General features: G+C 50.0%; 6 protein-coding genes and 1 non-coding gene across 8 annotated transcripts; 2 read left to right on the top strand and 5 right to left on the bottom strand.

Moving 5' to 3' along the window:
* The first annotated feature begins 15,598 nt into the window (after positions 1-15,598).
* On the top strand, positions 15,599-18,928 carry RAMAC (RNA guanine-7 methyltransferase activating subunit). The gene is made up of 3 exons (XM_049783276.1): positions 15,599-15,654; positions 16,356-16,534; positions 18,242-18,928. The coding sequence occupies exons 2-3, from the start codon at positions 16,365-16,367 to the stop codon at positions 18,411-18,413; spliced, it is 342 nt and encodes a 113-aa protein (XP_049639233.1). The 5' UTR covers positions 15,599-15,654; positions 16,356-16,364; the 3' UTR covers positions 18,414-18,928.
* Positions 18,929-20,595: 1,667 nt separating this feature from the next.
* Positions 20,596-20,702, bottom strand: LOC126023460 (U6 spliceosomal RNA). The gene has a single exon (XR_007500582.1). It is a non-coding gene; the product is annotated as a U6 spliceosomal RNA (small nuclear RNA).
* Positions 20,703-21,360: 658 nt separating this feature from the next.
* On the bottom strand, positions 21,361-23,705 carry C11H15orf40 (chromosome 11 C15orf40 homolog). The gene is made up of 4 exons (XM_049783274.1): positions 23,595-23,705; positions 23,270-23,387; positions 22,601-22,728; positions 21,361-21,800 (listed from the first exon to the last, which is right to left on the bottom strand). Exons 1-4 carry the CDS (start codon positions 23,622-23,624, stop codon positions 21,705-21,707), a joined length of 372 nt encoding a protein of 123 aa, XP_049639231.1. The 5' UTR covers positions 23,625-23,705; the 3' UTR covers positions 21,361-21,704.
* Positions 23,706-25,256: 1,551 nt separating this feature from the next.
* BTBD1 (BTB domain containing 1) lies at positions 25,257-38,286 on the bottom strand. Of its 2 annotated transcripts, XM_049783259.1 has the most exons (8): positions 37,946-38,286; positions 34,443-34,599; positions 33,445-33,550; positions 33,128-33,325; positions 31,920-32,112; positions 26,903-26,990; positions 26,599-26,745; positions 25,257-25,936 (listed from the first exon to the last, which is right to left on the bottom strand). In XM_049783259.1, exons 1-8 carry the CDS (start codon positions 38,284-38,286, stop codon positions 25,778-25,780), a joined length of 1,389 nt encoding a protein of 462 aa, XP_049639216.1. In that variant the 3' UTR covers positions 25,257-25,777. The 2 variants fall into 2 exon arrangements, with proteins under 2 accessions (XP_049639216.1, XP_049639217.1); XM_049783260.1 differs by lacking the exons at positions 25,257-25,936; positions 26,903-26,990 and having other exon boundaries at positions 26,643-26,745.
* A 4,805-nt stretch (positions 38,287-43,091) lies between these two features.
* Positions 43,092-51,964, top strand: TM6SF1 (transmembrane 6 superfamily member 1). The gene is made up of 9 exons (XM_049783264.1): positions 43,092-43,281; positions 43,822-43,919; positions 45,257-45,360; positions 45,975-46,057; positions 46,846-46,967; positions 47,909-48,013; positions 49,276-49,368; positions 49,532-49,651; positions 51,773-51,964. The coding sequence occupies exons 1-9, from the start codon at positions 43,095-43,097 to the stop codon at positions 51,962-51,964; spliced, it is 1,104 nt and encodes a 367-aa protein (XP_049639221.1). The 5' UTR covers positions 43,092-43,094.
* Positions 51,965-53,491: 1,527 nt separating this feature from the next.
* On the bottom strand, positions 53,492-73,728 carry HDGFL3 (HDGF like 3). Its single transcript, XM_049783272.1, has 6 exons — positions 73,572-73,728; positions 62,784-62,860; positions 61,580-61,718; positions 60,720-60,878; positions 59,421-59,567; positions 53,492-54,716 (listed from the first exon to the last, which is right to left on the bottom strand). The coding sequence occupies exons 1-6, from the start codon at positions 73,653-73,655 to the stop codon at positions 54,711-54,713; spliced, it is 612 nt and encodes a 203-aa protein (XP_049639229.1). The 5' UTR covers positions 73,656-73,728; the 3' UTR covers positions 53,492-54,710.
* A 6,241-nt stretch (positions 73,729-79,969) lies between these two features.
* On the bottom strand, positions 79,970-90,286 carry BNC1 (basonuclin 1). The gene is made up of 6 exons (XM_049783953.1): positions 90,191-90,286; positions 88,765-88,851; positions 86,793-86,919; positions 85,975-86,210; positions 81,845-83,541; positions 79,970-80,588 (listed from the first exon to the last, which is right to left on the bottom strand). Exons 1-6 carry the CDS (start codon positions 90,284-90,286, stop codon positions 79,970-79,972), a joined length of 2,862 nt encoding a protein of 953 aa, XP_049639910.1.
* Positions 90,287-140,215: the final 49,929 nt, after the last annotated feature.

The following is a 140,215-nucleotide window of genomic DNA, read 5'->3' on the forward strand; positions in this document are numbered from 1 at the left end:
CCCACCTGTGCCCAGCAAGTCCTCCCAAAGTGCCAATGAACGTGTGAGTGACTGAGCCAGCCAGGACCATACCAGTACCCATTTCTCAAGGCCCTTTCACACAACCAACTGAAATCAGAACTATGGTTGGTTCTGGGGGTCCAGGCCAGGGCAGAAAGGGGAACAAAAGTAGGAGCCAGCTGGGCAGGCACAGAGCCCAAGATCCCGCCCCTCTGCCACATTTCTCTTTGCTCAGCAGAAGCTGGACTGGCAGCATTCAGTGATCTGACTCTGGCTGCAGTGGGCGCTGCTGTAATGGTGGCTGGTGGCCCCTGGGACAACGGATCTCACTAGGATGAGGAGAGGAAAGGGATGGGCCATTGGAAATGGTTTCCTAACAAGATCAGACTGAGTCCTGGCTCTGGGGGCCTTCCCTAGAACCAATTGGGTGCTCTAGACAAGCTTAAGCACATTCTCCACCCTAGATTCAAATTTTTCCAGAGAAAGGCCACCACACTCACATCTGCATGGACAGTCTTGAAATGGTGTGTTCTCCCCCAGTCAGTCTGTGTCAGGCCTGCAGTAAAGGGCTGTGATCTGGGCAGGCTAGACACTGAGCCAGGCCTAGTGTCTTTTCAAGGCCAAGAGACTTGAGAGTTCGTCTCTGCTGAGACAGGAGCTAATGCAGGAGGATGTGAAAGAGAAGGACAGGTCAAGGTACCCCACACTAACCTGGAGTCCAGCCTGGGGTGGAGGCGAGACAGAGGGTGAGCATTTTCCTGAACAGGAGACCCCTGGAAGAAATACAAGAGCCATGGGGATGCAATCTTGTGTGAATGGACCTGGAGTCAGGTGCGGGGCAGACAGCAGAGGCCAGGAGCTGGGATTTCTGCTTGTTCTGTGGGGCAGTCAAGGCTTTGCGTCTGGCCGCAGGTATAGACAGGCGCTGGGCAATGTGCCGTGCTCACTTGGCACGCCAGGGGAAATTAGGCGGCTCCCAGAGTGGTACAAGCCCTGAAACCAAGACAGCCGAGACAACTCTGGCCCCACTGTCCCTCTGGGCAGTCGTGCCCACTCCCAGAGGATGCCAGGTGTCCCCTATGCCCAGACAGGCAACTTTCCAAAGCTTCCAAGCCAGGTCCTGCATGTGTCTGGGCTGGGAAGATAGAAGGTGAGCCAAGAGACTCCTGTCATGCTGGGAAAGGGGCAAGTGGTCCCAGAAACTGGAAAGAAGAGGGCGACAGAGGGACCAGAAGGTGCCTGGCAGGGCTCCCAGCCACCAAGGCTAGAGCAGGGGACATGGCACAGACAATGGCATACAGGGTCGTAATATAAACTACCGATTAACAAGTACCCACACCTGACCCAAACGGAGTGGAGAACTAGGTGATGTGCACTGGCGTCTGCCCAGGACTCCTGCCACTCCAGAACAGAGCAGGGGCGAAGAAATGGCACTGCAGGTTCACCTGACCAGGTGAGTACGTGGGTACTACAGCACCTGCCCTCTCACAGGTGGTGAGGAAGACAAAACTTCATCCAAATTACCCACAATCCCAGTGTAATCAGGAGAGGTACCTCCAAGTGAGAGAGAGAGAGAAACCCCGAGCCAGCCTAGCCGGGCTTTATTTCACACCTTCACCCCAGTTGTCTCAGTGTAAAAAGGAAATGAAGGGCAACAAGGGATGTGTATATGTAAAAGAGAAAGTTGTGCAGAATTCTTCTCGCCTGCAAGCACTCAGACTTCTATTCAGTTCTATTTTTAAAAAGTAGTGCTACCCTTGGCTCACTGGGCTGGTTTCAAAGCCTGGCTTCTATTTTTTTTTCAGTGGCAAAACCAGGCTTATTATGTACCTGCCACTATCAATTTTGTTCTTATTTTCTTATATTGCTGGTCCAGAGATCAGCAGGTCTGTTTTTCTTCTGCCCGTGAAGATCAGTTCTCAAGACTGGGCTCCGAGTGGTGAAAAGTTCCTGCCTTGGAAGTGTAAGGCCACTGGGTTTTATCCATTGGGGTGAGAGTGGGTCTGGAGAAAACACCCAAATGTACTAAACCTGATCAGGGTACTCTGGACACCACCCTTGGGTACTTGGGTGCATGGGAGCACTGCTTGACCCCCACTGTGGTGGCTAGAGTGTTGACAAAGATAACACAATGGGAGAACATACCTTGACTAGACCAACAAGCCTCAGTGCTGTCCCCCGTCTTTGCCTCCCCCCCCCCCCAGGCCACCAACACCAACCAGGAGTTATTCCTGACTGCAGAGTAATCACTGATCATTGCTGCTTGCTGCGTTTGGGCCCAAAACAAACAAACAAAAAGAAAAGCTTTCCCATAGCTGGATGGAAATGGCACCAATCTTTGTAGAGGACTGGATTTTGCTAAATGGTGACAGGACTCAGTCATGCCTCACACCACCCCTCAAGGATTGCCTGTGAAGCCAACATGGAACCACCACCAGCCATGACTCCTCTAGGCCACTAGAGCCCAGGAGAGGGAAACTGGTGGCAAGATGCCCAGTGGTGAGAGTCTAGTGAGTAGGGCAGAAAGCACCACCTATGCTCTAGCACTGGGTGGGAGAAGGGGAGGAAGTGGGATGAGCAGCAGAGTCTTCAACATTTTGGATTACTGGATTAGTGGCCGTGTGTCCTGTGTGTGCTAGGCAAGGCCAGTTTAGACAGGCGAGGCCAGATTCCAGAACCCTCAGCAGTTTAGGTGGAAGAGAGACAGTGTGAGGACATACTATGAGTGAGACAGTGTGAGGTGAGGACAGTGTGGTGGGGTTCCTGGTTACACAGAGATCCCGGAGAGCGTGGGCTTCCTCACGGAAGGACTACCAGCAGACTCTAGTAGCCTTGCTGAGGTGGGAGAGGGACCAGAAGAGATAGAGGATGCCAAAGAAAGTGAGGGCGGCCAGTTCATCCTCAGAAGGGAGAGTTGAGTACTGGGCTTGGGTGAGGCTGTATACGAACCCCAGAAAAATGTTTAAAGGTGCAGAGGAGGGGCTGGAGAAGCAGTGATAGAGCCACAGGTGAAGGGAGTCACAGCCTAAGGTACAAGCCTGCCTGCATCCAGGGTCGGCCTGCTGAAGTCTGACTTAGCTCCAACAAATGTCTCTTTTGCAGGGATGAGGGGGGTGTTGGGTTTATACCTGAGTGGTGCTCACAGACTGTCACGTCTAAGCTCTGTGCTCTAGAGTCAGTTCTAGCAAATGCTCAGAGACCATAGTGCATTGCCAGGACTCAAGAGAGGGTAGATCCCATAGAAGACAAGTGCTAAACCCCTGTGCCATTATCTCTCCATAAAGCCCTCCAACATTTTTTCTGTCTTGTTTTGGGGCCACATCTTGTAGTGTTCAGAGGACCATGTGGGATGATCACCCATATGGGAACAAACCTAGATGTACAAGGCAAATATGCAAATAAACTATTTATTGCTCTGGTTCTTAAAAAACTTTTTTTTTTTATGCACCAAACTCAGGTGTTATTCCTGGCTTTGAACTAAAATATCGCTCCTGGAAGTCTTAGGGGACTATATGGGATGCCATGGATTGAACCCAGGTGGACAGTGTGCAAGTTAAATGCCCTACTGCTGTGCTATCACTCCAGCCCTATTTTTATTTGTTTGTTTATTTATTTATTATTTATTTTTTCGACCACACCTGTGACGCTCAGGGGGTTACTCCTGGCTATGTGCTCAGAAATTGCTCCTGGCTTTGGGGGACCATATAGGACGCCAGGGATAGAACCACGGTTCGTCCTAGGTTAGTTAGTGCAGTGCAAGGCAGATGCCTTAACACTTGCACTTCTGCTCCGGGCCTTCCAGTCCTATTTTTTAAAGTAATTTTGGGGGGCCAGAGAGATAAGATAGTATAAAGCAGGTAGGGGTGTTTGCCTTGTACACGACCACCTCAGGTTCAATCCCTAGAACCCTTTATGGTCCACCGAGGTCACTAGGAGTGAGCCCTTGAATATACTGGATGTGGGCCCAAAACAAAACAAAATAAACAAAACAAAAAATGTGAAATGACTTTTACTAGAAAACTAAAAGCAAAAATCTAAAAGCTAAAAACTAAAAACTAAAAGCTTTGCAGTTAGGAGGCTGTGAGTTCAATTCCCAGTGCTGTCCCAATGCCAAGTGTGATTCTCAGCAGCTCTACCATTTGGAATGCCCAGAACGAACCCAGGGGGTGTTGGATTATGGTAGTGCCTGTTGCAGCATTGTGTATGAACCGCCATGCCATGACCACCACAACAAAGGGAAGCCAACCAAAGAGAACAGGAGCACATGGGTTTCCCCTCATTTCCCTGGAGCTTGTATTGACCCTACTAGGACCCAGAGTCGACCCAGATGGAGGGGCAGGGCCCATCATCCCCACAGCCTGGAGAGGGTGCCTCCAGGCTCTGCTCCTTGCCTCTCTGCCTGCATAAAGCTCAGCTCCACCACGCAGTTGCTTTTAAGTGAGATGTCCCCCACCAATGAAACCTCGTAGGGCAAAGGGTGAGAAATGTGTTCCTCAAAGGCACCAGCCTCCCATCAGTTACCCCGATGGGGGTGGCTGGTGCCCTCATCCATGCCAGCTGCCTGTTGAAGAGCTGGCATCTGCTCTGTGGCCCAAGTCCAGCACTGCCCCAGCCCTGTTCCAGAAAATGATCTTTTCCTGGAAGACACCTCAGGGCTATGATGGGGCTTCCTTATGTTTCCTGTCCTGTGTTGTGCCACCAGATGTGGGCAGGGAGTGGGCCCAAGTACAGGCAGAGCCAAGCTCCTCACTGCCGCCACACAGGCCCGCCAGTTCTGCCTCACAGAACTTGCCTTCCTGACACGGCCACTTTGCTCATACCTTTGCTTCCTCTCCCCCACTGCCATCTGACCTGCCAATAGACATGAAGCAGCCTCAGTGCCAGCCATGCACTTTCCGTCCCATTCAGTTGCCATATGTGACTTCACCTCTGCTGGTCTCTCACCATGCCCATGTCTTCTTCAGCTGGTTTCCTAAACATAAAATTTTTTTCTAATTGTGGCACACAGAAACACACAGAACTGGACACATGCACATGTCACCCACATTACTTTCTCCTCAAGGTTCCATTCCCAGAAAGTGGGGGCACAGTCCATGCGCTTTCCATCAGCACTTCTGCTCTAGTGGGGCTCCGTGAGCTTTCTCTATCAGAGCAGAGAAGAGATTTCACACAGGGGGCCGGGGGAGAGGTCATGGACACTGCTCTGCATGAATGAGACCCCGAGTGTGATTCCCCAGCACCCAGAAACTACCACAGCAGACTGAGCATTGAAGTGCCTGCCTTAATCAACCATGTATTATGGGGAGCTCCACTGCCCTTCAAACTCCCAAACCAACTCTTATCAGACCACTGTGTTCAGATGAGTGAGGAGAGATGAAGGCTGAGGAAGAGCATGTCTGATTTGTTGTTTTTTTATTTTCCTTTTTTTAGTTTTTTAGTTGCTCATTTTGGCAGGTGCTGGGGATTGAAACTGAGGGCTGAGAAGCATAATGAGGTGACATCCTCCCTCCTGAGTCAGGGTCTAAGAACTGATGGGATATTGGAAGCTCCTGGAGTCAGGCCATGAGTCCCCCGGCACAGAGGGGGGCACCCCCTTCCCCCAAGATGCGCATCCTTGGGAGGCTCGCTCAGGGCATTGAGTTCATAGGCCAAGTTAGATCTGGGAAGGGGTCTTAAGAAAGGGCCCAGCCAGACGCTGCATGACCAGAAACCAAATCGCTGACACTAGTGCCTGTAGTCAGACTACATTCGCCTCTGCTCTTCGCAGCAGCGCCTCCTGCTTGCCCTTAATGGCTTAGACTTGGGGGTCTCCCTGAGGCCTCTCCAGTTTTTCCTGCCCAATGTACCACCCTGTCATACACCACCATCTCCTGGCTTGGCTCCCCACAGCAGGTACCATGGACAGCAAGTTGTAGCCCTATGTACCCCCAGGTCCCAGCCAAACTCTGATTTGGGGGGCAGGTGCAGAGTGGAAGACACTACGGCCTCCCCTGAGCTCCAACTGGGTCACAGCACAGAACCCAATGCGGAGGGGACACCAGACACCTGCACTGCCCACAGCAGGTGGAATTTCTCCTGGGGCCCTGCTAACGGGGCACCCTCACCTCTTTGGGGATTGGAAAGAGGTTCTGGTGAATCTAACCCCACTATTCTCCCTGGGAAATGGCTCTAATGAGCAGCATCACTCTGTACCCCCAGCTCAACTGGACCCCACAGATTATTGCACTTCCTATTCTGCCCACTCCTGGCTTCCATGGAGGGAGAGTGGCAGTCCCGTTGTTCTATTTCGGGGGCCAGCATGTGGGCAGTCTCCTGGTGCGTGTGCTATTATTACTTGTGGGCAGTCAAACCCTTTGTAGCGCTCCCCTCTAATGTGCCAGGAGAGAGAAGTAGAGCAATACTCAACGATTATCTGTATGATGAAGCTAGCAGGGGGTGTGGAGGAATCAAACAAATGTCCTCCCTGATTCTTCATTCAGGGTTTGATGTATTCGTGTGGAAGCTAAGAGGATCCGTGGGGGAAGACCAGCTCCAGGTCCTGCTTGACATTTTAGAAATGTATTTTAGAAAATGTTGGCAGCTTGGGTCAGGACAAGCCAGTCTTTGAGACTACAAAATCTGGGGTTAGAGCAATAGGACAGTATATAGGGCACTTGCCTTGCACGTGGACAACCTGGGTTCATCCCCTACAATCCAAATGATTCCCCAAATCCTATCAAGAGTGAGCACCAGCAGGTGTGGCCACCAAACTCTAATCAATCAATCTGACTTCTGGGAGCTTTGGCTGGCTCAGAGAAATGTAAGACTCGGGGAGTGGGTGAGATCCATTCAGAGCTGTGGTCCTCTTTCCCTTTGCTCTTCCTCCATGCTTTCCTTGAGAGGATGCCTCACTGTGTGGTATCTCCAGAGACACCAGCCTGTAGGTTCCTATCTGTTGTCCTGATCTCTTGTGCTTCAGGAATAAAGCAAAGTGATGGTAACTATGAATCGGTCCTAGAAGTCTCTTGAAGCCCAGCAGTGCTGATGGGAGCAATGCCTAATGGGACCTACATGTGGTCTTGTTTCAGGGAGAGCCTCAGAACATCCGCAGGATCTCTCACCTGGCTAGAGGCATAGCTGTTGCTCCACCCTGGGTACCGTCTCCACAGAAAAGAGAGCTGAGTTCCAGCCTCACACCCACTGCTTGCTGTGTAAGCTTGGGCAGGTCCACCCTTCACCTGAGATGTGCTTGTAGAGGATAGCCGTGTGTGTGTGTGTGTGTGTGTGTGTGTGTGTGTGTTGTGGCAGGTTACTGTTAGGCTAAAACATGGGTGACTTGTGCTTGGGCATTAAGAAAATTGCCCTGCAAGATAACAGTGGTGGCCAGGCACAATTTGGACCCGAATATTTCCACAGCACTATTGCAAAAATGCTTACATTGAAATACCTCCTGTCCCAACACAACCATGTCAGAAGGTGTTTCCTTTGGTTTGGAAAACATGAGGGAAGGAATGGGGGAGAAAGAGAAGGTTTGCTAACGCTGATAAACACACTCATTGGGACTGTGGAAAACCACCACCACTATATATACTCATTTCAGAGGTGAGGAAACTGTCAAAGAGACACATGGAGGCTAGAGGCAGTTGAGAGCCGATGACCTTTCCTCCTGACCCTGCTAGAAATGTTCTGTCAAGGAAAAGTTCTCTACCACTGTGAAAAAGGCAGAATCCTCTCTGACAAGAGGGAAAAGGTCAGACCTACTGGTATCTACAGGGGTCCAGAGACAGATGCACACTTCCCCCAAGGATGGGATCTCACAACTCATTTTAAAAGAGGACAGGCTTTGGGGCCAGAGCAAAAAGCACAGTGGTTAGGGGTGTTTGTCTTGCATGCGACTGACTTGGTTTGATCCTCGACATTGCCATATGATCCCCTGAGGCCTGCCAGGAAGTGATTTCTGAGCGCAGAGCCAGGGATTACCTCGAGTACTGCCGGTGTGGCCAAAAAAACAAAACAAAACAAAACAAAAAAACGGAAAGCAAAACATAAAAAAGGGACAAGGGATGAAGAGCTAGAGGAAGAGAGGAGGGGTATTTGCCTTGCAATGCAGCCAATGCCTGGTTACTTCATATGGTCCCCAAAGTCCTTTCAAGAATGATTCCGTGAGTGCAGAGGTTAGGAGTAAAGCCCTTAACACATTTCTGGTGTGACCACTTCCCCATCCCCCCCCTGAGCAACACTGGGTGTGGCCCAAAAACCAACCAATCAATCAATAAAGTTAAAAAAAAACTTATTCTACCCCAAACAAAGATCAACCCTGGTTCCTCTGTATCTGTTTGCTTACAACTTGATTTTACCCCAAAACACAGACTATCTTACATACAAACTTGGATGGGACTGGCTCAGAATAGCCTAAGCAATCTGTCCTTACTCCCCTACCTAGGGGTGGTATCTGTACTCAATAAAAATGACCATTAGGTCAGGCAACTCTTAGTATGAGATAGAACATTTCTAGAATACCTGTGTTTCATTCTCAGCCTGGTCTGGACTCGTTCACCTGGGGTTGGAGGTACAAACGTGCCGTGATTTTACAGGAGAGGACAAGGTGAGGTACACCACGGAGTTATTTACTGGAGCCCCACCTCCTGTGAAAGTCACTTTTCTGGAATCTCCTGAGGAACTGCCTTGTCATGCCCTTTTCTAGCACTATGCTGGACTCCTTTAAACAATGCAGATGTTATGTGGAAACTACCCACAATGACTTCTCAATGCTTCTGTCCTGCATCTTGAACATTCTTCTCTGGATTGTATAATTGCTGTGGAGTGTCAAGGTCATAGGGTCTCTGAGAACTTCTGCTCTGTTCTGTTCCACTCTTTTCCAGGGTCTCACACATGCAAGGAACATGCTTGACTCCTGAGTCACACTTGGACTCTGCCGGCTTCCACCCCGCCTCATGCCTTTAGATCAGGGTTAACTAGGTTCTAACTGAACAGACAGAAAGTCAGCGACTATACTTTGTATTTAGCTTTAAAAAAAAAAAGTAAATTTAGGGTAAAAATACAGGAAATACAAAAAGGAGCCAATCAAAGGTGAAATCTGAGTTCATCCCATGGGAAAGATTTTTCAGGAGGCTGTACAGTGTCTTCATGAGAAACTCCAAGGCACTTGTGCCATTTGGGGGAGCACTTGGCTCCCACTAGGGAGCAGGACTTGCTCATAGTAGCTTGGGCACCCTTCCTTGGCCAAACATGTTTCCAAGTCTTCAGGAAGAATCGAGCTCATCTACTCACTTTGTTAAATGCTTCCCTCTCTATCTGCCAATTATTTGAATAGGTGTATCAACTGTTCTGACCATATGCTGGGAGAAAACATCTATGCTGTGTCATAAGAATTTTGGAAACTTCGAGTCACACAGGTCTGGACCCAGAGGAGAATTCAAAAATTGGCAATTTTTTTTTGTTTAGTTTTGTTTTGGGTCATACCCAGCAGAACTCAGGGGTTACTCCTGGCTCTGCACTCAGAAATTATTCCTGGTAGACTTGGGGACAATATGAGATGCCAGGGACTGAACCTGGATCAGCCACGTGCAAGGTGCAAAGGCACATGGCAAATGCCCTACCCACTATGCTACCACTCCAGCCCTAGAAGTCAAACATTTTTAAACTCCTTCACTAATGTTCAGAGGGTTCATACTGATGTTTGGGGGTTGGGTGGGTGGTGATGAATCCTTGTACTGAGTTGGAGATGCAGACACAACATGCAGCAAGAATTGTGATCCTTAAACTCAAGCAGGGATGGCAGGCATGAAGGCAGGTGGATTCAAGAAAGTGGGTCAGGAGATATTTTAAAGGGGTATGCAGAGAACACAAATGCTATGTATAGGGGTTGAGCAGTTTCCATGTCGCTCATGAAGGTAGGGCAGGGGAGTAATTTTGGCAAAGAAGAGTCAAATAGGGGCCGGAGAGATAGCATGGAGGTAAGGCATTTGCCTTTCATGCAGGAGGTCATCGGTTCGAATCCCGGCGCCCCATATGGTCCCCCGTGCCTGCCAGGAGCAATTTCTGAGCCTGGAGCCAGGAATAACCCCTGAGCACTGCCGGGTGTGACCCAAAAACCAAAAAAAAAAAAAAAAAAAAAGAAGAGTCAAATATAAAAACGAAAAGGAAGGTAGGAACCACAACAAAAGACATTTACTGAGTACCAGCTTCGCAGCTGATACTTGGTCACGGAGATGAAATGACAGCCTTGCTCTCCGAGTCTATCATTGGGGTGGATGCAAACAAGTTATACAGCATGGCAATAAATGTGTGACTGACTCGCTAGAAGAAACAGTTCTACTGCAAGATGGGACCCAAATGTCGCTGTTTGATGAAGGACACCTGGGGGTGACAGACCGGTAATATTTTCTGAGTAGAAACAGAGAGGAGATTATTGCAGACAGATGAGCCTGTATTGTAAAATGGCACAAAGACTTCTGAAACTTCCAACAGACAGACACAACTGTGAACTTGGTTCCCTAAGGGAGAGTCACAGGAGACAAGACCCAACAGATAGAACTGAACGAAACCCTCACAGGCTGTAATTCCACATCAAGGAGCTTCCACTATCCACCAGACATAGCTGGGAATCCCAAAGAGGTGGCAGATCAAGGGATGATTATGATTAGGTTTGTGTTTGAGAAAGATCCTACTCTGGGCTCCCTGGCAGATTCGTGAGAACTGGTATATTATCCCCCCCCCCCCCCCGTTTTTTCTGTATGTTTCTCAGTAATAAGGGAAGAACACTCTGCTTGCAGTGGCGAGAATTGGCTACAGAGACCAGTTAGTTAGTGGCTCTCACTAAGGCCCAGGAGACTAGGTCAGAATGGAGAGTGGGCAGACAGGAGAAAGAGCTGAGTCCACAGGAAATGAAAAACAATGGGCATGTGGAGTGAGAGGGAGGAGTCCAGGACTGCAACTGGAGTTCTGGGTTAGGGAACCAGAGGAAGCAGTCTCTGGAGTGAAAGCAGAGCCAGACTGAACAAGTCCAGGAAGAAAGGCGGACTCACCTTTGGACATGTGCTAGAGAGGACTTTCTTTTCTTTTCTTTCTTTTTTTTCTTTTTTTGGTTTTTGGGCCACACCCCGGCGGTGCTCAGGGGTTACTCCTGGCTGTCTACTCAGAAAATAGCTCCTGGCAGGCACGGGGGACCATATGGGACACCGGATTTGAAACAACCACCTTAGGTCCTGGATCGGCTGCTTGCAAGGCAAACACCACTGTGCTATTTCTCCGAAGACAGGACATTTCTATAGACCAGCAGACATGCCTCTGAAAACAGGGCCAGGAGCAGAAGTTCCTATCAGAGGCACAATCCTGACTCAAACTTCAGGGTTTCAGGAATGATTCTGATACACACTTCAATGTCCACCACTCTGCAAAGATTCTGGAAACTTACCTGGTGGAGAGATTCAGATGTGAGTGAGGGAGTGGGCATGAGGAATTGTGATTTTGTTGTTGTTGTTGTTGTTGTTGATTTTGGTTCACACCCAGCGGCGCTCAGGGATTACTCTTGGCTCTGTGCTCAGAAACCACTCTTGGCAGGTTCGGCGCCATATGGGATACTGGGAATCAAACTTGGGTTGGTCCTAGTTGGCCATGTGCAAGGCAAATGCCCTATGCATTGTGGTATCACTCCAGCCCCAGGGACTGATATTTTGGACACGGTGCAGCCTCTCCGCATATTTCTTTCTTTCTTTCTTTCTTTCTTTCTTTCTTTCTTTCTTTCTTTCTTTCTTTCTTTCTTTCTTTCTTTCTTTCTTTCTTTCTTTCTTCCTTCCTTCCTTCCTTCCTTCCTTCCTTCCTTCCTTCCTTCCTTCCTTCCTTCCTTCCTTCCTTCCTTCCTTCCTTCTTTCTCTCTCTCTCTCTCCTTCCTTCCTTCCTTCCTTCCTTCCTTCCTTCCTTCCTTCCTTCCTTCCTTCCTTCCTTCCTTCCTTCCTTCCTTCCTTCCTTCCTTCCTTCCTTCCTTCCTTCCTTCCTTCCTTCCTTCCTTCCTTTCTTTCTTTCTTAAAAATTCTCCGCAAATTTCTGAGACACCTTCTAGAGACAGATGCATATCTGTTGCCAAAGTGGCTGGGGCTAGATGCTGACACAGGTGACTAGAGAGAGCCAACAGTACTCGGAGGAAGTGGTCAGGAAGGACACTGAAGCCATTGTTTGGTCTGGGATGGGGTCTGTCAAATGGAAATAAATGGACAGAGTTTATGCAACCAGAGTTCTAATCTCTTCCACTTAAAAAACATAGTTCATCATTTTTATAACAAACATTAGGAAAAAAGAGCTAAAACATCTATGGATCCCAATCATGAGTTTGAAAAAATGGAAAAGTTTTAATCCAACCCATTAGGTTCCATTCACAACTATTTAATCCTTAAGATAGCTCATCTTCCTTCCCTGATTTTTTAGATGTTATCAACTAGTTTCTATGGTAAACAGACTCAGGTAGCAAAAATCCTTGTATTAGCATGAGCTGACTTCCTCAATTCTGACAGGAACCCAATACAAAGGACACTTTATATGGAAGAGCACACTGACTGGGAGAACTGGATCTGGATTTTGTAAATGATTCCACATAATTAAAGTCATAGGATAGGGGGTCGGAGTGATAGCACAGTGGTAGGGCATTTGCTTTGCACACAGCTGACCCAGAATGGACTCTGGTTCGGTCCCCAGCACCCCATATGGACCTCAGAGTCTGCCAGGAGCGATTTCTGAGTGCAGAGTCAGGAGTAACCCCTGAGTGCTGTCAGGTGTGACCCCAAAATAGAAAAAAAAACGTTTTCTTAGAGAGTAACCATTAGAGATTTATAATCTATAACTGTTAGGTTACACATTATTTGACCCAAAATAAAGATCATCCCTGGTTTCTTTCATCTGTTTGTTTACAACTTGGTTTTGCCCAAAACAAAGATTGTTTTATATGTAAACCTGGGCAAGGGGCCGGGAAGGTGGCGCTAGAGGTAAGGTGTTTGCCTTGCAAGCGCTAACGTAGGATGGATTATGGTTTGATTCCCCGGCATCCCATATGGTCCCCCCAAGCCAGGAGTGACTTCTGAGCCCATAGCCAGGAGTAACCCCTGAGCATCAAACGGGTGTGGCCCAAAAACAAACAAACAAACAAAAAAATCTGGGCAGGACAGGCTCTGAATAGCCTGAGCTATCCACCCTTACTCTGTCCTTACTGCCCCACTTGTGGGTAGTAATTGTACTCAATAAAAACAGTTATAGGTGGGGCCGGAGAGATAGCATGGAGGTAAAGTTTGCCTTTCATGCAGGAGGTCATCGGTTCGAATCCCGGCGTCCCATATGGTCCCCCGTGCCTGCCAGGAGCAATTTCTGAGCCTGGAGCCAGGAATAACCCCTGAGCACTGCCTGGTGTGACCCAAAAACCAAACAAAAAAAAAAAAAAAAAAAAAAAAAACATTTATAGGGCCCGAGAGATAGCACAGCGGCGTTTGCCTTGCAAGCAGCCAATCCAGGACCTAAGGTGGTTGGTTCGAATCCCGGTGTCCCATGTGGTCCCCCGTGCCTGCCAGGAGCTATTTCAGAGCAGACAGCCAGGAGTAACCCCTGAGCACCGCGTGGGGTGTGGCCCAAAAACCAAAACAAACAAACAAAAAAAAAAAACAAAACAAAACAGTTCTAGGGGCCGAGAGAGGATAGCACAGCGGTAAGGCGTTTGTCTTGCATGCAGCTGACCAGGGACAGAGCCGGGTTCAATACCCAGTGTTCCATGTGGTCCCCTGAACCTGCCATGAATGAATTTCTGAGTGCAGGGTCAGGAATAATCCCTGAGTGCTGCCGGGTGGTGTGGCGCCAAAACCCAAAACAACAATAACAACAAAAACACAAAACAGTTCTAGCAGGCAACTTGCAAGGGAGATGCAAGATAGACTGCCAGACTATACATGTTTCACCCTCAGCCTGGTTTGGATAGTTTCATGCGTGACCCTGATTAAGACTCATTCAACTGGGGTTGGAGGTAAGGTGCGTGGGTATCTCTGGTTGAGCCATTTTCAGACTTCGAGTCAACAGAGATGGTAGTTGGCTCATCATCCTTGGGAAATGGGGGTCTCTCTGGCTTAGTGGCAGTAGTCAAGGATAAATTATCAGCCCTGGGAAGGCCTTTAGATCAAGAACTTGTCACCACTGAGATGTTCTTCCCCTCTTGTGGCATCATTAACATTTCTATAGCATCTTCCTTCACTCCCAAGGAGCCCAAAGCGCTTTAAATAGGCAATAATTAATTCTTACAATAACTTTATAAAACAGAGAAGGGCAAGTATTATTACTCTGTTTACAGACAAATAAAATCAGGGGAGGGAACACCATGAGATTTGTCACCATCAGAAAAGGTGAGGGGCTGGAGTGATAGCATAGTGGTAGGGTGTTTGCCTTGCACATGGCTTGACCCGGGTTCGATACTCCTGGCATCCCAAATGATTCCTGAGCCTGCCAGGAGCGATTTCTGTGAGGCCAGGAATATGCCGCTGGGGTGTGGCCTGATTACCTCATTCCTCCCCCCCCCCCCAAAAAAAGAAAAGGTGATTTGATTTTATGGTTTGTTTTTGTGCTACACCTTGCAGTGGTTAGGGATCACTCCTGGGCTGGGCTTAGGGGACCATATGGGATGTGTGTGATGGAACCCCGGTAGGGAGCGTGCAAGTCAAAAGCCCACTTTTCTTTTTTGCCACACCCAGCAATGCTCAGGGATCACTCCTGGCGGTGCTTGTGGGACCTGTGGGGTGCCAAGGGATTGAACCTGGGTTTGCCACATCAATGGCAAACAATCTGCCTTGCAGTCCTATCACTCTGGACATTAAAAAAAAAATGAGCTTTTTAAAAGGAATTTTTAAATTTCTCTTTTCCCTTCTACATCTCCGCCTTACTATTATTTTTATAAGAAATGTAGAGCGTGGTTTCCTTTCCTGGTGCACATAGTAAAACAGATCTGGACAAAGAAGTTGATGACATGGGCCGGAAAGATAGCATGGGAGGTAAGGGCATTTGCCTTGCATGCAGAAGGACGGGTGGGTTGAACCCCGGCATCCCATAGGGTCCCCCGAGCCTGCCAGGAATGATTTCTGAGTGCAGAGCCAGGGAGTAACCCCTTGAGTGCTGCGGTGTGACCCAAAAACATAATAATAATGAATAATACTATAATAATATAATAATAATAATAAAAGTTGAGTACCTCTCCCCCAAAAAAGAGCTCTTTAGGAATTGGTTGAGATCCACAGGGCTGCTGTGGAGATTATCCCCAGTGTTAACACACACACACAGACACACACACACAGACAAGACACACAGACACAGACACACAGACACAGACACACAGACACACAGACACACAGACACAGACAAGACACAAGACACAGACACACAGACACAGACACACAGACACACAGACACACAGACACAGACACACACACACACACACACAACACACACACACACACACACACACGCACGCGCGCGCGCCAGTCCCGACCGGAAGGTGCCCGGCACCTCTCTTCCCGAAAGTCACCGCCCAGATCTCGCGAGATCTCCTCCCGGAAGCGGAAGTGACGTCTGCCGCCCGCCGGTGCGGCCGAGCTGCTGGTTGGCGAGTCTGCGGCGTGGGTGGCGGCTGTCTCGGTAGGTTCCCGCGCGCGGCCTGGGGCCTCCGGCTCCGGAGCGGGGACGGGAGGGGAGGATCGCGGGGCAGGGCCCGATCCCCCACCATGGCTGCTCCCATGGAGGCCCGCCCAGGCTCGCTCGTGGGGCGACCGGGCCTGCGGGCTGCGACCCTCTGCATCGCTGCGGGTTTGGGGGCACGGGAAGACCTGGGGGAGGTTCGTGTCTGCAGGTGGGACCCCAGACCGGGGGACCCCTGGGAGATGTCAGGGTGCGGGCTTTGCAGGGTGGCACGAAGCCGAGGTTTGGGTCGTTGGGTTGCGCGGTCGCCCTCCCTCCTTTTTGGTTTTGGGGTCCCACCCAGCAGTGCTCAGGGCTCACTCCTGGCTCTGCGCTCAGAAATCGCCCCTGGCAGGCTCTGCGGGGGACCCTATGGGGTGCCGGGATTCGAACCAACATCCTTCTGCGTGCTAGGCAAACGATTTAGCTCCATGCCAGCTTTCCCCTGGCGTAGCTTTTTCCTGGGGTCACTTGGAGATCAGGCTTCGGCTGCTCCAAGGCACGAACGGCGTTGGGGAATGCTGCCTGGGATAGAGGGACTTGGGGTGTTTTTGTTTTGTTTTGTTTTGTTTTGTTTTGTCTGAAATTGTCTTGGTTTTTTATTATCTAGTAAGATTGTTAGTTTTTACATTTCAAATAAAAAAAACCATTTGAAACAACAGGATATCGACATGACGGACACTTCAGAAACTTTGCGCAATTTGGAAGAGATGTTTTCCAAGAGGTTCACAGAAGAGGACCAAGAATTCCAGGAGTACTTAAAGCGCCCTCCTGAGACCCCGCCAATTGTTGAGGAGTGGAATAGCAGAGCTGGTGGGAACCAGAGAAACAGGGGGAACTGGTACGTATCAAGTGAAGACAAGCAATGAAGCTGGCCCAGAAGGGGGCACAGATAAGACCTGCTGGTCCAGAAAGTGTTTGGGACAGAGGGAGCATTGTTTGCTTGATAAGTGTCTTGGATCCGGAAATAGTGCCTGGTACAGAGAAAGTGCTTGCTTTATTAATTTTTGGCACCATGTTATTTTCTTTGCTATTCGTGTGTGTGTGTGTGTGTGTGTGTGTGTGTGTGTGTGTGTTCGTTTTTTTTTAAAAATCTTTTCTGTGACCTCTCCATGTCTTTGCAGATACATTTTCAGAATTCTGAATCTTGGGTTGTGTCTGTATTTAGGGGTCCGGTACAGTGGTTAAGTATATAAGCATGTGGAAGGCCATGGATTCAGTTACCATCTCCACCAGCAGTTAAAAAAAACAGGTGTTCTCTAAAACGTTTGTTAAATTCCATGAAGCAGGCATTGTTTTGGTTTCACATATGGAAAATAGTTGATAAGCTGTAAGTTTCTTCTGTTTGAGATTTCAGAACACTAAAAATAAGTTACTCTGCTGTTTCTTCTAACAGTTGACTCAGAACCACCCGATTTTGGGTTTCTTGATCTTTGCCAAATACATGTAATACTGGAAGAATGATTGAAATCTTAGGAAAGTTTAGAATCACTGCCTCTATTATGGTAGGAAAAGTGTGTTCTTGTTTCCTGAGTATTTGATGACAAATCAAGAATAAAATCAGGGGTGAGGGCAGAGGGGTAGCACAGTGGTAGGGTGTTATCCTTGCAGGCAGTTGACCTGGGTTCAATCCCGGCATCCTATATGGTCCCCCGAGCCTCCCATGAGTGATTTCTGAGCGCAGAGCCAGGAGTCACCCTGAGCACTGCTGGGTGTGGCCCTAAAAAAAAAAAACAAAACGAATAAAATTAAGGACTAGAGGAGACTAGAGCTATAGCACAGCTGATAGGGTTTTTGCTTGCAAGTGGCTGACCTGGGACCGACATGGGTTCAATCTTTAGCATCCCATATGGTTCCCCTGAGCCTGCCAGGAGCTATTTCTGAGTGTAGAACCAGGAGTAACCCCTGACCACCAAATGTGGCTTCAAAACTAACTCCCCTCTAAAAAAAAGAATACTGGAAAGTGATGTCACCTTTTATTTTGGAGGGGGAAGGGAATACCAAGCAGCACTTGGGTTACTCTTGGCTCTGTGCTCAGAAATCTCTCCTGGCAGGCTCGGGGAACCAAATGGGATTCTTGGAATCAAACCCAGGTTGGCTGTGCAAGACAAATGACCTACCCTCTGTGTTATTCCAGCCCCACTTTTTTTTTTTTTTTTTTTTTTGTGGTTTTTGGGTCACACCTGGCAGTGCTCAGGGGTTATTCCTGGCCCCAGACTCAGAAATGGCTCCTGGCAGGCATGGGGGAACCATATGAGACACTGGAATTCGAACCGATGACCTCCTGCATGAAAGGCAAATGCCTTACCTCCATGCTACTCTCCGCCCCCCCCCCTCACTGTTTTTTTTTTTTTTTAAGGGAAGCATAAAGGCCAAGGAGATGGTACAGGGCTGGAGCATATGCTTGGATCCCTGGCACTGTTGTTCCCCAGACACTGCAGGGAGTAACACTGCCCTCCACCTCAGGAGTTAGCCCCTGAGCACTTGAACAGGTATTGCTGCAAAGCATTTAAATACAAGGCCTAACATTCTTGTCGTGTCCTTGCAGGTCACAAGATAACAGGCATTTCCGAGGGGATGGCCGGCGGGGATGGTCCAACGACAGACAGTGGCATGGCCGGTCCTGGGGTAACAATTACCAGCAGCAGAGACAAGCCCCTTCCTACCTCCCACAGTACGGACATTGTGGCTACCGGCAACCTCCCTATGGCTACTACTGACACCACAGTCATGGCTGTGCATGGGACTCACCTGGTAGCTTTTGGCGGCTGGTTCTGCAGAATCATGAGAGTCCATTGTTTATTCTGCTAAAATTTGATGTTAGAAAAGTTCCATCTTACTAGAAAAGCAGTGACAGCTCCTGGGACTAAATCACCTAAAAGGCCATAGATCCCATTGCTCGGCCTCCACCTTGTTTCCGTCATGACTTCATCATGCTTTGGACTTGGTTTAGTTTTTTCCTTGCTTCACCTCCTTTAGGAGTTCTTGTTCCATTCTGAAATTAAACTTGTTGACTAGGAAATGCTTTTGCTGTGTTAGGTAAGTAAGGGTGATGCACACGGTCAGATGCTGCTCATTCTCAAACCCAGTGTGACTGATTGACTGTAGACTGTGCTGACTTGTGTCACATGGCGCAGTGAGAGGGCCAGACCACCAGGTAGAGGCGCCTCTGGGGCTCACTGGAAGTTCCTGGGCTGGGTCCTCAGTGTTGCCAGAATAAAAAAGTTGAGTCTTCTCTTGGTTTTGTCACATGACTACTACTTGATTGCTCACTCTAGGTGTGAGTCACCACCACAATCATTTTGTCTCTTAGAGGAACAGAAATAAGGCCAATCTTCAGTTTAAATTATTAAAATGAGAGGCTGGGGTGATAATACAGCAGGTAAGATGCTAGTCTTGCATGCAGCTGACCCTGGCTCAATCCCGGAGCCCTAGAACCCCAACCCCAACAGGAAAGAGTGGGTACTCAAGGTGAGGTCCTTAGGTGCAGAGAAGCATCAGGTGCTGTGAGAATGGGAAAGGGGGAAGGTGAGGGTTGGCTAAGCGCCTGCAGGTTTGGGGAGGGTTGGGAGAGGGTGCATGCTCTGTTGAGCAGGCTCTGGGCCTGATGCAAGCACTGGAAAGTCCAGCCCTTGAGAATACCAGACTGACAGCAGCAAGGGAAGGGGAAGGGCAGGTGGGTGGCAAGGATCAGCCCTCTGATGGCTGCTGGGTTTGGGTGCAGATGCCAAGCCGCAGCCCTGTCACAGGCAGGGGGTGGCTCAGGCTGATGCTGTCCCGAGGCACCTACTAATTACTGTATTTTGGTGACATCTGAGAGCTGCTGGTGATCTCACCGTTTTTCCCCACTGCCAATGCCTTTAATTCCCCCAGAGTATCCAGCCTCCTCCCTCTGAATTAGCACAAAGCCAGCCTCATGGCTCCAAGCCAGCATTTTTCTCACCTCCAGTTCTACCTTAGTGTAGACACCATGTGCCTATGTACTGCTCAGACCTGTTGCAGATGCTTTCTGTGCTGCTACTGCTACTGCGGAACCATTCTAGGTGAATCTTGTGGCCATGGCAAGGATCAACCCCGACACTCATTCTCTACATTAGCCTCAGGTACCTGTCTATACCTGTATAGACGCTGACACACTTGCGTCTTTTAGCTTACACAGTAGAATGTAACCATATATACCACTCCAGGCCAGTTGCTAGAGACTGCAAACTAGTTTTGTAAGGTCTAAGAAGATAGCTCAGAGGCTTTGATGTGCCACAGACCTGGGTCTTGAGGGTTTTTGCTGTGCTAGGGATTGAGCCCAGGGTCTCATGCATGCAAGGCAGTGACTTCAGTTACATCCCTGACCCTGACTGGTTTTTGTTGTTAGTTATGGGCTCTCAGGCCCAGTGCCAGGATCAGACCCAGGCCATCACCATGCAAAGTGCTCAGCCCACTGAGCTGTCTCTCTGGCCTTGAGTAATTGTTTTGTTTTTTTGGGGTCACACCTGGCAGTGTCAAGAGTTACTTCTGTCTCTGTTCAGAAGTTGCTTCTGGCAGGCTCGGAGAACTATATGGGATGCTGGGATCATGCATCATCTACATGCAAGGCAAACACTACTACTGCGCTATAGCATTGGCCCCGAATGTGGAACTGTTAAAAGATTTTGTTCTTTCAGTACATTTCCTTCATTTATTTACACAAAGCGAACAACTGTAAATCAGGATTTTATTTTATTATTTGTTTTTGGATCACACTTGGCAGCGCTCAGGTTATTCCTGGCTCTACGCTCAGAAATTGCTCCTGGCAGGCTCAGGGGACCATATGGGATGCTGGGATTTGAACCACTGTCCTGCATGTAAGGCAAACGCCTTACCTCCATGCTATCTCTCTGGCCCCTGGGATTTTAATTTTTTTTTTTTTAAAATATGGAACGCTTCATGATTTTGCGTGTCATCTTTGCACAGGGGCCATGCTAATCTTCTCTGTATCGTTCCAATTTTAGTATATGTGCTGCCGAAGCGAGCACGATTTTAATTTTTTTAATTGCTTATTTACAGATACAAAGATGTTCATGAGTGAATTTCAGACATACACTTTTTTTGTTTGCTTTGTTTTTTGTTTTTGGGTCACACCCAGCAGTGCTCAGGGGTTACTCCTGGCTCTATGCTCAGAAATCGCTCCTGGCAGGCTTGGGGAACCATATGGGTTGCCGGGATTTGAACCACAGACCTTCTGCATGCAAGGCAAATGCCTTACTTCCATGCTATCTCTTCGGCCCCTGGGATTTTATTTTTGACGAGCAAAGTAATCAGGTCAACTTGACAATAATCTTGTCAATTTAATCTGCACTGAATATTTATAATCGAGACTATTAATTTCTGAAGCACACAGATGTGATTTCTGATGATCTTTTACACACACTGAAAATCACCTCCAGTTCTTGTTTCTGGTGCTGGTGGTGGATCCCAGGGCCTGAGTCATGCACAAGGTGGAAACCCAGAGTCTGTGGCAGGAAGGCTTTGTTCTTCCAAAGGGCACAGGAGACGCATCAGAACAATGAATCTGATGAGCGAAGCGACCATCTCGGAAGGTGACTGCCTGCTTGTAGTGACTTCAAAAATGACCAACACAAAATGGCAAGTCTGGATTATTGCCACTTTTTCACAGAAAAAGTTCAGTGGCTCTTCAAAAGCACCAGAAATATTTCTGTATTCTTCTGTCACAAAGACAGCCCCAGGATTCCAGAAGCACTGTGGAAATCCTGTTCTCATTTGCCAAAGAGATGAGCAAGACCCTTGGTCCACCAGTGAACAAAGGGGATCTGTGGATCATCTATGTCCTTCCCATTTGGCAGCTTTATAAGGCTGCAGGACCAAGCTAAGAGGTTCCAAGTTGTTTGGGATCAGAGATTCTGGGGCCGATATTCTGGAATAACACGTTTATAACTTCTGTTTAACATCTTTCTACCTAGCAGCTCTATTCTCAGCAGGGAACAGTTGTGAGGAAATGAAGTTTCCATTTCTTGATCTTATTCTTTTTCAACTTGCTTTTTTAACTTCTCCAAGACTTCTTCTGGTGTTGTGGGGGCCAAAAGCTTCACCACCTTTTCACGAGATTTACTGCCCTGGACAAAAGGAACAAATAGCATCAGCTCACAACTCAGGTGCCCCAGGCTGCCTTTGTGTCTCCATCAAAGCTGCGTCAGTACCAAAATAAGAAAAACCACCATTTAAGACAATGTTGAGATTATACAACTACTTAGCACACCTAGAAAAAGCATTTGCTTGGAAACAACCTTTACAGAAAGGAAAGAGTAGACAGGGACTTATCACAGGGATGCAAAGGCTTGCACCAATCAAATTGACACCTGAGCAAAAAATATGAAATATCCTGCCTGAGAGGAGTGGATAGAGGGTAAGCAGCCAATCAGATATTATTCTGGTACAGCCTATGAGGCAATGAGCCTACAGAGCTGACTCCAGAGCATAGCCCTAGAGGACAAAGCTTTACAAAACAAAGACTCCTGAGTCTGGGTGACATCTGGGAACCTGGGTCTAGAAATCCTTCCCCAGAGGAATTCTGAAAGTGTGATTACCATAAGGCCACTATCTCCCTCTTCCTAGGAATTTCTCCCTGATCAGGGAGGTATGATGAGGGGGAGGGTCACCAGGCTTAACACTCTCACTACTGGAGCTACCTCAAGGGAAACCACCTACCATTTCTTTGTACAGGATGAGCTGAGATGGAGCTGAAAGACTAGGTGTGGGGCCAAATTTTAAAGGAAATATGGCAATGGAGCGGCTAAGGAGTTAAGTAGAAACTCCTCTGGAATCTCCTCCAGATGGAGGAAATTGGGAAACTCAACAGGAAGAATTCACAGGCTTAGATGAGTTAACCATTATGATGTCTAGGGGACACACTAACCTTCTCTAAAACTACATCGCTCTTCCTGAGCTCCAGGACCTTGGAGAGGAAGCGGCAGAGCTCAGCATTCGCCTCTCCCTCACTTGGAGGAGCCGCGATAGCCACGCTCAAGGCCTCAGTAGTCAGATCTGAAACAACAAACCAGTCATTTATCTTACAGATTCGGGGCTCTGGTGTAGTATCTTCTTGGGCTGGTAGCAGTTTCAGGGTTCACAGAATCTAGGTGGAAAATCTTGACCCTTCTCCACTCCCCCCCCCCCAACAACTGAGTTCACGTGACAAGAAACAAAATCAGACCCCACATAACTCGATTCTCAGCTCCTGGTTGCAAAATATAAATAACCAATATGGTAATAAACGGTTGGAAGCTTCAGCATTGGAGCAGGAGAGATGGGCTCCATAGCTGGCTCACCCAAGACATGACTGGGGACCTCTGTGCTCTCTGGCCCCCGTCGGCCCATTTTTTAAGCGCGGGGTTCAGTGAACCTCCATGCTGGGTTTGCCCCTCTATGTGAGGAGAATCCAACACAGGGAGGTGCAAGGCAGGGAATATGGCTTGCACATGTGAGGTCCCTGATGGAGGCCCCTCTCCGTGCATCCTTGGTGCCCCAGGCCCACTCCCGCTCTGTGCACATAAACGAGCATCCTGTGCACCCCCTTTGCCCGTACCTGCAACGGCGTTCAGCCTGGCGCCAGGCTTGGCGTGGATGGCGATAGTGACACAGCCTTTGGGGTCGACGGACACTGGCCCTCGGGGTGGCGGCGGGGTGGGGTCCTGGCTCTTGCCCTAGAACCACTTGACAGTCCTCCATTCAGCTCATTCCCCAAGCCCCAGAGAGGCTCAGCCAGTCCCCCCAAACAGAAATCCCTGCCCATAGCTAGGCCCCCAAAGCCCAACACCCCGAAACCCCAAAGCGCTCCCCGAAGCGGGAATGGACCCCAGAAGCTACGACCGAGGAGTGGGGGGCAGCCCCCGCGACCGCCGCCCACTGACCTTGCTCGCCGCACCGGCTTTCTTCGGCATCGCGGACCCCCCGAGGAAGTACGCGAGGGCCCGGGCGCCCGTCCCCGCAGCCAGTCGCTCCCACTTCCCGCCCAGACGCCACATTTCCGCCAGGACGGCGGCCAGCGCCGGAAGCGCCTTCTGCGCCTGCGCGAAAAGAGCCGCTCGCCGAAAGTACCTTCTGCGCTTGCGCAGACAGCCTGTTCCGCGGCGTTAGTACGAGAACGCCCTCTCTCGGTCGGCAGAGGTATGTGGACGTCCTGGTCCTGGTCCCGGTCCCTGTCCCTGCAGCAATGGTAGCCCAGACCTACACCCAGTTATGTTATCATGGACGCACGCACGCGCACACACACACACACGCGCTCTCAAGAGTCACAGTCGTTATGTATGGCAGAAACCACAAATTGTTCTAGGAAATAAAACAAAAGACAAACACGAGGACCTCGTAAAAGGATACTAGAGCTTTATTTCCTTTTCCACTCTGGCTGCCGTTCCGATTCCTAGGGCCACCTCAACCTACAATCATTGCCCCCAAGTGCCTCTATTGTCAGAAACCCCGTCAAGCACACAGCGCTTTGTCTGACAGGAATCCTTCCGTACGATTAGCCACAGGTACTGCTGGTGATCCTTCTTAACCAGAACCCCACATCCATCACTGTTCAGTTAGAGGAAGTGTATCCTTAAGGCACCAGAGAGAACCCCCTCCCCCAACATTTCAGAAGCCCTCTGCCACCAACTCGCTTCACATTCCCCTCTTGAGAATAGAAAATGAAATTTAAGTTCGGTGAAACATTTTATAACCTAATTATTAGGAAAAAATTCTTTTAAAGTTGATACTGAGGAATCGTAACTTTTAAACACAATTTCCCACAGCTAGTTACCGTATCTTAAACTTCATTGAACGCTTTTTAAAAATGTAAGAAAAAGAAGTCATCTCACTTATATAAAGAATTTGTTCTGTAAGTAAGTCTATCAGTGCCACCCTGCCAGTCTGCCTTCTCCCTCTGGGTCTCCCAGCTTGTGCTTGTGACCTCAGTGAGAGAGATCATCCCATGCCTGGGAACTGTGTGCGGGACCAACTAGGCTTTGCAGCAGACTGACCCAGAAGCATCATTGCTCCTATCCTGCTTCCGGCCACTACACTAAGCCCATCATGATCTGAGTGGGGGAAGCCCTAACAGCGTCTCCCTCTCCCACAAATAGTGGCAGGCAGAGAGACCCAGTTCCAGAAGGGAGAAGCGGGTCCCAGGCTCCACCTTGAGGCCTGTGTTTAGGCAGATCACATCACTATGAACGTGTACACTAAGTCCACTCCCAGTCTAGACTTAGTCTATGTAACTGAGCACTATGCTGTTGGGAAAAATACCCTTTAAAGCAAATGCACTGACATTCGTCTTGGGCATTATTAGGTCTTTTTGTAGCAGCAACCTACCAGATGCTAACAGTCAGCTATTTTATTTTATTTTTATTTTTTTTTATTTTTTATTTTTTTGGTTTTTGGGTCACACCTGGCAGTGCTCAGGGGTTATTCCTGGCTCCAGGCTCAGAAATTGCTCCTGGCAGGCACAGGGGACCATATGGGGCGCCGGGATTCGAACCGATGACCTCCTGCATGAAAGGCAAACGCCTTACCTCCATGCTATCTCTCCGGCCCCCAACAGTCAGCTATTTTAAAACTCTTGATTACAAAGTGACTTTGCTTACTTTTCGAAATGTGTGTGATGAGGAATTCTATAGGAAAATGGCCCTGTCTCCTCTCACAGACTCTAAAAATAGTTAAGCTTCAATGTCCAGGTCATCCAACCTTCCAAACAGTTAAAAAAAACAAACCCTGACCAGGGCTAGTAAGAATCTTTTCATTACATAACTGTCGCAGGATCGAAAGGCAACTGCTTGAGAACGACTCCAGATGAAAACAGGAATTAGCGGTGCTGCCTCCGTTTGCAAACAAACAGGGCTCTTCCTCCCAAGGTCACCGGAGAATGAGGAATCTGCCTTCAAACCACAGACTTACATCACCATTTTCCATCGCTTTAAAGAAACGAGAGTGTTTCTTATGGTACAATCATAAATATTCACCACACTCAAGACTATTTTTTTTTTGTGGCCAGTTTTTTATGCCTTTGAGATCAGCCTCTGGCTGATATATAGCTAGACTGGGCTCTAATGCTAACTTAGGTATAAAAGATTATCTCTGGGATCTGTCCATCCTCTATAGAAGTGCCATTGTTGTTGCCTGGGGAGCTGAAAAAGAAAAACATAGTCTTGCCGGCTGCCGGGGTCTCGTGTGCCACTTTCTTCAGCCCTTTGGTGCCATAGTGAGAATCTGGGCCCTGTAGGAGAACAGAGTCCGTTATGTTCACGGCTGCATGAGGCACTGGATTAACCTAACGATTACATCTCACTAGTAAGTTATATGTATCCTGAATCGTTTCATGAAAAACAAAGTCTGGGGCGGGGGGGGGGCAGAGCGACAGTTCTTTGGGTATGTGTTTGCCTTTCACATGGCCGACCTGGGTTTGATCTCTGGCATCCCATATGGTCCCCAAGTCTGCCAGGAGCGATTCCTGAGCGTAGAACCAGGAAGTAACCCCTGAGAGCACCCACTGGTATGGCCCAAAAGACCAAAAAAAAAAAAAAGTCTTGAACCCAAAGCTGCTAATGATTTTAAAACACTGAACACAGAGGGCTGTGAGAACATATAAGGATGAAGGCATGGATGCCTCAGGTTCAAGGCCCCGTGCCCCAAGGAGTATCCCAACTACTATCAGGAGTGATTCCTGTACACAGGGATCAATCAACCAACCAACCAAAAAAAAATCTCATCTCCTCTTAGCTAAAGGCCACTCAGAGCCATGAACCATGTCTTTGTGGCCAAGTATTCTGGTGCCCACCTCCCTCCATGCCTCTTCTGGAAAGGTTTGCACGTCTGAAATATGATAAGGAATACGGGTTCTCGACATCACCCCCGTGGAACATTCTAGGCGTCTCTTACTTTGAGGGTGGCGCAGGCTGTGTAGCAGGCATTGGGCAGGATTTCTATGGGTTCTTTGAACATGACCCGGAAAGTGTTGGCGGTTCCATCGCAACTAAATCCTGTATCATTCTGCCCCAGGGTCTGCTTTTTCTCATACTCAATGATCTGTAAGTTTGAAGGCAGGAGTTCAGGTGAAGCCAACTAAAGCGAGTCCCACTGCTGGGCCCGAGGGACAGCAAAGCAAAGCAGGACACTCATCTCTCTTTCCCCATCTCCCCGTCGGGATGGAGGGTATCGGGGGCTAGAGATGGGGAAGACATACCTGTATGTTTACTTGGTAATCCGTGGGACCGTGGATAGACCCATATAAGCCAAAGCCGACTATAGAGATTCTCCTATTAACTGTGAACCTGGAGGGCAAGACCAAACATAAAATTAAGTAACAAATGCCGGGAATGTCCCCTTCTCCACATGTGTTTTAGGAGACCTGCTAAGCAGTGTATGGACAGGCAACACACACTTCACACAAACTGTTTTCAAGTATTCCTGGACCACAATTATGCTTAGGGAAAGGGAAAGTGCCTCCGTTAGATACCCTGTAAATGCAGTCTGCTTATAAACAAGACCTCTAAATCTAGAGGGAAAGTAAATGTTCTGTACATACATTTTTGAGAGTCAGAGAAATTTATTTCATTAAGTTCCCCCTAGTGCAGTAATGATCATTTTATTGGTGAGTCTCGTCCAAATGCCTGAGTTGTCAGTGAATAGCCAGGAGACTGGAAGTGCGGCACCTCACAGGTAGCTGTGGGCATGGGGAAGGGTGCTGGGTTTGGCTCTGTGGAGTAGCCCAAGACAGTGCTGCCAGAGAGGGGTGCAGATGAAAGGGCCAATGTCCGGGCACTGTAGAAGGGTGTGGTAGCACGGCTGGAGAGTAAGCCAGGCCCAGGGAGACACACAAAGCACACGGCAAGTTGGGGTGGGCTTGAAACAGCATTCCTACAGTGAAGAAAGCCTGGCCAGGCCAGTGAGATGGCTCAGAAGGCAGAGCACAGATTTGGCATGTGGGAGCCCCTAGCTGGACCCCAAGCACCAGAGTGGGCCCCAAACACTGCCACATGACAGAAAGGCCAGAAAGTGTAGTTTGGCTGATGAGAACACTGAACATCTCTGCTGGTCCCCAGAGACTCTCCTGAGTTTCCTCTCCACGAGATGACAGAGCTGACAGAAACACAGACATTTTATCTTCTAACTGAAAAGTCACAGGACAATGACTGACATGCTCTACCTCAGAGCCCAAGTTGTTAGATGATCTGTTAGATGATGGAATCGGGCTATTTGCCGTTGTTGTCACCACAAGGCCCCAAGGAACATTACAGCTAAACTATTCAGCAGAACCTCTGATAGTTTCACAAAGTCAATTTGCCCAAGTCCACTTGCTGGGGTGGGGTGGGGAAATAAAAGCCCTATTTTTTGTTTTGTTTCTGAGCCACACCTAGTGGTGTTCAGGACTTTACTTCTGGCTCTGCACTTGGGTCACTCTTGTTTAGGGGATCACATGAGGTGCCAGGGATTGACCCTAGATCAGGCAAATGTCCAACCCACTGTATTCTCTCTGGCAGCTAACAGGCATATTCTTAAATTATCAAGCTGTTTTGGGGGAAGACATCATTTTATACCTACAGGACTAAAAATCATTTATTTCTCTTACTCTTGACAACCGTAAGTACTTTCATTTTCCTGTTGAGATAATGACTACCTTCCTATTTCCTTTGATGATTCATGAATGAAAATATCATACTATCTAGTATTCTTGTCTTTTATGAACTATGCTTTCCTCATTTTTCTCTAATGGCTTGTTCATTAGGACCTTCTAGGCAATGGCATGGTGAGTTCTGTAAGTAATAAGCGTCTTCTGCCTTATTTTAAGTCTCCTAACTTTCTCGTCTGCTAAAATGCTGAAATTTTCTTTGGTTCTTGATTTTGTTGTTGTTTCAGTTTTGGGGCCATACCAGTGACACTCAGAGATTACTCCTGGCTCTGCACTCAGTAAATTCTACTGGCAGTACTCAAGGGACCCTATGGATGCCGGGGATTGAACCCGAGTTGGCTGCATACAAGGCAAGTACTTGTCCTCTGTCCTATCACTCCAACCCTGTTTCGTTTTTAGGCCACACCAGGCAGCACTCAGGTAATGCCTGGCTTTGCACTCAGAAATCGCTCCTGGCAGGCTCGGGGGACCATATGGGATGCCAGGAATCAAACCCAGGTCCGTCCCAGGTTGGCAGTGTGCAAGACTGCATACCCTACTGCTGTACTATCTCTCCGGCCCTAACCCTGTTTCCTTTCAGTGCTCAAGGAAACACCTGTTCCTTGAACTTGTGTAAACTCACCTTTTGAAAACCACCTTGTGGACAGTGCTCTGAGACTTTAATTCCGTCCACGGTGACTGGTCTACTCAGGTTTTCCTCTTCAGTCAATTCTGATCATTTATTATTTGCCTATAAGATGATCCATTCCATCAACAAATCCAATTTTTTAGCACAAAGAAAACTGGGAAAGCAAATAAAAATTTTCTCCTATGTGAGTTTATATTCCTGTTGTTATTTCTAAATGTTTTCTCTTTTGAGTCAAACCCTGCAGCGCTCAGAGGTTACTTCTGGTTCTGCGCTCAGAAATTGCTCTTGGGGGCCTGGAGAGATAGCACAGCAGCGTTTGCCTTGCAAGCAGCCGATCTAGAACCAAAGGTGGTTGGTTCGAATCCCGGTGTCCCATATGGTCCGCAGTGCCTGCCAGGAGCTATTTCTGAGCAGACAGCCAGGAGTAACCCCTGAGCAACGCCGGGTGTGGCCCAAAAACCAAAAAAAGAAAAAAGAAAAAAAAATTGCTCCTGGCAGGCTCAGGGGACCCTATGAGATGCTGGGATTCAAATCACTGTCCTTCTGCATGCAAGGCAAATGCCCTACCTCCATGCTATCTCTCCAGCCCCTGTTTCTAAATGTTTTCTTTATTACCCTGCCAGACACTTATTTACTTGTTGATCTTTTAAAGGAACTGGTTTACAAATGTTATTAATCCTATATATATATATATATATTTTTTTTTTTTTTTGGTTTTTGGGCCACACCCATTTGACGCTCAGGGATTACTCCTGGCTGTGCATCGCCCCTGGCTTGTGGGGACCATATGGGACACCAGGGGATCGAACCGTGGTCTGTCCTACGCTAGCACTTGCAAGGCAGACACCTTACCTTTAGCGCCACCTTCCCGGCCCCTTAATCCTATTTTTTTTTTTTTTTTTTTTGGTTTTTGGGCCACACCCGTTTGATGCTCAGGGGTTACTCCTGGCTATGTGCTCAGAAATCGCCCCTGGCTTGGGGGGACCATATGGGACGCCGGGGGATCGAACCGAGGTCCTTCCTTGGCTAGCGCTTGCAAGGCAGACACCTTACCTCCAGCGCCACCTACCCGGCCCCCCTTAATCCTATTTTAAACTCAGTCATCTCCACATTGATCTGTTTTTGTTTCCTTTCTCATTTCTTTTTCTTTCTTTTTTTTGGTCACATCGGTCAGTGCTCAGGGGTTACTCCTGGCTCTGTGCTCAGAAATCGTTCCTGGCAGGCACGGGGGACCATATTCTGGTTTCGAACCACCATCCATCCTGGGTTGGCTGTGTGCAAGGCAAACACCCTACCGCTTTACTATCTCTCTGGCCCTCCTTTCTCATTTCTTCTGGTTATGTCACTATGCGTTTCCAAGCTGTTTGGACTGACTGGCTAAATCAGCACCTTCCACTCTAACTCATTTGGAAGAACGAGTCAGACTGTTGCTCTCATGGTGCTTGTGCCCAACAGTTTCAGTATCTCTTATTCGCTGAAAACTATACTAAAGAGCCCACAGCTGGGCTCGGAGAGATAGCACAGCGGCGTTTGCCTTGCAAGCAGCCGATCCAGGACCAAAGGTGGTTGGTTCGAATCCCGGTGTCCCATATGGTCCCCCGTGCCTGCCAGTAGCTATTTCTGAGCAGACAGCCAGGAGTAACCCCTGAGCACAGCCGGGTGTGGCCCAAAAACCAAAAAAAAAAAAAAAAGAGCCCACAGCTGCATTTTAAATTTCTGTTTTGTTTGTTTTGTTGTGGGGCCATATCTGAGGGATCCTATGGGATGCTAGGAATCAAGCCCGACTCTACAGCATGCAAGGCAAGTGCCCTCCCTTCTGTATTATCACATCAGATCATTTCCATTTGAAATGCAAAATTCCTATGGAATGATTCCTCTTTCCCCCAGCCCTCTAAACATACATATATTTTATTTATTTATTTATTTATTTATTTATTTATTTATTTATTTATTTATTTATTTAATATATATATTGGTTTTTGGGCTACACCGGAGGTGTTCAGGGGTTACTTTTGGCTCTGCGCTCAGAAATAGCTGCTGGCAGGCTCAGAGAATCATATGGGGATGCCAGAATCAAATTTGGGTCCGTCTTGGGTCAGCCGCATGCAAGGCAAATGCCCTATCACTGTGCTATAGCTCCAGCCCCTAAACCTTTTATTACTTATTTATTTATTTTTTGGTTTTTGGGTCACACCCTATGGTGCTCAGGGGTTATTCCTGGTTATGCGTTCAGAAATCGCTCCTGGCTTGGGAACCATATGGGACGCCAGGGGATCGAACCGCAGTTGTCCTAGGTTAGTATGTAGCAAGGTAAATGCCCTACCGCTTGCGCCACCACTCCGGTCCCTAAACCTTTTATTTTTGAATAAACGTACTACTTCTCTAGTTATAATAAAAAACACAAGTAAAATAGTGAAAATCCAAGTGGCATCTATGAAAACCAACAGTTCCTCTATATTAATAATGAACCCGAGAAAGCATGATAGAACAAAGAGAAATTTTTCAATAGTCATCGCATGTACCACACACATCTCTCAAGACTCTTGTTTGTTTTCCTCAAACATTTTACATTTTGAATGTTCTTTATTTATTTGGCCATATCCTGGTGATGTTCAGGATTTACTCCTGGTTCTTTATTCAGGGACTCTGGGATCATTCCTGGTGGGCCTGGGAGACCGTCTGGGAGTGCCTGAGGATGGATTCCTGGATCAGTGGTGTGCAGGCAAGTATCCACCCTGTTGTACTATGGTTCCGGCCCCCAAATTTTGACAAAATAATGAGACGATTCCCATGCAATGTCAATGTCAAGACATCACTCAGACTGAATCAATAGGGGAGACCATCTGCCTGGCCCTGAGGTTGTGGAGTGGATAGGAACCTGCAGCCCACTGGTTAGTGAGTCCCCAGTTACCCTGACCCCGGCCCAGGTATACAAGGTAGTACCTGATGCGGTCACTGGTCCCACTGTAGCCCCAGCGGCTCTCCACCTGCTGGAAGCGGTTGATGCAACACTCCTTCCCGCGCAGGCAGCATCGTGGCCGGTCGATGTAGTCCACACGTGGCTTGGGATTGACAGTAAAGTGCAGAAAGAGGCTGACCACCTCCCGGTCTGACAAGATGCCGGACTGTGCGGGGCCTGCCAAGAGAAGCCCATAGCCTCAGTCACCAAACAAGGCCCTGGTTTCTAACTCCGATGGATCACACGAGTCCAGATCGGGACATGCCATCAATGTGGGAAAAAGTGGAAAACACTGCAGCTTTTAACTCAAGTTCTGTGCAACCCACTGCAGTTAATTGCTCTAAAGAAGGCTATTTTAGAAACTAATAAGACTGGGCCAGAGTGATAGCACAGCAGTAAGGCATTTGCCTTGCACACGGCCAATACAGGACAGACCCTGGCTTGAATCCCTGCATCCCATACGGTCCCCTGAGCCTGCCAGGAGTGACTTCTGAGCAGAGCCAGGAGTAAATCCTTAGCGCTGCTGGGTGTGACCCAAAAACTAAAAAACAAACAAAAAACCCCCCAAAAAACCAACAAAAGTACCCCAAAAATTATTTAAGAAAACTACACTGAGATGACTCTCCAGTTAATACCCCCTCAAAGAACACTAGATTGAGAGCCCAAGAGAGCTTGGTGGGCAGGCACCCCAGGAGGATAGCGGCAACAGCACTAGGCTCTCATGCCCCAGAAGCAATCCTGGAGCAGCACCGTGTAACCCAAAATCCAGGGGGAAAAATATCAAGAAAGGAAGCTCTGGACCAAGAGAGTCGCCAATGGATTCTGGAGTATCTGAGGGAGGAAAGTCCTGGTCCTATAGTCCTGAACACATAAGGAGAAACAGTTATTAGCCTTCCCATAGAAGATGGGGCTGGAGCCATAACACAGTGGGGAGGGTGATTGGACAGCATGCAGCCCAACACAAGTTTGATTCCCAGCATCCCCTAGAGTCCGCCAAGCCTACCAGGAGTGATTCCTGAGCAAGGCCAGGTGAGGGAAGAAAAAGGGCTCTTTAGAAGATTACTACTGTTATTATTAGGCCACAAACAATCTTCAAACCAAAACTGCAGTGGCAGGAGTTGAACCCTGTCCTGTACCACAATCACAAAAAAACAAAACAAAACGCATCCAGACCACAGGGGAAACCGCTGACCTGCCGCAAACTCCTCGATGGTCATCAATGGGAAGCGGATCAAGGACAGTGCCTTGCCCAGAACCTTCTGCTTGTTTGCGAATGTCATTGGCAGCTGCTGGCGCTGGCACTCAGCCTCTGCCCACCGGACTACAGCCCCAAACAGACGACTTTCCCGGATGCTGAGAGTGTCTCTCTCTAGAACTGCACAAAGCGTGTCTGCAGGGGACAAACATGGAAACCATGTCACAATGGTGGCTCTTCACAGCAGCGTAGCGACAAACAAGCTCCTGTGGGCACGGGAGCTGCATCCGGCTGGGCCCCAGAGACCCCCATACCTCTGTCGATGTCTGTAAAGCCCTCGGCACTGATGGCGTCCACCGTGCTCTTGTCTATGGTGTCCAGGCAAAGGCTGGCCAGCTGGGGCTCATCAAAGAGCCGAGCCTGAGCACAGAAACACAGACAGATGGACAGACGGCCCATTACTGCCCTTGCCAGGCTGCACAAAGTCAAACTGAAAATGATTACAGGGGATTATCTTTGAAAAATGCCAATTTAGGACAAAATGACCATGGCACTGCCTCTCCATACACCACTCCACGGTCAGAAGGGAAAAGTGAACAACAGAAACTCTGTGGTGTAACGCTAAATTGTTATTTTGTTTGTTTATTTTTTAAGGGTTACACACCCGGTGGTACTCAGGGGATCAAATGGGATGCTGGGGATCGGATTCAGGTCAGCTGTGTGCAAGGCCAGAGCTGTCCTGTTGTGGATCTCTGGCCCCATACACTGTTACTTTCATTTTCATGTCTCTTTCCTTGGATTCTATATCCTGACCCACATGGGTCCTCTGGGTCATATCAGACCCGCACCCCAGGTTCCAGATGAGAGAAGCATTGACTTCCCTGAAGCCATCTATATCACAGGAGCACTCAAATATAAGCAACAAATGTTTTCCCAACTTTCTGCTTTGAAAAAAAATCTAAGCAGAAATCTAGACCCAACAATGAGAGATTAAAAAAAAAAAAGCCCACATGATGGTATATTAGATAATAACAAGAATGAATCACCTAGAACCACACACAGCAACACACATTCCACAGACTTTTTTTTTTTTTTTTTTTACATTCCACAAACTTAACTATGAACAAAAACCAGAGCACATATACTTTGGTCCCAACAGAACTCATCAAAGCCCCAGAAAGTGAGTCTGCATCTTGTGCTTCATCAGAATGCACACGGAGACACAAACCCACTCACTAGGTTCAGTCACACAATTAAAGGCTATCCCCAGACCCCAGTACCGAAGAGTGGCACAGGCTGGCCCGCTCCCCACCTGAGTCAGCAGCATGAAGGCATTGTCCGCCCGCAGGTGCTTGGTGAGGAACTCCACGCAGTGCGCCTCGAGGGCTGGGACCGCATACTTCTTGGCCGTGTAGAGGGTGGTCATGACTGTCTCAGGACCAATCTGGACTTCATCTGAGTAGAGGAACCTGGAAAGCAACGGGGTCCCGTAGATGGCTGGGGCTGTATAAGAGCACCAGAGCAAAATCTTGGCACAAAACACCCTCAAATCTGCACCAAACATCCAGGGCGAGTAACACCCACAAAAGCACACCAGACTTCCCAGGGCCATGAGTGTGGAAATAACACCCCAGACTGCACACCAGACCTCCTGAGACCAAGCAGCCCTTCTGCCTGTGTCTCCTCACTCAGTCACATCCCTGCGCCATGACTCCTGTCGAGTCAGGATTTTCATGTCTCGAGGTCACTGAGTTGTTACAACCTGAGCCCTGTGCCCCACTGGCAACCTCTAGGATTTCCTGAGCAATGCTTGGGGATCAAAAACAAATCACCCATGCACAGTGCTAGAGCACCGGCTGGGCACCTGGCTCTGCAGGATCCTGAGCACCGAGGGCAGAGAAGCAGTACTAGATCCGAGCACAAGAGCTGCCAGGCGCCCTCTAGGCTCAGGCCCAGCTATTAGGTTTTTGTCTATCCACTAGCTAGGAACTAACGAGCAGTATTCATCTCAACACACAGCCACATGCCCACCTGGATTGACAGGCTGATTTGCTGGGGCATCTCTGGCTTCCTTGTCCCATGCTGAAATAAAGGCTCCTTTGCAATGGTGTCATTACCAGGCCATAAAAATTTATGGCATGTTTGCTTTTCTTGACCTGGGGCTCCCCTGACATCTAGTCTTAGCACCTCTGAGGACACAGATCGAAGTGAATTCACAGGGGGCTGCAGTTTCTCTAACTCAAAATCCAGTTGTCACCTTGTCATTTCCATTTGGAGGGAGACTAACAGTAACAATGAAGAGCTGAGGGGATGCGGGACACCATGATGACATACTTAATTTCCCATCTCCAGGAAAAGTACATGAGAGAGGGGGCTGGAGAAATATCATGGAGGTAGTGTGTTTGCCTTGCATGCAGACGTCAGTGGTTCAAATCCCGGCATCCCATATGGTCCCCGAGCCTGCCAGGATCGATTTCTGAGCATAGAGCCAGAGTAACCCCTGAGCGCTGCTGGGTGTGACCCCAAAACTAAAAAAAAAAAAAAAAGAGAGAGCTGAACCATGTACTTCAGACAGAGAATGACAACAATAAAGTAAAGCCTCATTTCTCATCTAGGTTTGGTTTTTGGTCATACCTGGTGGTGTCTGGGCTTGGTGCAGGGGCCAAGTATGGTCCAGCTGAATCTAAATCTCTACTATTCTTTTCCAAGATGCCTGCACATGCCAGATAAGACTGAGGCCCACGGGGTCCTGCCTACCATTCCCTTTCTCTCATCAACAGGATTGCACCATAAGGCAATGCTCTGAGGCCACCAAAGCCCACCCAGCAATGTTGTGGAACCTGGGATTTCATCTCGGCCATGTATGCCATCTCCCGAGAGTCCCAGTTTCTTCTGGGGGTGGGTGGGTGGGAGGGGATACTGGTGGGAATCTGGGTGTTTGGGGGCAATGGGGCAGGGTGAAAGGAACTTTCGATGAGGGTGCTTTGGGGGGATAGGCAAGGGTGACAGTGGGTTTTTGAATATTTTGGGGGGGGGACAGGACAAGGCATAAGGAAAAAACACGATTGGAGGTTGTTTTGGGGAGACAGGACAGGGTGGGTGCAGAGAGAAGTTGAGTTGAAGGGTGTTGGGGGACTGGACAGCACGCAGGGAGGGAATTTGGGTTGAGGTTTTTTGGGGGAGACAGTCAAAGTGCAGGTTGGTATTTGAATGTTTGGGGGGAGAAAGAGATAGGAAAAAGAAAGGGAACTTCGCTTGGAGGTTGTTTTGGGGGGCTGGGCACAGGGAGAAAATTTGGGTTAGATAGAGGTTGCTTTGGAGAGATGGGACAGAGTGCAGGGAGGAAACCTGAGCTTGGGTGGATTTATCTGAGGGGGGGAGAACCCCTGGCCTCCTGCACAGAAATGGGGTGCAGATTTAGAATAACGGGGAGACACTGAGCAGTACCCAGTGGTACCTGGGGTCAGGGAGGTGGTATAAGGGTGGGTGAGTGAGCTGAGAGGGTAGCCCCTGGGGTTCAGGGAGGCAGGTCCGAGGGTGGGTGAATTAGTGAGTGAGCCAGGAGGGTCCCTCCTGGGGGGTCAGGGAGGCGGGTCTGAGGGTGGGTGACTGAGTAAGCTGGGAGGGTACCCCCTGGGAGTCAGGAAGAATGGTCCAAGGTTGGGTGATCCAGTGAGCTGGGAGGGTCCCTCGGGAGGGTCCCTCCCTCCTGGGGGTCAGGGGAGCAGAGATGGGGGTCCAGGTCTGAGGGTGGGTGAGTGAGTGAGCTGGGAGTCTCGAGTCCCTCCTGGGGGTCAGGGAGGCGGGTCTGTAAGTGGGTGAATGAGCTGGGGAGGGTCCCTCCTGGGGGGTCAGGGAGTCGGGTCCGAGGGTGAGTGAGCTGACCCCCTGGGGGTCAGAGAGATGGGTCCGAATGTGGGTGAATGAGTTGAGGGGGTCCCTCCTGGGGGGGTCAGAGGGTGGGTAAGTGAGTGAGCCCCATCCTTCTGGGGGTCAGAGAGACAGGTCCATGGGTGAGCAGGGGGTCCCTCCTGGGGGGTCAGGGGAGCGCGTCCGAGGGTGGGTGAGTGAATGATCCGAGAGGGTCCCCCCCTGGGGATCAGAGAGATGGGTCCGAGGGTGGGTGAGTGAGTTGAGGGGGTCCCTCCTGGGGGGTCAGAGGGTGGGTGAGTGAGTGAGCCCCATCCTTCCTGGGGGTCAGAGAGACAGGTCCATGGGTGAGCCGGGAGGGCCCCTCCTGGGGGGTCAGGGGAGCGGGTCCGAGGGTGGGTGAGTGATGGTCCGAGAGGGTCCCTCCTGGGGGTCAGGGAGGCGGGTCGGAGGGTGAGTGAGTGAGCTGAGAAGGTCCCCCCTGGGGAATCAGAAATGGGTCCGAGGGTGGGTGAGTTGAGGGGGTCCCTCCTGGAGGGGTCAGAGGGTGGGTGAGTGAGTGAGCCCCATCCTTCCTGGGGGTCAGAGAGACTGGCCCATGGGTGAGCAGGGGGGTCCCTCCTGGGGGGTCAGGGGAGCGGGTCCGAGGGTGGGTGAGTGAATGATCCGAGAGGGTCCCCCCTGGGGATCAGAGATGGGTCCGAGGGTGGGTGAGTTGAGGGGGTCCCTCCTGGGGGAGGTCAGAGGGTGGGTGAGTGAGCCCCATCCTTCCTGGGGGTCAGAGAGACAGGTCCAAGGGTGAGCAGGGGGGCCCTTCCTGGGGTGTCAGGGGAGGGGTCCGAGGGTGGGTGAGTGATGATCCGAGAGGGTCCCTCCTGGGGCCAAGGAGGCGGGTCCGTGGGTGAGCTGGGGTGGGGTCCCCCGTCCCCCTTTGGGGGCTCGCACCTGAGCAGCGCCAGGAAGGCGGCGGGCTCCACGTCGGGCAGCTCGATCTCGGCCGAGGTGGTGGCCATGCCGCCGTTGAACATGGCGTCGAAGACGGCGCTGCCGGCCGCCAGCACGAAGCGGTGCGCGGGGACGCGCGGGGGGCCCCCCGCGGCCGAGGCGCCCCGGCCCTTGCCCAGCACGAAGCGCACGTCGCTCAGCAGCTCCGAGTTGAAGAGGAAGGCGAAGCGCTCCTTGAGCGACGCCTTGGTCGCCTGCCAGTTGTACGGCGGTCCCGCACCTGCCTCCGCGCCGCCGCCCGTGCCCGCCTCGCCCGCGCCCGCCGGACCCGGAGCGGCCATCGCGGCGGGCAGCGGCTGCGGGTCTGCTCTGGCCGCGCGGCGCTTCCGGGTCGGCGACGTGCGCGCTCCCGCCGCCGCCACGGAACTTCCGGGAGGAGGCGCGCTCCCGGCGACGTGAGCGCGCCCGTCGCCGTCGCGTCCCCTATAAAGGAAAGGCGCTTCCAAGCTTTTGCGCGCTCCCGACGCCGTGCGCGCGCCCCACCGCCTTCACGGTTCCCTATGAGAAAAAGACGCTTCCGGGATTTTGCGCGCTCCCGGGCTTGCGCGCATGCGCGGGAGTCCCACTGGCGTTGGCGCTTCCGGGACTGGGGCGCGCGCACGCTCCTTGTGCGCGAGCCTTGGACTCGACGTGCGCGCCCCCGCCAAGTTTAGGCCTCCTGGTTCTTCTCAGGCTGCCCAATCAGGCTTTATGAGGACTGTGGCCATTCGTGTTCTTGTGTCTCTCTGGCAACCCTCTTTGGTTCTCTCTGTGGGCACTAGAATGAACCCCCTCAAGGGTTTCTCTGGAGGGGGATCCATTCTCACTGTACACTCCCAACTGATGCTGCATGGCATCACTCCTTACTAGCAAGCCCCAGGCAGAGGTGGGCACCCCAGGGCCCTCAATGTTGGGCACCCCGGAGTCCTCATTCTGCCTTGGGAGCTCAGACACTTATGTCCTGTCCTTGGATACCCTCTTGCACACTCTTTTCTGCTGCTCTGTGCAGACCCCCACTGGCCCTAAAGTAAAGAACACAGGAAGGCACCACCTGTCCAGAGAGTCAGGATTGGTGGGGCAGGATAGTAGTTAAAGGTAAGCAAGACAATGGCTGGAGCCATGGCACAGCGGGGAGGCCGTTTGCTTTGCACGTAGTTGACCTGGGTTTGGTCTCCAGCATCCCATAGGGCCTCCCAAGCACAGCCAGGAGTAACCGCTGAGTACCATCAGGAGTGACACCCCCCCCCCCAATACCAGAGCATACCACTAGCAGCCTTCTCCATAACTAAGGTTCATAGGCTGCCCACACAAAGCATGGACAATGGAGGTAGGGGCCATGTTGACAGGTCAGGAAGGAAAGAAGAAATCCTGGTTGCATGATTTTTACAGACAGCAAATCCGCAGGGCGCGGGATTGGATGGGCCAGCAGCTCTCTCTCTGGGGGGCTAATAAAGTCCTTTATGTGAAAAGGGGGTGGCCACCATTGTCTCACTTTAGCTCACCATTACCTTGGGACCAACCAGCTCACTAAAGCCACTAAAGTCAATGCCAACACTTTTCCTCTTTGCGAACTACGAACTACAGTGTGGAAAGATGGATGTCAGCTGTCAAGGCTGGACAAAGGGTGTGTGTGTGTGGGGACTTCCTCCCAGGAAGGAGCACCTTTGCTGGGTTTTCCACCAACCCTGCCCCCCAGGACAGAGAGATTTATTTCTCCTGAGCTGAGAGTGACTCTCCCTCTGTCCTGACTCGGCGAGCAGCCAAGCTCCATTCTGAGGATGCTGGGCGGGCGCTGGGAGCTTCTATATTTGTTCTGGAATCTTGCTGAGGACATACATACTTGTGACAGCGAGTGTTGCCATGTCCCCTTACAGATCGGGCAGCTGGTCTACTTGTGTCTCATAGACACTGGGGCTGCCACGGCTGATTCAGTTGCCCTCAGAGCTTTGGTTGCCTGGAAACCCCAGCAGCTGGGCCCACCTGTCTCCCACTCCTTTTCTTGTCTGTCCTTGTCTCCCTGCACCCCACACTCTTCTGTCTCTCTCCGCCAGTTCATGTTCTTTTTTGTTTGTGTTTTGTTTTGGAACCACACCTAGTGGTGCTCAGGGCTTACTCTGGCTCTGAGCTTAAGAATCCCTCCTGGCTGTGCCTGGATTGAACCCAGGTCAGTTGCATGACAGACGAACCCGCCTCTAGAGTCTGTACCCCATATGTTGACTGTGGCGCCTCTCAGATGACTGCGGTAAAACAGCAGTTTCCAGCCTGTGCCTCTGACACTTCCGCCTTCATCTGACCACAAGGCCACTCTGCACTGGAGCACAGAGACAGTGGGGACCCAGAATCAGGATGCTCAGCCTGTGCCCCTACTTCCGGCCTGCACCATCAAAGCCCCCAGTTCCCCTTTCACTTCCACTCCTCCAACACCTACTGGGTGTTGTGAGCGACTGAGGCATAGGCCTGATAGACCTCATAGAATGTTTCTCTCCCTAAGCTGCGAGGAAGCCTTCTCACTTCTATTTTTGCTTCCATGCTGCAGTCAGATTTCCCACTCCACTCACAAGACCAGTGCTCCAGAGATAAGCATAACACCCCACAATCCTGCATCAGGTCCAACCTTTCAGGTGGGTGAGCAAGCAGAAGAGGACTTCAGAGCTGCAGACGAGGCACCAAGAATCACTGGCCCCTGGGGCCGGAGCTGTGGCGCAAGTGGTAGGGCATCTACCTTGCATGCACTAACCTAGGATGGATGGTGGTTCGATCCCCTGGCGTCCCACATGATGTCCCAAGCCAAGAGCGATTTCTGAGTACGTAGCCAGGAGTAACCCCTGAGCATTACCGGGAGTGGCCCAAAAACAAAATAAATAAATAAAAAGAATCACTGGCTTGGAGGGATAGCACAGCGGTAGGGCGTTTGCTTTGCATGCAGCAGATCCAGGACAGACAGTGCTTCAAATATATATATCACTGGCCCTCTGGGGCCCAGTTTCTAAGCCATCCAATTTGGGGAGTGCTGCAGGGCAGATTCAGAACAACTGAACTCCTCCTCTTCTGAGATGGGGCCAGCCTGCCTGCAAGTTGCCCGGGGAGTTCTTCGCCCTAGAATGGCTCTATGTACTGCAGGGAGTGGTGCAGGGGGACCTGAGGGAGCACTGCCCACATCATATTGTTCACCAGCATATGCAGAGAAGGTTTCATATCTGGGGTGTGGCACCCCACAGCCTAGGGCCGTTTCCTCCTCTGTCCCTGGTGGGCCCCCGCCCAGGGCTTTCAGCTTCCTCCAGGGAACTTCTGTCGGGTTTGCCCTGCATAAGCTGGTTGAGGCCAACACTGCCAGCTGGGCAGGAGCTAGCAGTACCCAGCTCTACCCGCTGGTTTGTGCCAAGGGCGAGTCTGACACATATAGACTGGTGGGAAACAGCCTCAAGGTAATACTTAGAGTGCTGCACCCAGGACACACTGACAGTGCATGTGAGTGCATGGGTGGTGTGTGTGTGTGTGTGTGTGTGTGTGTGTGTGTGTGTGTGTGTGGTGACAAGACGTTGACAGGCACAGAGAAGTTAAATGACTTTCTCAAGGCCAACAGCAGGTGCGGTCACAGGCTCTTTGCAAGAATTTGTTGGCCTGAGTTCCTGGGCAGAGTTTTGGGGTGACACCCTAGGTCCTCCAGATCTGGAAGGCCGGTGCCTGTAATGCCAGTGCGTATTGAGCAGTGGCCAGGCGCCTTCCCCAGGGCAGCCCTTCACAGGCTTTGGTCTCCATGGGGGAGCGCGCGGGAGCACAGTTGGGGCGCGGGGTGCGGGGCGGGGCCGGGCAGGCAGGGTGGGGGGCGCGGCGCTCCGGAAACCGGGGCGGGGCACCCGGCTGGGCTCCTGGATGCGGTGAAGGGCGAGCGATCGAGGGCGATCCAGCGGCGATGAGCGCGTCTGCGGCCACCCGGGTGTTCGCGCTGTCCCTCTCGGCCATCCCGGTCACCTACGTCTTCAACCACCTGGTGGCTTTGCAAGAGTGAGTGGGGGTGCAGGGTGGCTCGGGGGGGTGCGGGTTACCCCCCCAAGGGACACCCCTAAGCTGCAGCCTTGGCTCAGGGACACCCCCCACAGCCCCTGTCCTGGTTCCAGGACCTGGAGCTGGGGACACTGTGGTTGGGATTACCTCCAGCCCCTCCAAAATGGGACCCAGGCTGGGGGCCGCCCTGTGCTCTGCTCCTGGCAGGACTGGCTCCACTGTCGGTTGGACACGCACATACTCCGCATTTCGCGTTAATTTTAGCAACCGCGGTGGGGCCAGCAGGATAAACGCTGAAATGCACTCGGCTGGGTAAAGAAGAGTGCATGGGTGGAGTAGCCTCAATTTCCCCTGCAGCCCGTGGTCCCGGGTGGCCCACTCGCAGCAGGAGAGCAGCGTCAGGGCTTGTTCTGCCCAGGCCAGCTACTGACCTGCAGGATGGAGCAGCTGCCCCGCTGGGCCGGCAGGAAGGAACCTAGTTCTCCCTCAGCAGTTGGTGCTGAGGAAATTGCATCAGGGCCCAGAAAAGTGTCTCCTGCAGGTGGGGACTTCCTCCTGCTCCCCTCTCTGACCAGAGCTGTGTTGCCCCCGGGACGTGCCTGTCCCCGTGCACCATCTGTCCTGGGACCTGCATTTCCAGGGCTCTACTTGGGCAGGCAGCGACCTGGCGCAGGGAAAAGGCACCTGAGGACTCAGGAAACCTCTGACAGATCCATGCCTGGCACTGCCCACCATGGGCATCATGGGGGAAGGGAGGGGAGGATGTGTGCAGAAAGGTAACCGCAGGGGAGTAGGGTGACAGTCATGAGGGAGGGGTTGGTGATCAGGGACAGCCTCTCAGGAGAGATGGCCTCAAGGTCCTGCTCACAGAATTGCCCACCCACCCTACACTATCCATTTCCTAGCCTCCCGAGACCCATCCACCCACCAGCCCATCTCCATCACCCACCTACCCTCAGCAAACATCACTCCATCTCCCATCACCAACCATCCCTCATATCATATTCATATTCATATGTGACTTGGCGTGGAAGTCATGCACGGTGTCAGGGGCATGAGGGCTGCAGCGGGGCATCCCCAGCACCTATAGGACCCCTGGGCAGCCATGGCAGGCAGAGAATGTGCAGGAAATTCCAGCCCTGGTCTGTGCTCGGTCCTAAGGCTCCTCCTCCCTTTGGACTGCTCCCGATCCTGGATGGTTGTGGGTGTTGCTGGCCTGGTCCTGTTCCTTGTGGCCCTGCTGGCTCGTGTGCTGGTGAATAGGAAGCCACCGCGGGACCCTCTCTTCTATGGTATGTGGGGCTGGCAGGGTGAGAGCTTCTTGGCGCATAAATGGGTTGTGCTGCATGTCAGACACACAGCAAAGTGGCCAGAAGTGTAGGACCTTCAGAGCTGCTGAGTAGCTCAGGCTGGGATCTGCCTGGGGGCGGTGGGCACACTTCTCTCTTCCTGCCCTTGGAGGCCCAACTCTGAACTCTGAGCTCTGCCCCAGCTCTATCTATGATCAGCCTTTTGCAGGGAGCTGGTGTCTGGACCCATGAGTCAGACTGCTGGCGTCAGCTCTGGAGCTCTGGGGAGGAGTGGGCAGGCCTCTGGACAAGACGTAGGCCCATGTGGGCATCGCTGATGGGGCTCGCTTCCTCTTTTTGGCACCAGCACTTGCCTCTCTTTTCCTGCTGCTTGGATAGGGTGTAGAAAGGAGGTGTGGTTCGGGAACACTCTAGGACCCTTAAGGTGAAGTGCTGGGAGCCATGGGGCCCAGCTGCCCACATCCATGCCTGCTGGACAGCCAAAGGTCTGGCCATACCTGATCTGTGCTCTCTCTGCTGCAGTGTATGCCGTGCTCAGCTTCACCAGCGTGGGGAGCCTCATTGTGGGCCTGGAGCAGGATGGGGTGGTGGACGGCTTCATGACCCACTTCCTGAGAGAGGTATGTGTAAATTATCTGGGCTGTTAAATCCTTTGTTGGGTATTTGTGAATCCAAGAACAGTCCCCAGAATGAGAAATTACTTCCCATCCCCTTGTCCCCTTTCGGGGGGAGACCTTGGTAATATTTATCCACAGCAAGTAATAATCCACACAGACAAGAAGGATAGAGTGTAAAAGATTGGGCAAAGAGAGCGAGAGAATCCTCTTGCAGCCTGCAGCTTTCGCAAAAGGACCCCTCTCCCCTCTCCATCAAGCTATTTATTGCCAACTCCACAGCGCCCTCACCTGGAAGGGCTAGGTGGGGCAATAGTCACAGAACAATCCCAAGGAAATATTTTTATATGCAACAATTCCAAGAATAATCTTATGGAAACTTTTTCATATACTACAGTATGGGCGTTGGGCACAGGGCAGGGCAAGAGCACAGAATGGGGCTCCTTGATCCAGCCTGATCAGTGCTGGCCCCTACCTACTTGGAAGTGAGTCATTGGAAACTGCACGTGTGTGTGTGTGTGTGTGTATACTTGTCTGAGAGCTTATGACAGTGTGTACCTGTACTTGTGTGCCTGTGTGTCTGAGCCTCTACGTGTCTGTGTGCACCTGTCATGTTTGCCTTGTGTGCATACTCATGTTCTTGCCCACATGTGCCCGTATGTCCGTGAACTGTGGCAGTTCCCCTCTCCCCTCAGCAGCACAGTGGGAGATGAGCCCATGGCTATGGGGGCCAAGGCTTCCTGGCACCTGTTTTTGTTTTGTTTTGGGGCCACACCCGGTTATGCTCAGGGGTTACTGCTGACTCTGAGCTCAGTAATCGCTCTTGGCGGTGTCGGGGGACCCTAATGGGTGCCAGGGATTGAACATGGGTTGGCTATGTACAAGGCAAATGCCTTCCCTGCTATGTTCTTGTTCTGGCCCCATAGACCTTAAAGTCTTTTGTTTGTTTGTTTGTTTGTTTGTTTTTGGGTCACATTCAGCACGCTCAGGAGTTACTCCTGGCTCTATGCTCAGAAATCGCCCCTGGCAGGCACGGGGGACCATATGGGATACCGGGATTCGAACCACTGTCCTTCTGCATGGAAGGCAAACGCCTTACCTCCATGCTATCTCGCCAGCCCTGACCTTAAAGTCTTAATGGAAGACTCTGCAATGTCTCCTCAGCCCTGATCAGCTGCAGTGCCCCACTGTGTCCTGTAAGGCCACTGTGGCTAGTGTGGTGGAGCCCACAGCCCCCCGACCCTCCGGAGGCAGCTGCCCACCTAGGTTCACCCCAGCCCGTGCCTGTTCTTGTATGTCCAGTTTGGATCCTCCTGAAAACAGCTTTTCCCAATTTCCTGCAGGGGGAGCCGAACCTGAACACAGCCCATGGGCACATGATCTGCTATTGGGACGGCTCCGTTCACTACCTCATGTACCTGGTCATGGTGGCCGCCATTGCCTGGGAGTGAGTGTCTGGGGACAGTGGTGCTGGGTATGGGGCGGGCTGACAGGGACCCCTGCACCCCATTCCATCCTCCTGGTCTCAACCCAGCACAGCCAGACTCAGAACTTGGGTCTCCTGGATGGGTCCCCTACCGCTGCCTTTTACTGGGGTCCTGGCGCATTGGCCATTTGGAGCAGAACATGGTGAGGTTCAGGCCTACAGCCCTGTCAGCGCGCACCCCCCCCCCCATGTCCCACAGCCTCTGGTCTGCATCCCCCACACTTCTCTGGTCCACCCTGACCCCTCTGGGTTCCGGTTCCCTTTGGGGATGTTCCCAGCTCTGACACCCATGCAGAGGTCACAGAGTGTCCCTGAATCTGTCTTGGGCAGGGCAGGAAGCTGATAGGATGCCTTGTGGGGGGGCCCCCAGGAAGGGCATTCACTATGGCACTGTCCTGTGGTCCGTATCCGGCCACACAGTGCCTCTACAGCTGAGGACTAAGTTTCAGGGGCCAGCTCAGAGGTGCTAAGTGCCTTGTGGGTCAACATGGACTTGGCCAGACCCTGACTGGGATGCAGAACCCACTAGCAGGGCTCTGGGACAGACTCTGAGTCCAGGCTGGTCTCTGTTCCAGGGAGAGCTACAGAACCATTGGTCTCTACTGGGTCGGGTCTATTTTAATGAGCAGTATTGTCTTTGTGCTAGGAAACATTGTAGGTAAGAAACCTGATCTTAAACTTTCATTCCTTTTCTGAAACAATGGGAATTATTTTTAAAAAGAAAGAATTTTGGTTGTAACAGAAACATTGAATTCTGGGAAGAGTGACTTGGGGGACCTATGGGATGCTGGGGATTGAACCCAAGTCTGCAAAGTAAGCACCTTCCCCACTGTGCTATTATTGCTCTGGCCCCTGCAAATTTAGTTTGGAAAGTTAATGAATAGGAGGTTGCTGATACATGCAAGGAGTCAAGGAATTATAAAATATATGGAGGTAGGATATGCCCATTAGTAAATACTTGCTATAATGCAAGTGTTCTCAGGAGTGGTCTCAGGGCCTCTCTCAACACACACAGAAGTTACTGTCTGGGGCTAGAGAGGGAGCACTGAAGGCTGGAGCTTTACACGAAGGAGCTGAGTTTGATCCTCCTACCATTCCGTCCCCGTGTGTACGACCTCGTGGGTCTTAGAGGTCTCATCATGGCCATGCAGCACCACCAGGAGAGACAGACCATCAGTAGTGAAGTGGCTGGGACCTCATTACAGGGTGGGCGGCTCATGGCAGGTGATAGGCCTAGAAGCATCTGTCCTCTTCCCTTCTTTCTTCCTCCTGCTCTATCTCCCTCTTCATCTGTCTCTCTCCCTCCCCCTTTCTCTCTTCTCTCCCCTCTCTCCTACCTTTCCCTCTCTCCCCATCTCTCTCCCTCTCCTTTCATTTCTTTTCCTTCCTCTCTCCCTCTCCTCTTTTTCTCTTTCTGTCTGTCTCTGTCTCTTTCTCCCTCTCCAGGAAAGTACGGGGCCCGCTTCAACCCAGCTGTTTTCCTGAGTGCGCCATATGTCTGCCTTCCAGTCTGGGCTGCCTTCCGAATCTGCCGCCAGCCCCCCGAAGACTGCTGTTATCCCCCCAAGGTGACTGCTCTGTTCCACAGAGCGTGTCTTTCCAGCATGGGTGGACTGACCATGTGTATGTAACACAGCAACGTCAGGCCATCCCACTTATGAGTGTCCATGTCAGCGGCCAGCTCATAGTTCAATCTGCCAATTCTTTCTTCAGGGTGTGGGGTGGGCCTAATTCAGGGCACCCTGGACACTGAGCTAGGCTCAGGGCTCTAACTCCTAACTCCACCTCGAGGCTGCCCCTGACCAAGCACAGTTGCAGACACACTGCCAAACTCCTCACCATTTGAGAGTAGCCCAGAAGCACGTTCCCCTCTCCCCATGTGCACTAGTGGGAGCAGTGACTATGGGTCACACACAGTCCACACTATATACACATGTTAGGTCACTGGTGGTCTTTTAATATATATTTAGGCCTTTGAAAATAGAGTCACATTGGGGTCGGAGAGATAAGAGTGTTAGAGTGTTTGCCTTGTATGCATCCAACACAGGACAGACCCTGGCTCGGTTCCTGGCATCCCATATGGTTCTCCGAGCTTGCCAGGAGCGATTTCTGAGCACAGAACCAGGAGTAACTCAAGTGCCTCTGGGCGTGACCTAAAAACAAACAAACAAACAAAAAACAAAGGAAAAAGGAAATAGTCGTAAATATTTTTTTGCTATTGTTTTTGTGCTACATCCGGCAGTGCTCAGGTGTTACTCCTCACTTGCACTCAGAATCATTCCTGGCAGTGCTCGGGGGACCCTATGGGATGCCAGGAACCGAACCCATGCTGACAGCATGCAAGGCAAACGGCCTTCCTCTGTTCTATAGCTCTGGTCCAAGTGTCACATTTTAGTGATGAAATATGGCTCCATGGTCCAACCCTCGTGCCTGTGATTGATCTCTCTGCAGAGGTGGGGGATGATTTCCAGGGTGGGTATAACCTGCTTCAAGGGTCACTGTCTCCTAGGTGGTGCAGGAGGTGCAGGCTCAGGCGCTGGTGCGCAGGCCCTTGGATCTGCTGCTGGTGCTCGGTCTCCTGTTGGTGGTCGCCTTCAGCTTGTTCCGAGGTGTGGTAAGTGTGCCTGGCTCCTGCCACCAAATGGCCCCTCATGCCAACAGGACAGGCCTGGCTCTGCTTCCTGCCATGCTCCACCCAGCTAGGTTCTTGGTCAGTGTGTGCCCAGCTTCGGGTACAAGGGGCTTGTGTGTGCAGGTGGGATGGGGGGGCACTGAGGGATTGTTTTTGGAGTGGGCCCCGTCTGGCCAACTGATGCCACCTGTATGCAGCTATGCTGTCTGGGAGAGGGAATGGGGCTCGGGCCAGGGTTTGTCCCCATGGTGACCCACTGGCAGAACAGCCTCTGTTCCACTCTGGAGACAGACTTTATTATTTTTGTTTTGTTTTGTATTTTTGGGTCACAACCGGTGATGCTCAGGGGTTACTTCTGGCTATGTGCTCAGAAATTACTCCTGGCTTGGGGGACCATATGGGATGCCAGGGGATGTAACCACGGTCTGTTCTAGGGTAGCGCCGGCAAGGCAGACACCATACCACGCCCCACTCTGGCTCCATGGAGACAGACTATTAATTTTTTTTTTTGGGTTTTTTTTTGGGCCACACCCAGCATTGCTCAGGGGTTACTCCTGGCTGTCTACTCAGAAATAGCTCCTGGCAGGCACGGGGGACCATATGGGACACCGGGATTTGAACCAACCACCTTTGGTCCTGGATTGGCTGATTGCAAGGCAAACGCTGCTGTGCTATCTCTCCGGGCCCGACAGACTATTAATTTAAAAAAAAATTGGGTGGGGCAGAGAGACAGCACAGTAGTAGGGCATTTGCCTTGCATGCAGCCAACCCGGGACAGAACAGAGTTTGATTCCTGGAACTGGGTGTGGCCTAAAAATTGGGGGTGGGGGCTGGAGAGATAGTACAGTGGTAGGGCATTTGCCTTACATGTGGCCAACCCAGGATGGACCTGGGTTCAATTGCTGGCATCCCATATGGTACCCGGAGCCTGCCAGGAACGATTTCTGAGCACAGAGCCAGGAGTAACTTCTGAGCCCCTTGGGTGTGGCCCAAAAACCAAAAAAAGGGGGGGGTGTATTTTGGCCACACCAGGTGGTGGTCGGGGCTTACTCCAGGCTGTGTGCTGAGGGGTCACTCCTGATGATGTGGTGCTGGGCACTGAACCTGGGTAGGCTGTGTGTAGTAAAGCAAATTCTTCACCAATGAACACATACTTGTTAAAAAAGCAAGGCAGCTGGTGTGGACCAGGCAGAGTCAAATCCTGGCATACCCATCTCTTCAATGTGGGTCCCCTGTGTTCTCAGATTGCACTGGACTGCCCAGCTGAGCTCTGCCGACTCTACATACAGTTTCAGGAGCCTTACCTGAAGGACCCCTCTGCCTATCCTAAAATCCAGGTCACATTTTTATGAAGTCTAAAAGTGTTCCAATGTTCTTAGTTTTCTTTAAAGAATGGGCAATGTGGTTTCGAGTAGGAAGTGGGGATTTCTCAGTGATGATGTCTGTTTTGGGGTATTTTTTGGCAGTGTGTGATTGCTGATCTCTCTCTATTCACTGCAGATGTTGGTCTATCTCTTCTACTCTGTCCCTTACTATGTGCTCGCCCTTTATGGCCTGGTGGTTCCCGGGTGCTCCTGGATGCCTGACGTGACGCTGGTCCATGCAGGAGGGCTAGCCCAGGTACTGAGCAGACACCAGAGGAAGGTAGCTTCTGGGTAGTGCCTGGGGTTGCCTCTGAACCAGGGAACCAGCTCTGCTCTTGTGTGCAGGCAAGAAACAGCTGCCCCCTCCCCCCCCCCCCCCCCCCCCCCCCCCCCGTTTGAAGGCACAGAGTTAAGTACTAGCACAACATCCGGTATCATGTGAGCAAACAGGCCCACCCAGCAAGGGTCAATGATCATGCTAGGTCACAGATGCAAGGCCGCTTCTGTCCAGGGCTGTCCCCCAACCACAGAACACTGTGGCAATGAAGAGAGATTGGAGACATGTTTGTTCTCTTCTTGGCCACACCTGGTGATGTCCAAGACTGTACTTCTGCCTCTGCACTTAGGAACCACTCCTGGTAGTTTTTAGGGGACCATTCAGGATGCCGGGGATTGAACCAGGATCAGCTGCATGCAAGGCAAGCACTTCTGCAGCTGTACTATCTCTCCAGTCTGGGGCCCTCTTTCAAGTATCTCTGAACTCAAGGTTTAATCACATTCTCCAGTGCTCCACAGAGTCCCAAAGTCAAGTCCTGTTGTGTGGAATCGGGGCATCACCATGTCTTCCCCAACTTTTCATTCCTGTCAGTTCTGTGCCTTCTTTAGTCTGTAATACCTCTTGTCTCTTCTTTTGGATCCTTATCAACTAATAATGTGCTGCTCACATTTAGTTTTCCAATCCCTTATTCATGTAGATCTTGAGTTTTAGTAAGATGAAAAAGATTTGCTAGTGATACAAGGATCATCCTCTCAGAACCCTTTTGTTTTTAAGCCACTCCTGGCATTGCACAGGGGTAACTGTAACTCCTGGCTCTGCACTCAGGAATCACTCCTAGTGAACTGGAGGGGACCCTATGGGATGCTGGGGATTGAAACTGGGTCATCCATGTGTAAGACAAAAGGCCTCCCTGCTGGGTTATCATTCTAGTCCCAACCCTGGGTAGTTTTAGAGTTGAGGATGAAAAAAGCTAGGGAACGGAGGCACAGAAGCTATAATGAATGACAGGCCTTCCATGTCTTGCTCCAAGAGTAGGGGCAGGTGACCAGTGAAGCCGAGGCTCTTGGGCTTCTCTGCATAGTTAAGCCCCAAGTATCTCAGTTCCTCCAATGTACACTTGGTTTGTCTTTATGGGAACACAATTGGTGAGCTCCAACACTATCCTACGAAGTATCCATAAGACAAATAAGAATAGAACTGAGGGGGGCTGGAGAGATAGCACAGCGGTAGAGCATTTGCCTTGCATGCAGCCGAACCGGTAGGGACCTGGTTTGATTCCCAACATCCCATATGATCCCCTAGTCTGGCAGGAGCGATTTCTGAGTGCAGAGCCAGGAGTAACCCTTGAGCACCGCTGGGTGTGGCCCTCAAACCAATCAATCAATAAAAAGTTAAAAAAAAAACAACGCATGGAGGTAAGGTGTTTGCCTTACATGCAGAAGGATGGTGGTGGTTTGAATCCCGGTATCCCATATGGTCCCCCAAGCCTGCCAGGAGTGATTTCTGAGCATAGAGCCAGGAGTACCCCCCCCCCCCCAGCACTGCCAGGGGTGACCCAAAACCAACAAAACAAAAAAGAATAGAACTGAGATTTTATTCAGGTTTTTCTTTTTCTTTTCTTTTCTTTTTTTTAGTCACACCAAGTGAAGCTCAGGGGTTACTCCGACTTTACGCTCAGAAATTGCTCTTTTTGTTTTTTCCCACCTCCTCAGAAATTGCTCTTGGTCGGGGAACCATATGGGATGCCGGGGATTGAACTCGCGTCCATCCTGGGTTATCCATGTGCAAGGCAATCACCCTACCACTGTGCTACTACTCCGGTCTCTCAGGTTTTCTTGTTAAATGGAGGCACTCATGTTGGTTCTGGAGCAAGATGGGATAAAAACCTCGCTGGCAGAATAAAGCTCTGCTAAGAGTTATGTTCTTTTTGAGCACTTATCTTTAGGCCCATGGGCCGTGAGATAATGGAAGATGATGGGGGGGCTGAATACCGATTTTAAGGGTACAGGATCAAGGTCTGTCACACAGAATGCTCTGTACATCCAAGTGAACAGAAATGCCACACTTACCCCCCTTTCCTTTGTTTTTTTACTGCCACAGGCTCAGTTTTCTCACATTGGTGCTTCTCTTCATGCAAGAACTGCTTATGTCTACAGAGTCCCTGAGGATGCAAAAATCCTTTTCCTGGTGTTAAACGTAGCCTATGGAGTTCTTCCTCAGCTCCTGGCTTACCGCTGTATCTACAAGCCCGAGTTCTTCATAAAAACAAAGGCGGATGAAAAAGCAGAATGAGGGGCCAGAGAGATAGCAACAGTGGAACCAGTGGGTAGGGTTTGCCCTGCATGCGGCTGATCCAGATTCAATCCCTGGCACCCATATGGTCCCCCTGAGCCTGCCAGGAGTGATTTTGGAGCGCAGAGCCAGGAGTAAACCCTAAGCACCTCTGGTATGCCTCCACAAAAAAGAAAAAGTGGAATGAAACTTCACTTCTGGTCCTCCTCTCTGGTTTCTGACTGGTGCTAACCCTGCCTACCTCAGGTCAAGGCAACATCCCAAGGGCTGATTCCTGCTCTGCCATCCCCGTGTAGGCTAGCAGGTGGGGTGCTGGGCCAAGCCCGTTTCTGCAGGAAAACTTGACTGAAGAAACACATTTGGAATTATCTATGAACGACCCGGATCATGTCAGCGTTCTATTTGCACACAGGAAACACAGGCATAAAGTTACAATTTTGTTCTTATAGTACAAAATATGGTGTCATACCTATGAACAAGTTCAAAACAGCAGATGCAGATGCAGTATTATGTACGAAAGATAGATGCTTCATTAGCAACTGCAACATATTAAAACACACCACCAGAATATTTTAAGATCTTGCTGAAAATGTCCTAGGGAAAGGAAGAAGGAGGGGAGATGGGAGGATGAAAGGGAGGGAAGGGAGCAGCAAAAGCACATTATTTACTGCTGTTTTAAAAACTGCTTTACTACAAAAAATTTTTTTTGTGGCTAATACAAATTCTTGCTATACTGATAACTGAAAACATTTCTGTTAATTTCTGTAAACATTTTAAATAAAATTATTTTTGCTTTTGATGAAGACAAATACTTTCAGAAACTTTGTAGTCTTTAGGCTTTTTATTTAAAAAAATCTGTCAGTTATATGTTCCAATTCAAAATGTCATTTACATTCACTTTAGTGTGAGAAATCAAGAGATATTTCGATGAATTTGTTACATTTCATCAATGTTAGGGACTACGAGATAAGACGATCATGGGCTGACCTGGGCTCCACCTTGATCTACATCAAAGCAGAAAGCTCCAGCACTGAACCACTGGCCCGGTAGGCCAAGCATCACTAGGTGTGGCCCCCAGTTTTCCCTTCCCCTAATTTCCCCCCCTGGAGTATTAAATCAATCTGCTTGAAACTTTAAAGTGCCTTTTTAGAAAAAGGACTGGCATGGGGCCCTTGTTCAGCTCAATGACTATTTCCTAACTGGTACCGTGACCACATATAAAGAGGAAAATCTGTCTCTGCGAATTGGTGAATGCCTGGGGCTGCCTCACCCCAGCTTGCCAGGCCCCTGGTCTTCATCCCATACATCAAAGGGTGGCCCTAGGCTTTTAAAGCATCTCAGCTTTTCTCTTTCTGTCGCCTATTGCTAGTGGATGAGTGGGGAATGTTGGGGTATGAACGCTGGGACCAGGAAGGACCTAGACAAGCAGTGACTCCTCTCCCTCCCCCCACCCCCCACCAGTGCTGGACAAAGCCCGGAACCCCAAGTGTTTGAGGAGAAGAACAAGAAACCCTCACCTGCACCGGATTCTTCTGTCAAATTGCTGTTAAGCACTTTTGTTTTAATATACGAAAGACATGAATACCTCACGTTACATACATGAAGCCAAGTTACACTGACTTTACGACCTCAAATCTTACTCCCAAGTACACATTCCAATAAATTTATTTTGTAAAAACAATACATTTTTTTTGTTTTTGTTTTTGTTTTTGTTTTTTTTTTTTTTACAGTAAACTTTCCAACTACAAACCTCGAGTACGCAAGAGAGGCTCTAAGGACAAGCATAACAGGATCGATAAAACCCAAACTGACTAAGGGTGTTCTCACAATTGAAGCTGGCATAAAAATAAATAAAATCCTCTATTCTCACAAGAGCAACAATAATGTACACATAATAATGGCTTATGGATGAATATCAACTACGCTACTTCTAGTTCCAAAGGAAAACAGGGTCTGTTTCAAAAGTCTCAATTTAAAGACGATGTTTTCTCTGGTTTCCCAGAGGGCTACTGCCACCATCTTGAATGCGGAATGCAGCCACCTTGAATAGGAGCTCCGATTGTGTTGGTGTTGGGGAAGAACATTAAAATCCATCATTGCCTGAATTTGTACATAACACAGAGACTCACTGACCTCACATACAGAAACTGGGCTGGCAGACGGAACACTGTGGACCCGGGGAAGGATAAGCTGTCACCTAGCTGTTTCTAATATGGAATAGGTATCTTACAACATGATTCAACTTCCGGTGGCCTCGAAACTGAAGAGCCATTTTCATTCCGCCTTCCATGTGCCGACACTAGGGGTCTACGGACTGGTTCCTGGGCGCTGAGGGGACATCTCTTCGGCGTGACGCTGAGTAGTCAGTAAACAAATGCCGATTTCTACTAAACCGAGTGTTGGGCGGCCCCGGAGGACAGGCAGGAGAATGAAGAAACAGAATTAACTGTTTCAATCGAAAGGATCCTAGACGAGGAAGTTTGTGCGAAAATCTTGACAGTCCTTAGTGGTTAAGGGCAACTTCATGCAACCAAACAACATGAAAGTAAGTCGAGAACCTTCAAAAAGGCTAAAATGTCTTTTTCTCGCAAACACAATAGAAAGGAATGTGAAGAATGTGTATACAAACGGGGCTTCAGTTCATGACAATAAGAACGATGTTGGTTCAGATCCGAGAGTATCAGACAACCAACCAGTGAGTGACCTTCCTGCGGTTTCTCTGAGGATCCAGCAGCTATTCCGATAGTTAGGTCTGTAAAAAAACACAAAAAACAAAAAACGAAACCAAAATAGACAATGAGGCTTTTTGGGGGACTCACCGTCGACACTGGCCAGCCCCAGCCAGTCTGTGGCAGGTCCTTTCAGTGGATCTGCACTGCAGGACTGACCACACCCAGAGAGAACCACCTCACTCTCCTCCCCTTCTCCTGAAAGTACCAGCTATGGGGCATGCTGCCAGGAGGGCATGGAGTGTAGGGACACACAAAGCCAGGACTGACAGCCAGAGTCCCTCTCTTCAAGGGCGACAGTATCCAGAGACTCATCTAACCTGCATGTTATTTACCAGCTAGTTACCTGTGGCTGCCACTAAAAGGACCCTTGATTTCTTCACCTTTTGGGGGGAATACACCAAATAGTCAGGGTTTTTTTTTTTTTTTTTTTCACACCAGGGGAGAGAGAACAAGAAAGAGAGAACAAGAGAGAGCAAGAGAGCCAGCAAGGGGGTGCTGGAGCTCCCAGGTCAAACTGCTACATTTCATGCAAAGAGATGCTGTTTCATGGGAGAGAGAAAAAGAGGAGCAAGGTGCATCTGGCTGATGCTTATTAGGTCCAGCTGGGGAGCCTGCCCCTCCAACCCCTAGCACCCTGGCCTGCAGGCTCTCCTGTGATTGCTTCCTGGGGCCCTGTTCTAACCATTAGGCTTCTCTTTTTACACCTGGTCAGTTGACATTTACAGGGGGGGCATTTTATAGTGTTATCACCCTTTAAAGATACAGTAACATTTATACAGTAACATTGTCCACTTTTTTGTTTGGTTAAAGTAGCTAACTAAATAACCTATGAAAATAGCAGTATTGGGCCCTGAGCGGCATTTGCCTTGCAAGCAGACGATCCAGGACCAAAGGTGGTTGGTTCGAATCCCAGTGTCCCATATGGTCCCCCGTGTCTGCCAGGAGCTATTTCTGAGCAGACAGTCAGGAGTAACCCCTGAGCACTGCCGGGTGTGACCCAAAAACTAAAAAAAAAAAAAAAAAAAAAATAGCAGTATTGTCCAAGTACTGTTTTAGGTTAGTTCCAGGAGAAGTTTCTTCAAGTATTGTTCTACATAAGTTCTAGTTAGTCCAATCTGGAGGGTCAGTGAAAGCAGTCAGGAAGGTGACTCCATAAGTCCTGGATCCAGGGTGATTGCAAAATGTGAAAGTTTCAGAGCCAGAGTCGAAGTGTAGAAAAAAAATGAGGGCCCGGAGAGATAGCACAGCGGCATTTGCCTTGCAAACGGCCGATCCAGGACCAAAGGTGGTTGGTTCGAATCCCGGTGTCCCATATGGTCCCCCGTGCCTGCCAGGAGCTATTTCTGAGCAGACAGCCAGGAGTAACCCCTGAGCAATGCCGGGTGTGGCCCAAAAACCAAAAAAAAAAAAAAAAAAAAAAAAGAAAATGAAAAAAATTTACATAGGTATAACGTAAGTGGTAATACCATAATCTATAAAAGCTACCCCTATTCTAAAAATGTGAAAAACTCTGAAATTTAAGGTAAAGGGGGTATGAGGAAGTCTTTTGGCTCATTATGCTTCAAACAGGTAGTGGGATTATCAGATTTTTCACTTATTATTTATTCTTTTTTTGGTTTTTGGACCGCACCCGGTGACACTTAGGGGTTACTCCTGGCTATATGCTCAGAAATCACTCCTGGCTTGGGGGGGCCACATAGGACGCCAGGGGGATTGAACCTCGGTTCGTCCTAGGCTAGCGTGGGCAAGGCAGAGATGCCTTACTGCTTGTGCCACCACTCTGGCCCTAGATTTTTCATTTTCTATCTTCTTTTTTTTTTTCCATTTCCTATTTTCTATCTACAGTACAAATATCAAAAGGAGATATATCCTAATCCATTAATATATAGACCCTATTGTAAATTGTGCCTGTCATATTCCCAATTAGTTTCTCTTTTTGTCATTTTCTTCTTTAGTAGTATTTATTATAATTAAGTATTAAGTATATAATTTAGTATTTATATACTTTAGTTGCATCTTGTTAAAAGATAACTTTCCTTTTTCTACATTATGCTATTTTAAAAGCCTCTTTTGCTCATTTTCCTTTCTTCTCTTGTGTCATTTATAAAATATGTTTCTCATTTTCTTTTCTCATTTTGTCATTTAAAATCTCTTTCTCAGGGCCAGAGTGATAGCACAGCAGTAAGGTGTTTACTTTGCATGTAGTCAACACAGGAGGGACCCCAGTTCAAATCCCAGCATTCCATATGGTTCCCCAGAGCCTGCAAGGAGCTATTTCTGAGCATAGAGCCAGGAGTGACTCCTGAGTGCCTCAGGGTGTGGCCTGAAAACCAACCAAACAAACAAACCCTGCAAAAAATCCCAAACCCCAAAAAACCTCTCTCATTTTCTCTCATATTTTGTCATTTATAAAATCTCTATTTTTTCTCTTTCTAACTTTTCTGTTTTCTTCTCTCTCTTATTTTTTCTCACTCTTTCTCTCTCAAATGCAGTTTGCAACCACCCCTAACTTGAGGACTTGCAGAAGATGACCACCTCCCTGACTGCTCTCCACTGACTGCTGAAATAAACCTCCAGATTGGATTTACCTGGAACTAATCTAGAACAATACTTGGACAATACTGTTAATTTTGGGGCCACACCCAGCGGTATTCAGGGGTTACTCCTGGCTCTGTGCTCAGAAATTGCTCCAGGCAGGCTTGGGGGACCTTATGGAATGCCAGGAACCAAACCCTGGTCTGTCCTGGGTTGGCCACGTGCAAGGCAAACGCCCTTCCGCTGTGCTATCACTCCAGCCCCAATACTGTTATTTTTATATTATCAAACAAAAAATGGTAATGTTACTGTGTAAATGTTATTGTATTTTTAAGGGGTGATGACACTATAAAATGACACCCTATAACTGTCAACAGACTGGGAAATACCCCTGTATCTGTCAACTGACTAGGTATAAAAAGGGAATCCTGATGGTTAGAAAGGGGACCCAGGAGGAGATTGGGAGGAGAGTCTGTGGAACAGGCCTAATAAGCATCAGCCAAATGCACCTTGCTTCACTCTTTTTCTCTCTCCCATGAAACTTATCTAGTGCCTATGACATACATTAGGTGATCATTAAAAGGTTACATTCTTTTATTTTCTCTTCTCTCTCTTTCATTACAATTGGTGTTCCTGGGTGGATCCTGGCACACCGCAGTGGCTGTTCAAGGGTTGCCCCTGGGTCTGAGCTCAGAAAATACTTCTGGTTGGCTAAGATGACCCTATAGGATGTCGGGGGTCGAATCCAGGTCGGCTGTGTGCAAGGCAAATGCCCTCCCTGCTGTGCTGTCTTTCTGGCCCCAACTCAAGTATTTTTAACTCCTGGTTTGGTGTTTGGGACTAAACCCAGGGATCACCTAGCAGACTCAGTATACTAGCCCTTTAGATTACTGTTGCTACCAGAAACAGAGTGCTTGGACAGTCTAGCTTGCTTTTCTCTATGGATACCCCGACTGGGATCATGAGCAGAAAACTGACGATGGATGTGTCATGCCAGTTTCAGGGGTCTGGGACATGGTGACAATGAGTGAGTCCATCATTTGAAGAGAAACACAGACACTATCTGCTGCCAACAGTTAAATCGCAGCTTTCTGTGAACACAAGAACTCTGGAAAAAGGAAACCCTACACAATCAACAGTTTCCCATCAATGATTTTTCAGACTTCACGTGGTATCAAAATGTGACATGGAGTGAGAGTGAGAGAGAGTGAAGAGGGAGGTGAGAGACAGGGAGAGGGAAGGATGGAGAGGGAGGGGAGAGTGATGAATGATTCCAAGGAAACTTGGTTCTAGAATAACCTGACATGGGCCCTCACAGTGGCGAGGTGTGAGGCTGTGGGGGGAGTAAGAAAAGAGGGACAGGAAAGGGAAGGGAGAGGGAGAAACACACCCATCTTCAGTTTCACTGAGCAACCATGAAGAGGCACTGGAGAGCATGGCAGCATCTTTTTTTTTTTTTTTGTGGTTTTTGGGTCATACCCGGCAGTGCTCAGGGGTTATTCCTGGCTCCAGGCTCAGAAATTGCTCCTGGCAGGCACGGGGGACCATATGGGGCGCCGGGATTCAAACCAATGACCTACTGCATGAAAGGCAAATGCCTTACCTCCATGCTATCTCTCCGGCCCCGCATCTTTTTCTTAGAACCCTTTTTTGGGGGCAGGGGAGAACAAGCCAGAAAGCAAGTGAACGGGGCTGAAGACAGAACACAGCAGCATGAAGGGCACTTGCCTGGCACCCATCTTCCCCAAGTTCGATCCCCAGGACTCTGCCAGGAGTGATTCCTGAGTGCAGAGCCAGGTGTAGCCCCTGAGCACAGCTGGTTGTGGCTCCAAATCAAAACAAGAACCGGGCCCAGAAAGATAGCACAGCGGCGTTTGCCTTGCAAGCAGCCGATCCAAGACCAAAGTTGGTTGGTTCAAATACCAGTGTCCCATATGGTTCCCCGTGCCTGCCAGGAGCTATTTCTGAGCAGACAGCCAGGAGTAACCCCTGAGCAACGCCAGGTGTGGCCCAAAAACAAACAAACAAACAAAAACCCACAAAAAACAAGAACCAGACAAAGAAGAAATGTACTGAGACTGGAGAGGAACAGTAGGCCCTGGTGGAGAAGGCTGTACTGTGGCCTTCCTCTTGAGTCTGGTGTGAGGAACAGGGGCTGCTGTGGGGCCAGGGTGGCGTGCAGTCCTTACCCCTTCGCTGCTCTTCTGCGCGTCAGAAGTGGTGTTCCGTGTGTCGTTGCCGGCATCGCCACCCTCGGAGCTGCTTTTGTTCCCCTCTTCTTTGCAGTCCTTGTCATCTTCATCTCCCGGAGATTTCCGGGACTGTTTAGAGGATTTCTAAAACATCCAGATGCGTCAGAGTCAGAGTCAAAGGCACACATGACACTAGAAACATGCGCTCCTAAAGAACAAGTGAACCTGGTCTGAGGGCGCCTAACACTGACCAGTTGGGGACAGGAGAGAGGACAGAAGCACTACAGAGAATGGGTTGGAGTCATGTCGGCAGGGACTTTGCCTTGCAAGCAGCTTACTCAGGGTTGATCCCTAGCTCCCCATACGGTCCCCCAACCCTGATGGTTCCCTGATGGCAGAAATGATGCTTGAGCACCACTGTATATGGCCCCAAAACAAACCAACACATAAACTAACCCAAAGAAATCGAGAGCATACTGGTAGAAACCTTTCCTCTGAGAAATTTCTTTCTTTTTTTTTTTTTTTGGTTTTTGGGCCACACCCGGTAACGCTCAGGGGTTACTCCTGGCTATGTGCTAAGAAGTTGCTCCTGGCTTGGGGGACCATATGGGACACCGGGGGATCGAACCGCGGTCCATCCAAGGCTAGCGCAGGCAAGGCAGGCACCTTACCTTTAGCGCCACCGCCCGGCCCCTGAGAAATTTCTTAACATTTTTAAGCACATGGCAAATGAGAGCAAAGGACGTCCCTTCCATTCTGAAAGAAATGGACCTATAAAAGTGCATTTTCTGTCAGTTTAAAAAGGCTGCTGTGATATGAGAGAATATAGAATCACATACGTTATAATCACTTCTGTTCTACTAAACTACCAACCAGATCCCCCCAAAAGTGATGGTCAGTTAAGCTCTTCCAAAAAGAACGAAAGCAGGGTCGTGGCCGACTTGAACCTGCACTATCTTTCTGGCTCTGTACTTGTAACTCCTCAGAGCTCATCTAGGGCTAAGGTAAGAGATACATACTACTGTGTGAGGAGTTCCCCAGTTGGGAAGAGAGCATTTCAGGACCACATGAGTGTCCAGGTGTCTCCGAGCCTGCTGGCCTCCAGCTATAGTGCCCGCCTGCTTACATCTGAGTTAGTAGAGGCCTGGCAAATTGAGCGTGACCCTGGGCACCCAATGGGAAAATGAGAAGTTTCAGCTCATGGGGCCTCACCCAGCAGGGGGCCCACACGCCCGAGGTAACTACTCCTACGGCTGCTCAGAACACAGAGGACGAAGGACACGTGTGCACAGTCACCTTGGAAGCATAGGACTTTTTCCGCTTTGAGCCTGCCTTCTCATTCTTTCTCTTGCCTTTGCCATCCTCCTCCACCCTGTCACCTTCCTCTTCGCTGCTTGCATCGGCAGCATTTCCACCTTCGCCCTCGGTCTCTGAAGAGCTTTGTTGCTGAATTGCCTAAGAAGTAAGTTATCAGCTCATTAGATTCCCGGAAAGTAAAAAATAAAATTGCAAAATTGTGCAAAAAAAATCATTCTATTTACTTTAAAAGTGTTCAGCTTACTCTCTATTTTCCAAACATTAGGAAGTACTGTCCACTCAAAATTTCCAGTGGACACTTTGGCTCAAACCCTTTGGACTAACAGAATGATATTCATTCCAAAGTGATACTAGATGAGGCATAATTTTGATTTCAGGGTCAGGGAAAGGGTAATGGAGGTGAAGTGTTTGCTGCTCTAGGTGGAATTCCTGGCACCAATATTCCCAGAGCATTGCAAACTGTTGCTTTTTTCTTTTTTCGGGTCATACCCAGTGGCGCTCAGGAGTTACTCCTGACTCTGCACTCAGAAATCACTCCTGGCATGCTCAGGGTACCATATAGGATACCAGGGATCAAACCCAGGTCAGTTGAAGGCAAGGCAAAATGCTCTACCCGCTCTACTATTGTTCCAGCCCTTCCAACAGTTGCTTTTGAGCACAGAGCCAGAAATAACCAGTCGACACATGTGGCTGAAACAGTCCCCCTCCTCAAAGGAAAAGAAAATGAAAAGATAAGAATTCTGATTTCCGTGGACGGAAAGGAACTCTTAGTACAAAGGTTCTAAGAGAGTTCAAACTAAGAAATTGGAGGCGGCAGTGACAGGGAAGCAAACTGTTACCTGATATCCGGTAAACTTCACTCCCGGGTTATTTTCTATTTCCCACAATCCTTCGTTAAATCCTTTCCGCTTGTTGGACTTTCCAAATTTGTCTTTGTATTCCTTATATGGGAAAAGGTCTTTGGGACCTAGAAATGCGCTGCAGAAATAGATTAGAAATAGAATTGACACTGTGACCTCAGGCGTAAGTTATTTTTTGTTCTGTTTGGTTTTTGGGCCACATTTGGCGATGTTCAGGGCTCACTCCTGGCAGGGCTTAGGGTACTGACCATACGGGATGTGGGAGACTGAACCTGGATCGGCCACATACAAGGTAAGTACTATCCCCACTTTATTGTGGCTCTGGCCCCCTTTTTTAATCTTTTTACTTTTTCTGTAATAAGCAGACAAGGATGACACCTTCCAGAGAATGACTGGATGACAAAGAGAAAGAAGCCGGTCCAAGAGCGGAGCAATTTCCAACCTGACCTAGCTGCCTCTCTCTTGTTTCAGAGACACGAGCTCTACCCTTTGAGACACGTTAAGTCAACTGTGTTACCTGCGCTCTGCCAGTACTGATTAGGGAAGTGCTTTGGGTCGTTTGTTCTAGGATTGATACATGAAAAGGGCCTGAGAGAGAATATAGCAGTTACGAGGCACGTGCAACCCTTATTTGATCCTCAGAACCACAGGAATTCCTGTGCACCACCGGAATAACCCCACTCTCCAATGAAGAGCCACGAGTTGCTCCTAAGCACCACTGGGTAGGGCCAAAGCCCACTCTGCCTCCCCACAAAGAGAAGTGACCCAAAGAAAACTGCCCTAGAAGGGGGCTATACAAAGGATATTGAAGAACATCCTGGAATAGTGAGTGGGCGCCCCACCAGTCTCAGAAGATTGCTGGGTGCAAGTACCACTAGGCTGGGAAGATAAATGGCATTCAAGGGCAAAATGCTATCCCAGTAAGGGCAGCATGTCAATCAGGGGGCCACTCTAGGCCAGTGACTGTGACCATCTGGACAACACTGTAGTGGCACAGACTGGGCTAGTGGACAGGAAGGGAGTCCCAAACAGAGCCCAGAGAAAACCCTGAGGACTGTCAGGTATGGCCTCAAACCAGGCCCTATCTCTGTCTCTCTCTGTCTCACTCCCCCCCCCCACACACATAATCTTACATGTTACAGTCATACAGTGCCCAGCAATCATGCCAGAGCTGGTGACTTACGTTTCGTGGGTGCCAAAGAAGAAGATGGGGTACTTGTTGGCTGGAGGTTTCACGGCGCCTTCTGGGAGTTCATCGATCTGCAGAAGAGTAAAACAGGTGTGAGAAATGCTCAAAAGCCAAAAACAAAAACAAAACACTGCTTAAAAGGAGCTAAGAAACAACCTGCAGGGCTAGGGAGACTTCAAAGGGCTGCAAGAGTCCTAGGTTTGACTAGAAACATCACACGACACTCCCACACTCCCGTCACTGTGACAAGGACAGACCCGAGCATCACCATATGTTCCCCAAACAAACAAAGCCATTGAGTTGGCGATACACTTTGTATACAGGAGTTCTGGGTTTGGGTCAGGTACTAAATGCTTCTCCCCCAGCGCTGAGCCAGAAGTGGCTCTTGAGCTCTGCCAGGTGCAGCCCCCAAACCAAACTACTGAGTCATATAGTTCAAAATGATCCCAATGCAGGGCCGAAGAGGTGGCGCTAGAAGTAAGGCGTCTGCCTTGTAAGTGCTGGCTAGGATGGACCAAGGTTCGAAGCCCTACGTCCCATATGGTCCCCCCAATCCAGGGGTGATTTCTGAGTGCATAGCCAGGAGTAACCACTGAGCATCAAATGGGTGTGCCCCCCCAAAAAAAACTAAAAACAAAACAAAACAAAATGATTCCAACGCAAACGTTCTGTGTATGCACTTGACTTCTTCCTCTTATCCCTTAGAGGTTAGGGGACAGGAAGTTTAGTGCAACTCTCACTAACTTTCTGGGTCACTCCACTAAAGTTCTTTAGTTTCTTCTTGATGTCCCCTCCATCTCCAAATAATGACACTGTAAATTCTCTTTGATCTTATGTCTCTGAAAGCACCTTCATCTAAGTCCTCATTAAGACATCAAAATGGTCTGCAGCGAGAAGGAAGTGAGAGAAGCCAACTTCAGGGAATTTTCATTCATGATGCATTTTTTTTCTTTCCCAGGAGTTGGGCCACTCAATTGCACTACAGATAACAAACTTGCAAAAACAAAAACTCCGTGTTGAGGCCAGCATCACTGATCCAAGCCAGACACAGTCACTCATCAGAAAATAACAGGGAAGCCTGGCATCATCATAGCTACAGAGAGGGAAATCTTTAAATACTAACAAACCATATCCACAAACCAATATGCATCTTGACCAAAAGACTTCATCCCAACTACACAAGGCTGGTGTCACATATGGAAATCCACTGAGACACTATTTTTGACACAATGACAAGCAAAACCAAATCACTATCTCAAAAGCTGCAACAAAAACTTTTCCTCTGGGGCCAGAGAGATAACATGGGGGTAAGGTGTTTGCCTTGCATGCAGAAGGACGTGGTTCGAATTCTGGCATCACATATGGTCCCCCGAGCCTGTCAGGAGCGATTTCTGAGAGTAGAGCCCGGAGTAACCCTTGAGTGCTGCTGGGTGTGACCCAAAAACCAAAAACAAACAAACAAACAAACAAAAACAAACAAACAGGGGCCAGAGAGATAGCATGGAGGTAAGGTGTTTGCCTTTCATGCAGAAGGTCATCAGTTTGAATCCCAGCATCCCATATGGTCCCCCGTGCCTGCCAGGAACAATTTCTGAGCATGGAGCCAGGAGTAATCCCTGAGCACTGCTGGGTGTGACCCCAAAACCACAAAAAACAAAACAAAACAACAAACAAACAAACCTTTTCCTCTATAGACCAGGAATAGGAGGGGACACCCTGGCCTGAGAGATGCCAATGCTTGCCTCAGACTTATGAGTGAAATGAAATTTCCCCCGAACAAAGGCAACACATGCAACATGATCATGTCCCTCTGTTCAGTGCTGAAGGCTCTGCCCAGGGCAGTCAGGATCATGGGATGGCAACTTCATGCATCAGTTGGGAGAAGCTTTACAAAGGCTTAAACACAGAATTACTATGACCCAGAAATTTTGTTCCTAGATTTACACCCCAGAGATGACAGACATTACGTGCACACACAAAAACTATTCATATGGTCAACTGTGGCATTTTTAACAGGCCAAAGGGAGCAGGCCTCAAACACCTACCAACTTGAAAATGGCTTAAAAAGCATTATATGAGGCAGGAAATATTAATACATGCTACAACATGGATGAACCAAGAATGCACATTATGCTAAGAGCAAGAGGTCAGAATCAAAAGGTGATATTTTAGCAGCTCAATGAAGGGAAATTTGCAGAAGATGTAGATTGCCAGAGACAGTGGATTAGTGACTGCCTAGGGCTGGAGGGTAGGGGTGGAAAGGGAAGGTCTGTTTAATAGATAAGAGATTTCCTTTTGGGGTGATGATTTTTTTTTTTGGTTTTTGTGTCACACCTGGCAGTGCTCAGGAGTTACTCCTGGCTCTATGCTCAGAAATTGCTCCTGGCAGACTCAGGGGACCATATGGGATATAAAGGTAAATTTTATGGCATTTTAAATATATCTTAGCACACACATACTCCAAGATAGTCAAATCATATTTTAGGTAGACAAATGGAATTTAATATTTAAAATCTGGCCAGAGAGATAGCATAGCTTTTGCCTTGCACGCGGCCAACCCAGGATGGACCTGAATTCAATTCCCGGCATCCCATATGGTCTCCCGAGCCTGCCATGTGCAATTTCTGAGCACAGAGCCAGGGAGTAACCCCTGAGTGCTGCTGGGTGTGGGATAAAATCTATTTATAAAATACAAAGTCCAAAAGAGGAAACATGTATAACAATGGGTAGTAAAAGATTTGCAAAATTTAACTTTCAATCCTGACATAGGGAAAATAAAAGAATAAGACTATTTTAACAAGATAAAGAATATCAATGTGAAAACTGTTATACCAAATACACTAATAAAATAAAATGCAGTCCTAAATCAAGGCAGAGTAGACCATGTTTAACATTGTGCTTTTCAAAATTCTAATGAAAATATTCAACCACTTCCAACTAACATACATGGTCATAAAAAGGATGATCATTTGCATATGAATTTAGAAAAAGCAATGTGAAAGTAAGATAAAAAAATAAATCTCTGGGGTGTATCACCGAGATCAGGTTGAAAATATAAAAGACTGGTTCCACGAGTCAACAAATGTTTCTAGAGTATTCTCTGTCTCTGGAACTAGTACAGGTGCTAAGAATAAGGGCAAACATCCCTGCCCTTGCAGAGAAAGAAAAACAAAACAGTAAATAATCACCATCATAAAAAAAAAATCCAAATTCTCTGGCATGCAAGCATGTGGAGAAAAAGTTATAAAAATAGCCCAGGATTCCCCCAACCCCAACCAGCTGCCAACCAGCTCCCAAAGTGAAAAGACAGCCTTCCGGCCCACCTTGCATTGGCTCAGGAAGAAGCTGCCATCTTCACTGCTGCTAATTTGCTCTAGGCAGCTCCCCCCCCCTTTTTTTTTGGTTTTTGGGCCACACCCGGCTGTCCTCAGGGGTTACTCCTGGCTATCTGCTCAGAAATAGCTCCTGGCAGGCACTAGGGACCATATGGGACACCGGGATTCGAACCAAGCACCTTAGGTCCTGCATGGGCTGCTTGCAGGGCAAACACCGCTGTGCTATCTCTCCGGCCCTCTGGCAACCCCTTTTCTCCCACCTCACTTTGCTGTGGCCTGCTGATAGCTACTCGATTCATTAGGCTTTTGAGAGACCTTCGGCTCTAGGACATTTCTTGATCCATGACTGCTGGAGCCGTTTTTCAGACTTCACAAGACCACATCACAGTCTGAAGCTGTGTTCCAGCTTTTACACTACCACCCCCTCAAGATTATTTCAAAATACCTAAAGAGGATGGATATATATATATATTTTTTCCTTTGTATATTTCTTTAGATGTATTTCCTTAATAGATATAATTCTTATTGCGTATTTCCTTATGGAGATATAGTTTTCCCCATACCTTTTTGGATTTGTTCAGTAGGAAATTCTAGTAGATACGTTTCTCTTGGGATCTAAGTTCAGGTTAGAACTAGGTTATAGGGATTGTTTAGCTTGCTATTTTTACCCCCAGATGCACCAGTAGTACCATGTGGCATTGGTCCATTTTGCATAGGCACATTAAAAAGGGAAATTTTATGGAGAAAGAAGTTATTATCTAATAGGAATTCATAAATTTTATATTGCAGGAAGGCCTTTCACCCTGAACATTTGTCATAGTGACTTAGGCCTCAGTCGATTGGACATCAGCCATTCACACCTGACCTTGGATGGCATCTTTGGTTTTCTGCACTAGCACCAGGAATCAAATTTCTAGCGGGAAGGTCCTAATGCTGCCCTGGCACAGATTTACTTCAGGGTGGGTTCATATGACACCCTGGCAACTTAGAAACAGCAGCAACTTGCTTTCAGGGCAAGTTTTCCTGCTTCAATACCTAACAGTGAGATGAAACCAAAAGAATCTGTGACAACCTGACTTTGACCTAGGATCTGTGCAAAAACCAAGGTCTGAAATTACAGAAACCTGACTGCAACAACTGTGATTGAGAACTTTTACTGGGACCATAAAGAAAGACTTTAAGGTTAGATAACTTGGGCCCGGAGAGATAGCACAGCGGCGTTTGCCTTGCAAGCAGCCGATCCAGGACCAAAGGTGGTTGGTTCGAATCCCAGTGTCCCATATGGTCCCCCGTGCCTGCCAGGAGCTATTTCTGAGCAGACAGCCAGGAGTAACCCCTGAGCACCGCCAGGTGTGGCCTAAAACCAAAAAAAAAAAAAAAAAAAAGGTTAGATAACTTAATATGCCTGGAACCTGGTCTTATGGCAGGATGCTTCATGGGTAGGGTCTCACTGTCTTTAGGCCAAAGCTCTTTTTTTTTTTTTTTTCCCAACTTTTGCTGTGCCTATGAAAAATATCCCCCTTTTTCTTCTTCTTTTTTTAATCTTAAATAGGTGATGCCTCTCTTTTCATAGAAACTTGGGATACAGATTACTTTGTTTTACTTCATATTTATGCATTTCTTCTATAAAATTAAGAAGAAAATAAAAAAGGACGGATGGGGGCCAGGGTCAAGTGGTCTCAGGTGTATTGACGGAGAAAAAAGGGGCAGAACTAAATATCCAAGCCAAAGTCAACAACAATAGAATCAAGAGACCTAAACTTTAACAATTTAAACTTAAGTAGGCATGTTATACTGGCAGGCCAGGGGCAAAGGGTGGTAGTATAGGATGCACTCTGGAAATATTGGTGGAGGGAGGTGGTGGGAATGGCTCAGATTGACTGTTTATCTAAAATTCAACTATGAAGAACTTTGTAGATCACAATGTTTTCAATAAAATAAAATAAAATAAAATAACCTAGGATGAAGATGGGGCTGTAATTTCAACAGGATGACTTAAATGTTCTAGTTCGGAAAATGACATTTGGTTCACCACTTGAAGCAAGCTGGAGCTACTTTGGGGAAAAGCATGCCCAGGTTCCCTGAGGGAATGGGGAGGAAGGGCAGGCCGGGAAGCTGGCTAAGCTGGCTCCATGCTGCTGAGAACTGACCCCAGAGAAGAAACAGAAGCCGGGGTGAGCCAAGAAACTGTTCAGATGTTCATCCAAGAAAGGGCCGCGGGAACATGAACTATCTGAATGGGGAACATTTTATTGAAATGACGGGCAGAGGGACTTGAAAAAAACCGAAGTAAAACATCTACTGACAGGGCCAGAAGGTCGGGCAAAGAGCGAGCCAACCTGGGTTCCATCCCCCAACTCAGGGTTCCTGATTCTGTGGGCCCAGCAGTTCAAGTGACCAAGTGGCTAACCAAGGAGGAAGCGAGGCTAAGGTGGCAGGTGCCCCTGCAAAGGGAGACCCCGAGGGCTGTATGAGCAGTAGATTCAGTGCCTGCTCTTGGCTCACTCCTGTCAGTTGCTCCTGCCTGGATGAAAACAAGGGTCTCTTCAGTCCTGGTAGTGAGGTCTCTGCCCTCACTGGCAGTGATGTAGTCCTGGTAGTCTTGGTAGTGAGGTCTTTGCCTAGGAGAGGGGTGACAGTGAGCGATGGAGGATCCCCATTTCATCACCCCGTGAGGGGCTCACACAATCTGAGAGATGATGATCCCACCCTGTGGCCCACTGTTGACTTCCTCCAGAACCAAAGGAAACCTAATGTAGCAAAAAGGAAGGACGAAGAGCCACCTCAGGACTTGATTTCCAGATATTTCCTCCCTCTTTTTTAAAACTTAAAAGCTAAAAACTGTGCAACTCAAGTTTTTGGTTGTTTTGGGGGTCACAGGGCTTCTCCAGGCTCTGAGCTCAGAGATCTCTCCTGGCCCTTCACCATCTGCAATACTGGGGATTGGACCCAGGTCTCCTTTGTGCAAGGGAAGCTAGCTGTCCACAGTACTATCTCTCTGGCTCCCCCACAACTCATGTATATAGTTATGAACCATTAGAGATCCACAACTGAATGTGGCACTAGAAGTTTCATAATGGTTCCTTTGACATTCGTGGTACCTTCCAAGGATCTCCTAGTCCTCTTGGGAAACCTTGCCTTATTTTTTTCAAACCATGGATGCCTCCTGCAGACTTAGAAAGCTAAGACTTAGAAAGACACCCCTACTTTCTGGGAAACCTTAGAGATAACCATTATTCCTGAAGAATCAACCCACACTGAGCAGTGTCTCAGGATCAAGAAGGACAGGAGTTTATTCACAAATACTTTTGGAGGGGCAACAGAATCCAGTTTCATTTGCCTCCAAACCCTAATTGCCTGAACCTTATAGCAATGGTCCATCTCACTTGGAAATTTGAAAGATGGGTCAGAGAAACAGTACAGCAGAGAGGCCTTGTATACAAACTGGGCTCCACCCCCAGGATCCAAATGGGTCCTCAGAGCCCACTGGGAAGGATCCCTGAGTGCAGAGCCACGAGTAACCTTTGAGCACTGCCGGTGTGGCCAGAAATAATAATAATAATAATATAAAAAGAAATCTAAGGAGATTTAGGGAAACAATGGAAAGTCCCATAAATGCCAGAACCTGGAGTCCACCCAAAGGAAACCAAGTGCTGGAATTGGGATTGTCCCAAGCTCCAGGCAGTGGACATCAAAGAGGCGGATATTTCTGGGAAGGGATTACTAGGTACTTAATTAGCAAATATACTTCTCATGTACATGTTCACCTTTGGTTACTGGAAAGCAGAATGCTAAGATTGATCATCACTGATCATCACTACAACATAGGTTGTAGTTAAAAATAAAAAAACAAACATGCCCAGAGCCCAGAACAAAAGTATAGTGGGAAGGGCACTTGCCTTGTACATGGTGGGTCTGAGTGCAACTCCTGATACTACATATGGTCCTCCCAGGCCCCTCCAGGAGTGATCTCTAAGCACACAGAGCCAGGAGTAAGCTCTGATATGAGGCTTGGTGTGGCCACAAACCAAAACCAAAATCAAAATCAAAATCAAAATCAATCCAAACCAAAATGAAAGCCCAAATCTTACAAACCAAGACAGGATTAAGGAGGCAGCTTTTTTTTTTTTTTTCAACTACTGGTCCAGCTTTCTGTCCATCTGTTGTAGGAAATGCTGTTTGTTAATCTGGAAATGTCAAACTGCTTCTCAGTTTACCTTTATGTGGCTCCTGTGCCCATGAGATCATTGTTTACCCAAGCAAGTTCTTACTAATGTGTCATTTTGTTATGGTAAAAAAAAAAAAAAAAAGGGAGTCCAGGGGCTGGACATACAATGGGCAAATATCTACACAGGCCAGCAGTACTTAAGGACTTAGCTTGATAAGCACTGCAGAATCAGAAACTCTCTGGGCTCCAAGTGCTGTGATCTCATACGCAGGTTTGGAATCTAGACCTAAGCCAATGCTTCAGTCTCCACTTAGAACTGATTTGAACGGGTCTCTGTTTTCTCTACATGTAAAACTAGCATCTCATTTTTCTACTGTCTGTGTCACAGACATTTGGAAGACAAACAGCTGGGCAAGGAGGGCCATCACAAATGCTCTCCTATTGGGCCAAAGCCCTAGAACAGCAGGTGGGGTACTGGTCTTGCATGTAGTCCATGTGGGTTCCATTCCCAGCACTCCATTTGGTCCTCTGATCTCCTTCAGGAGTAATCCCTGGAGTGCAGAGCCAGGAGTGAGCTGTGAGGGCTGCTGGGTGTGGTTCAAAAGCAAAATAAAACAAATAATTTTTTAAAGGCCCCCCAGCCACAAGAACATAAAGTTGCTATCCAGAGGGGAAAGGTCTGAAGGCGCAGTTGGCAGTACCTAAACATATGTAGTACTTTGCGGGGGTGGGAGAACGGGGGAAATCCCCCAAACTATACAACTGTAAAAATTATGCAGCCACACATGTAGGTACACAGTCAAAATGCTTACTGCGAGGTAAAGGAACATTAATCTTTCTACATGAGAGGGACTGATACAGTATTCTGCAACTACAAAATAATTACTTTACTACTACTGTTATCGTTATCTTATTACCTACTGCTAAATAAATATTATTTGCATAATAAAAATTTACACAGGTGCAATTAATATTCATAACATGACGGCCAATTCATTTTCCCTTTCAAACGGTTGAAAATAATTTTACAGTTACTTAAGTTTACATTGCTAGCATATTGTTCCTTTGAAGGCCTGTATAATCAGCCCTTCTGGTCTATCTGTGGCTCAGGACCAGCTTGTTGGAATTTCTAACTTGTTGGAGTCTGACATTTTCATAAAAATCACTAACGATGAAATAAAACGAAAAGGCACACGGAATATGAGTCCTGTGTTTTTTTCTTATTAGGTCAGGAACACACAGTTACTCCACTAAATTGCTCAAAACAGTTCCTAAACTCTTGCCCTTCATTTCCGTACCTCTCCTTACTGACAGGGCAGTCCGATGACCAGGCTGTCAGCAGTTCCTGAAAATGATCTGGGAGGCGTTTCGCAGTAGATGAAACAACTGCTCCAAGCAGACTAGATTCAATCTAACATCTGGAGTTTTCGGCAGTAGAAGAGAAGTTTCTCCAATAAATTAAAATATTTGGGATTTTTCCCATTATGTTTACTTACTGCCTTGCTGTACTGTGCTTTTCTAAACCTAAGAGACAGACATTCAATAACAAAGTTGTACGCAATTCTATTTTACTTGTTATTTGTTCTGTGGTCATACCTGGCCATGCTCAGGGCTGACTCCTGGTTCTGTGCTCAGGGATCACTCCAGATGGATCTCAGGGGTCAGCTACATGCAAGGCCCCTACAATTTTTTTTTTTTTGTTTGCATGTTTTTGAACCACACCCAGGTGTGCTCAGGGATCACTCATGGCAGGCCTGAGAGACCATATGGGATGCTGGTGATGGAGACATGAAGCCAACAATATCCCCACTGACAGAGCAGGGACTCTGGTCTCTTCCCTTCTCCCTAACTGCTCCAAGCCACTCACTATAAGATATTACTTAGAAAACCAACAGGCATGTCATTTCCAAATCATGTTAAACAAGACAGATTTCCTCTATTTACCCTTATCTAAAGAACAACCTAATAAGAGTTTATGTTTCCATTTGATTTCCTATTTTGACCTGGCTTGGAATTTCAACTTGGAGGAATCTGGCATCTCTTTAGAGACACGGTGGGCTCTAAAAGCATCCGTTCAGAATGGACCATCTGAGGATGATTACCCAGGCAAAGAACACATGGGTGACATTTAAGTCTCCTTTCAGGACCTGAGGGCAATATTTTTTTCCCAAAGATGAAAGAAAGTCAGTGTCATACGGAAATGAGCCAAGGGTGATTATCATCTTTAGCTTCATTGTTGACTCTGGGCTGGGCTTGTGGGGAGCAGTGAAAGGACGTAGGTGGGGGGTTCACACACAGGAAGGATGCTCTCTGACACTGGGGACGCTCTAACCCACATAAGCAGCTATTTAGCACTCGGATTTTGTGCCACACCTGGCCTGCTTGGGGCCGACTATTGACTCTGAATTTAGGGATCACTGCTGGTGGCGCTCTGGGGACCCCTCTAGGAGTGCCAGCCAGGATGGAAGGGGGTGCTGGCTGCATGCAAGCCAAGCAAAAAAAGCCCCTTGCCCTCTGGACTAGGACCATTCATTTGTTCCCTTCTGACTTGACACCTCTATTGGGGGTGGGTGGGGTGCCCCTGGTGCCAGAGACGAGGCCAATCTTAATCCCACGGCCAGACCCGATTCCTTCCAACACGCCTGACTTCACCTCCATCCCACTTCGGGTCCAGAGGGGCAGAAACTTCTCAGCCCGGGCGCAGGGGAAAGAAAGGAAAGGGGGTCCAGAAACAGCGGGGTCCCCATCTTCCTCCATTCCACCCATCCCCTGCCAATCCTGGAGGGATGCAGGCCGGGGCATCACCCATCCCAGGCGGGCATCATCCCGGGGAGCAGCATCCCTTGGGTGGATCCTCCCTCGGGGGCACCGTTATCCCCCGGGGCGGGAAGCAGGCCCGTCCGTCCATCCAGGTGCATCCGGGTCCCTCGAGGCGGGATCCGGGCCCATCGCGGCTGCCCCGGGGGCCGAGGGTGCCGGGCAGCGAGCGAGGAGCGAGGCGGGATCCGGGTCCATCCCGGCCCGCCGAGGCTCGCGGCGCCCCGACCGCCTTCCAGGCCGCGTGCCCGGCCCCTCCGGCCCCGATCGCCGGCCCCGCTGGAGGCCGCGGCGGCCCGGTGGGCGCGGGCCCGAGCCAACATGGAGATGGAGGCGGCGGCGGCGGTGGCGGCGGCGGCGGGCCCGGGCCCAACATGGAGGCGGCGCCATGATCATGATGGCGGCGCCGCGTCTCCGCACACGCCCTCCGTCGCTCGCTCGCTCGCTCGCTCGCTCACTCACCCGGGCCGGCCAGTGCGGGTAGCCCTTCATCTTGGCGAACACCAGGTCGCCCGCCTTGTACTCGCGGGGCCGCGGCCGCGCCATCCCGGCCGCCCTGCCCGCTCGGCGTCGGCGGCGTCGTGGTCGTGGTCGTGGTCGTGGTCGGCGTCGGCGTCGCCGCTCCGGGGCCCCGAGCCGGGCGGGCGGGCGGGCGTGCGGGCGTGCGGGCGTCCGCTCCGACGAGGCCGAGGGCGGGGGGCGCGGCGGCAAATCAGCGGCGGGCGCGGGGGATGGTCCCGGCCCCGCACTCTCGCCTCAGCCTCAGCCGCCGCCCCGCGCCGCCCCGCGCCGCGCCGCCCCGCGCCCCGCGCACTCGCCGCGCACGTCCCGCGCCTCGGCCCCGCACGGCCCGGCGGGCGGTCCGCCCAGGCTGAGCGCGCCCCGCGTGCCTGCCTGCCTGCCTGCCTGTCCGCGCCCGCTCGGGGCCCGCAGGTCCGGTCAGGCGAAAGGCCCCGCACCCCGGCCCCGCAGCTCAAGGCGCCGCCAAGGCTCGGTCTGTCAGAGCCCCGCGTTCCCGTCAGTCGGAGCCCGGCGGTGCGGCCAGCCAGCCCCGCGTCTCGGCCCCGCGCGCCGCTTCAAGGCTGCGTGCCCGGGCTCTGTCCGGCCACAGCTCCGCGTCCCAGCCACATTCCGGACCCTCGGCCCGCCAGAGCCCCGCGTCCCCTGTGGGAACCCGCGCCCCCGAGGTCCCGCAGCTCCTGTCACAGACAGCCCCGCGTCCCTGTCAGCGCCCCGAACTCCTCTCAGCTCCCGGAGCCTCGCCCCGCAGATCCCGCCCTGCGCCTCGGCCTCTGCAGCTCTCCACGTCCCGGCCAGTCGGATGACAGCTGCCCAGGAGAGAGACGCGCTGGGAAGGAGAGGGACCCGCTCTGCCTGGGATTGCTGAAGGGACCGGCTGCTTCTCCTCTCACACCCACACAGGGTCCCCGACACGGAATCCCCAACCTCCCCGACCTCCAGGCAGCACCCCCAACATCCCACAACATCCAGCTGTGCCGGCCCCCTGGCTTTCTCCGCGGAGCTCCAGGCTTGCTCCTTCGCTGCAGGCTCAGGACAATACCTGTGACTGGCTGAACAATGCGCTATTCAAACACCTAACACTACGATGCCATGAAGTCTATGGGAAGAGCCCGGCTTGTTGTCGTCGCTGTCTATCTGCTGGGTCAAGATAGAGCGCATTCATTCATGTGGCTTCTGAAATTGCTGGAAAACGTCCCCTACAAACGGACATCCCGACTGCGGCCATGATTTGGACGTCAGTGACTTTGGCCCTGTCACCATGACTTCTGCTCTTTGATGTTTCGGTTGCTGCTCATTACACACATTTTGTCTCCCTGTTCTACTTTCACCTTCCCTTTTCGTAGCTTCCTATCAGTTCCTTTGTCCCCCTCGTTCACCCGTTTCCACTGCTTTGACTGCCTGAGAATTAGTCCTCTTCCACAGAATGTCTGTAGGAGACACTGGGGTACTTTTGGTGTCTGTGTGAATTGACACTTGACAAAATGTATAAAACATCAACACAGCTGTGACCATAAGTTCATACATAGCCCTCAGAGTTTGTTTAAGTACCTCTGAAATCGTTGCCTTTTCAGGCAATAACCACTGGTTTTCTGTCACTGTAGGCTGGTTCAGATTTTTTTTGTTTTGATTTTGGGCCATATCTGACAGCATTCAGGGGTTACTCCTGGCTCTGCACTCAGAAATCACTCCTGGAAGGCTCGGGGGACCATATGAGATGTTGGGGATTGAACCTGCCTCTGTCCTCGGTTGTCTGCGTGTAAGGCAAACATCCTACCACTGTGCTATCATTTCAGCCCCATCTGGTCCGAATTTTATAGAACTTTCTTGTAGTTATAGAATTTGTACGAATTCTTTAACTCACCCTATCAGGGGTCTCATACTCGCGGCCTGCGAGCCGTTTTCGGCCCTCCATACATTTTGTGGCCCTGCCCTAGAGGAATCTTTTGTTTTGTTTTGTTTTAGTTGTTTGGGTCACAATCCCCAGTGTTCAAGGCTTACTACTGACTTTGCACTCAAGAATCACGCCGACTTTGCCTCCTGTGACCCCCAGGTAAATTGAGTTTGAGACCCTTGCAAGTATTCTGAGATTTAGTGTGATGTTCTGTGTTCACCATTCTCGTTCTTTCATTGCCATGTCTTCAGCAGGAACATCCCATGGCTCTCACCACTCACCACTGAAGGTCACTGAGGTGGTTTCTAGTATCTGGCCATGACTAACAACGCTGCAAGCAATATCTACCACCAAGCCTCTCAATGGCTGTATGCTCATATTTTCGCTCCTTCACTTTTTCTCCTTCAACTACTTGCATGTTGATGTTTGGGACAAATGAGAGAAAAACATTTATCTTTAATGTGCTGTATAGAGCCAAACTCAATTCGCAAGGTCTCTGCCATTTGAAATTCCCAATGGCGATTTTGGCAAGTGTTTTGGAGACCAATTTTGTTATCAGTTTTTTTTTTTTTTAGCTTTATCGCGTATTTTAAAAATCTGAACGGTTAGATATTTTTCTTCTGTTTAAAATTTACACAGATTTTCTTTATGGCCTTATAAAAGATAGATTTTTTTTTCAGAATAAAAATGTATTGGTACTTGAGAAGTGTTTGCTCTGTTCAGGATTTAGAATTCAACCTTATTGATTATATAATTCTGAACTTTTATAGACCTGGCTTTTTTTTGTCTACTCTAGTCATGTGCTCAGAGAAATGAATTATAGTCTCTGACTGTTATTAAGTTTTTGCTGATTTCTTATTTTCTGCAGTTTTGTCTACAAATTTTATTTATTGCAAAAAGATTCATGAGTGCTGTAACTATAATGTGGATGGTTCCCTTTAATATTATAAAGTCTCCATTTTGTTTTTGTTTTTTTGGCCATACCTGGCAATCCTCAGAGGTGATTCCTGAATCTGCCCTTAGGAATTACTCCTGGAGGTGCTGGGTGGGCGCCAGTATAAAATCCTGATGGCCTGTGTGCAAGGCAAGCATCCTACCCACTGTAATATACCTCCTGTCCTAAATTTATAAAACTTTTGGGAAACAACAACAACAAAAAAGAAACCCAAATATCATGGGATCAAAAAGTAAAACAAGAACAAACCCCAAAACCCAAGCTCCTCCAAACACATCCAAAACTAAAACCAAGAACAAACAAAATCTTCAAATATTTTCACTAACACAAGTCAAAGAGGAAAGCAATTAAAATGACAGTCGATGGAGAATAAAAAAACAATGACATCACAACCCAAAGCCTCTATATTAAGAGACTCATCCAGCAGCAAATCTTCAAATTCGTGGAAAAAAAAAAAAAAAAAAGGAATGGAGGGGCTGGAGAGATAGCACAGCAGTAAGGTATTTGCCTTGCATGTGGCCGACCTGGGATGGACCTGGTTTGATTCCTGGCATCCTATATGGTACCCTGAGCTCGCCAGGAGTGACTTCTGAGCACAGAGCCAGGAGTAACCTGAGCATCACCGGGTGTGGGCCAAAATCCAATCAATTAATAAAGTAAAACCCAAGATCTAAAAAAGAAAAAGAAAAGAAAAATGAATGGAGCTATTCAACTTCTGAAAAAAGGGGGGGGGGCCAGAAAAGCAGGATCAAGGGACCAAGAGGGGAGAAAGAGCAGATTGGCAGTTCGGAAAGGAACTGGGTCTGGCACCAGCAAGTCGAGGGGAAAAACAACAGATTTCCAGCCAGATTGATGGAGAAAGAAAGAAAAACACATTTCAGCAACCAAGGTTGGAGAATTATTTTTAAAACTGGCAAAGTAAAGGTATTTTCCCTCCTCCATTCCTCTAAGCTCTCCAAAAACAACCCAAAAGAATGCAATGGATTATGCAGCGGGCACAAGATAGATCTCCATGATTGGGAAAGAGTGTCTGGGGTCATGGAAGGCTTGCGGGAAACTGGATGGGGGCTGGAATGGAGCTGATCTAGGGCTTAGGTGCAGGCCTGGGTGTGTGTGTGTGTGGTACAGAGTTGATCTGGGGCTCAGGTGTAGACCTGGGGGTGGCTGAGTTTAGCATGCATGAGACCTATGCTCAATCCCTGATATTGTGTGGTTCTCTGGGCATGGTGGAAAAGAAACATGAGTATAGATTCAAAACTATGGGTGTGGCCCACATACCGTAACAGCACGAAGAACATTCAGGAAATACCCTCTTTTCAGCTAGCCAAAACAAGGGAAGCCAGGAGTGCCCCTGGAGGGCTCTTTTATTTCCAAACCTATTTTCTGAGCCCTATTTTCTGAGTTCTGAGTGAGATGCTCACAGAACTCCAGTAGAGGGCGCCATCCACCAACATTCTGAGCCTCAAGCGGGGTCCAGGCTTGCAAGGTCCATGCGCGATCTTCAATGTTGGTGTTTTCCACCCTCTGCTGAGCTTCCTGGAGAGCGGTTCGGAGGCACGAAAGCATCGATGACACATATTTCTAGGCTGCTGCTTGGAAAGCATCTGGTGACAAGAGCTCTGTAACTGCTAAGTTTTTCTTCTTTTTTGGAGGGGGGCAACACCCAGTGATGCTCAGGGTTCACTCCTGGTTCCGTTCTCCAGGATCACTCCTGGAGGGCTTGGGGGACCCTCTTGGGTGACGGAACATGAACCTGGGTCAGAGGCATGCAAGGAAAATGCCTGAACACTTAGCCTTGTTTTCTTGTTTTTTTTTTTTTTTTGTTTTGTTTTTGGGCCACACTTGGTGACACTCAAATTATTCCTTGCAAGCAAGTTGGACAGTATGGGATGCCAAGAATCGAACCAGGGTTGGCTGAGTGAAAGGCAAATGCCCTTCCCACTGTGCCCATGTTTATGGTTTTTTTTTAAAGCACTTTAAAACCTGACTTAATTTTGAATCTCTCTATGAATTGTTTCTCTGGGAGCCTCAATCACCTCCTTCCTCAGGACACATGGAGACACCCACCTGGGTTCAGCATCAGCTTCCTCTCTACCCACAGGCTCTTTTGCTTTCCACCGTCACCTAATCCTCAGAATGTACAGATGAGTGCAGCTATGTGCACATGCATGTATGTGTACAGACATATACACAAATGTACACAATGTTTTCATGTATGTTCAAAAGCACATGTGCATGTATGTTGAACTCACATCAGGGGTCAAGTCAGAATTGACTTTGCAATGAAATGTATCGTATTTTTATTAAATCATAGAAAAATCAACTGTATACAAATCTTTGCATTTTGGGGACACCAGAGCTCCAACAGCCTGGGATCAGAGTGGGGCAACGAAGCCTTTCACTTCCGACAGGACAAACCCTCAAACTACATCACAGGCAACCATTCTCTCTACCTTTGGGCCTGAGGAACCAGCTCCTAGAGACCCCACTGTCTTCAACAATGTACTTTGATCCAGCAGAAGTGTGAAAGATGTTGACCTGCAGCCTTGCTACCCTCCATCTGGCTGCCCACCACAGCCCTGTGAGGTGGGCAGATAAATACTTGGTTTCGTACTCGTTGCTCTCCTGAACCTGAACACCCCTATAGCATTCAGAATAACTTAAAACACAATGTCCTTCCTCTCTTCCCTTCCACCTCAGGAGTTTAAAAATCTGGCTCAACAGTGGATGCTGCTGAGGATGAAGACTGAGCCCACAGGACCTGCTCCTCAGTTCCACGCAGCCCACACGTGCCTCAGCCTCCACCCGTAGTCTGGCCTGGATGCCAAGGACTGGAGATGCAGCCATCCCTCAACCTGCTTCTGGAGAGATCCCCAGAGGCTGCCCCACATACAGAAACAAATGAAAAAGAATCTTCAAGCTCATTTTAAATTAGATCGAAGCACATCTGTCTAAGTGCCTGGACTCGCTGCTTTCGGCTTCTCTGCAGGTGCGGGCAGAAGAGAAGCCTGACAGCCAGCCAGTGAGAGAGGTTGCCAGAAGCCCTGCTTGTTCACCACACATCCCTGAGGCTGTGTGAGGCAGATGGGCTGATGGGCGAGCAGCCTCCATGGGCCCTGAGGGAGAGTCTGTCCGGCTGAGCCTTTCTCCCAACCCTGCCTGGGCTTCAGACTCACAGCAGGAAGCAGGGGCTGGCAGGGGGCCATTATGGGGGTCTGTGGCAGCATCTCCCACTTTGCCTTGGGGCTGGATGTCCCCCTCCCATTACCCTAGCCCCATGGCTCTGAAGACTCAAGAGCTGAGCTGGGAGATGAACAGGCAGAGCCGAGTGCTGGAGGTCCCCATTGTCAGAGGCCATTTGGTCCAGCACTGAGAAGTAGAAATGGAATACGAAGGCCCCAATGGGCTGCAACAGAGCTGGGAGCATTTTGTGGTGATTCTTGATCCATAGACAGTGACATGTCCAAGAGGGGCCTCCTTGTCCCAGGCCAGTCACTGGAGGAGACTGGTCACTGGGGAGGTGGCCAGGCCCCTGTGCAGGTTGGGGTTCTGGCTGTGCCGATTCCGGCTACGGACAGAAGAGAACATGGTGCCACAGCCAGGAACCTTGCAGCGGAGCAGCTGGCGGAGATGGACGGTCTTGTAGTGGGCCCGGAAAGTGCCCTGGTTGCTGTACATCTTCCGGCACAGGTGGCACGTGATGGCCAGGCCTGGGTCGGCCTTGGGTACAAGTGCGCACAGCGGGGTGCTGTCCTCTGCAGGGACCCTCTCACAGTCTCCATCACTGTCCTCCATGAGTGCCGCACCTTCCTCACTCACTCCATCCGAGTCCCAGGATGAGCGGCTGCTGGCCGACTTGGTGCTCCAGGTGGTGCTCAGGTCCAGGGCGGTGCCTTCACCAGAGCCCTCCAGTGGGTACACCAGGCTGCCCGTCCGATTGGCTCCCTGGAAGATGACAGAGGTCTGGGAGGTCGGCTGTGGGGCCACCACATCCTGGTGGGCCTCTGGGGATGCACTTTTCAGAGGACAGAGCCCATGGAAGGGGTCAGCGCCACTCTCAAGGGTGTCCCGCATCCAGGCCTTCTGATGCAGGCTTTGGTTTGAACTGTGTCTACAAGAGCAAGAAGAGGATTAGTGAAGGCTGTCTGCTGCCCCAGATACAAGCAGACTCAGATCGAGGGATGGGGCTCTCTGTCCTCCAGCAGGACAGACAGACCCAGGCCCCCACTCAGAAATGAGTGTTCCCAGGAGAGTGGTCAGGAGCATGGGGGACTAGGTGGGGACTTTATTTCACTGCCTCTGGGGACAGGGTGAAACTCAGCTGGTCTCCAAGTCAGTTGAAGATACTGTGGCATTTGCAAATGGCTTTTAGGACCAGCCAAATAAGAGAAAGTGTGTTGTTCAAGATGTTTCTGGGAACTTTTACATTCATGAACTGTATACTCTTAGAAGCGTGCAGTCCTGTGGTTCTGGGGTCAACCTCATGGTATTCGGGTGGCTGTGAGGCGCCAGGAATCAAATCTGGGACCTCTGAGCCACCTCTTGGGCCCAGATCTGTGGCCCCTTTTCACAACGACAGCCACACCTGGAGATCAGAGGCCCCCTCATCAAGGTCCTTTGTATACACTTGGGGTGCCAAAAGGTCTAGAGGTGTGTGGGATGATCTGATTGGCCAGAAAATGGCCACATATATGAATTATGGGCAGGTGTATAAATAAATGAGCATATGTGCACGAGTGATACAGTAAGAGACACTTATTATGTGGTAGACATGTATGTGCACAAGCCACTCACATGCATGTCTGTGTATATACAGGTGACATGTATGTATGTGAGTAGTGAGTGGGCTCCTTTGCTGAACCCCCATGTTGGGCAGATATCTGCTTTCCTGCAGACTTGATGTCAGCAGGGTACCCAGTAGGGAGACCCCACAGCATGGTTTGCCCAGGTGCCCAGGCACCACTGGAACCTTCCAGAACCCCACAGCTGACCTCTAGAAATCTAAAAGGACCAGATGCACTTCTTGAGTCCTGTGGCCCTGAAAATAGTGGCTTTGAATCAAACCCACTGGGTCATGTGCCAGGCTGTCTGGTCCTGGACTGTTTCAGGGTGCCCACTGCCCTTGGCTGTGTCTCTCCCAGCTAGGTTAGCCAAGACCTGCCTGACACCCCTGTTCACTGAGAACAGTGGGGTGGGGATAGGAACCCTCTAGTTACTGCTGGGTATGGCTCAAAAGCCAAAGGAAAGGACATGAATTTGGAGATGGGATCAATTGGTTGCAGTCTGTCTCCCAGTGCCCCTTAGCATCACCTGACAACCCAGATGCAATCGCCAGCCTCCCCCACCTCACCTGTCTCTGCCCCTCACCTGTCTCTGCTCCTGCGGGATGGGAATGTGGCCTCACAGCCAGCCACAGTGCAGGCATGAGGTTCCCGTGCGTGCATGTGCTTTTGGTGCATCCTCACACCGCAAGCGTTCTTGAAGCTCTTCTTGCAGATGTTGCACTGGAAATGGGGCCCCTCGCTCTGCCGCCCCAGGGGCTCCACAGAGCCTTCAAAGCACGGGAATGCCATGGTACTGTGGGACAGGGCGCCCAGGAGCCCGCCAGCCAGCAGGTGCTGCTGTAGCTGCACATAGTTGGGGAAGGGGGTGCAGGGCTCCAGCATGGGGGGCCGGTACAGCTCATGGCCCCCCACCTCTGTCTCAGTCAGCACTGGCTGTGGTTCAGCATCACTCTCGGAGCGGCTGGGTGCTCTACTGGACCCAGGCCCTGAGTCACCAGGGCAGGGCTGGTCCCCTAGGGAAGGGAGTGTTCCCAGACTCCTGGTGGGCAGGCACTGCTCCTCAGGGGATTGGTGCAAGTCCTCGTCGGAGCTGAACCGTTTCTCCCGGGCACACTCGGCTGCCTCCAGCTCGATTTTGATGGGGACGCTGGACTTGCGTGATTTCTTTTTGGGCAGCACGTCGGACGACGTTTCTTGGCCCACTGGCTGCTCAGGGACTGAAGATGACAGCAGGGGCAGTGAAGGCAGCCCACCAGGGGTGTTGGCCAGCTCTGCAGGGGTGGCCGGGCTGCGGTAGAATGGCAGGACAGGCTGCACCGTCTTGAGGTGGGGGAACAGGACACCACTGGGCGCCAGGCCCGGGAAGGTGGGTCTGCCCTGGGGGTCATTGGCGGCAGCAGCAGTGAGCCCCGGGAGCATGCGGCTCTCAGAGCTGGCCAGGTTGATGCCACTACGGAGGTCCTTGTCCCGGTTGTTCCTGTTCATGGGCATGTGCAGGCGCGGATTGGGGTTGGCGCTGTGGCGGTTACGGCTCCGCAGGGAGCTGAAGACCATGTTGCAGCCCTGCACAGTGCAGCGATGCTTGATCTTTAGGTGCACAGCGTTGTAGTGGATCTTGAGCGTGCCCTTGTCATAGAAGGTCTTCTCGCAGGCTGAGCAGAACACGCGGCCCTTCTTGGGACCTAGCCCGTTCCGCTCAGGCTTGCCCTTGGCCTCGGGGGATGTTGGTGCCCGCTCCAGCTTAGCCGCAGTGCTGGGGAAAGAATCTGCCTCTCCTGAACGGCCTGTGTCCTCCTTACTGGCCACGATGTCTGGGCCACTGAGACCAGGCTCCTTCTCATCCTGGCATGGTGTGGACTGGGAGGACCGAAAGTCACAGCTTTCAGGATAAGGGGTGTGCGGCTCCTGACGGGGTTCCCGAGCTGGGTCTGGTGCGGGCTCCAGCAGGAAGTGCTCAGGCAGGGACTCCATGAGTGCGGGTGGCACCGGATTAAAGAACTGGAAAGGCAGCATCCATGTCATGCCGTTCAGAAGGTTTTCAAAGGGGTGGACACTATTGGGGTGACTGGTGTTCCGGGGCCCGGTGCTCTCGATGAAAGCCCTGATGTCCACGCTGGTGGGGGATGGCGGCAAGACAACTGGCGGCTCCTCCTTGTCCCGGATGGCCATGAGCTCCACAATGGGCTTGGTCTCCCCAAAGCGCAGGAACTGCTGCAGGGTAGCCAGCTCTTCCTCGCCCGTCATGATGCTCCAGTGGTCCAGAACCTTGCCCGATGCATCCTAAGTTCAGCACAGAAGAGATCACTGAGGGGGCAGTAGCCATAGCATATAAGGAGGGCATTTGCCTTGTATCCACCCAATCAAGATTTGATTCCTGACATCCCATAGGGTCCCCCAAGTCTTGCTAGGAGTGATTCCTGAGTATAGAGTCAGGAATCAGCCCTGAGCACCTTTGGGTGTGACTCAAAAACAACCAGGGTCCAGAGAAATAGCACAGCAGGAGGGTGTTTGCCTTGCACATGGCCAACCCAGATTTGATCTCTAGTATCCCATATAATGAGCCCACTAGGAGTGATTTCTGAGCACAGCACCAGCAGTAAGCCCTGAGCTCCATTGGGTGTGACTCAAAGAAAAGATCAATGAGCATTGTTGGAAATGATCCCCCTTTCCTGGACCAGAGTCGTAGGGGACCAACAACAGAGATGTGGAAGAGAGAAAAGGAGAAACAAGAAGGCTTGGGGCTGTAGAGATAGCATGGAGGCAGGGCATTTGCCTTGCATGCAGAAGAATAGTAGTTCGGATCCAGGCATCCCATATGGTCCCCCAAGCCTGCCAGGAGTAATTTCTGAGCGCAGAGCCAGGAGTAACCCCTGAGCGCTCTTGGGTGTGACCCCCAAACAACAAAACAAAACAAAACAAAACAGAAACAAGAAAGCTTGAGATAGAGAAGCACTGTGTGTTTCCCACCTCACTTCCTACCCACCCACTGTCTTGTCATAGGCATCATTGTTTTCCCTGTTAAAATAAAAATAAGGGAGAGAAGTGATAACCCATGCCTTGAGGTACACTTGCCTTACATGTGGCCAAACCCAATTCCACCCCCAGCACCACACACAAGGTCCCCTGAACCCCATCAGGAATGATCCTGAGCGCAGAGCCTGGAGTGAGCTCTGAGCACCGCCAAGCATGGCCTTGGATCAAAGCAAATAAATAATATACTGAAAATATGTCTTAAGTGAAGATTAGCAGCTTCTCTGTTCTCTAAAGCTGGTGCCCTGGATGGCACTGGAGAATTTATTTGTGGAGGGTTTAATCATCTTCCCAGGCAACTCCCATCAGAAAACAGCGACCCCATATTGATCCATCGCCTGTGTTCATGGAGTAGAGCAGTAATTATGCCAAAGGGCTGGGCATCTTTCAAACTCTAGCAAGGCCTAACTTTTCCCAAAACTACAATAAATATTTTATCACCAAACATGTATTTGATGGCCTACTGAGAGTCTTCACGGTGCATGTAAGGGTTCTAAAGACAACGAGGAATGCAGTGTCATAAATTTTTCATGTGCTGGAGGTTCAAGGTAATTGATTCCATATTTTTAATACTAACACTCAAAAGCAAGATGATTAGGATCATTAAATATTGATCTATGTCATAATGTAAAATGATAATGTTACTCTACATAAGAGGCAACTTCTGACCTGCTGGAGGCCAGCATGGGAGGCAAGCAAAGGCGAAGGCCAGAGAGTTGGGTTTGAGCTCTGTGTGTCCCGCTAGCCAGACGCAGGGACTGTTCACCCCACTGGTCCCTCCACCTGGCTGGTGGGCCATGAGAGGAGGGTCAGCACCCACAAATGGTTATTATTTGTGTCCAGATGAGGAAGCCTGAGGGACACTGAGCTAGTTCATTTCCCCAATTTCATTTTTATTTGGTTGGGGGCAACACCTGGCAGTGCTCAGGGGGACCCTATGCACTATTGTGGATTGAAGCTGGGTGGGCTGCTTGCCAGGCAAGTGTCCTCCCTGCTGTCCTATGGCTTCGATTTCTCTTTCACTGGTCCTTTGGGACATGTCAGGCAATGCTCAAGGGATTGGAAGCCACTCCTGGAGTTTTCAACCAACTGGGCTGGTTCAAAGCTATGGCCTGAAAATCTGGTGCCCCCATGTGCTATAGTGCTTAGGGTCACCAGAGCCACAGGGGACATTGCATGGGTGGCACATGATACCAGGGCTCAAATGAAGGTCCCAGCTATGTACCTCCACCCCAAGCTATGACTCGACTACTTCACTGACTGTCCAGCCCTAATGAGTCCATGTTACCTAGTGCGGAGGCCAGAAAGGGTGTAGTTCTGTTTCTGGGCCAGGGTGGAGACGCTCCTTTTGGGATGCAAGCTCTGATTCTGGGAACAACCTCTCTACCCCTCACCCTTAATCCCCCCCCCCCCCAGCTTGCCTAGGATGCTGTGAGGAAGCAGAGAGATGTGGAAGGGAGGAGCACGGGAAGGACAGAAGAACTGAAGGAGTGGGGGGTGAGAAGGTGGCTAAGCCCAGGAGTACAGATGCCAATGGGTGCTGTTGCCCAGGCTCAGGGCAGCAGTGCGTGGTGGTAGAAAGAGGGTGGTGTGGCCTCCTCTTTCACTGCCCTCTGAAATGGGACACATAGTGCCAGGGATAGCCTGGGGGAGAGGCCAGAGCAGGGGACAGTGGGGCCGGACCTGCAGCACGTAGCCCCGGATGTAGTCCTGGAGGGTCCAGTCAAGCGCATGCAGGATGCCCAGGACCTCATGGTGCTGAAGCACACTGAAGAGCCGGTCCAGCAGGATCTTGAGGCGCACGGGGATGGCCTGAGTCCCATACAGCATCAGGCTGCTGATGTCAAACACCACATTCGACTGCACCATCTCCACTTGGCGGGCCGGGTCCAGGGCAGGCAGCCGAAGCTTGCTGAGAGCTGAGAGACAGAAGGGAGAGAGGGGTGTGTTCATAGGGCATGAAAGTCTGCAAAGTCAGTGAACCCCGCCATCCACCAGCTCTCTATGCTTGGTCTCTGAGGCGTTGGGAACAGAGAGTGCCCACTCAAGACTATTCCCCACTCTCCCTTATCCTCTGACATCCTCAGGGGGCCGAGTCACCCATACCAGTGAAGGGGACAGTGTGAGGAGTGAGGACAGAAAATCAGAATGTGTCTGTCTTTGGAGCAGAGCTGCCACGCACACCCCTCTTTAGCCTGTGGCAGAGGTGGCCCCTGAATTTCATAGTGGCTCCTGCTGTGTGGTCCCTGCAGTCTAGACTGGACCTAGAAGACTTATGGAGATGACATGGGGGATGCTGAGGTACATTTGGTGTCATTTCTGAGGAAGCACAGGGATCTGAGCCAGCCTGAGGCAACTATGGAATAGACAGATGGACCTTCTGGTGCTAAGGCGGGGATGGACACAGCACTCTGATATGACTCATCCACAAGTGGGAATGGTAGGGGGATACCTAGTGAGCCTGGCTGCCTGTGAGGGACAGGGGATGGGGCAATGGTTACCGTGGGCCACCCAGCCGTGTCGACACTGCTCACACTGGCGGTGGTTGATTTTCCCAGGCTTGAAACTCGGACACGTGCAGTTGAGGGTACAGCCGATGGCCTGCAAGGGAGCACAGCGGTGGAACACCTGTTAGTGGCAGCATGGAGCATGAGTCACGCAGACCTGAGGAGTCCTTTTGGGGCAGCCATTGGGCATGTATATGTGCTTGTGTGTGCACGTGTGTGTGTGTGTGTGCAGAGTGAGTCACATATAATAAAGTGTTCCTCCATTCAGGTTCCTCCATCCACGGTGTGGCACTGCACATGTGTGTATATGTACACCTGTGGGCCTGCACACATGTATGAACATGAATGTACATGTGTGTATGTGTGCACTAAAGGTTATAGTAGCAGGATGCATACTGCATGCACATGTGTGTGGATATACACAATTGTGCATGAGAGTGCATGTGTGTGTCTGTGTGTGCATGTATACTAAAGGTGGTTCCAGGAGTGGGATGGAGGGTGGCAGTGTGGTGTGACTGCCAAGATGTGGCTGTGAGAATGGGAGAAACTATTCACCCAATAACTATCAGGTAAGAGGTTAATATCTAAGATATATAAGGTACTGGTAGAACTTAACAACAACAACAAAAAAAAAACAGCAACTCTGCCCCAAAATGGGAAGATAGTCATTTCCTCAAAGAAGACATGCAGAGAGACAAAAGGCATATCAATTATCAGAAAGATGCAAATAAAAATAATGAGTTATCTCACACCACAGAGAATGCCACACAACAAAAACAACAATAACAACCGGTGGTAGTGTGGATGAGAGAAGAAAAAACTCTCTTATTGCAGGTTGGAATGTTGACTGGGCCAGCCTTTTTGGAAAGCATCACAAATATTCTTCAGAAAAATATTCCCCAAAAATTAAGCTTCCATATGACCCAGTAAAACCACTCCTAGAAATATAACCTAGGAACCCCAAAACACAAAGCAGAAAAGACCTGGGTATTATTAGTGTGTGCATCGCAGCACTCCTCACAATAGCCAGAATCTGGAAACAATCCAAGTGCCTGAGAACGGATGAGTGGATAAAGAGACTATGGTACATCTACACAGTGAAAGACCATGTGAAAAATGACTGTTAGGAAAAATAAAGTCACAAAATTTGTTTATACATTGAAGGTTATGGATAATATTTGCTAAGTCAAGTGAGTCTGAGAGAGAGGGATATACAATGATTTTTCACTCATTTGTGAAATATAAAAAAAGATTGGAAATGATATCCAGAGACAATAGAGATGGCAGCCAGGAGGAGTAGGAGTTCATGGTAGGAAGCTTGCTACAATTAGTGAAGGAATGCAGTTAGATTTAGATAAGGGACCATTATTCAATTATTGTTGAAAATTATCACTCTGGACAAGCACTGGCTGCTGAATGGAGACAACGTGATATGTATGTTACCCCTTCAGTGACAATATTGCAAAAAATAGTGTCTAACGGAAAAGAAAGGCAGAGATATAGTGAGGGAAAATGTCTGCCACAGATGCAGACAGGAGAGGGGGTAGAGGGATGGGCATGAGAAAATTTGGGATTATTTTTGGTCAGAAATGCACATTGGTGAATGTTTTGTGCACATTATGACTGAAACACAATCATGAACAACATTGCAAATGTAAAAAAAAAAACAACCCTATTATGAACAACCTTGTGAACCACCGTGTTTAAATACAGCATTAAAAAAAAAAGATGTGGCCATGAGGAGGAGTTCTTTACCTGTTTCCATCTTTAAACTGAGCTCAAATCCCCCCAAATGCTGGGGCCTGTCTAGCAATGCGATTCCACTCCTTTTAGGATGAACTTGCCCAGTTGGGAGTCCTGCACAAAGGTCTCTGTATTACATACATCAACACTTTACCTGACACGAAGTCTTGGGAGAGACTAGTTTACTTTCTGCAGTACTCTGCTGAGAAAAGGGACGCTGTACCTGACCTGGCTCCTGGACCAGCTGCCCAGAGTTCCTGGCACCCTGAAGCTCCGAGAACTGCACAAAAATGCCCTTTGGCTGGCCGTTCTCACAGGGGAATATGGCATGTCTCACATACCACTCACCGTGAGTGAGCAGCGCTCACAAAGGCTGCTGCTAGGGAGGGGAGTGCCTTTTTTGGCTTTAAGGGGGTCACACCTGGTAATGCTTGGGGGTTAATCCTGGCTCTGCCTCAGGAATCACTCCTAGTAGGGGTTACAGGACCCCTCCGGTTACTGGGATTGAACTCAGGTCAATTGTATGCAAGGCAAACACCTTCCTGGCTGTGCTACCTCTCTGGCTCTTTTCTTTTAAGAAGATTCCAGTCTGGGGCCAGGATTTTTTTGTTTGTTTTTGGGTACACCCAGCAGCATTCTGGGTTTACACCTGGCTCTGCACTCAGAAATCAATTTGGCAGGCTTGGGGGCTATATGGGAATCCGGGGATTAAACCCAGATCAGTCGCATGCAAGGCAAACTCCCTACCCATTGTGCTATCGCTCCGGACCCTAGGGCCAAAATTTTAAACAGATCTGAGCTATCATCCAATGCATAAATGCTGCTCTATAAGAAACATGAATGTGTTTGTTTCTATACAAACCTGCTTGAATAAGGTCTAATAAGGCTCATTAAACACCTATGGAAATAAATCTAGAGGAATTATTTATGAACTAAAAACAGCTAATTATAGCATCTAAGAAAAACTTCCCACAGCCAAGGCCCTTGGGATTTTCCCTCCTGTCTCAGAATTCCACTACACACTAAAAATCATAGCACCATTATCTAAAGACGAACGGAAGCCTCCACAAGAAAATCAAACCCCAAAAAATTTAATTACTGAATCAAAATGGTGTGTAAATAAGTCCAGGAAGCCCTTCCTGGTCACCCTTTTTCCTCTGGATACCCCAATAACTAGTCTTCAAACTGAGGTTCTGACATTTTAGACTCATCAGGCCAGGTCTGTTGCTCTCTATACTTGGGGTTGTGTGTGTGTGTGTGTGTGTGTGTGTGTGTGTGTGTGTGTGTGTGTGTGTGTGTGTGTGTGTGAGTTTGCTAGATCTGGTGACACTCAGGGGTTACTCCTGGCTATGTGCTCAAAAATTGCTCCTGGCTTTGGGGGAACCATATGGATGCTGGGGATTGGATCAAGGTTCGTCCTTGATCAGCTGCTAGCAAGGCAAATGCCCTACCTACTGTGCCATCTCTCCGGCCTATCTCTGCACTTGTTTTAATCATCATATCAGTTCCAAATTGTCACTAGTTGCTTTGATAGGCTGCAGAGTCAGCATCCCAGCACTCCAGTTTGCTTTTCTGAAATGATCAAACCGTTCATTCCCAGAAAGTAAGGGTGCAATCACAGGGTGGATGGATGGTCCTACAACTGGCACTCTTGAAACAGAAAGCTGGAGCCTTTTGGGGAAGAGGGCAGTGTTACAGGTTTTTGAGCCGCCCCCTCCCTGGTGGGCCCTGGCCAGGTGCTCCATGGCATGGAGCCACCAAACCTCAGTTCTGGCCTCTTTCTGACTCATTGCATGGTGGAACTTGAGAATAAAAAGTGTTGACTTCAAAGCTGTTTTCATCTCTAGGACATACAAGTATTTTCATGTTCCCAGGAGTTCATTCTGGGGGGTTCTCTTGAGAGGATGCAGAGAATGGGGGAAGGAGAAGAACGACAGAAGGACGTTGGGGATTCCCAGCTGCAGGTCACTGCTTCTAGGGGCCTCATCTTCAACGTGACCCAGGAAAAAAAAGCCAATTGCCCCAGCCAGGCAGCCTAGAAGCCGGAGCAGCACCCTTTGCCCACCAGAAATGGAGACTGCATGGGAATGGAAGAAACTGGGGAGAAACACGACATTCTGTTCTCGCGTCATATGAGGCGAGTGGCAAGCACTCAGCATGGAAGTTTCTGTCCTCACAGCAAGTTCTCTCAGCTTTTCAGGCACTCTGGAAACTGGCTGTCCCCATGCCCCAGAGTCCGGATCAAGCTGGGGTTCTGGGCCTCTCAGTGCCCACTGTTTGCCGCCTCTCCTTTTCTTACCACCCGTGAGGGCAGCAATGCGTTCCCACTGGGTTACTAAGGACACTGAGGAGTCTCTGACCCTGAAACAGGGGTATGTGTGCACATGTGGGGCAGAGACAGATGATACCTTGAAGCGTCCAATTGTGAGGCTTAACTGCACTTAATTATGGTCTCCTGTAACACCCCAAAGCAGACTCAGAATTGGGCCTACAGGTAAGGGCATTAAAGCTACGCTAAAATGACAATGTTTTAGAGTACATCATTTACTACAGGTTATCAAAGGAAAAGAAAAAAAAAAAAGGCTACACACAGCAACAGGCGCTTCTTTTGCTGAACTACGAGTCCCTGAGGATTCCCAAACTTGGCTCTGCAGTGGATCTGGGAACCAAAGTGCTGTTGTGGAAGACGTGCTCTGTGCTCAGGGTTTTCGAACTGAGAGAAGAACCAAACTAACAGCAAGAACCAGGGAAGGGCCGGCAAGGAGGGCTGGGCTGAGGGCCCGCCTGCTGGGTAAGCTGGTGGCGGGGTACATCCCCTCACTAGAGAATTCTGATACTTCATTTGTTATTTCTTTGATTTGAGGGGCACACCCGGCAGTGCTCAGGGTTTACTCCGGCTCTGTACTCAGGAATCACTTTCTTTCTCTCTTTCTTTTCTTTCTTGGCCATACTTGGCAGCATTCAGGGGTTACTCCTGGCTTGACTCTCAGAAATTGCTGCTGGCAGGCTCAGGGGACCATATGGGATGCCAGGGATAAAACCCAGGTTTGTCCTGGGTCAGCAGTGAGGAAGGCAAATGCCCTACCACTGTGCTATCACTCTGGCTCCTGTGGTATTTCTGCAGCCTAATGCAAATATTGATATTTTTTATTTTTATTTTATTTATTTATTTTTTTGGTTTTTGGGTCACACCTGGCAGTGCTCAGGGGTTACTCCTGGCTTTATGCTCAGAAATCGCTCCTGGCAGGCTCGGGGGACCATATGGGATGCCCGGATTTGAACTGATGACCTTCTGCATGAAAGGCAAACACCTTACCTCCATGCTATCTCTCCGGCCCCTAAATATTGATATTTTAAAGTAATACATTTTAATAGAATTACCATGAGAGACACAATTACAAAGTTGTTGATGGATGGAGTTTCAGTCATACAATGTCCAACACCCTTCACCAGGACACATTTCCCACTGTCAATGTCCTCAGTTTCCCTTCTGACCCCAGTCCCCACCCCTTTTTTTTAAAGTCTTCAAGCATTTGGATAAAGGAGCTTAAACACTTTCTAAATTGTTCTTGTAGATGCTGCACCCACAATGAGCAGCAAATGCTGGAAACCGACAGCAACTCAGAAAGGGTTCTGCAGGATGACTTTTGGGGATGGGGGAACCACCCTCAGCTCAGGGAACATAGGTAGCCTCTCCCTTGAGCCCTCATTGCTTTGCTGGCACTCAGGCTGGGAGGCCCACCCCAGGGCTCTGCTCTACCTCTACAAAGGACCAGACCAGACATCCATTCCTGCCTCCCTCCTCTCCAGCTCCACTTGTCCCCAGAAGCACAGAGGTTGTGTCAGTGGCTGGCTGGGCCCTGATCTGAACAAATTCGTGCAACAGCATTGTTAGGCACCAAGTGAGAAAACTCAGGTACTGGCTGGACACTCAGGGGTCCCTGCGTCCCCGCTCATTGTTCTCAGGGTTACGATGAAGTTTCCATTATTAGAGATGAATGAAAACATTTATGGGTGAAATTATATGGTGCCTGGGCCTTGCTTTCAGGTAATAGGGTGAGGGAGGTAGAAAAGAGAGGTGTGTGTGGGGGGCAGTTGAGTAGGGTAAGGATTTGGCCCCAAGGCCGTTGCTTTAACCCTCGCCCCAAGCAGTATCCCACTCAGCTTCACAGATGTTCTAAAACAAATGGTGAAAAAGATTCAGCCTCTGCAAGTAAAAGGCAGAGGCAAACTGGGCCTGGGGTGTAGGGAACACCACTGGCCTAGGGACATGGACTTTTGCAGGCCACTGGAGTGGGCGGCCAGGCATCCCTTGTAGGCTCTGTGGATCCATAGGGTGACACATTGAGAGCAAATGTCCCCAGGAATGGCAGAAACCAGGGTGCTGGCACTGGCCACGTGGGGCAGACGGGAACTGGCTTTTCTTCTCGATCTGTGGGGTGAAGGATGGCAGGGTGGGCCAGTCACAGGAGCCAGAGAGCAGACAAGGACTGGCTGAGCTGGGCCAGGAGAGAGACAGAATGGGGCAGGTGGGGGCTGGGCCCCCCCAGGGGAGAGCAGATGTTGTAGCTCAGCTTAATGCAGGTGAGGGGGGTTGTGGAGGCAAATACCTGTTCTTTTGATCTTTTAAATTCAAAGAATAAACTCAGTGCTAAAATCTTTTGACAGCTGTTTCTTCCCCCTCCTTTAAAATTATTAAATCTGATTGCTAAAAAACCCAAACAGAATGCAGAAAAACAGGCAAATTTCACCTCAGAAACCAAGCCAAATCTTTTCACCTTTAACAACTAGCAGTCACAGGGGCTGGAGAGAGTGTAGTGGGAAGGGCACTGGCCTTGTGGCCTTGTATGTGGACAACCTAGGTTTGATTCCTGATATCCCATAAGGTCACCCCCCAAAAGCAATGCCAGATGTGATTCCTGAGTGTAGGGTCAGGAGTAACCCCTGAGCACTTCTGGGCATGGCCTTAAAACAAAACAAAAATCTAACAGCAAGATGATATAAAAATATAAAGGATAAATAAATGTAATTTCCCTTTTATAATCTAAGTTTTGGAGACTTCAAGAAATGTTTGATAAAACAAACATTAAAGTCTTAAGTGCCTGTGTAAAGAGAAGCCTCATTGGAGAGGGGGAGAACGGAGCAAAGGCAGCTGAAACTGAGTGGGAACACAGACACGCTGGGGCCACTCTTCCTGAAGGGCTGGTGACACGAGCAATGCAACTTCATGGCGGTTGCCAGCAATGAGGACCAGGGACTGGTGGATATGTCGAGGCAAAAATGCTCTCAGATACGTTGAGGCAAAAATGCTCTCATTTCAATTTGGGACCTCACAAGAACTTGGATCTAAACACTCAGTGTGAAAGCAAAACCCAAACCAAATCCTAGATTTCGACAGGGACCTTTTTAGGAAGCAGAGGTCAGACTTGATTTTTTCTGCTGCCTGTCTCATGGCTCTAGAAACCAGCTCAAATGCCAGGCAGGGTTGGCATCAGCCCCTGGCAGGGAACACTCAGGAGAGAATCAGAGGAAGAGAAGCAGCTGCTGAGAGCCAGTGACTGCCTGCAAAGTGCCTGTTACGACAGTAGTCGAGGAGACAGACGGCCAGCCAAAGAGACAGATCAACAGTGAAGGAGACAGAGAGACACCCGAGGAGACAGACGGATGGATAGGCTGCAGAGGCAAGGTCTGAGTGCAGGAGTGCAAACTCACCTGCGACCCACCATATTCCTCTGGGAGGACCCTACAGCCGCGCCTCTCCCTAGGGCCCCCACCACTAGACAGCCCTCCTCTGCCGTCCAGCCGGCAGATGACAATGTGCCCTCTGTGCTGGTACCTGCCTTTCCTGGCACTGCCTCCAACAAGGTTCCAGGGGCAAAGCAAGTTCTGTGCAGTTCCAGTACTTTTGGGGTAAAACGAGCAGGCAAGGGTGCAGAGAGCCAGGGCCACATAGAAAATCAGAATTTTCTACCAGTGGGAGCAAACGTTTCAAAGAATGATAAAAGACACTCAAGTTTTCAGGTGTACTGTCATCTCAGTGTGTACATGCATACATGCACACACACATATAAATGAACACACACACACCCACACACAAGCACACACACCCCTTCTGGATGCCCCTGTTCGAAGAACAGACCATCTTTCCTATCATTCAGATAAGTCAAAAAGAAAAGAGCTATGTGAAAAAAAAAAAGAGAGAAAAAGGTCTGGAAACAGTGTCTCCCTGAACCTTGATCTTCCACCAAGACTGTGAGGCAGTGGGAGTGAGGCCCGGCTCAGCCCCTGTCACTGGCCCCCAAGTCCAACTCCAACTCCCCCTGTTCTGCTGGACTCCAGAGAGGGGGACCCTCTGCTTGGAGCTGGGATGCAGACCTGGCACAGTCATGAAAATAAGTCGAGATCCACGGGTAGAAGAGCTGAGTCCAGCCTCTTGCTCGAGCACTGAGGTTGCTTTGGCCAAGCAGCTGCTCTTTCAGAAACAGTTCCCACTTCTGGGGACTCTGGGCACCCTCCTGCCCCCCACACTAAATGTTGGCTAAAGAGACGATGAGCTCTGGTTCCCCAGGAAGACCTACATGGCTTTCCTCCTCCAGTGGGCTGGTGGGGCTCTTCCCAGAATCCTGATGACCATAAGATATAGAACCTGGGGCTGGCTGTGCTACAGGAGAGCAGTTACAAAGCTAAATGAAAGGAAATAAAACCACCTCTGCAGGGTGGGAGAGGAGCACAGCATGGCTTGCCTTGAGTGCTGTATTTGGGGTTCCATCCTGGCCACCCCCAATGTCCTCCAAGCCCACTAGGATTGATTATTGAGCACAAAACCAGAGTACAGCCAGGTATGACCTCAAAACAAATGACAACACAAAGAACCAACCCCACTCCCTGTAACCCTGTGCCCACAGAGATCTCTCCAGGACAATTAATACTCTTAATGTGAATTATGACCAGAGCAGACACACCCTGGCTTCAGATCCAAGTGGTTCTATCAGTGGCAGAATGGCCCTGTTCTCCCTGACCGAGTGGAAGCGTGTCTTTTAATTCTGACTCGCCTGAATTCAACTCTGCCTGTGTCAGTTCCTAACGACGAGGGCAGCACTTGTGCTAAGATTTGCTGCATCTTCGAGCTCTGAAGGAGAGTGGGAACTAGCGCTGAGTCCAGGGGGAGACTGAACTAGAGGAGCCTCCCTGGGAAAACCAAAGTTAGCAAAATTGAGAGGAGAAATCCAATGGTAGCTCAGGTTTTACTCGCTGCAGGATTGCTGGGGGGGATAGAGGCACTGACCCAAATTCCTCACAGCCAAATCAGCTGCTAAATGTTGCTCACAGTTCAGAAACAAAAAGTCAAGAGCCTGGAGAACTTTTGCACCCTTCGAAAATCTTTCTCTTCTCACCGTACACCAACATTTTTTTTATTGTGGCACATGCAATTGTAGCAAAGTTTTAACAGTGTAAACAGACACATTCAGAAAGGCAACAGCTCAGAAACGACCACAAAAAATCGTACAGGATCCGGAGCAATAGCGAAGCGGAGAAGGCGTTTGCCTTGCACATGGCGGTCCCAGGTTCTATCCCAGAATTCCCATAGGGTCCCCTGAGTCTGCCAGGAGCGATTTCTGTGTGCAGAGCCAGGAGTAACTCCCGAGCGCCGACGGGTGTGGCACAAAAAATGAGAGAGAGTGAGAGATATTGTACAAAGATACAAAGAGAGGCCAGGACAGAACATTAAAACAATCAAAAAGAAGAAATAAAATGGGGCAAATGGTGAGAAACTGGGTTCTTCATTTATCGTCCAGTCAAGAGCATTGCATTTTTGACAAGCCTATTTATATTTAAAAAAACAAAAGATTGCTGCTTTGCTGCTGTGTTTTTTAGCGCCCAGAAAACTCCTGTTGCCAGGAATCAGGGGGGTCTCTCTCAGCACCCCCTAAGTGTTGACAGCCGAGACCTGGTTAACATTCAGAGACTGGTCCATCCCCAGCACACAGCGAATGATGCCATCAGGATGCAGAGTGGCCTCTGGTGAGATGTCACCCGGGACTGTGGCCGCCTTGCAGAAACGCCTTCAATAGCCAGAAACCACGGACAGGACTGAAAAGCACTGTCTCGATTTTAAGTTTAAAGAAAAAATATTAAATTAAATTAAATTAAAGTTACTGGAAAGGAGGAGGAGGAGGAAAGGAGAAGGAGAAAGAGGAGGAAGAAAAAGAAGAGGGAGATGGAGGAGAGAAAGGAAAGGGGGAGAAAGAGGAGGAAGAAAAAGAGGAGAGGGAGATGAAGAGAAAGAGAGGAAAGAAAGGAGGAGGAAGGAAAAGAAGAGGGAGATGGAGGAGAAGAGGAAGAAAAGAGGAAGAAAGGAGGAGAAAAAGGAGGAAGAAAAAGAGGAGAGGGAGATGCAGGAGGAGAAGAGAAGGAGGAAAGGAAGGAAAGGAGGAAGAAAAAGGAGGAGAGGGAGATGGAGGAGAGAAAGGAAAGGAGGAGAAAGAGGAGGAAGAAAAAGAGGAGAGGGAGATGAAGAGAAAGCAAAGAAAGGAGGAGGAGGAAGAAAAAGAAGAGGGAGATGGAGGAGAAGAGGAAGGAAAGGAAGAGGAGAAAAAGGAGGAAGAAAAAGAGGAGGAGAGGGGGATGCAGGAGGAGAAGAGGAGGAGGAAAGAAAGGAAGAGGAGAAAGAGGAGAAAGAAAAAGGAGAGGAAGATGGAAAAGAGGAAGAGGAAGGGAAGGAGGAGAAAGGAGGAAGAGAAAGGAGGAGAGGGAGATGGAGGAGAAGGAGAAGGAGGAGGAAAAGAAGGAGGAGAGGAAGGCAGGTCCTGCAAGCGGAGAAAGTTTTGCTCAGAGCCGCAGCTGACGCCTCTTAGACCCGCTGCGCCCGACAAATTCGAGGAGCAAGAACGGGGCGCCAGGGGAGATCGGGGTTCGCGGCTGCACACCTGTCCCCGCACAGTGGCCAGAAGCGCGTCGGCCACCCCGAACGCAGCCCCCGGGTCCCCGCCATCGCGGCGCTCGGCCGGTGAAAAAAGGGCGACACGCGGGGCGCGCGTCTCCCGGTTCCCAGGCGGGGTGCGCTGCGTGCAGTCCGGAGAGGCCAGATCGGGGGTCCCCTCCGGGGCGCACCGTCGGGGACCCGAACTAGGCGCCGACCCCAAGGCTAGTGCGGCCCTAGCGGGACCCCAGTGCGCGCGCGCGTGCCGGGCACTTCGGACTTCCAAGGGGCGCCCCAAGACAGGGCACCCCCCGGTGGGAACGGTGCCCCCCGCTCACCTCTGCCATCCTGCGGTCCTCTGCAGCGCCGGGGCTACCGGCTCAGCCGTCCCAGGCCCGGGCCGCCCCGCGTCCGCCCCGGCTCGGCGGGCGCCCCGGCATCCACGCTCCGGCCGTCCGGGCCCCGCAGCGCCGCGCGCGGGGCGGTGCCAACAGGCCACGCCCTCCCACCCAAGCCACGCCCCTTTCTGGCGCACCACGCCCCTTCACATAGACGACACGCCCCCTTCCAGCCACGCCACGCCCCCTTTCCAGCCACACCACGCCCTTTCGCCGACGCCACGCCCCTCGCCACGCCCCCCGCGGCCGCGCGCGCTCTCGGGGCAGCTGGGGCGAGGCCGGGCCGCAGACAGGGACCTCGAGGGCGGCCGCGGAGGTGTCGGGCCCGCCGCCGGGCTTGAAGGCACTTGTCCGCCGAGACACAGGCGTGCCCGTGTCTGCCTCTCCCCCGGGGATGGCATGGCGAAACTGCTCTTAAGTTCTTCTTCTTCTTGGGGACGGGACGGTCCTGTCCCCACCATAACCCCCATTTCAGCCTCAACCCCGAACTCCCTGATTCCAGTCCCAGGACACTGAGACCAGGCACCCCAGATCTGATGTCTGAGCTACTACAGCCGCTCTCCCTGCTGGTGGGGGTTCCCAGGAGGGGAAATCAGAGCTCCCCACTCTCAGGTGTTGGGAATAAAGGGAAACTACTGAGGGAATAGGAATAAGGGGGATGGGAGGGGTCAGGAGCTGGGTCCCCATCTCCCTATGACCCGGGCTGAGCAGGTGGTGCAGAGCCTGAGGGAGGTCAGGCCTTCCTGCCCTCATCCCTCCCCTATCACATTCTCTAGGGGGCTGCACTGCCCCCTTCTTTCTCTGCTGGTTCCAACCCCCTCACTGCTTCCAGAGACCTCCAAAAAGTCAGTTGAAGGAAGGGCAGTGGGCCCAGATAAGAGGAGGTATAAGGGAGAGGGGGAGCCCAGTGGGCCATGGTGTCAGGCCCCTGGCAACCAAGTGGGAAGAAGTGGGAATTTCAGAGCCTCTGTGTGGTGGTTGGGAATGTAGGCCAGGTGGGTTTTAACTCTACCTGTCCCACGCAGGAGAGAGGTTGTCTGGCTTCCAGTGCCTCAGAGGGCCTGGGAACCACTCTCTGCCCCTCATCCTCAGGACTTGGTTATGAAGTTTGGCCTAGTGACTCTCAGTTCTAAAGTGCTCCCCTTCTAGGAGCCAGAGACATAGCACAGCACGTAGGCTTTTGACTTGTATGCGGTCAACCTGGGCTCAATCCCCAGCAACCCAAATGGTTCCCCGAGCCTGCCAGGTATATTTTCTGAGTACAGAACCAGGAGTAACCCCTGGGCGCTGCTGGGTGTGGCCCAAAATAAAAATAAAAATAAACAAAACAAAAAAAAATTGTTCCTCTTTCACCACCTTGGGGCTTGGCTCTGTTCTCATCCCTCCCTGCCCACCCCTATCCCCAGTCTTCCCTGGCCATGTTCCAAAGACTGAGACCCTGAGTCTCTCTGACCTTCTCTGTCCCTTGTGGTCCTCTTTGCCCTGAGGGCTGCCCTCAATTGGCCATCATTCAGCTCATCGAAGAAGCACTGAGAGGCAGAGGAGGCCCAGGTGCAGCCTATTTGGGAACAAGGGGAAGGGGCCATGGAGCTATGACCTCCTTGTTTTTTGCTGAAAATCCGACAGGCTGCAGGGTCTGACAGCCCATCTGCAATCCCGCTGCCCTCCTGCTGCACCTCGGGTAGATTTGTACTTGCTGCTGCTGGGGCTGCAAAGGTCTTATTTGCTTCTCAGATACAGTCATAGCCTACAATCCATCCCTCTGAGATGTCTCCTTAGCTTCCATGTGGAACCTCTGCTATCTGGGGGAATTGTAGGGAAACTATTCCCAGATACAGATATAGGCAAGTGTGGCAAAGTGGCCACACTCAGAGGGCACCTGAATAAGCTTGCCATATCCAAGCCCCTGCACGCTCCCTCTGGTTTATGCTTTCCTCTCTGGCCGCAGTGCCCTCATGGAGGTGGGACACTGCTGATTGCCCTAGAGGCCCCTTCCCCTCCTGGTGTCACTTTGATTTCTTCACTGAGCCCTGCAGAGAGACCCTCAGGGCAGCTCTGGTGGTCTGGAGAGCAGAAGGGAGGAGAGTGGAGGAACCGAGCAGTGCTGGGCACAGCCTCCCCCTTCTCCAGGCCTCACGAGGCTTCACTGCTGGGGGGCTAGGGAGATCTTGGATAGCCCCCACCTCCCCCTACACATTCCTCAAGTTCCCCTCTAGGTTTCAGCCCTGCCTGAGATTTAGCGCCAAGATGGGTCTGTTCCACTTCTTGGTGCTAAACTCCAAGTGTCCTTCCACCTTTATGTGGATGGAAAAGGCCTTTACAAAGACCCTGGGAATACCCCAGAGAAGGCAATCCCAGTTGTGGCCAGTTCCTGCTGACCTGGCAGGCAGATCTATACCAATGCCAGTCGCCCCCGGCTAAAAGGCAGGGGGAGTTTGGGGGGCTGTGTACCCCACAGCTGGCGTCTGTCTGATGTGGGCGGTGGCTACATGCTTGTCATCCCCTGGGAATGCAGCCTCCCTTTTGCCAGATTTCCTGAGTTTTCAAGAGAAGCTGGAAATATTCTGATATTTAAGGTTGGCAGCTCGTTCACATTTTTGATGAATGTGGCGTGAGTCAAAGGCAGGCCCGTCCTGCACACTTTTCCTTTGCACCCTCTGCCTGGAAGTGCTCGACACGTCCCTGTGACCTGACCAGTGTCCCTGAGGCCGCCATTTCAGGAAGCTCATTCCTGGGGGACTCTTGATCCACACTGGGGATGGTGAGCACAGCAGCCCCCCCCCCACCCCGAGGTTCTTGTCTAACTGTCCATGCAGTGGTGAATATGTTCTAGCTCCCAGAGAAACAATTCACACAAGGGTGGAGCCATGAGCTTTACTTAAAATATTAAAACTAAAAATGAAAATGGTGCGGAGCAAAAGACATGGGCAGGGCACTGCCAGGTGTGGCCCCTAAACAAACAAACAAAAATGTAAAAATAAGGTATTTCACATCACTGTTGAAGAAAAAGCAGTGTTGCAGCTCTGGAGATCTTAACAGCAGGTTCCTCTTGCTCCCCAGGTCCCTTATGGCACCCCAGGGTCTGACAGCCACAGCAGGAGGAATTCCTGGGGCTGCAGCAGCAGAGGGTGGGACCCTGATTTGTCACAGGTCCTCAGGTGGCTGCGCCCAAGGATGGTGTCGGGAAGAAGCAAGCAGGCAGCCGAGTCTCCTATGCAGCGTCACCTCCCGGCCCAGACAGACACTTGGAGGGGCAGGTCCGGGCAGAATCGTCTGACTCAGCAAGGCTCAGGCCAGGCCGACCCCCCACACAGCTGTCTGCCGGGGGGCCAGGCTAGCCCATCAGCCCTGGCCCAGGTGTGGCGGCCCCAGCTATGCCTGGCAGAGAGAGGCCCTTCTGGGGGTGATCAGAGAGGCTGATGTGTCCCCCAGCCAGAATGACATAGTATGGGGAGATGGAAGCTGACGTGGCAGCAAGAACAGTGTTAGATGTCACCGTGACTGCCTAGCCATGCCTAGCCAGCCTCTAAGCTGCCCTCCGAAGGGCATTTGGTGGATCTAAGCAGGTGCGGCGGGACCCCTGCAGGTGGCAATGAATGAGCACTCGGGCACAGACCACCGAGCGAGCGCCACCACCAGTGTGTGCGGTGAAGGTGACGCTCACCTCTTGGTAAGCTCCATCCACAGAGGCCAGACGTCTTCCCCTCAAGGGGGCCCGCAATTACATCTCTGAAGTGAGTTCTTTCTCTAATTAAAGTGCAGAAAAACGTAGCCCCTGAAAATCCCTTACACTGGCAGGCTGTGTGCACAGCTGATGAATCCTGAACAGGGAGTGTTAGGTAAGTTTGAGGGAGCTTGTAGAAAGCCCTAGAAGGAGAGATGTAAATAAGGCTCAGGTGACCTTGCTTGGAACAAGGTCTCTTTTGGCCAAGCCATGCCAGGCTGAAGGAGAAAATATGGGGGCTGCTCCGAGAATTCGCAATCAGATTGGGAAGGTTGCTCAGTGTAAGCTTCTCTCCATCAGATCTGCCTCCTGGATTGGCACATGATAAAGTTCCATAGCCAGATCTAGTGTTTTCAGTGTTGGTGAGTCTGTGCTTTGGATGTAGAGCAAGACTATTCTCCACATTCCCCCAAGAACTGAAACCCAGACCTTGCTTCCTCATCACTTCCCTTTCTCATCTTTTTCTTTCCTGCCATAGTTTTTTTTTTTTTTTTTTTTTTTCTTCTCAGCCCTTCTCCTTCCCAAGCTCTGGGGTCAAGGGTGATCTAGGCATTTCCCTTTACTCCATTACGTTTCCTTATCCAGTTATTCTGAGATTCGGGGCCGGTGAGGTGGTGCTACAGGTAAGGTTTCTGCCTTGCAAGCATTAGCCAAGGAAGGACTGAGGTTCAATCCCCCGGTGTCCCATATGGTCCCCCCAAGCCAGGGGCGATTTCTGAGTGCTTAGCCAGGAGTAACCCCTGAGCATCAAACGGGTGTGGCCAAAAACAAAACAAAACAAAAAACAGTTATTCTGAGATTCATTCATTTTCTCTTTCCTTTCTTTCTTTCTTTCTTTCTTTCTTTCTTCCTTCCTTCCTTTCTTTCTTTCTTTCTTTCTTTCTTTCTTTCTTTCTTTTTTCTTTCTTTCTTTCTTTCTTTCTTTCTTTCTTTCTTTCTTTCCTTTCTTCTTTCTTTCCTTTCTTTCTTTCTTTCTTTCTTTCTTCCTTCCTTCCTTCCTTCTTCCTTCCTTCCTTCCTTCCTTCCTTCCTTCCTTCCTTCCTTCCTTCCTTCCTTCCTTCCTTCCTTCCTTCCTTCCTTCCTTTCCTTCCTTCCTTCCTTCCTTCCTTCCTTCTTCCTTCCTTTCCCCTTCCTTCCTTCCTTCCTTCCTTCCTTCCTTCCTTCCTTCTGACTTCACTCAACATGAGACCTTCCTGTTCCAGCCAGGTTGCAACAAATGGTATGATTTCATCATTTCTTACAGCTGCATAGTATTCTATTGTCTCTATGTACCACATATTCAGAATCCATTCATCTGTCATTGGTTGTTTCCAACTCTTAGCTATTGTGCCAAGGGATAAATAATGGTGTGCACACATCCTTTTATTTTTAATTATTTTACTTTATTAAAAGAATATGTATCACATAGTTGACATAGTTGATTGCATACTATGTCCATTTGAATGAACATTGAGTCCTGGAGTGGAATTACCCAAAATGGAATTGCTGGGTTATATGGCAGCTTGAGTCTAAGGTTACTGAGGACTCTCCATACTGGTCACCACAGGTGTTAAACCAGACGACATTCCCACCAGCAGTACATGTGAGCTCCTTTCTCACCACACCCCCACCAGCTCAGAGTGTTCCTACTATTTACCTTCTATCCGCATCCCTCCTTCCCTGAACCTCACACAAAGCCACCAACTGCTTCTCTCTGTGAGCATGCTGGGTTCAGATTTAACTTCTTCCTGTGAGAGTGGTCATAAGAGAGTTTGTTGTCTTCTTAGCTTGAAGTTGTCATCCATGTTGTTGCAAATTTCCAACATTTCACTCCTTTTTGCAGCTGAACATACACATCTACTCACACATTCTACCTATCCATCTGCCATCTATGTCCAGTGTATGTCTAAATCTTGTTTATTGGGGATGCAGATACCTGAGAGCTCTGTTTTAGTCTGTCTGTCTGTCTGTCTGTCTGTCTGTCTGTCTGTCTGTCTCTCTCTCTCTCTCTCACACACACACACACACACACACACACACACACACACCTTCAGATTCATAACCAGGATTAGAATTTCTGGATTACAGGTAGCTCTGAGGACCCCTACATACATGTCTACTTTATACCACCAGGACCTTTTGACTAGTGATGAGACATCAATTTTCTCTCCATCTGTGGGAGGGGAGGAAGCATTTCATTTCTTCCTGCAAATCTCAAAGACAAGAGGATGGATCCTATGGGAACTGCTGGGGAGAGTAGTATCACTGAGGAACCATGGGGAATACTGACGAGCAGCTAAATCAAATTTCTCATTTGGGCTAATTTTTTTTTTTTTGGTTTTTGGGCCACACCCGGTAACGCTCAGGGGTTACTCCTGGCTATGTGCTCAGAAGTTGCTCCTGGCTTGGGGGACCATATGGGACACCGGGGGATCGAACCGCGGTCCGTCCAAGGCTAGCGCAGGCAAGGCAGGCACCTTACCTTTAGCACCACCGCCCGGGCCCCTCGTTTGGGCTAATTTAAGATTGTTTTATTTACCATGAAAAGCTCGACTGATAGACAAACACATGTGTATCCATGCTGGAATATCGGCAGGAATGAGAGTCAGTGAAATACCCAGGGCTCTGTTCTATCTCTTCTCAGGACTTGGGTGACAGGATAATCCATAATGCTGGCTACTGGCACAGAGTTGTCCAAATGAAGCTCAGATGCTTTGAGGCTGTGATCCTTATGGTCGCCTAGATAGTAGTTTCCAGAAATGCCCAACCACATCTTCTTATGGAGTAGAGAACATTCTCCATTGACTGTTGAGATTTCATAGGAGGAAAGATTTCTGATGTTTACAGAATCCAGAATCCAGATGGTGTTATGCTTAGATATCTATACACGTGGCATTTTAAAATATTTTCCTGGGGAAGGAAGGGGAAAATAATAACCCTGATTTGTCACTTTTGTTGTGGGTATTATTAGGTACTCTTATGTCAATCAATGCTCAGGGCTGACCCCTGGCTCATGCACTCAGATCACTCCTGGAGGTCCTCAGGGGAACCCTATGGGATGCTGGTGATGAAAACCTGGGTCTGCCTCATGCAAGACAAATGCCTTCTCCCACTGTGTTCTTTCTCTCTGGCCCCAGCTGACCTGTCACTTTTAAATGTCCCCCTTTTTATAAAGGGCATTAATTGAAGTCTTTGGATATGTTATTACCAACTATGCTTGGGAAACCCATAGCCCCAGCTGTGGTTTCTGATACTGTCTCTCCCTTCAACTCAGTTTGATACTAGCAGTTCCTCAGAGTGTGGCTTTCAATTCTCAGATTACCGCACAGGTTTTGACAGGCTAGTTCTGTCTGTCACTAGGGGTTTAGCAATGAACAAAATGCCCCAGAGAAGTAATGGTTTATCAAGAGGCCAGCAAGATAACCAGACATGTATAAATCCTTGGTGGAACTTGGGGGATGCATCCTTGGGCTGGGGCTGGGTTCAGGCCTGTCTCTTAAGTCCGCCCTACATCTTCCACAGGGAGGTTGCACACAGTCCCCAGGCATAGAGCGGAGGTGTGTGCCCACCTGGGGACACTCTGAACCCAGTTCTCGGTCACCATGCTTTCGAATCCACCTTCGCAGCCAGGGGGGTTTTGCAATCGACTGCTACTGCAAAGGCTTTCATAAAAGCTGGTGGTTTACTCCTGGGCTTGCAACAGGGTGCATGACAGGCAGTGAGTAATCTGCGAGCAATGCCCCACACGGTGACAGTTTTACTTTGTTCCTTCTTGCTGGGGAGGAAGCTGCGTTGAGACACGGAGCTCCCGTGAGTGCTGGGAAAGAAAAGGGTGCAGAGGCACATGGGAGCACAGCTCTGGGGCAAGGCGGCTGCCTGCAAGTCTGGAAAGCGGAAACGGGCAGGTGTGCCCCAAAGGAGATGGTTGGGCTGGAGCCGAGCAAAAGGAAAGGAAAAGAACACAGGGGGTGCGGGGCAGCAAGTGTAGGGGTCACTCCTGAAAGACGACTTACTTCTCAGGACCTCTGCATCTTCCGGTCCCCACCCACGCGGGCTGACCCTTTCAGCAGAAGTCAGCTCTCATCTGTACCCCCAGTTTTCCCCACACACCCTCAGGCCGCCCCTAATGGGTTGCAGATGTCTCATGTGGTCAGAAGCACGTTTCAGATGCATCTGCCCTCTCGCTTTCAGGCGGACACACCTGCAAATCTTTATCTTTGCTTAGATTTACCACACACTCGAAGCTTTGAAATTGGGGTCCAGAGGGAGAAGGAGCACATCATCCGCCACCGCCACCCCCCCCCACCTGGCTAGATTCCCACCACAGAAGGAAGCCTCGGAAGGCGTGGGGGGGGGGGGAGCCTGTTCTTCAGCTGAATGCAAATCATTCCCTTCATCCTAATCCCAAAGCTACAGCGGGCGTGTGTTTGAGAACCGGCATCTCAGTCATCTCCGAGTGAGAGGGACAGGCATAGAACAAGCACTCTCATTAGTGGGCTGTGAGGAATACAAGATAGTATGGTATAATCCCCAAGACAATAGGGATGAGGGCCATGTCCATGCTGGGCAGCTCTGTCACAAAGAGTGGAGGATGTGTTGAGGGCAGAGAAGGGAAGCACTGTGACAAGGAGAGTTGGGAATGATCACTCTGGACAGAGTGGGTGCTGAAAGAAGGGAAAGTATTTAAGCATGTACCCTTCATAACGAGAGAGAGAGAGAGGAGAGAGAGAAGAGGGAGAGAGAGAGAGAGCGTTTAGGAGGAATAACTGGAGACAATGGTGGCAGGAAATGTGCTGTAGTAAAGAATGTATGATTCTAAACCCCAATCATCAACAAACTTGTAACTGTTCTCATGGGATTTGAATACAAGAATTTATTTTATTAAAAGATAAGTTCATATCTGAGCATTCTCTCGACCTCATCTTTCTCTCTCCATGAGGGTTTGATTCATACTCTTCCTGCTGGACTGACCTTTGCTCCATTGACAGGGCTTTCTGCTGCCCTTTTTTTTCTGGATCTGGGATATCGCTCTTGCCATTATCATCATTTGGAAAGAACAGACTCACTAGTGTTTCTGTGTTGCATTCATTATCTTTGGTGAAGACCCCATTTCAGTGCTTCTGTGCTGGATTCGGTCATCTCCACCCAGCGTCTTCCCTTCCTAGGCTACTGCCAGCAACTCCAGGTCTTGGTGGATGGAGGAGCTTTGTTTCCAAGTCTGCTGCTCCGGAAGGAGGTCTGGATCTCACACACACGTTAGTGATGCTAAAGAAATGATGCCTATATCCCTGCACTCCTGTCTTTCTTGACTTTCTTTCTGTGGTGGTGGGAACCCAGCCCAGCTGACCACATGCAAGGCAAGTGACCTACCATGGAGCCCATTCCCTCCTTATTGTTTTTGGTATCTGGGCCACACTCAGTGGTGCTCAGAGGTTACTCCTGGCTCTGCTCTCAGGAATCACTCCTGGCAGTACATAAAGGGACCATATGGGATGTCGAAGATTGAACCCGGATTGGCTGCATGTAAGATAAACACCCTCTCCATTGTGCTATTGCTCTGCCCCCTCCCCCCATATTTTTGACTTTCTTTGTTTGTACCACCATTCTATTCCTCAGGCTCTTGTTTTTTTTTCCTCACTAGAGCACATCCTTTGGGAATCTTTTCCGTGGAGACCCCAGATAGCAAGTCTGAGGAGGGCTGGGTCCTGTTTAGTTGTGGGAATAATACTGGGACTGGAGAGATGGCACAGCATGTAGGGCATGTGCTTTGACATGGCCACCAGTGAGGGTCCCTGGAGTTCTGCCGGTAGTGATTTTTTTTTTTTTTTTTTTTGGTTTTTGGGCCATACCCGGCGTTGCTCAGGGTTACTCCTGGCTGTCTGCTCAGAAATAGCTCCTGGCAGGCACGGGGGACCATATGGGACACCGGGATTCGAACCAACCACCTTGGGTCCTGGATGGGCTGCTTGCAAGGCAAACACCGCTGTGCTATCTCTCTGGGCCCCCCGGTAGTGATTTTTGAGCACAGAGTCCTGAGTACCACTGGCGTAAGCCCTTAGCACCATCGAGTGTGGCCCCAAAACAGAACAAACCAGAAGTCGGGCCCCACTGAGCTTCTCCCTCCAGCCCTCTCGTGATGCTCAAGAGAGACTCTGGTCTCTTCTCGGGCAGAGCATTATGGAGAGACTGAGGCGGGTGAGAGTGTGCAAGGCCATCATGCATGGACAGGGGTGGTCAGGATAAGAGGGAGAGTGAGCAGCGCCCTCAAATCCTGCCACCTCCACTCTTCTGCTCTCTCCTCTTGTTCCAGGGTCTACCCCCCCCCCCACAGCCCACAGTGCCCACGTTACCAGGTGCTATATCTCACCCACACTGAATGCCCAGGGTCAGGGATACACTCAAGGGTAGAGTTTGTGCTGGTATGAGAGGCCCTGGGTTGGATCCTTGGAAAATTCTGTGGCCAGTACTAAAGACCATCCCACAGGGGCTGACTGCCCCCTGCTCCCAGTCCCTGGGTTCCAAACCCACCAGTGGCTTCTGCTGTGGCTTCTGCAGGTGTGGACAGATCAGCTGCCGTGTGCTGGACATGGCAGGCCAACACTGATCCTTTTACCCAACACCTGGAGCTGAGTAAACTTCTCTCCATCCCAACACTCTGATACTCTGGTGCTGGGTGCCCCCTCTCTTCTCAGTGGCCCCAGGGTGCTGCAGGGCCATCTGGACACTTACCTTCAGGCATGGCGGGGAGAATGGGGCCAGGGGCTGCCTGAGCGAGCCCTGAGCAGTTCATGTGGAGGAAGGGGTCCCGCCTGCTTCCCACCACCCACCCACCAGCTCTTTCCTCGGCGGGGAGGGGAGGGCAGCCCCACCTGGACGCCATCAGTCTCTCGGAATAAACAGAGCTGACAGGGGAGCTTGCGGCAGCCTGGTACAGGTTAGGGGGTCACGGAGCAGCCCGGTGACCTGCCTGCCTTTGGCGGGCTGCGATCTGGGATCTGTCACAGCCGACAGGGCTGGAGGCTCACTGCTCCCTGGGGCCTGAGCTCTCTGGGGGATGAGCATGCATGGGAGATGTTTTTCCCAGCCGTATGAGGGGCCAAATCCGGATCCTCACACTCTACATGCACCCCGGTGTGTGTGTGTGGGGGGGGGAAGGAGGTTCCTTAGGAGATCTAGGAGAGGGGGTGCTTCGGAGTACTCGAGAGCAGACGAACAAGGGCACCTTTAACGGCACAGCTGAGGTGCAAGGGCCACACAGACAGAGAGTGGGGGTGCAGGGGACTCTCCCCAGATGTGCAAAAGGGTGGAGCTCCAGACCAAAGTCAGAACAGGATGTCCCTCAGCAGGTGGGGCTGGTTTGTGCTTGGAGCAGTCTCATGGTGCACTGAACGTCCTGGTCACAGTCATCAGTCAGCACACGCATGCAAAGATGCGCATGGCACATGTACACACATGCAAGGATGCACAACATGCACCAATGCAAGTACAACTCACAAGAAAGTACACATGCAGACTCACATGTGTGTGCGTACCTAAGCATGCAACACAGTCCCACAATGCGGACACATGTAAATACACACACAGAGAAAGCTACCTATGAATACACATATACAATTCATGCATACACATGTACCCATGACCGCACACAAACAAGCATGTGCACATATAAGCACCCCTAAATGTGTCAGAATACATGTGTACTCATGAGCAAACACTCGTGTTCAGCATCTTTAAGCTGTGGGAGATGAGCCCGTGCTTGGCCATGCCTAAGTCCCTCAGGGTCCCCCTCATGCACTGTGACCTTGGGCAAGTCACTTCCCTGCACCATCTGGTTTTTTTTTTTTTTTTTTTGATTCTCTTCTCTTTTAGGAGGAGGAAGGAGAGGAGTAGAATGAGGAGGAGGAGGAGGAGGAGGGCAAAGGATGAAGAAGAGGAGGAGAAAGGAGGAAGAAAGGGAGGAGAGAGGAGGAAGAGGAAGAAGAGGAAGGGGAGGAGAGAGGGGAGGAGGAAAATGAGGAGGAGGAAGGGGAGGAAGAGGAGGAGGAGGAAGAGGAGGAGGAAGCACCATCTGTTTTTCTTTTTTGTTTTCTTCTTTTTTTTTTTTTTTTTTGGTCACACTGGTGGCACTCAGGGATTACTCCTGGCACTGCGCTCAGAGGTCGCTCCTGGCAGGCTCAGGGGACCATATGGGATGCCAGGCATCGAACGGGGGAGGGGGTGTCTGCCCTGGGTTGGCTGCGTGCAAGGCAAATGCCCTACCTCTGTGCTATCTCTCTGGCCCCACACCATCTGTTTTCCTGGCCTGTAAAATAGCACCCAGTGGGCCCGGAGAGATAGCACAGTGGTGTTTGCCTTGCAAACAGCCGATCCAGGACCAAAGGTGGTTGGTTTAAATCCCGGTGTCCCATATGGTCCCCCGTGCCTGCTAGGAGCTATTTCTGAGCAGACAGCCAGGAGTAACCCCTGAGCACTGCCGGGTGTGACCCAAAAATCAAAAAAAAAAAATAGCATCCAGTGTCCAGGCATTCCTGTGCTAATGAAACTTGTAAAGGCTTTGAGATCTGTAGAATGAAAAGTCTGCAGGGCCATGGGCTAACTGTGATGCTGGGAACCCATGGTGCCAGGGAGACCTTCACCCCCCTACTGCCCTGGAAGATTCAGTGGCAGAGGCTGATCCGGGGCTTAGAAGGCCCGGTGGGTTCATTACAGAGGCAGGTGCTATGGGCAGCACCAGACTCAGGATTAAGGCTGTTAGCATGAATAATTGACACAGCTTCTGCAGACAGAGATCAGCGTTGGGAGGGGTGGGAGAAGCAACCCCCCACAACCACCCTGCCCACCTCCCCGATGCCCAGGCAGGAATGAGGTTCACTGAGCCCTGATACATGAGCACTGGCTGCCTGCTTTGCAAGGCGGGTGCAGAACACACTTTAGAGATGGCACCTACTTGACAGAGACCAGAGGCCAGTTAGAGGAGGCTTCCAGAGAAGGAGGTTCATTAATGGTAATGGGGGCTGGGCCCCCACAGGTCTGTCAATAGTAATTAATCCCACATCCCAGCTCCAGAGCACTAACGTATCAAAGGGCTCATTGCTGCTGGTTCCCTACACACATGGGTCCCTGTAGGTTTCACACACACACACACACACACACACACACGCGCGCACACATTCACACATACACACACATACATATGCACACACATACCAGCCTCAAGCTTGCCTGATCCTAGACAATGCTTCTTCTATTTTTTTTTTTTCATGTACTTTTAGGCCACACCTAAAAGCGATGCTCAATGGTTACTCCTGGCTCTGCACTTGGGAATCATTCCTGGTAGGCTTGGGGGACCCTATGGGGAGATCAAATTTGGGTCAAGCACGTGCAAAGCAAGCACCTTATCCTCTGTACTATTTCTCCTGAAATAGTACATTTAATTTTTTTCATTCATATTTCTCTTTTTTGGGGAGTAGGGAACCACATCTTGTTGGTGCTCAAGGCTAACCCCTGACTGAGCTCAGGAGTCACTCTTGGTGGGGCTGGGAGAACCTTATGTGCTGCTGGGAATAGAACTGAGTCAGCACACAAGGCAAGTGCCTTATCTGCTGTATTGTTGCTCTGGCCCCAAGCCTGGACTAAGACACCAGCAAAAACATTGTTGTTCATTCATAGGACAACTCAGGCTAAGACAGTGCCAAGGTACCCAAAGCCTTCATCTGGGCTGTGAGTTCTGTCTTGCCTTGGTTTCAGCAAGTGCCAAAGCATTTGGGATCAGCCAAACAAAGGGGGTCAGTGGCCCCTGAAACTATTGCTGTGTTTGGGGACATAGAGGGGTCGTAACTTTCCTTTGAAGACTTGTTCATCCCAATTTAGGGGGTCAGTACAAACAGACCAATGTGGTTGTCGGAGCTGGGAAGGTTGCTTTCATGTTCCAAGATTCCAATATGTACCTGAGTGTCTTCTCATGCGGGTAAGGAGCTCTGAGTATCTTAGCAGTTCCAGGATACCCAGTCCCCCCGCCGTCTGTGAGTGAACTCACCCCTCAGTCTCTGTGCAGTGTACAACCCTTCTCAGGCTCAACACTCAGTGCTGTGTGTTTCCCATGAGGGTCCTGAACAACTGGCTCCCGCCCTGGTCTGTGGCACAGCCTATCTGACGAGACAGTGAGAGATTTTCTGTATCCCTCTCGAATCCTGGCACAGGCCGCAAAGGTCAGTCCAAGTTGCTCACACAGCTCCCAGTGATGTTGTTACCACATTTGCTCTCTACTCAAGTGGGCTTGGGGCTGGGACCCTCAGGCTACAAGCAATCAGATGTCGCCTGCGGTTTCCAGGGTCACCTGCCCTGAGTGGGCACTTTTCACCTGCAGGTACAGCCTATGCTGGGCATCCGGATGCTGAGTAAACAGGGTGTGGCCTGGGCTAGCTGGGTTACAACCCCTCTCCACCTCCCTGTGCATCCCCACCCATTATTAGTAAGTTCCTCCCTCTGCAGTGTCCCTGTCGCAGGCTGGGCTCTGGGCAGGTCTCCCACTCCCCAGCACAACTCTGACCCATCCTGGCCATGTGGAGGGAGACCCCAATTTCATTCCTTCTCCTCTCTTGGGGCCACTGAGCAGCAAGCAACCATGGGCTCTTTGCTGGCCCTTCCCAGCCCATTCCTCTCTTGGTCTCTTCACATAAAGGGAAATGCAGCTTAGTGGCCTCAGAGCTCATGCACAGGTAGGTGGTGCCCCATGAGAATTGTTGCAGATGGAGGAGCCCTTGCAGGAAAGGCCCTTGTGGGAAAGGGAAAGGTCCCCTGAGGGGACCAGACAAGTGGGGTGAGGCACCAACCAACGTTCCTGAGCATTTGCTCTGCGTCACTTGCCGCTACAGAAGCCAGAACTGGGGAACAAAGAGAAACCCGCAAGTCCCTGCCCTGGGGAGCTCCAGAGTAGGTGACCTAAGAGACTGTGTCTGGACCACTGGCTGCTGGGTGTTCCTGGCGAGGTGGCAGCAGGAGCAGGAAGTGAGTAAGGCACCCGGGGCACAGGGAACTCCAGGGCTGGGCCACAGGATTATCCATTCCGGGCAGACACGGGGCCAGCCCTTGGGGGAAAGTGACTCTATCCCCAGACATGGTGGGGCAGAAGAGGAGGTGCCAATCACCACCTTCTCACCCAGGAAAGTGCCCCTCAGCACTCACAGCCTCTGAAGATGTGAAGGACATGGGAGGGTTTGGTGGAAGACTGGGTTCCCAGAACTGCTCAGGGGATCAGGCCAGAGATATTTCAGTGCTCAACCTTGAGAATATGGAACTCTTGGGGTGTCCTGCAGCACCAAAATCCATAGCAGTATTCTTTCCCTGACCCTCTGGGGCACTGGTCATCGACAAGTTTGTTTCATCAAACAGTGGCGGGCGGGAACAGTGTGTACTGGTTTTGGGGACAGATTATGTTGTCATGGGGATAGCCAGTTGGTCACGGGGAAAGTGTGTGGTGGTCATGTTCTTAATGGCTTTTGTTTAGGGACCACACCCAGAGAGACTCTGGATATTCCTGGCTCTGTAATGTGGGTTGACTTTGGGGACACTGAAGACTTGGGACAGTGTGGGGTTCACACACCTCATATGCAGTCAATCCAGGTTTCATCCTTGGCACTTCATATGGTCCTCCTGAATCCTGCCGGGAGTGACTCCTGAGCACAGAGCCAGGAGTCAGCCCTGAGCACCTCTAGGTGTGTTCCCCCAAAGAACATGAAGCCACAAGAAATCAGAGCCCCACCCCCAATGCTGAGAACACTGTCACGTCTCGCTTTTCTTTTCTTTTTTTCTTCTCTTTTTTTTTTTATTTAGTTGTTTTGTTTTTGGGCCACAACTGCCAGCACTCAGGGGTTACTCCTGGTTCTGTGCTCAGAAATCGCTCCTGGCAGGCGCAGGGGACCCTACGGGATGCCAGGAATCAAACCTGGGTCAGTCTGGGTCCACAGCATGAAAGACAAGCACCTTACCACTGTGCTCTCCAGTCTCATACACCTCTTGCTTTTCAGGGGAGTTCTGAGGCCTCCTGGGCCAACTGGTCCTGCATCCACTCTGTGCTGAGCCCAAGCCTGCAGGCCCCACCAGGAGCCCCGGCCAGTGGCCACCATACAATATGAGGTGTGTTCTGGGCTGGGAGAGGTGCCCGGCCAGGGCGGGCAGGAGGGAGGGACCAGCTCCTGGTTTGGCTGGGGGCTCGGGGGAGGCTGGCATTGGAAGTCTGTGCAGGAGTTCACATGCCTGGCGAGGGGCATGAGGGAAGGAGTCCAATTCCATGTTGGACCACGGCTCCATCAGATTACACTCTGGGTCCTGACTTGGGGCCAGTGAATGGGCAGGCGTTGGCTGCCTTCCCTTCCTCTCCCTGGAGAGCTAATGAGTTGTTGGGCACCATGGACCAGGCCACCAAGGCACAGAACAGAGACCCCGGGAGCTCCTAGATCCTGTGGCCGGGTCTGGCGGGCATTTGCCATCAGCACTGTAGTCAGATCCTGTTGGCCACAGGAGCCCATCCAGGACAGAAGTTTCCACCATGTGCACTTCGCCGGGTGGCAGCTGGGAGCTGATCTGACTTCATGTGCCGCTCAGTTACGACGGTGCTAGACGGGAGTCCCGAGACACAGGAGCATCGGGGCAGGAGCTGCTAAAAACCTGTTCGCCGCTAATTGCCGGGCAGTGGAATCTGCCAAGGTTTCTTAATTCAAATCTTACCTCACCATCCTGGGGACCTTTTGTTGCTCTAAGGATGGTCCTCGGTTCCAGGAAGAAAATTAAAGGCTGCTCTTTGCGATGAGCACAGTCATTTGGATGAAAGAAAACACACGTTGCACTGGAGGTCCGATCGCAACAAGACGGGGCGCCCCCCTCCTGCCCAGGGCGGCTGAGCTGGGCTCTGAGCCGACCTGGCACCCTTGCCCGGGCAGCCTGCCAACAGCCATGCTGACGGTTCTCGCGCCCACTGATGGGCTCCCCATGGTCAGACTGAGGCGGCCATGTGGGGACCTGGAGCATCCACTGGCCAGGCTCACTGCAGCAGGTCCTAGACAGGCCTGCCTGAGGTTCCTACTTCCTGCTGGGCTCCGTCCCTGCCCTCCAGGGGTGCATTTCCAGGGTGCAAAATCTTCCAGGGAAGCCCAAAGCTCCTGAGGCAGAGCAGTGAAGGGTTCATGTTTCCTGGGCTGGCACTCACGTCCCGGCCCTACTGGCCATGCACACCTGAGACTTTCTTCCCCTTTTTGGGGGAAGTGGGTTTGAACCACCCTGGCGCACAACTGCATCTGTGTGCCTGGGAGTCCCATTTGCCAATGCTGGTGCCCTCTTTGCACAGAGACTGAGCTCAGACTATCCTGGGCCTTCTCTCTGGCCAGTTTCCTGAGGACTGAGTTTCAGCTGGAGCACGCCTTGCCAACAATACTCCTTTTCTTCTGGGCTCATGGCGAGGACCTGCAGAGGCCCTGAGGCCCCAGGGAGCTTTGGAAATGATGCTTGGCTCAGGAAAGAGGCGAGGTGAGCGCCGCCAACTTGGGGGTGGGGGGAGATAGCCAGCTTTACCTGTTTCTGGTGGACAGCAACAATCCGTGTCCTTTCCAGTGTGTTTAACAAGAAGGAAAAGAAAGGGAGCATATTATAGTTTCTTCACATTTCCACCATTGTTACTATTGACTGTTATATCTGTTTCTTATTATTGTCTGCTTGTTACTTAATGACTGATATTGTCAGTTTGCAATTTATTGATTATTATTGTCTGTTATTTATTGACTTTTTTTTTTTTTTTTTTTTGGTTTTTGAGTCACGCCCAGCAGTGCTCAGGGATTACTCCTGGCTCTATGCTCAGAAATTGCTCCTGGCAGACTTGGGAGACCATATGGGATGCCGGGGTTCAAACCTGGATCCATTCCGGTTCAGTCACATGCAAAGCAAACATCCTACCACTGTGTTATTTCTCCGGCCCCACTTATTGACTATTATTATTATCTTTTGTTTTGTTTTGGGGTCACACCCAGTAGTGCTCAAGGGTTACTCCTGGCTCTACGCTCAGAATTAGCTCCTGGCAGGCTCGGAGGACCATATTGGGATGCTGGGATTTGAACCACTGTCCTTTTGCAGGCAAGACAAGCTATCTCCATGCTATCTTTCGGGCCCCACTTATTGACTATTATTATTGTCTGTTACTTATTGTATGTATATATTTTTGTCAGTTACTTACTGTCTGTTGTTACAGAATGATCATGGGGTGTAGGATACTTGGCATGGCAATCATCCTCTTATATGTACTCTGACAGTGGGCGGTTCTCCTTTAAAGAAGAATAAATGTGGACATGATGGACATGGTAGACGTGGGCCATTGTGCCTGCAGAGAGTCAGTAATGAGGGGATCAGAGGTCTGGGAGCTGGGACAGCAGTCAGTGGGGAAACCATTTCTGCAGGAAGTGGACAGCAACCTGATCCCCAACACACCCCTGTTATGAGACCCAAAGGGGCAGACTATCTACAGGGGACGAGGATCCTGGGTACTTCTTAGAAACTGGAGAGGGAGGTCTTTGGGGTGGACAAAATGAGAAGCTGCCTGGAATTTGGAGAACATAATCCTGAGTTGGAATCATTGCAGTGACCTGACCAAGCTCACTCCATGCCTGACTTCCTGAATGGCTGATTCAGGGCACAGAGGGGTGATATTTTGAAGGTCCTCAGCCAGGAACTCAGAGCGAAACCTCTAGTCTGAGCTGTGAGCTCTAGAAACTCAGAAATTGCTCTTTTCAGTCAACGGAAGAAAACAACACCATGATTTACCAAGTTGTTCTTTTTTGTTTGTTTGCTTTGGGGCCACACAGGGTGGTGCTCAGAGGACACTCTTGGCTCCGCACTCAGGAATTACTCCTGGAAGTGTTTAGGGGACCATATGGGATTCCAAGGATCAAATCCAATTCAGCTGTGTGCAAGGAAACCCCATACCTGCTGTGATATCACTCTGGTTCCCCAGGTTGTTCTTAATACAGTCATTTCAGGCATTACATGTTTCAACCTCAATTCTACCACCGATGAGACCTTCCCTCAGTGTCCTCAATTTCCCACCCATCACTCCAGCCCAAGACCCTTATAGGCAAAAAATAAATTTGGTTTCCCATTGTTTGTCACAACAAAAAGGCACATGGAAGAACAAACTTAGATTCACAAAGGGTGCTCTAAAATAATTGTTCTCTCTGTAGCATCTCTAAAATCAGTGCCTGATTGGCTGTGCTGGGTACAATGGGAGGAAATCTGAAGAAGGAAAACAAGACAGTTAGACACCAATAAATGTGGAAGGAACCAGAAAGTGGCTATGAAATCATGGTCAAAACAGGGGAGGTTGCTGGGGTGAAACCTGCTAGTGTTCAGCAAGGAAGGGTCAAGGATAAGACTGGCATTAGCATGAACAACGGGCAAGGGGCCCTGGTTTGCTGCCACAGGAGCTGAGATGAGCTCCCGAGTGGGTCTCTCCACTCCTGTTCATGCATCCCAGAGGCAGGCTCTGTGCAGAACAGGAAGCAGAGGGCCAGAGGTGATATGTCCAACCTTGGTGCTTGTTTGAGTCCATCTTCCTGGCTCCAGACACTGTTGGAAGCCTCAGGGAGCTGAGAACAATACCAGTATGAACATGGCCTAGGTTTTACTGAGGAGGAAAAGGGGAAGGAGAGTCGGGGGGTACACGAGACCTCCAGAGTAGACAGAAGAAGAGAGTGTCTCCAGGCCACCAGGAGCCAAGGACAGCTGGACAGGTATTGAGGAAATAGAAGGGCCCTTTGCTCTCTTGGATGAACACAAGACTCAGATATACACGGGACTGACTCAAGGCTTAGAGAGACAAGCCTGGGTCCAACCAGGACTGTGGGCTTTCAAGTGTTGGACACCTCCCCACCAACTACTGCTCTCTCTGTTCCCTGGTTCAATTCCTGCAGGGACCCTGGGGCAGAGGAAATAGAAAACAGCAGACGCAGACATCAATAGACCTAGGCCTGGATTCAACTTCTAAACAACCCAAGAGAGCCCATAAACCCATCCAGTGCTGAGCCATTATGGCACAGGCAGGACCTTTGGCTTGTGGTCCCTTGGGTGACAATCGGTGTGAAGGGAGTTTTCCACCCTGGTCACAGCCCTCAACCAAGATGGAGTGCCACAGCCACATGTACGCAAGAAGGGAAGAACTTCACTGGGCTTGTGGGTGAGGAGGAAGGATGGGTTTCCTGTCTCATTTGGAATTTTTTGGGGAACGCCATCCCTGCAGGTGAGGTCTGGCGGCAAAACCACCTCTAACTCTCACCATGACCCCAGGGTTATCTCTCTTCCCTGACATCTGTGGCTGCAATTCCAAGTTTACCAGACACAGTCCTCTGTGAGAACCTGGTATTTTATCAAGTTGTGGCTAATGAGCCATAATTAAAGTTTATAGGGTTCGGGTCACACCTTAAAACAGAAAAACACAACAACAACCACCTGATTGAAATCATCAGGTAATTGTGCCATTTTGATGGCTCTGATAATGTTTTGAAATTTATAATCTTGCGCCTTTGGACAAACAGGGTCACTGACAGGATTTTCATGCCTGTGGGAACTGGAGAAATTTATCTTCCTGCTTTCATCTCTGATTATTGGTTATTCGCACCCTTTTTGCTTTGTGATTAGTATTACCAAGGACTTATTCATTTTGCCGTTCTTTTCAGGGTCTCAACTTTTGGCTCTGGATTCAGGCTTGCCTTACGTGTTTCATTTCATTAAGTCTTGCTCTGATCTCTAGTCTTTCTACTTGTGTTTCATTTAGTTCTTTTTCCAACTTTCCAAGATAAAGATGCAGATAAGTGGCCTGTTTTTATGCTGTAACATTTCAGGTCTAATATACCATTAAATTTCCCCCTGAAGTCATGTGGGCGACATCCTCTCCATTAATGCCTCATCCTTTGACTCCAGACACTCAGAGTTCCCATTAAGGTTTCTTTTTAGACCCCTGGGTTATTTGTAAGTTTCTGTCTGAATTAATTTCCAGACTTTTGGATATCTTTTGTTTGTTTGTTTGTTTGTTTGTTTGTTTTGGTCACACCCGGCAGCACTCAGGGGTTACTCCTGGCTCTACACTCAGAAATCACTCCTGGCAAGCATGGGGGACCATCTGGGATGCCAGGATTCAAACCACCGTCCTTCTGCATGCAAGGCAAACGTCTTACTTCCATGCTATCTCTCTGGCCCCACACTTTTGGATATCTTAAATGAGGTTTTCTTTTTTTGTGAGTGTGTGTGGGTAATTTTTTTTTTTATAGATGTAGGACTACTCCTATATCATATAGCACCTTTGACATAGGTTGGGTATTCATTTTTTCTTTTTTCTTTATATTCAAATGCTGGAGGTGGGTAGGTACAATCACTCCGGCATGTTCTCAACTTCTAGACCTACTGGAAAATGCTCTTGTTAATTTTTTTTTTGTCATACCTGGCTGTGCTCATGGGTTATTCCTGACTCTGTGCTCAGAAATCTCTCATGTCAGGTTCAGGGACCCAATGGGATGCTGGGGATCGAACCCTAGTTGGCCACATGAGACTGTGCTATTGCTTCTGTCCCTCTTGTTCATGCTTCTCTGGGGCCTCTTAAAAGCACTTTATTTTATTATTATTATTATTATTATTATTATTATTATTTTGGTTTTGGGGCCACACCCGGCGGTGCTCAGGGGTTACTCCTGGCTGTCTGCTCAGAAATAGCTCCTGGCAGGCACAGGGGACCATATGGGACACCGGGATTTGAACCAACCACCTTAGGTCCTGGATCGGCTGCTTGCAAGGCAAACACCACTGTGCTATCTCTCCGGGCCCTTAAAAGCACTTTAGATGCCTGGATCACTACTTGTCAATGGGCTGATGGCTCAGTATGAACACCAAGGGATGTGGGGTCCTGCAGTTCTGGAAGCTGTGCTAGGAACCCCCCAGAATGTACCCTGCCATGATCAGCCATTCATCACCAGGAGTTTAAAAGTAACTCCTGTACATATGCATGGGAAATGCTTTGAGATATGAGTGTATACATGTGTCTGTGTGTAGACGCATATCTGTGTGCATATGTATATGTATGTATAACTTCATGCATGTTTCTATGTGTGGTGTATACATGTATACCTGTATGATGTGTGTATACTGTACTGGTGTGCATAAGAAGGCGCATGATATGTATATGTACCTATTTGTATATATGCATATATATATACACCTGTGTGTATATATAAATGTGTGTATATGTGTTTGTGGCTATACTTTCTTTTCCTTTTTTTTGAGCAGGGAACTATTCTATAATACCTTTTCCATCATCTTTTCAGGGAAACTCGTTTTTATTCCTTCCTTCCTTTTGCAATTTTCACTCCACGCAAATAAATATTTATTGCTTAAATTGGCAGGAAGAGCCAGGAACATTTTCATCAGCCCGTTAATGAGAATTCCTTTATGAGGAGGTTTGCAGTGAGGCCTTGGCCCAGATCCTTCTCTGCTGGCTCAGGGCTGCCCGGGGGCTCCCAGCCCCACATCCCTCTTTCCAGGCCTCTAGATCCTGGAGTTGAGATGGAGGAGTATATGGGCGCTGCCTGCTTCACATACCACACGACATTCCCCGACCACCCCCATTGCCGTTGATCCTTCCCCGGGTGTGCCCCCAACTCCACACTCACTCTGAGCCACAGCTGGCACCCGAGTGAGCCACACACAGATCAGAATCCAAACCTCATAAGAGCTGAGTTGTAGGTGCTTGTGAGACAAAACTTGTTTTTTTATCCTGGCCTTCGTGCTGGATCCCTCCATCTCTCCCGACCAGGTGTACCAGCACCATGATTCACCATCAAGTCTCAGCCCAGCAACTCGACTGTGAGGTCCATCTCAGTCCCCCTGCTCTCTGCCCATGGAAGACGTTTGACTGCAGGGATTTGCTGGATCTGGGGGAGATTCCTTCTAAACGAGAACTGAATTATCAGTCTCTTTCCCAAATTGTCCTGGCTGTGCCAGCCCCTGAAAGATTTCACTCTGTGAAGAGTAAAAATGATGGCGCGAGACAAACTAGTGCATGAAAAGTTCTTCTTACTCAGGCCAGTATTTTAGTGCCTGTGCATTTCACGTACAAATCAGCCATGCATATAAAATAAAATGCAAAAGTCCCTCCACCTCTCCTAATTTTAATGGGTCTGCACTGCTCAAAGTCCCCTAAAATGGGAATATATATCGGTGTCCTCAGATTAAAAAATTAAATGAGGTTATAGACTAAGAATAACTCTGAAAAGTGCTTTAATTTCTTCTAATACTGTAAGCAGGTGTAAACCAGGCACAATGTTAGTTACTGAATGCCATGAGAATGGGGGACCTGGTGGACATAGCCTAAATTCATGAAGTGTGTGGATGACACCTCAGACCTAGTCCTCCAAAAGGAGGACCCCCACCTGTAGCTGCTGTCCATACCCCCATTTCCTCATCACAAAGCTCAGGAGACAGCATGAGTCACTTGGTACTATTGGATTTTTTTGGTTTGGGGGATTTTATTGATTTTGAGGGCTATACTCGGGGGTACTCAGGGCTTACTCCTGGCTCTGCACTCAGGAATCTATTCCTGGCGGTGCTCAGGGGACCCTGTGGAATGTCGGGGATCAAACCTGGTTGGCTGTGTATGAGGCAAATGTTCTCCCTGCTGTTCTGGTGCTGTGAATTTGCAGAGTGTCAGCTGCCACCTCCTCTGTTCAGCCCAGGGGCCTTCTGGGGGGCCCAAGGAGGGCGGAAGCAGGCCCCCCCGCTGATAGAGCCAGGTATGTGGGGGTGGGCTAAGCCCCATGGCCCCATACCCCCCCCCCCCCCGCCGTGCGTCTCAGGACTCTGGAGCAGGCGTGTGGGGACACGAAGCTGCCACGCACAGCTCTCCTGGCCCTGCCAGGTTTCCCACAGACCGCGGGGCCAGATCTATAAATCCCTTGGAGAATATGGTCCACGGCTGCCAAGCCAGGCTAATTAATTTCTGTAGGGACTGATGAACAGGAAGTTCGTGTTCATATTATTTCATCGACAATTAATTCCCCCGGGCCGGCATTCATTAGTTTCCTGGCACCCAGTGCCCTCCGCAGCCCAGGAAGGTGTTTGTGGTGGGCTCGGCTATTTTAAGCCTTCGGAGATGCCCCAGGCCCCCCCTGCCTCCCTGGGAGACTGCACCCGGGCCCCACCCCCAGACCCTCATTAGGGCTGGTTGACAGACCCAGACAGGCCTGGGTGCTGCTGTTTCCTCTCTGGGACCCAGCAGAACTTTGGCCTCCCTGGCACAGGAGTTGAGCTGGGGCCTCGCATCCATCTGGGCTTCACTAATCACCTCCTGGATGCCCCGGGCAGCATTGGACAGGGAGCTGGGAGGTTCCAGCCCCACTGCCACCCCCACCCCACCCTCCCCCTTGCCCCAGGGCAATGCAGACTGAGTTTCCTGCCAGTGTGGCCCATCAGTTGGCCCTTCAGGGTATGAGCAGAGACCTGCCATGGGGCATAACCATAAAACCTACTCCAGGCATGGGACACGCACAGCTGAGCAGCTCAGTCAGGGACCAGATGAGACAACGGTCATTGCCACATCCAGGTGGCATAAGAGACCCTACGGGAGGGAAGGAGGCCTCAACTACATGCTGCAGAGACCCCAGGGCATCACTGTCGTCTCTGGGGATAATTGTGCAGCATGCAACCTGCACAACTGCCCATGACATGCCCTGACCATGCGGAGGGGCAGATGTCCCAGCTGAGGGTGCTGCACATACAAAAGCCCAGAGTCTAGAAGGGTGATTGAGTCCTCCCAAAGCCTAGATCAACCTGAACCCATTTACAGCTGGCTCTTGTTTCTCCCACACTTCTAGCCTAGCTAGTGGATGGGGTCAGTGATGAGAGAGGCCACTGGAGCAAAGATTTGTGGGTTTTACGGCCATCTCCCTTTTCCTAAGGCTTGTCCTGAGATTCTAGCTGTGGACAGATGCCCAATAGGAATGAGAGAGGGAACACCAGCCTGTTCCCACCAACAGAGCACTGGACGGTGGAGCTTTCAGTACCACACAACAAGGGACCCCCTGGAGTCAGCTGATCTTGTGCTCTGACCCCCTGGCTGCTCCCTATTTCCTCCCCACACCTCATTCCTTTGCACTGTACCAGCACCTCCTTAAAAACTGGAGTTGTTATATCTTCTAATGAACAAAGTTGGGGCCCAATCTCATCTGCATCCTTGCAGACGCACACGGTTTGTGGGGGGGGGGACTCATGTCTAGACGCCCGCAGGTGCTGTTTACACTGCTGTATTTACCCTTCAACATGGGGAGCTGCTTAATTAACATCGACTATGGCCCTCTGGCAGGCGGGCAAGAAAGAGAGAGAGAGAGAGAGAGAGACTGAGAGACAGAGAGAGACAGAGACTGAGAGAGACTGAGAGATCGAGAGAGACCAAGACAGAGATACAGAGACCAAGAGACAGAGAAACAGAGAGAGAGACAGAGACACAGAGAGAGACAGAGAGAGAGAGAGAGAGAGAGAGAGAGAGAGAGAGAGAGAGAGAGAGAGAGAGAGAGAGAGAGAGAGGCCAGCCTTGGCCTCAGGACTGGTTTTTGTTGCTCGGGTTCATTCCACCTAGCCTCTGGGCTCCATCCTCAGAGCTCGCTGGAGCAGAGGCAGTGCCCACGAGCCCTGCTCATGGCTGCCAAAGGCAAGACAATCATTCACTAGACCCCGCACTCCAGGCTCTCCAGAGCTTCCCCAGCCACAAAACCAGAATCCTGGTGTTTCTTGTTCACATTCTAGCCACGGTTTCAACACCTCATCCCCAGGATGGGCGGGGATGATAAATCAGGCAGGACAGCTCCCCTGTACGGCCTGGTACGCCCGCGGCTGCCTCTGCCAAGGGCCTCACTCCCTCCAGATGTGGGCTCGGAGATTAACCCTTTCGGGCAGCTCCGCCCTCCATGGCTCCTCCTGAACCAGGCTCTCTTTCTCTCTCTTTTCCTTCCAAACTCTCCTTTTCGTTTTGGTCTTCTCTCACTTCTCCTTGCCTGGCAGGGCTCTAAGGAAAACAGAGGTGATGCAAACTCATTCCCCCTAAGTACCTTCCTTTGTCAGTGATGAAACATCCCCCGCACTCCCCCCTCCATCTTTCCTCATGACCATGTAGGAAGATGAGGATGAAACATGTATTTTCAGGCATAGAAAAAGTTGGCACATTGTCGCTGAGGGTAGCTCTTGTTTTGGTTTGTTTGTTTGGGGCCACACCTGGTAGCACTCCTGAATCTGTGTCAGGTTACTCCTGACTCTGTGCTCAAAAATTACTCCGAACAGGCTTGGCAATCTCAATGGGATCAAACCCAGGTCAGCTGCATGCAAGGCAAATGTTCTCCCCACTGTGCTATCCCTCTGGCCCCTGCAGGTATTTTCTATGGAGATAACGGAGCCTGTTTCTCTCCTTTGCAATTGGTCCATTTCCATGGTGGAGTCTTTTCATAGACCCTGAGTTCACAACCACCATCTTATTTTGAAAGATTTCTAACAACTCTCGTACCCCTTTAAACAAATCCAAAAAAAAACTCTAGTTGCTTTGTGATTAGTCTCACCCCCTTGTACATGATCCGATGTGTTCTAGATGTTTCCTCCCGCTAACTGGCAACCAGAGCAGCCCAGCGGCCATGCCTGAGTGATGTGTTTGGAATGTGGAGCTGACTGAGGGCTTCAGCGCCATGACCTCTGGGGCACTTGACTGACCAGTTCCCTGAGAGATAGATGGTAAGAACTTCTGGAAGTTTCCATGCCTGGCCTGTGCCTACCCACCCACCTCCTCTCAAGGTAGGATTTAGGTCTTCAGAGGAATTTGCTAAATAAAAAGGCTTCTTCTGGTATAATGTCATTGTACCCCACACCATATACTCATACAATCAGGCTGGGTCAGTCTTTTTTTTTTTTTTTTTTTTTTTTTTTGGTTTTTGGGCCACACCCAGTGATGCTCGGGGGTTACTCCTGTCTGTCTGCTCAGAAATAGCTCCTGGCAGGCACGGGGGACCATATGAGACACCGGGATTCGAACCAACCACCTTAGGTCCTGGATCGGCTGCTTGCAAGGCAAACACTGCTGTGCTATCTCTCCGGCCCCATGGGTCAGTCTTATTGAGATGATTGTCTTTACTTTAAAGATCAGGCTCTGACAAGGTGGCTTGAAGTTCAGACAGCCAAAAAAGACCCTGCCTAGGTTTCCAGGACAAAGGCCCCTTGAGTGTTTAGTCCTGAGGGTCTGCCTGAGGAACACTGGTTGGAGAATCTCAGTTGTGCAGGACTGGAAGGTTCCAGAGGGTTATCTCAGGGGTGAGGGAGAGTCTGGATTCGTCCTGTTCCTAACTCCACCGTGGGTTGGCCTCATGTGAAGTGGGACAAACTGTGCACCATGGCCAGCCAGGACGACGTGGCTTTTGTGAGGAGGCCATAGTGTGAGCTTTCCAGAGCTCCCAGATGCTCAGGAATGGGTTAAGAGAAATGCTGGCCAACCTGCCCACCCTGCTGGTCTCCGCATCTTGTCCTCCTTCCCTGATGAATTACCTGACACGTCGCTTCTCCGAAAACAACATTTGGTTCTAGTCATGGCTGAAGCCAGGCCCTGTTGATTTAAGGCCACAAAGGAATGCACCGGCAAGTGGGGCAGCTTTTCCTTTCCAGAGAGGCACCCGCTTCTAGGGCGTTATCTTGGCCCTTCTAGGGTGCCCCCAAGGGGCTACCAGGAGTGCAGCGAGCTCCTCTGCTTATTCTCTGGTCTCCGCCCTGCTGTGTGCCGTCAGAGCAGTAATTTCAGGGTTCAGATTTCAACGGATTAATCTAACCGTGTGCACAATTAGAAGCCACTTTCCTCTCACTGCAGTCTTGTGCTTGGCCATCCACAGGCACTGAGTTCTCAGGAAGAACCAGCCTGTTGTGCAGATAAAAGGGCCCCACTACCACCACCATCACCAAGAAAGGAAGATGGGGGGCCAGAGAGACAACACAGTGGTAGGGCGTTTACCTTGCACTCAGCAGATTCAGGACAGATGGTGTTTTGAGTCCCGGCATTCCATTTGGTCCCCCATGCCTGCCAGGAGCGATTTCTGAGAGCCGAGCCAGGAGTAACCCCTGAGCTCCTCAGGGTGTGACCCCCCAAAAAAAGGAGAGGAGGGAAAATGGGGGACCAGATAGGTGGCACAAGAGAGGTAGGCATTTGCCTTGCACAGGCTGTCCTAGGACGAACCACAGTTCCATCCCCTGGCGTCCCATATGGTGCCCCAAGCCAGGAGCATTTTCTGAGCACATAGCCAGGAGACCTCTGAGCGTCACAGGGTGTGGCCCAAAAACTGAAAGAAAAGAAAGAAAGAAAGAAAGAAAGAAAGAAAGAAAGAAAGAAAGAAAGAAAGAAAGAAAGGAAGGAAGGAAGGAAGGAAGGAAGGAAGGAAGGAAGGAAGGAAGGAAGGAAGGAAGGAAGGAAGGAAGGAAGGAAGGAAGGAAGGAGAGAGAAAGAAAGGAAGGAGGAAGGAGAGAGAGAGAAAGGAAGGAAGGAAGGAAGGAAAGAGAGAAAGGAAGGAAGGAAGGAAAGAGAGAGAGAGAAAGAAAGAAAGAAAGAAAGAAAGAAAAAGAAAGAAAGAAAAAAAGAAAGAAAGAAAGAAAGAAAGAAAGAAAGAAAGAAAGAAAGAAAGAAAGAAAGAAAGAAAGAAAGAAAGAAAGAAAGAAAGAAAGAAAGAAAAAGAAAGATGGGCCGGGAAGGTGGCGCTAGAGGTAAGGTATCTGCCTTGCAAGCGCTAGCGTAGGAAGGACCACTGTTGGTTGGATCCCCCAGCGTCCCATATGGTCCCCCCAAGCCAGGGGCAATTTCTGAGCACATGCCAGGAGTAACTCCTGAGCGTCAAACGGGTGTGACCCAAAAACCAAAAAAAAAGAAAGAAGGAAGAAAGAAAGAAAGGAGAGAGAGAGAGAGAGAGAGAGAGAGAGAGAGAGAGAGAGAGAGAGAGAGAGAGAGAGAGAGAGAGAGAGAGAGAGAGAGAGAGAGAGAGAGAGAGAGAGAAAGCTTGAATGGAAGCTGCATGGTGGGTAACCATTCCTTGAGCTATTCCAAACCGGGCATTAGGGTGATTGATTGTTTCAAAAGGCAGTTAGGATATGTGGGGACAAATTAAACCACTTCCTTTTCAGACCTGCCCTGGGTCATGCTGCCCTCTGAGCACTGCCCTATCTTCAGGCAGTTCTCCAGCTTTCCTCAATCCCCTTACTGGAAAAATAGTCGAGTTTTAACTCAGCCAAGGAGGGGAAAAACACAAAAGAGCTTGGTGGTTTTGTTTGCTATTTTTTCGGTGGGAGGAAATCACAACTAGTTGTGCTCAGGGTGTTCAGGGGACCCTGTGCAGTGCCAGGGACGAAACTGGGGTCACCTTTGCGCAAACCAAGTACATTACTCCTCGTTCCATCTCTGTAGTCCCGCAAGATTTCAGTTTAAATGGAGAGAGCCTGGTGGAAAAGACACAAAAAGATGCCAGCCTTGCTTCCACCATCTTCCACTCTGGGCTCTTAGGCATGATGCCATGTCATCTGAGAATAAAACATCTGAATAATCCGGCACCCCTCCTACTCTTGCCCCTGGGACCAGCTTCCCCCATGTGCTCTAGGTACCCTGGTACCTTGCTCCCCTGCACCCGGTCCTGGAGGATCCTTCCTCCCTTCTCCCTTGCATTCCACCTCCTGAGTCTCTGCCAGCTCCTTCTGCTATATTTGGGGCGCTTTCTACCCCACCTGCACCCCTCGCTCTGACATCCCTTACTGGGCCCTTCCTCTAAGATCCCCACCCCTGATAAACACAGCCACATCGGAGTCCATGGTGGCCAGATGCTGTTCCCCAACTATGAGTCAGTGTGCATGGGGAATGGTTGGGGGCATCCCAGGACCTGTGTCTGTCTACTGTGTGATCTGTCCCGAGGCTCCTGGCCTCTGTGTTCTCTGGCTGAGGTGGGGGCTCAGGCTAGACCATGCTAGAATTGGGGGTTAAAGGGAATATTAGGATGGGATGGAACCAGGAGGAACCCAGTACTGAGATTGAACTGGGCAGGAGTGAATGGGCCCTTGAACAGGTGGGTGGGGTGGACAAAAACTGTGGGGGCTGGTGGGGTCAGGATTGGGGAGTTCTCTGCTTGAAGTGACAGCTCTAGGAGAGAATGTTTGTGGAAGGTGGGTCTAGACTGGGTCACCATACCCCACAGTAGCCACTCAGATAGCTAGCCTGACTCTGCCCATACACTCGTGATAACTAACTCTCAGGTCTGTGAGAGGCCCCTTCTGGAGGCCAAACACCATCTAACCTGTCCTTTTGCTGGATCTCATGGGCTTGCAGTGTTTCAAGGCTGGACGGCTGGAGACAGACCCTGGGTACAGCCAGTGGGTCTCGGGAGCCCAAAAATGAACCTTGCTCCCCACCGTTCGCCCTAAGAACCCTCTCCCAGTTTCTAACCAACTCACCAACTCAAGAATGGAATGTGGGGCCTGGAGAGATAGCACAATGGTGTTTGCCTTGCAAGAAGCCGATCAACAACCTAAGGTGGTTGGTTCGAAACCCGGGGTCCCATATGGTCCCCCGTGCCTGCCAGGAGCTATTTCTGAGCAGATAACCAGGAGTAACCCCTGAGCACTGCCGGGTGTGACCCCCCCCAAAAAAAAACAAAAAAAAAATGGAATGTGACCCTGTTGAGCCCCTCAAGTCCCCTTTCTTGGAGGGCTGGTTCAGGAAAAGCAAGAGCACCTTCTCGTCACTATTTTTATTCCTCTTGCTGCCCACCAGCACCTCCCATGGATTATGGCACTGAATGTTTACTCCACACCTAGTATCAGGGTTCGTGCTGGGGGGGGGGGCAGGGTGTAGCTTTTCTTCATTAATCTCAGCTCACATCACCACCCTGGCTAATCATACTGGAAGATTCCTTCCTGTTTGACTTTCCACATGGGGCATTTTTCTCTGATGAAAGTTGGCAATGCTGACTCATTCAAAATCACCTACTTTGGGTGTTATCAGGGGCAAGATTTCACTTATCAGGAGTCTCAAAACCAACATTTTCTTTTTTCTTTTTTGTTCTTGGGCTACACCCGGCTGCAGTTCAGGGGTTACTTCTGGCTCTGTGCTCAGAAATTGCTCGTGGCAGGCTCGGGGGACCCTATGGGATGCCAGACCTGGGATTAAACCCGGGTCTATCCTGGGTGGACTGCATGCAAGGCAAATGCCCTACCACTGTGCTATAGCTACTGCCCCCAAACCAGAGTTTCTATTGCTGATTTTCTCACTTGTATTTAAAAAATCTTCCACTGCTCTCGCATGTGGGACCTAGGTGAGACTAAATTTGATAGGACACACATGTCACGTCACAGGAAGGGGTGCCGGGCACACAGGGAAGAATTCTGTCCCCGTATCTCACAGCAAAGGACACTGACATCTCCTGAGATCTAGAAAGTGGCCCTGACAGCCAAGCACTCTAGAAGGTTCAGAAGAAAAGAAAAGTCGCAGATGGCACTGAAGTCCAGCTTCGAGGAAAGAAGCTGGCTGCCAACTGCCACTCAGAAACCCAAGTTGGTCTTAGTGCTGTCATGGGCTCACGGCTGGAGGGAGGCTGGTTTGGAAAATCATTGCCAAATGTTGTGCTAGTTCTGCAGTGCAGGGGGTGGGGTCGGGGAGCGGGTGGGAGACAGAGACCACTGGGGAAGGCAGCACTCCTTTGCACATGGCACCAGTGCGGGATGGACCGTGGGCACAGCCTCAAGGCTCATCGGTGCTGGGAAGTATTCTGTGGCTGACTCATCGCCCTGGACCGCAGGTCCGTGGGGTGCCTGGCCACCATCCTCGTCATCCTCCTCCTCCTCATCATCATTGGACCCACAGACAGTGCCAGGCCTCCTTTAGTTTGGCCTACCCTTTAATCCAGAGTCAAGCACTCCCACCCCCAGGTGTTAACGGGCTCAGATAGGGTGAGGGGTCTGGAACAGACACTTGGCAGACTGCTCTCACCCTGAGCTAATCCCCAGCAAACCCCACATTTCTCACGGCCAGACAGCAGCTCTGCCACAGGGAGGAAGCCCGGCCAGGCAAATCTGTCATCCCATAGGAGACCTGCAGTTCATCAACGAATCTCAACCCTGACAGAGCAAGGCCTCATCAGACTGCCCTGTCTTGGTCACAGAACCCCTCACCCTGGTCAGTCACTCTACACTTGGAGTAATCATACTACACTCTGATCAATATATTCTCCAACTCGTCAATCATTCTACACTCTAATCAATGTATCTTCCAAATGTTCTGATAAATGCATCCTCCAGCTGATCAATAATTCCACATCTTAGGAGCGGGGGGGGGGGGGGGTGTGTTGCAGCGGTAGGGTGTTTGCCTTGCATGCAGCTGACCTAGGACTGACTGTGATTCGATCCCCTGGTGTCCCATGTGGTCCCCCAAAGCCAGGAACTATTTCTGAGAGCATAGCCAGGAGTAACCCCTGAGCATCACCGGGTGTGGCCCAAAAACCAAAACCAAAAATAATAATTCGACATTCTAATCAATGTATCCTCTGAACGAGACAATTGAACTGTCTGTGTCTGAGCTGTCCACTCAAGGGAATCTGAGCTAGAATCATAGTGGGCAAGGGTCTAAAATGCTTAGGTACTCCACAGCCAAAGAGCCAATCCAAGTCTTTAGATGTGGCAAAAGTTACAAACAAGAAAATGCATATGAATCTCAAGAAAACTATCAAATGAGGTGAAACAGTTCAAATATTTGAACTGTCAAATATTATAACTATTATAATATTATTACAATGAAGACACAGAACTTTCTCCCAGGGCTTTCAGCTGAGAGGTGTCACTGGGAAGCTTCTGCCTGAATCCCATCAGCTAGTGTCCATTCTGTGCACTGAGCTCCTTTGCTTGGGGACAATCCTGGAGATGTCTAGGACATGGGGTCTGCAGGTCAGAGCAAGTAAGAAGATGCTGTTTGGCTGGTGGATCTTCGAGTTTCTGGGGACCCAGATAATATTGGGGGATTGGAGAGTTCCAGGGATCCTCCCAGTGAAGCTCAGGGGACCATGCAACGGGATTAAGGAATCCAGAGTGAGCCATATGCAAGGTTAAATAGTCAAGGCCTGTGTTTTCTCTCTCTGGCTGCTGTAGCTTGTAATAAGTGCACTGTAGACTATGTATTCCTTTGTCTCTGGCTTCTTTTACACAACATAGAGCTTTGGCGTTTGTCCACATTGGAGGTATGAGTGGTTAGGCATGCGTCCCTGCTACCAGGGAGTAGATGTTACTGTGTGCTCAGCCAACAGGCAGCTCATTGTTCTGGGCTCTGATGAACGAAGTTGCTGTAAATATTTGTGTCCAAGTTTCTCTAGGCTCCCACTTTTCCCTGCTGCCTATCTGACATGTCATAGCATGGTTGGATGTTTAGCTCTGTACAGACTGACCAGGCTGACTTCACAGTGGTTGTTCCCACTTGCTTCCTACCAGCAGTGGTTGAGAAATCTAGTGACTCTACAGTTTGCCCCTTAGCGGGTGTTGTAAGGGGCCATTTCTGTGGGTGTGCAATAAAAATCTCATGAGCTTACTTTGCTCTTCCTGGAGGACGATAACCCTGCGCATCTTTCCATGACCTTAGTGGGCATCTCTATGTTCCAAATCTTGTACCCACTTTTAATCTTCTCTTGACAAATAAGAGTCCTTTACATATTACAATTCAGTCAGATGTTGAGCCAGAGCAATAGGACAGTGGGGAAGATACTTCCCTTGCATGTGGCCAACCTGGGTTCCATCCCTGGCATCTTGTAGGGTTCCTTGAGCACTAGCAGGAGTGGCTTCTGAATACAGATCCAGGATTAAACCTTGAGCACTGCTGGGTGTGGCTCCCTAAAATTCCTATGCTAATATCACATTTTCTAGGCTGGGCATCACCAGGAGGATACTTTACCAATTCTGGATGTAGCCCCCAAATAAAAAAATTGCTCTGACCATTCTCAAGTCTTGGCCTTTTTATGTATAATATGTATCTCTACAAAGATATACCCTTTGTGAGTTTGACTGGGATTAGTATATAGTTTAATTCTGGGGGAATTTAAAACAGCACATGGGGTGTGGGGAAATAGAGAATTAGCACAGCTATAGAGCGTTTGCCTTGCACGCAGCCGATCCAGGACTGACATGGTTCAAATCGCAGCATCCCATATGGTCCCCCATGCCTGCCAGGAGTGAATTTTGAGCAAAGAGCCAGGAGAAACCCCTGAACACCGCCGGGTGTGACCTAAGTCCAAAAATAAATAAATAAAAAATAAAACAGCACATGGCCAGGCCAGCTTTGATCCTCAGTGCCCTATAAAGTTCTCCAAACCCTGCCAGGAGTGATCCCTGAACACAGCCAGGGGATCCCACTCGGAAGTCCCTGGCCCTGTGGGAGCCATTAGGATGCAGCCAGGGCTTTTAGGTGCATTAGGGGCCCTGGCCACCCCCCTGCTGTGAGCTGACTGGTCAGATTCCCCTCATCTGTCAGCCCCCTGACATGCAGATGCACTTTTCTGGCACTGGGAGCTGCGCCTGGCCCTGAGGGATGACCTCTGGGCCTCACTCGGTTCCGCTTGTGCAGAGCTGAGCCTAGTGTTGCTGGTGTCTGCAACAGGAACAAGGTGGCTTCTCCTCCGAGTCTGGCCCTCACAGCTGAGCAGATTTGCTGTGAAATGTGGCTCCTGCAGGCCTGCAGAGGGACACCCTAGACCAGGGGTCTTCAAACTATGGCCCGCGGGCCACATATTGTATTTATTCCCATGTTTTTCTTCACTTCTAAATAAGATCTATGCAGTGTGCATAGAAATTTGTTCATAATTTTTGTTTTTACTATAATCTGGCCCTCCAACAGTCTGAAGGACAGTGAACTGGCTCCCTGTTTAAAAAGTTTGAGGACCCCTGCGGCCTGGACTATCACTGCATGAGGGAATCTGGACTAGGGGCTGGCTGGTGTGAGGAGTGCTGACCCTTGCACTCCATGGGAGATGGCAGCAGGGACTACAACCTCACTGCAGGGCCCGAGTACCCATCCACCTGCGCAGCGTTCAAGGATTACCGAAAACTGCCCTAGGCTCCTCCACCAAGATCTGAAAGAAAACTACAGCCACTGATACTTCCAAGGAGCCTGGGACAGGCTGAGTCCCTCCTGTGGCATCCTTAGAATGAGGTGGGATGCAGATCCCCTCTTTCTGCATGAACCACACAGCCTGATGCCATCCCTACACTCTCCCACAGAGGTAGGCTCCCAGGCTCACGTCCATGTGGACCTGGGACTGCAGGGAGCAAATCAGATGGACTCAATTTTTAAAATTAATATCTTTATTTAAGCACCATGATTGCAGACATATTTGTAGTTGGGTTTCAGTTATAAAAAAAGAATACCCCCCTTCACCAGTACAACCTTCCCATCACCAATACCCATCTCCCTCCTCCCCCACCTCCTGCTTGTGTTTGAGAAAGGCATTCTACTTAAGGGACTCAATTTTTCAAGGACAATTCAGGGGCTACTATCCGGGAGGAATGGGAACCAGGGAGACATGGCTGTTTGAGGTTCCAGCGTTGGGCTGCAGTGTGGGGTGGCCAGGGATTGGTAGTGGTGATAAGCTTTGCTTAGAAGCACAGGGATGGGTCTGGAAGGGCAGCGGGTTGGTGTCACAGGACTCCAAGCTGGGCTCACCAGGTCGAGCTTTGATCATCACCGCCTGCTCGCACCCAGAATAGATGTGCCTTCTTGAAGAGAACAGCAGTGTTTTCACAGGCTCCTTCTTGCATGGGGGGAAGGATTCCTGCTCCCCCTCCTTGCCACCCTCCGAAGGGGTCCTGAGACCCTTCTTGGCTTCTATCAGCTGATGGCTGATGTCAGGTTTGCCAGAGAGATGAACCTGAGCTCACTCCAGCCCTGCACCCTTGTGCCCCCTCCCCATACTGTGATGTTATCTCTCTACTGTCCAGATGTGGGGGTGACCAAGCTCACCCCAGTTCTGTACTCGTCAGCACGTCCAGAGATAGCGCATGCATGCGTATTGGCATATGCTCATGTGTGCGGACGTGACCAAGACAAGCTTCATCTTTTGGATGTTTCCTGGAGGTGAGTTCTTATGGACAAAGCATAGTAGAATTACACACACACACACACACACACACGTGCGCACACGCACAATACATGCATATATACATATTCACAACACATATTCATACAATGCTCACACTCACAGAATACACAATTTCAAATACATATGCACACATATTCACAGAATAAAGTTGCCCACTCGCACACCTATTCACACATACACACACATTCACCCACTTACAAATACGCAGATTCATGCACATACGGTCACAGAATGCACTGTACCCTCGCACACATGCACACAATCACAGGCACCCAGATAGCAAACACACACTTGCATATACTCACACACTCATATTTCATACTCATTCAAACTCTTATATGCTCCCACATGAAACACACACACACACACACACACACACACACGTCACAGGAATATACTGACCCTCACACGCACACCTAAGTCCTGTTGTCATCCGGAGGTCCTGCACTGCCCCCCACAGGCCAGGCCAGGAAGAGCAGAGATGCTGGGAAGGAAGTGAACCAGTGCCAGCCTGCAGGAGGTGGCTGGATACATGCCCCGGGAAAAGGCCACAGCAGGCACCAAGTGCATGACCGGACATATGTCCATGACCCATATCCTTACTCTTCTCTCGAGTCAGTAAGCAGTGGGCCACAAAGGCAAGAGAGAGGACACCAAGAAGGCACTTACTTTGCATGTGACCAACCCAGGACAATAAAGTAAATCTTGTCCAAGGGCCAGGTAGACAAAGAGCTTTGCAGGAAGATAAAGGGCCAGAGGGGAGGGACAGGAGTGGACTTGGAGGCTGAAAGTGTCCAATAGGACTTTTCCCTTTTCTCAAATCTCTTTAAACTGCATAACTCCAGATCTGGTTCTTTCTTCTCTGCCTCCTTGGTGCCTGCTGGAGCAACAGAGGCACGTCCCATCTGCAGCTCAGTTCTCCTGAACTTAGTCCCATCCCCAGGACTGTGTGACACCACTAGAGGTTCACAAGGTGGCAGCCAGGGATCACCTGGGTCTTGGGACTTGACTAACTCTGGTTTATGAGCATGAAAAGTGAAAAAGTAAAACCTCTGGGAACTAAAATGTGACTGTGACAATGGCCTCTGAGTCATATACATAGACTACTTGGAATGACCCAGCCTTGCCCAGTAGTTGCTCAGAGAGTCTGGAATGGAGATACTGCTGGTGGTCTGAGAATGATCTCGGAGTCATCAGTTACTTTGTCATTTCACCTGATCTTCACATACAAACAGATAAAAAAAAATATCCAGCATTTTTTTGTTTGTCATGGAAGGGATTCGCTGGCCTTTCCCTGAACTGATCCATTTTTTTTTTATCCATGTTGGGTAAGACAATAAAAAGAAAACCTCTACATTTGTTCCTGATTGTGATCTGGCAAGTTCAAGGCAAGCCGCCACATTCGGCATCTGGGATCTGTCATGTCTGCCATGACCTCACTGGGCACACATTTCCCAGATGCCGAAAGAGGGAAGACCTGGGAAATGGCAAGATGAGCGAAAGAGCCTCTTATACAGTCTGCCGGCTGAGGTGCAGGGACCTTGGAACCCTGAGTAATTCCAGTGTTAGTTTAGCGAATCATTGGCACATGAGCAGATGTGGCTGGGAAGCTGGGGGCTTTCCTGACTGAGTGACCATGCCCCAGGACCAAAAGAGACAGAGCTAGAAAAGGAAGCCAGCACTCGACAGACTCACAGCACCATCAGTGTCTGGTACTTAAACTCAGGCCCTATGGGGCTGTGGATCCCAGAGAGGGGGATGGTTGTCTGGTGAGTGGACATACAGCCAGATGGAAGGCCCATCAGGTCATACCTAGAGGTGCCCTTTGAACCTTCTCCAATGCCCTTGTCTTTCTGTTATATTCTGATTTTGGGGGAATCATACCAGTAGTGCGCGGGGACCACCCAGTGCTGGAAGTGAACCTGGGCCTCTGTTAAACAAGGTGACAAGAGCCCGTGGAGCTCTCTCCAGCTCGTCTATTTCTTTATCCCCAAACTCTTCTCTGAATCATCACTGTAATAGCGCTGAGTTGTACACAGGCCTTGAAAATCTGTGATGTGCCCATTTCACACCTTATGAGGAATTGGTCCTAAGTAAAGGGAATTACAGTGTGGAAAGATGCAGCCTTATTTAAGCCACACACACAACAACAACACCAACAAACCAAACAAAGAGAAACTTTAAATGGAAATGAGAGGAAACCATCAATTGCAACCAAATGATGCACAATGGGGACTGACCATAGGAAAGAAGTTCCACCCCCTCCAAAACGGGCAACTGATAGCGCTCCCCAGAGTAGAGCCAGAAAGGAGAGGCAAGCTCTGCTCTGTACCTGTCCTAGGGGAGAGCTGAAGAACATGGAGAAAATGGGGTCCAAAGATGCAGGTGAGGGCAAGAGTCTGGAACCATCCCAAGGCCTTTCCTCTGCCCTTCCTGACAGAAGTCCCTGCGTCTCCCCTTCCTGATCCAGACGACAGCCACACCCACACTGAAGACAGCATGTATGTCCAGACAAAGTTGGGATCCAACTTCTCTGGGCAGGGGATTGAGGGTGAAAGGCCACTCACCCCAAAGGGGGCCTTTCCGAGCAGCTGCTTCAAGCAAAACTCCATCCACCAGCTCCTCTTCCCAAGTCCTCTGTGGCTGAACTATGGCTACCAGCCTGCAGTTGCAAATCGCAGCCAAACAGCTGCCAAACCACAGCCATAAACCATAGCCGCAAACCTCTGCCAAACTGAGCCACAAAACAAGGAGTTAACCATGGCCCTAAACCACTTCCACAAACCACGGCTGTAGATGCATCCTGCAACCCAACCTGCTAGAGCCCTACTGGTCCCCATAGGTGGGAGTGGCCCAGTGAAGGACAAACCCACCTCAGTCAGTTTCTGTGGCACAGGAGGGACTCTGTGGCCTCTTAGTTAGGCTCAAGCCCAAAGCCTGCCCATGTGTAGGAGGCCTCAAGCTCCATCCCTCTACACCCCTCAACCCACAGCCCACCTGCCTGTCATTGAAAAATAAAGGCCTAAAGCAAAAACAATCCACCAGAGAACCTGGTCCACCTGAAAACCAAGCACAGGAAAGGGAGAGGCTTCGGTGCAGAGTGGCCTCACCCACAAATTAGTCAGTTCCCCAATTTCAGGTGCATTTTGAAGTGCACTTGAATATTCTTTTTATACAAAAGAACTTAGTAACTTCATCTCCTTCATGTTCTCTTTCATTCTTTTTCTCTGGTAGCAGAATTGCCTCCCAGCCAGTGGTGGCCTGGTGGAATGTTTGTGTGAAAAAACAGCTGAGTGTCACATCCTAACAGGACACCCTTTAACCATGGGCTTTTGCATCTATGCCAGCGTAGGAACATTGTGAAAAGAGAAAAGATAAGCAATGGAGATGTCGGAGGCATAGAACAGAGATGTGACAGATAGTGACAAAAGAAATACAGGGTCACAGGCTAGGACTAAATAGGACAGACAAGACAGTCCAATCCCCAAGGGAATGCAGGCAGACACTTTCACTGGACATGGTTCAGCTCCCCTGAGGGGACATGAGTTCCACAATAAAAGGCACAGTGCCAGCACCCCAGGTAGGGTTATATAGTCCTCAATCAATGCAAGGTGCAGTGCATATCAGATGGACTTTATTGGGGGGTTGGGGTCATATCCAGTGGTGATCAGGGGTTGCTCCTGGCTCTGCACTCAGAAATCACTCTTGGCAGGCTCAGGGGACCATATGGGATGCCGGGAATCGAACTAGGTTTGTCCAGGATTGACCATGTGCAAATCAAATGCCCTCCTCCTGTGTTATTGCTCCAGCCCCTGAGTCTTTAGTAAATGATGCAAAACCAGGACACGGAATGGTAGAAGAATGAGCTCAGACCTGGCTGTGTGGCTTGGGAGGGACAGAGGTGTTATAGAGGTCCCTGTCCCCCAGGGCTCTTTCTGGAAAAAATGGGAGGGAAGTGCTGGGTTGCAAGTGACAGATGGGTGGTACTGTGCAGAGAAAGCTTTGAACCAGCCAACATGGCTTCACTAATCCTGAGTCATTTGCTGTGGTGTAGACAAGCTCTTGGGTCAAATAAGAGAGGAAAGATTATACTGAAAACTGGTAGCATGTCTGATTGTAAACACCTATGGTCCATTTATAACATTTGTGCTCACAGGACATGTAAAATACTCCCCAGTTGACAGCCCTACCACGGCTTTAGAATTCAAAATTCAGTAAATATGAGAAATTAAACTAACCAGAAAAAAACTGTCGACCGAATGCAACACCAAGAGGCTAAAGGATAGTATTTATTTGGGGGTCTTAGATGCATACATTTTGGGGAGCACAAACTGATTTCAACCCAAATTATGGTCCACTGGGGCATCTGTAGAGAAGTTTGTCTATGGATGGGGCAGGGAGAAGATTAGATTCTAAAAACTAGGGTAGTTTATAAATTATATATATATATATGTATATATATACATACATACATATATATGTATATATATACATACATACATATATATATATATTTGGTTTTTGGGCCACACCCGGCATTGCTCAGGGGTTACTCCTGGCTGTCTGCTCAGAAATAGCTCCTGGCAGGCACAAGAGACCATATGGGACACCAGGATTCGAACCAATCACCTTTGGTCATGGATTGGCTGCTTGCAAGGCAAACGCTGCTGTGCTATCTCTCAGGGCCCTAAATTATATATTTTTTACAGTTCATCGGCTTTGCCTCAAATGGCCTTGGTTACCAGGGAGAGAAGGAAAAATGATCTTTGCACAGTTCTCTGAGTAGGCCAGTTCTAGATGGAAACACATTCTTGCCAGGTAATAAACGACTTTTTTTTAAAGGTTTTGGTGCCCTCCTGGGGTTTGAATCTTTCTTGTCACCTGATGCTCTCTCCCTTCCAGGCATGTTCCCAAATCTCATTCACCCTGACTGCCTTCCCCCACTCCCCAAAGCTGCAACCTCAGGACCAGAATATTTCACAGCTGCAGAATGATCCTGCCTACATTCTCCCTGGCCACGCACGGTGGGACATCAAGCTCCCAGGGGCTGTGACACCCAGTGCAGACTGTCTGCCGGTGCTGGCTCTTCCAGGCAAGAGATGCAGGGGACAGAACTGGACAGATATGTCTGGGGCTTTAGGGGATCTTGCTCACCCACACGAAGACAGCTGGGGAGAAAGAGAGGGGAGAGAGAGACAGAGACAGAGAGAGACAGAGAGAGATCTTTCTTGTAGGAAGCTAGAAAGGATGATCTTTTTCTTTTGTGTGTGTGTGTGTGTGTGTGTGTGTGTGTGTGTGTGTGTGTTTGGTTTTTGGGTCACACCCGGCAGTGCTCAGGGGTTATTCCTGGCTCCAGGCTCAGAAATTGCTCCTGGTAGGCACGGGGACCATATGGGACGCCGGGATTTGAACCGCTGACCTCCTGCATGAAAGGCAAACGCCTTACCTCCATGCTATCTCTCCGGCCCCGAAAGGATGATCTTTCAATGTCAGCTATTAAGAGCCAGTTCTGGGGCCAGATGATAGCACAGTGGTAGGATGTTTGCCTTGCAGACCCGGTTTGATCCCCAGCATCCCATATGGTTCCCTGAGCCTGCCAGTAGCGATTTCTGAATGCAGAGCCAGGAGTAAATCCCTGAGCGCCGCCGGGTATGGCCCCCAAACCAAACAACAACAACAACAACAACAACAACAACAACAACAATAAAATATCTTAAAAAAAATAGAGCCAGTTCTAGGCGTGGTGATTAGGGAGGTGAAGAAAGCGCTGACACTGGTGCCTGACTTTTTGGGTCCAGAGTCTCTGATGCTGGACCAACAAGCAGGGTGCGTGGGTCTGAGAACCCGCATGGGGTGCGTGTGCTAGGCCCCAGGTTCCTGGAACCAGGAGGGTCGCAGAGAGCAGTCTCTCCTGGCTACTCCCCAAAGCCCCCACGTTCTGTTTTGACCCCAGGGAGAGGATGCTCTTTCTGTGGGCGGACCTTCCCTTCCCAAATTGCAGAGGAGGAGGAGGAGGAGGAGGAAGGAAGAAAGGAAGGAAGAGGAGGAAGGAAGGAGGAGGAGGAGAGGAGGAGGAAGAGAAAGAGAAAGAGGAGGAGGAAGAGGAGGAGAAAGAGAGGAAGAGAGAAGAGGAAGAGGAGGAGGAGGAAGGAGGAGGAGGAAGAGAGGAGGAAGAGAAGAGGAGGAAGAGAAAGAAAGAGGAGGAAGAGGAGGAGAAAGAGAGGAGGAGAAAGAGAGGAGAGGAGAAAGAGGAAGAGGAGGAGGAGAAGGAGGAGGAGGGAAGGAAGGAGGAGTAGGAAGGAAGGAGGAGGAAGAGAAAGACAAAGAGGAGGAGGAAGAGGAGGAGGAAGAGAGGAGGAGAAAGAGGAAGAGAGGAGAAAGAGGAAGAGGAGGAGGAAGGAAGGAGGAGGAGAAAGAGGAGGAGGAAGAGAAGGAAGAGGAGGCAGAGA

Source organism: Suncus etruscus, chromosome 11 (genome assembly GCF_024139225.1).
Source record: "Suncus etruscus isolate mSunEtr1 chromosome 11, mSunEtr1.pri.cur, whole genome shotgun sequence".
Lineage (NCBI taxonomy): Eukaryota > Metazoa > Chordata > Mammalia > Eulipotyphla > Soricidae > Suncus > Suncus etruscus.

What these genes read in the sequence shown, in the direction of transcription:
- RAMAC (XM_049783276.1), top strand. Translation starts at nt 16,365, where the DNA reads ATGACGGACACTTCAGAAACTTTGCGCAATTTGGAAGAGATGTTTTCC. An exon ending in CAGAGAAACAGGGGGAACTG is followed by an intron (nt 16,535 to 18,241) that starts GTACGTATCAAG and finishes GTGTCCTTGCAG; the next exon opens with GTCACAAGATAACAGGCATT.
- C11H15orf40 (XM_049783274.1), bottom strand. Translation starts at nt 23,624, where the DNA reads ATGCCGAAGAAAGCCGGTGCGGCGAGCAAG. An exon ending in AAGCCGGTGCGGCGAGCAAG is followed by an intron (nt 23,388 to 23,594) that starts GTCAGTGGGCGG and finishes AAGTGGTTCTAG; the next exon opens with GGCAAGAGCCAGGACCCCAC. An exon ending in CAGGCTGAACGCCGTTGCAG is followed by an intron (nt 22,729 to 23,269) that starts GTACGGGCAAAG and finishes TTGTTGTTTCAG; the next exon opens with ATCTGACTACTGAGGCCTTG.
- BTBD1 (XM_049783259.1), bottom strand. Translation starts at nt 38,286, where the DNA reads ATGGCCGCTCCGGGTCCGGCGGGCGCGGGCGAGGCGGGCACGGGCGGC. An exon ending in CTTTACAGACATCGACAGAG is followed by an intron (nt 33,326 to 33,444) that starts GTATGGGGGTCT and finishes TGTCCCCTGCAG; the next exon opens with ACACGCTTTGTGCAGTTCTA. An exon ending in ATTACCAAGTAAACATACAG is followed by an intron (nt 26,746 to 26,902) that starts GTATGTCTTCCC and finishes TCAAACTTACAG; the next exon opens with ATCATTGAGTATGAGAAAAA.
- TM6SF1 (XM_049783264.1), top strand. Translation starts at nt 43,095, where the DNA reads ATGGCAGGCAGAGAATGTGCAGGAAATTCCAGCCCTGGTCTGTGCTCG. An exon ending in TCAGCTTGTTCCGAGGTGTG is followed by an intron (nt 48,014 to 49,275) that starts GTAAGTGTGCCT and finishes CTGTGTTCTCAG; the next exon opens with ATTGCACTGGACTGCCCAGC. An exon ending in CTGCCTATCCTAAAATCCAG is followed by an intron (nt 49,369 to 49,531) that starts GTCACATTTTTA and finishes TATTCACTGCAG; the next exon opens with ATGTTGGTCTATCTCTTCTA.
- HDGFL3 (XM_049783272.1), bottom strand. Translation starts at nt 73,655, where the DNA reads ATGGCGCGGCCGCGGCCCCGCGAGTACAAGGCGGGCGACCTGGTGTTC. An exon ending in ACCCGCACTGGCCGGCCCGG is followed by an intron (nt 62,861 to 73,571) that starts GTGAGTGAGCGA and finishes ACTCTTCTGCAG; the next exon opens with ATCGATGAACTCCCAGAAGG. An exon ending in TGAAGTTTACCGGATATCAG is followed by an intron (nt 60,879 to 61,579) that starts GTAACAGTTTGC and finishes CTTACTTCTTAG; the next exon opens with GCAATTCAGCAACAAAGCTC.
- BNC1 (XM_049783953.1), bottom strand. Translation starts at nt 90,286, where the DNA reads ATGGAGCACCTGGCCAGGGCCCACCAGGGAGGGGGCGGCTCAAAAACC. An exon ending in TCCAGCTTTCTGTTTCAAGA is followed by an intron (nt 88,852 to 90,190) that starts GTGCCAGTTGTA and finishes TTCCCCTGTGAG; the next exon opens with AACGGCCAGCCAAAGGGCAT. An exon ending in TCCCGCAGGAGCAGAGACAG is followed by an intron (nt 80,589 to 81,844) that starts GTGAGGGGCAGA and finishes TTGCTCTTGTAG; the next exon opens with ACACAGTTCAAACCAAAGCC.